The sequence below is a fragment of the Chiloscyllium punctatum genome, chromosome 17, assembly GCF_047496795.1.
Source record: "Chiloscyllium punctatum isolate Juve2018m chromosome 17, sChiPun1.3, whole genome shotgun sequence".
Taxonomy (NCBI): Eukaryota; Metazoa; Chordata; class Chondrichthyes; order Orectolobiformes; family Hemiscylliidae; genus Chiloscyllium; species Chiloscyllium punctatum.
Window position 1 is genome coordinate 101,155,914 of NC_092755.1, and position 133,482 is coordinate 101,289,395.

At 39.2% G+C, this 133,482-nt stretch overlaps 1 protein-coding gene across 2 annotated transcripts; it reads left to right on the top strand.

Moving 5' to 3' along the window:
- Window positions 1-27,756: 27,756 nt before the first annotated feature.
- Window positions 27,757-101,539, top strand: LOC140488182 (AP-1 complex subunit beta-1). 2 transcript variants are annotated; one of them, XM_072588064.1, is made up of 23 exons: window positions 27,757-27,894; window positions 34,617-34,673; window positions 41,271-41,376; window positions 44,915-45,050; window positions 47,356-47,601; window positions 59,321-59,511; window positions 59,867-60,088; window positions 62,790-62,910; window positions 65,144-65,239; window positions 65,762-65,877; window positions 66,862-67,027; window positions 67,395-67,493; window positions 72,585-72,844; window positions 75,527-75,734; window positions 76,347-76,367; window positions 76,608-76,637; window positions 77,505-77,639; window positions 79,437-79,582; window positions 85,431-85,560; window positions 87,801-87,885; window positions 92,470-92,556; window positions 98,023-98,177; window positions 100,529-101,539. In XM_072588064.1, exons 2-23 carry the CDS (start codon window positions 34,637-34,639, stop codon window positions 100,601-100,603), a joined length of 2,868 nt encoding a protein of 955 aa, XP_072444165.1. In that variant the 5' UTR covers window positions 27,757-27,894; window positions 34,617-34,636; the 3' UTR covers window positions 100,604-101,539. The 2 variants fall into 2 exon arrangements, with proteins under 2 accessions (XP_072444165.1, XP_072444166.1); XM_072588065.1 differs by lacking the exon at window positions 76,347-76,367.
- Window positions 101,540-133,482: the final 31,943 nt, after the last annotated feature.

The window sequence follows — 133,482 nt, forward strand, 5'->3', positions numbered from 1 at the left end:
CCAATATCCTTGCTAAATGTAGATTTTAAAATCCTTGAGACTAGAAAGGGTATTGTCACATATCATAAAGGAGGATCAGACAGGGTTTATTAAGGGCCGTAGATCATCCAATAATGTCAGAAGGGTTTTGAATATGATTCAAGCCTGCCATCAGGGAAAGATACCAGGAGTAGTAGTCTCATTAGACGCGGAAAAGGCATTCGATAGGGTTGAATGGTCATATTTGTTTTACACATTGGAAAGGTTTGGCATTGGACAGGTGTTTACCAAATGGGTCTCAACATTGTATAGTGATCCCAAAGCAGTTGTGGTTACCAATGGATTAGGTTTGGATAGCTTCAGTGTGGATAGAGGTTGCCGTCAGGGATGTCCTCTCTCGCCATTGTTATTTACGCTAATAATTGAACCACTAGCAGAAGCTATACGGGCTGATCCTAATATAACGGCCCCGAGGATTGGTATAGGTAAACATAAAATTACCCTTTATACAGATGATGTTCTTCTATTCCTCAGTAATCCCCAGATGTCTGTGCCTCGCTTAATCCAAGTTATTAATACATTTAGTGCATTCTCAGGCTATAAAATTAATTTCTCAAAATCAGAGGCTATGTCAATGGGTGGTCTTGATAGTATACCCCACTTAGTGGATGGATCTCACTTTCCCTTTCGGTGGTCCCTGGAGGGTTTCCTATATTTAGGTATTTTTATTACCCCAGTATTTGGTCAGTTATACAAAGCTAACTTTGTGCATTTACTGGAAAGGATAAGGCAGGACCTCCAGCGATGGGGAGACCTTCCAATTTCCTGGCTGGGTAGAATAGCACTAATGAAAATGAATGTCCTGCCCCGTCTCCTGTACCCCATGAGAATGCTTCCGGTGATGCTGCCGAGGCTGACTCTATGTAAATTATATGACTGGTTGGGTTCCTTTATCTGGAATCATAGACGGCCCCTCATTAAGCTGAAGAAGCTACAGCTTCCACAGGCAAGGGGAGGATTGGACTTCCCAGATTTTAGGAAATACCAGTTAAGTTCCCTATTAAGTTACATAGCTGATTGGGTCTTGTCTGACCTGCAATCAATCTGGCTGGACATCAAGGCTTCTCAAGTAAAATACCCACTTATTAACCTTTTATTTTCAGACAAGAGAAAAATCATTACAACCACTGTAAAAACCCTATAATACTAAACACAATTAAGGCTTGGAATATAATGCGGCAAAATGAGGGTAATTCACATAAAACATCCCCTTATGCTCCGATAGTGAGAGCATGGGGATTCCAACCGGGGTTTACAGATGCCACTTTTAAACTCTGGAGATCCAGGGGTATCTCATGTTTAGGGGATTTGTTTAAAGATGTCTTGATGTCTTTTGAACAGCTGTGTCAGAAATTCGGATTACCTATTTCGATACTTCCAAATTCGAGATTATATACAGAAGAAGACTACGTTATTAGATAGTCTTTATAAATCAGATAGAGAACGTAGAGTGCTCCGGCCAGTGGGGGTATCTTCCGTCAGTACTATTTATCATCTACCACGTGATGAAGTATCGGGAGATATGGACAATCTGCTTAAAACATGGGATCAGGATTTGGGACTATAAATCTCTATAGAAACGTGGAATGACATTTGGGAAAACGCCAGAAGAATCACCATCTGCAACAGAACTCAGGCTATCCAACTGAAGATACTTCATAGGGCCCATATAGCACTGGATCGATTGGCAAAATTTAAGGCAGGAGCATCTCCAATGTGTCCCAAATGTAAAAGAGAGGTAGACACTCTTATACATTGCCTATGGATCTGTCATAAGATCCGCAGATATTGGACTAAAGTAGCAAGTGCTCTGACAGAAATCTTAGGAACAGAAATTAAAGTGGACCCTGTATCTCTCCTTTTGGGCTTTTCGAACTTTCCCTCCCTGGATATGCACAGGAAGAGATTATTTTCTATTCTCTCTTTCTGTGCAAGGAAAACGTTTGGTAAACTGGGTGGCTGAGGGCCCTCCTGAACTTTCAAGTTGGCACAGATTAATTATGGAATGTATTCCCCTTGACTTCCTTTCAAATTTGGTGCACGGAAAGACTGAATTATTTCATAAAATATGGCAGCCCTTCTTGAATTATATAAATACCGATATTTCGGCTATCCTAACAAGGGCTTTTATTTAATTGAGATTGCGAACCTGGCTGGTCCAGGGCCCCTTGGGAGACAAATCCCGCACGAATACGGGTTTTGTTACATTTGATGTTAACACATTCCGAGCATGTATCTCACGACCCAATTTCTGTGTTATCCGTTGGTTTTTTTTTTCTTTCTCTTATTTGAATAATATAAGAGACTTAATTATACACTCTGGTTAGTTGTAGGTTAGATTAATAGTTAGTTGAGTTTTTTTCTCGCTAGTTTTCTTTTGTTAAATTTTGCTTATTATTTATCTAAGATTTAATTGTATATCAATGTTTGTACTTGAGAGTTTTTTTCTTTTTGTAAACTTGTAAAAATGTTAAATTTCCAATAAAAACATCTATTAAAAAAAAGAAAACCCCCCCAGGCCTGTCGGGTTGGCGGAAGATTGTTATGGAGCATATTCCCCTGGATTTTCTCACAAATATGGTACACCACAAAACTGAGAATTTTTACAAGACATGGCAACCTTTCTTGAAATACCTGGACACAGATTTATCTTCCACACTAACAAGGGCTTTTATATAGCCGTAACGATTGTGTTTCATGAGGCCGATATCCAGGGAGGAGGAACTGTGAATGTATGAGTGTTTTGTTTGGCTGGGCTGAGTTATTACTATTTATTTGTTTGTTGTTAGGTATTTATTTATTTAGTTAAATAGCTAGTTTAGGTTTTTTAAAAATTTTATACTTCTCTATATATGTTTATACATTTGTATAGGAGGGTGGGTTGGGGAATTTTTTTATTACTTGGGTTTAGTTTTGTACTTTTTTATACTGTTTTGAATTGCATTGTTTTATATTTGCCGTAATATTTAAAAATCTTTTTTTCTTAATAAAAATAATTTATTAAAAAATGGCAGACAAGTCTGCTTCCAGGTAATTCAAAATGGCTGCCATGTCTTATAAAAAAGTTCCATTTTATGGTGCACCATGTTTGTGAGGGAATCCAAAGGGATTTACGCCACTCCAAAAGGCCCGGAGGGTTTTCAGATACCCAACACATCAGAATGTTCTTCCTCGCACAGAAAGTGAGAATGTTAAATAGCTTTTTCCCATGTCCGTCTAAGGAAGATAAATTCAGAGAGCCCAAGAGAAGAGAGACTGGGTCTACATTACAGTTAGGTGGTTTAAAGAGTACCTGGAACAAGGTATTTGTGGACCCAAAGTCAGAGAAGTCAGGTACACAGACCTGTAGTTTGACAAGGGTCTAGAGATTGGATCAGGGAACGAGGAGTAGACATAATACACAGGTGCAGGATACTATACAGCCATGCCATGAGAAGGGGTTAAAGATTAAAGATCTATCTATGGGTGGTGTCGGAAGTGTCACTGTGTGCTAGTTCTACACATCTCAAACTTTGGGTGCAACAAGAATTTAGCTTACCCCAACTACAGCCACTTGCCATAACATAATCACATGGAAGAGAAATCCAGTAATTGACGGAGCAGTAATATGCTCGCTAGAAAACTGGACAAGTATCCCCTCATCCAACATGGGAGGGCACTTTCAGACAATACCTTTTCAAGAAGTGTCCCAAATGGACTGAAGTCTGTAGCAGCGCAGGTTCCCATGGCCCAAGACGTATGGCAAGAAACACATAACAAATTAGGAATAAAGGTCAGTAAGATAATCACAGCAATAGCTATAACATGCAGCCTAGAAGATTCCCACGGCCAACTAATCTGAGATTAGGTTGCTGCAGGAACAAGTAAAAATCACTACTGATGACTTAGTTAAAGACCAGAACACCAGAATCTGGGAAAACTTGATCCATATGGGTCAGTTCCAATCACAATCTGAAAGAGCCCATTATTCTGGACCAGACCAAACCCCCTCAAAATATATTAAGAAGATAGTCTGGACTCTAACTAGACTCTAAAGCCTCACAAGCTGTTTACTTTATTGGTTTTGGTTCAAACTGCTTGGCGCCCCTGTCTTAACCTTTCTTCATTAAAAAAACAGGAAAAAATTGATGTCTTAAAGCCATAGTATTGTCACACCTCCCCCCTTAAAAACAGAACCATCAATATAAAAAGGTTGACTTCATTTCTAAAAACCTTCAGTCTTATGCTGTTAGTGCAATACGTATACATTACATTGACTCTAAGTGTGCAAACTACAGTCCGTTTCAGTCAATTTTTTCTGTACCACTGAACACCTCCAACTTCCTTCATCAAAGTTGCGACAACATGTTGGCAGTTAAGTTCTCCTAACCTGCCAAATAATTTCCAAATTGACTGGCTGCAATAATAAGCTCCATCTAAATTGTCTGGTACTTTTGTCCCTAAATTTTTCCAAAATCTTTAAGCGATTATGATCAGTATACTCTATTGTCGCAGAAACATTACTGGCAATATAAATGTTGAAATGTTGCAATGCCAACACAAAATTCAAGGTCTCCTTCTCAATCATGGAATATTTCTGTTGATGATTGTTCAATTTTCTAGATAAGTACCCAACCGGTTTTTCTATGTTCTCATCATCTTCTTGCAAGAATACATCACCGACACCCACATCACTCACATCAATAGCCACCTTGAATGGCTTTGTGTAATTAGGTGTGGCTAACACCGGAGCAATGGTTAACCCAGCTTTCAGGCTGTCAAATTCCTTCTAAAATTCCTCTGTCCACTGAAATTTTCTGCACTTCTTCAACAAGTCAGGCAATGGAGCAATTCCGCTGCTAAAATTCAGTACAAACTTTTGATAAAAACCACTCAATCCCAAGAATTGTAGTACTGCTCTCTTGGTCAATGGTATGGGAAACTCCCCAATAAGCTTTGTTTTCGCATCCCGTGAGGACACTTATGTCTGATAACATAGACCAGGAACGTAACTTAGGCTTTGAAGAATTCACTCTTAGCTAGGTTTATCACCAAGCTTGCACCTCCGAAGCTGATCGAATATTTCTGATAGATGCTCCAAATGTTCCTTCCATGTGTGACTAAACGTTGTCAATGTACACCACACAGTTGGGTAATCTAGAAAAAAAACTTTATTAGTTAGTCTTTGAAATGTGGCTGGTGCATTTTTCATCCCAAATGACAGCTTTAAATAGGTACAGTCCATTCAGTGTCATGAAAGCTGAACTTCCCTTTGTTCTTTTGGATAAAGATATCTGTTAGTATCCTCTGAGTAAGTCCAATTTTGAAATGTAAGTTGCTTGTCCCACCTTCTCAATACATGTGAATGAGATTTTCTAACTGCATTGACTTTGCCATAATCTACACATTATCATTTGGTACTATTTGGTTTTGGTATTATTATTATGAGTGAGCTCCATTTGCTGCAACTCACTTTGATTATATTGTCTTTGAGCAGGCACTCATTCTCTTTTTGAACTTGTGCCAACTTTAGAAGGTTATGTTGAAAAGGATTTTGCTTAATTGGACAGCATTTCCTGTATCTACATCATGCGTAACCAGATTGGTACTTCCCAGTTTATTAGATTAGATTAGATTACTTACAATGTGGAAACAGGCCCTTCGGCCCAACAAGTCCACACCGACCCGCCGAAGCGCAACCCACTCATACCCCTAACCTAACACTACGGGCAATTTAGCATGGCCAATTCACCTGACCTGCACATCTTTGGACTGTGGGAGGAAACCGGAGCACCCGGAGGAAACCCACACAGACACGGGGAGAATGTGCAAATTCCACACAGTCAGTCGCCTGAGTCGGAAATTGAACCCAGGTCTCTGGCGCTGTGAGGCAGCAGTGCTAACCACTGTGCCACCGTGCCACCCACTTTTTTTTATTTTTAAAAATAATAATATTTGTAGTTAAACTCTAAAATTTATTAGAAGTGATGCATCTATGAACACGTTGCTTCTCTGCCAATTGTGTCAGCTCATTACAGGTATGTGGGGGTGAGATGTCAGAGACTACATTGCACCTTCTCAGCACCCAGAAAAGGAGCTAACAGTAATCTGAAGACAATTCCTCTGAAAATGGCCAAATTCCACAGTGTTACACCAAGAAAAATGCTTAACAGATTTCAAACGTGATTACTGGGATAAAAGGATTTAGTGGCACAAAATAGGATTTGGAGTAGGGTTAGACAAAACAACATTTATAGGCATGCAAAAAACCAAGCTCAGTGCAGTCAGTCCAAGTCATAAGCTTCCTATATTTGATATTAACATCTATTTCATTGAGACTTTACCCTCAAGACTTGGTCACCTTACCTTGGAATACAATGGTGTTTAACCAAGTTCTATACATTACCTGTAAATAGGCTATCATTCTTTTCACAAAGAGAACAGTACTGCTGCTGATGCAGCATGTGATTGCCATTTGCATCAGTAGTAGAATTGGTCAGCTTCTGTACATTAGTCACACCCCCATCAAGGTGGTCTATTGGATATCTTGCAACAGGTTCCTCAACACCACAGGACTTGGGTTCATCAGACTCCAAATCCATTTCTGCCAGGTCACCCTCTTTGAGGGGCAAGAAAGTCACTTTGGGAAAAAACAGCATCTCCCACATCCTGAGGAAGACTGTTCTGAAGAGAAAGGTTTACTTCAGTGCCACAAGCTTGATGTGGCATCACAACAGAAATTCCCACATAACTCCCCATGTGATTGTAATAACTCTTCGAGGTCATTTCAATTTTCCTCTGGAAGTTAACTCAATAATTTATCCCAACATTTGAGAACTTCCTCATTATCCAATTTAATTTGAGGAATGACCAATGCAGAATTATCTGAACTTGGTTCTTCACTCTGTGTTGTAACATGCTCATTTTGCTTTCTTTCCCTATCAAAATACCTTTTGAGCATATTCACATGACAATCTGTGAGTTTTTTTTTCTATGTGGCATTCTTATTAAATAATTTACCTCACTCAAATTCCTTTTGATTTGAATACACCCACTAATCCTTACGTTTAAAGATTCACATACCACTTGGAGTAACACTAACCCTTTATCTCCACTAGCAAAATTGCGAATTTTTGATTTTGTCAGCTTCCTGTTTCATCATATGCTTTTCTATTTTTAAATACTGTCTAGCCAGCTCACCTGCTCTATTTAAATCTTTTCCTAAAATTTGACACATAGTCCAAATATGTGGTCTCTGAACTCTGACTTAACAATTTCTTCTCAAGTAATTTTAGTGTGTCTCTCACCTCATGCCCAAAAACTAATTCATATGGACTGAAGTTAGTAGGTTTATTAGGTGCATCCCTAATTGCAAAAAGTACAAATGGAATCCCTTTATCTTAATCCTCTCAATAATCTTGACTAGATGCCCACAACATGGACTTTAAAGTTTGGTGCCACCATTGTAATGTTCCCTACAATTCTGGACAGTATGCAGTAGATTTGAATTGCTTTATTCCTAAGCTATCCATAACTTCCTTGAATAACTTTGATGTAAAATTTGACACTTGATCTGATTTTACTTCAGTGGGTAGTCTGTATCTAGTAAAATATTTGAGTAGTTCTTCTACAATCCTTTTAGCCGTGGGTTCTACATAATGGAATGGCCTCCAGAAATCTAGGAGATGCATCCATTATGGTCAACAAATACCCATTCCCACTGTTTGTTTTAGCTCGGGGTCATATGTAATCAATTAAGATTCCTGTAAAAGGTTCCTCAGATGCAGGAATGGGTATTAAGGGTGTTTGCTCTATCAATGGCTTTGTGTAAATTTTGAATTACCTGATGTGTATGACATCCTTATGCAGTCAAGGCCAATAAAAATGTTTTTTTATATTTTGGCTTGAGTTTCCCTTACTCTCAAATTATTTCCTACTGGTAATTCATGTGCTACCTGGATTTAAATGACTTCGGGATTGAACAAGGAGAGAAAAATATTGAGTTGAGGTAGGAAGAGGTGATTTCTGTGGGGCAGGAGCAGGCAGAAACAATGTGTCTGCCCAGGAAGTCCTGTTTGTGGATTTTGGGAAGGAGGTAGAAGTGAGCTATGTAGGGTTGGGATACCATGAGCCTGGAGGCAGTGGAGGGAGATCATCAGATGAAATAAGGTTAGTGACCATAGTGGACGCAATGGCCTGATGTTCCTCTAATGTTACATTGGTTTCAAAATATCTAGACTGTGGGCTCCAGCCACATCCTCTTCACCGTTGATGTGCAATCCCTTGACACATCCATCTCCATCAGGATGGTCTCAGGGCTTTCCAGTACTTCTTGGAGAAAAGGCCAGAACTGGCCCCAGTCACCACCCTCCTCCAATTGGCCAAGCTTATCTTTAACCTGAACAACTCCTCTTTTAACTCCTCTCACCTTGTTCAGGTCAGACGGATGGCCTTGTCAGCCTTGTGCAAGGATCGTTCCCTCTGGGACACACTGGCTCATTGCCCCTTCACTCCAAAAACCCCTCCCCACAGCCCCATGGCACCTTCCTCTGCAAACACAGAAGGTGTAAGACCTGTCTGTTTACTCCTCCCTCCGCAGTATCCAAGGCCCAGACGCACCTTCCCAGTGAAGCAGCGCTTTACCTGCTCTCCACACAATCTAGTCTACAGCATTTGCTACTCACAGTGTGGTCTCCTCTACATTGGGGAAACAAAGTATGGACTAGGTGACCACTTCACAGGATACCTACGTTCTGCCCGCAAAAATTACCAATTATCCTGAGATTCAAGTTGCCTGTCACTTTAACACGCCACCCTGTTCCCTGGCCAATGTGTCTGCCTCAGGCTTGCTGCAGTGTTCCAGCAAAACTGGAAGAACAATACCTTCCACTTGCTCATATTTTCCACTATAAACAATATTTTCCACTTGGGAACTCTACAGCTTTCCAAACTCAATATCAAGTTCCACAGTTTTGGAGCTGGAGATTAGATTAGATTGCTTACAGTGTGGAAACAGGCCCTTCGGCCCAACAAGTCCACACCGACCCACCAAAGCGCAACCCACCCATTCCCCTACATTTACCCCTTTACCTAACACTACGGGCAATTTAGCATGACCAATTCACCTGACCTGCACATCTTTGGACAGTGGGAGGAAACCGGAGCACCCGGAGGAAACCCACGCAGACACGGAGAGAACGTGCAAACTCCACACAGTCAGTCGCCTGAATCGGGAATTGAACCCAGGTCTCTGGCGCTGTGAGGCAGCAGTGCTAACCACTGTGCCACCGTGCCGCTCCCACGTCATTGCCCCAAACCCCACACACCTGGTCTTGTTATCACATGGTCTGCTATTACACACAATCCATTGTTAGCCACTAATAGTCCCCATTGGTTCTCCCAGGCTGGTTGTTATCCACTCCTTTGTCTGTCCAACTGTCCTGTCTCTTTGGGACTGTCTCCATCTATCATTTACTCCTTACACCCTCCCTTACCTTATCTTCTGCATAAAAAGCAACTTTTTCCTGGCTACTATCATTTCTGAGGAAGGGTCACTGGACCTGAAATGTTATTTCTCTCTACAGATGCCACAAATCCTGTTGAGATTTTTCAGCAATCTCTGTTCTCATTTCTGATTTCCAGATCCACAGTTCTTTAAGTTTTTATATAGCATTAGAGATATTATGTTTGGTATTAAAGGTTATTGTAACTTGTTTAGTAATAAAACTACTGTTTTGCATTGGTATCGGTTTGTGTTTGTAATGGTTTCACTGCTTCGATATTGTGGGACACCTAGGCAAAGTCATTCATGACATTCTGGTTGGAGTTCTCTAATTTGTTTTAAGGAGGAACTGGACAACACCAATGGCTAGCAGCAACGTGAAAAAGAAACCACATGTATAAATCTCTCCTTGTTGTTCCACAGCCTCTCCATCAGCAAGTCCTCAGTAATGCCTCACATCATGGCACCAGAAACAGGGTCCATAGCAACTCCCAGCTTCAAGCTTCAGAGGAACTTGGCAGAAGGTAAGTTCCCGATGTTCCCAGTGTGCAGGCCCATTGGCATCCAAAATAACCCTGGCAGTCAGGACTCACACTCCCAGCCAAGGATGGATAGCTCCAGTGCATTGCAGATTCCTCACGGGAGTTGAAGGCTAAGGGAGTAAACCTGACAAAAACAAAACTGAAGTGGAGCACAAAAATAGACTGATTTCTAATTGTTACCTTCTTGGAAACTCCTGTAACTAAGTGTGCCAAACATAGTGCTCTGTTTTCCATTGGACATTGGACAGTTTAAGTACCTATACATTTTGCCAAGCTTGTGCTCAGAGAGGACAAACCAGTTTAGCTACACTGTGTTAACACATCGCCGAAGTTAGCTGCTACAAGTGAAAACCCCAATTTAATTGGCATAGAGAACAAATGCTACAGGCTGTCTCTGATAGTGAGAGGGACCATTACGCTTCATTGGTCAATTCCCAACCACTTAAAGTCAGTTACCTTTGACCAATAAGGTGCTAACCTGCAAAAGTTTATCTACTTTAATTGGTTCTTGGAGCTCAGACACTGCTCACCATGTGGACAGAATCCATTGCAGCAGGTAAATTGAAAAAGATGATAGCAACCTTTAGACTGGCAAACTGGAATGTCAGAATCATGAGCATAGGATCAACAGACAGCTGGTCAATAGAGTGTGCAAGACATCCCAAACTAACACCATTGTGATAGTGCTATTGAAGTCAAGCAGTCCACTTTCATTAATTACAAGATTGATATCTATGAGAAGACTCTGAATGCGCTAACAGCCACTCAAAGTAAAGTCCAACAGACTACTAGGCATTTTGCCAATGACTACTGGTTGCTTTGCCAAAATATCCAGATGTCCTTTAATGCAAGAATGCTACGGTCATGTACGAAGGGATCAAAAATGCAATAGACCAATCAGCAATGCAAAAGGCTCCATCGAAAACAAGGAAGCGAAAGCCAATGACTACAATCAGCAGTCTGAGAAATGGGAGGATCACTACTTGAGTTGTATTCTGATATGGAGGAAAGTCTACATATCATAGAGAGTCATTCTAATTAAACACACAGTGGAGGAGCTTAGCAAAGCTATTTGGTCACTAGGCACGGGCAGAGTTCCACATGCTGATTCGATCTGTCTGAATTCACCAAGCATGGGAAACAGGCATCTAGACTAACTTCACTGTCTCTGCTAGTGCCCAAGATATGTATGATGCAAAGATTGTGACTCTATAAAAGGACTGTGAAAACTGTTGAGGCAGCTCTCTGCTGAGCATCAAATTAACAATATTTGCCCTTGTTACCCTGGTAAAAATAAGGATCCTTCGTGAACACATCTATCAGGGTTCTCAGTTTGGGTTCATAGCTGGAAGACCTACAATTGACATCATTGTCTCAGTCGAGCATGAATAAGAGATCATTAAAAATTATCTTAAGCATTGTCACCAAGGCATGGGAGTGGGATCTGGTGGAGAAAGTTAGCTATTTTTTGAAGCTGCCTAATGTGATCATCTCCTTAACAACATGATGGGTCAAGTCTACTATGACAGGGCAACATCAGAACCCTTTGAGATCTACAGGGTTGTACTTTGCCTCTTTAACATATTCTTCTTTTTGCTGTTGTTATTTGCCTTTGTTATTGATAAATCGTGTCTTATTACATAAAGGACTATCAGAAAGCTGTTCACCTTTGCTTGTCTGAGATATAAGCTATGCCAAGTCTTCATCAAAGAGTTGCTGTACACCAAGAATGCCATGCTAGCATTCCATACTGAGGAATCCCTTCAGTAGCAAACAAATAGACTCACTCATGCTGTCAAGATTATGGTTTGATCATTAGCATCAGGAAGACAAAAGCCAGAGTGCAGGATATTGCCATACCACCATCTATTGCCATTGACAATGTGGAGTTTCATGCTTTTAGGACTGGACAATCATTGACGTTGCAATACCTACAGACATTGCATCTTAATGAATGAGTGTGCAGAACAACAGGAACCTGACTGAAAACACCAAACACAGAGCAAATAAAGCTTCAATTGCCTTGCAGTCCTTTATAGTGTGAAGACCTCGACAGGAGGAAAAGTCATTTTCACTGACTCAGGTGTATCCTCAGAATCCCTTGGTTGACAGCATGATAAAGGTACTGGACCAGGTAAATCCATCAGCATACACTCATCCGGCCCCAATAAAAGACTGGGCTGGCATAGCCATATTCAGCATCTATCCACAGGCCTTAATTTGGTGAACTGACCACAGGTTCACAAACCATGGGCATCTGTCGCTCTGCTACTAGGGTAACTGAATCCTGCATCTTCTCAGTCAACTGTCTTTCTCTGCAGCAAATGTGGCAAAGACTGCGATGTTATAGTTGGATTTTTGAGATACACCAAGTGATGTTAAACATGACCGTGTGTCCAATATGACTTTTGAGTTTTGAAGATGTCATATTGCACTTGAAATATTCACTCTGTTCCACTTCCAAAGGTGCTGCCAGACTTGTCAAGTTTCTCAAACATTCTCTCTGTTTCAGATTTCCAGCATCTGCAGTATTTTGATTTTATTATGTTATTCTGGTGTTTACATTCTGGCTGGGATACCTCAATGGATTCCTCAGTAAAACATTACCCTGGAGTCAGGGCAGCTTTGGAATGTTATTAAGTCTTTGATGAGTCAACACTTCTTCAAGCCAAACAGCAGCAAATGCGAAGCCATCTTCTGTTCTCACCAGCATTTAGATTCTTCTGACTTTTATACTCATCTTCGGCTGTCTTTCACAGACAAGGATGACTCTTTTCCCCTGTCAGGGGGAGTCTGTAGGTGGCTGTACAGACTGATGTGGCTTCCCCCAAGCTTACACTTGGGGCAGAAGATGGTCATGAGAAAGAATGGGTAGAGTGTTGATGTGGCAGTGCACTCATTATGCTGTTTTCACCTAGCTTCTGTTTTTCCAAACTGCAAGTCTTGGGGTGCTCGACACCTTCCCAGCTGCTCCTCCTTCTCCTCCTTGCATAGTCTTGAGCCAGTGATTCCCAGGCATCTGTGGAAATGCCATACCTTGCCAGTGAGGCATTGAGGGGATCCCTGAAGCGCTTCTTCTGTCCACCTGGGGCTTGCCTGCTGTTTTGGAGTGGGGAGTAGAGCACCTGCTTGGAGAAGACTCAGATCGGTTATACGGACAACCTGCCCAGCCCAGTGTAGCTGGTCAGTGGTCTGTGCCTTGAGGCTGGGGATGTTGGCCTGGTTGAAAACGCTGATGTTGATATGTCTTTCTTTTCAGTGGATTTGTAGGATTTTGCACAGGCAGTGTTGGTGGTACTGCTCCAGCTTTTATGCTATTAAATTCCTAGTCACCATTTCAAATTAAAAGGTTTGGACCCTTAGATGGCCACTGACCTTAAATCCAACCTCCTCCATTACCAAAGTGTTTTCTTGTACCTCTGCAATTATTTATCTCTGCAACTTAAACGTCATTGTTTTACATTTTGCGACATATTAACTTTCCTAAAACTCTCCTCATCTCATTGGCTCATTCAAAATGCACACTTCCTCCATTGCATAAATTTCTACCACAAACCCTCTTTCCAAATATCCTTTCCTTTCATTCACAGTAAGTTAGCTTCAATTTTCTCTTTCTTGCTCTCAGACATTTCTGTATTTTATTTTTATTCACTCACAGGATGTGGGTGTTTCTGGCTGGGCCAGCATTTACTGCCCATCCCGAGTTGCCCTCAATGTTATCTTTTCATAGGGAACACCATCTGTTTCTCTAATATTGAGATACACTTTGTTTGTTCGTCCATACCTCTGTGCCTATCTCCACCCCTGCCCCCCCCCCCCCCGCCCCAAGAACTGACTGTTTGGTTCCAGCTGTCTTGCAGCCAAAGAGGTCTAAATGCCAGAGACTTTTTTCCTCAGAGGAAATGTCTGTTGTGAGGGGGCATAATCTTAAGGTAATTGGAGGAAGGCTGAGGGCAGATGTTAGCGGTAGTTTCTTTACACAGAGAGTGGTGGGTGTCATTGAATCATTGAGTGATAGGGATATACAGCATGGAAACTGACCCTTCAGTCCAACTCGTTCATGCTGACCAGATATCCCAACCTAATCTGGTCCCATTTGCCAGCACTTGGCCCATATCCCTCTCAACCCTCCCTATTCATATACCCATCCAGATGCCTTTTAAATGCTGTAATTGTACCAGCTGACACCACTTCCTCTGGCAGCTCATAGTGTACACACACCACCCTCTGCCTGAAAAAGTTGCCCCTGAGGTCTCTTTTATATCTTTCCCATCTCAACCTAAACCTATGCCCTCTAGTTCTGGACACCCCCAACCCAGAGAAAAGACCTTGTCTATTTATCCTATTTATGCTCCTTATGATTTTATAAATCTCTTTAAAGTCAACCCTCAGCCTCTGACGCTCCAAGGAAAACAGCCCAAGCTTATTCATACTCTCCCCATAGCTCAAATCCTCCAACCCTGGCACCATCCTTGTAAATCTTTTCTGAACCCTTTCAAGTTTCAGAACATCCTTACAAGAGGAAGGAGACCAGAATTCTATGCAATATTCCAAAAGTGGAGTAACCAATATCCTGTACAGCTGCAACATGTCCTCCCAACCCCTAATCTCAATACTCTGACCAATAAAGAAAAGCATACAAACGCCTTCTTCACTATCCTATCTAAGTGTGACTCTACTTTCAAGGAAATATGAACCCGCACACCAACGTCTCTTTTTCAGCAACACTCCACAGGACCTTACCATTAAGTGTATCATTTGCAGCACCTAACATTTATCTAAATTAAACTCCATCTGTCACTCCTCAGCCCATTGACCCATCTGATCAAGATCCCATTGTAATTTGAGGTAACTTTCTTCACTATACCTGCAATTTTGGTGTAATCTGCAAACTTACTAACTATACCTCCGATGTTCACATGCAAATCATTTATATAAATGACAAAAAGGAGCGTACCCAGCACTGTTCCTTGTGGCACTCCACTGGTCACAATCATCCACTCTGAAAAGCAACTCTCCAGCACTATCCTCTATCTTCTACCTTTGAGCCAGTTCTGTATCCAGATGGCTAGTTTTCCCTGTATTCCATAAGATCTAACCTTGCTAACCAGTCTCCCGTGGGGAACCTTGTTGAATGCCTTACTGAAGTCCATATAGATCACGTCTAGTGCTCTGCCTTCATCAATCATCTTTGCTACTTCTTCAAAAAAACTCAACCAAGTTTGTGAGACATGATTTCCCATGCACAAAGCCATGCTGACTAACCCTAATCAATCATTGCCTTTCCAAATACATGTAAATCTGACTCCCAGGATTTTGTCCAACAACTTACCCAGCACCGATGTCAGGTTCACTGGTCTATAGTTCCCTGGCTTGTCCTTACCACCTTTCTGCAATAGCCAACATTAGCCAACCTCCAGTCTTCTGGCACTTCACCTGTGACTACCGATGATAAAAATATCTCAGCAAGGGGCCCAGCACTCACTTCCCTAGCTTCCCACAGAGTTCTAGGGTACACCTGATTAGTTCCTGGGGATTTATGCGTTTCAAGACATTCAGCACTCCTCCTCTGTAATATGGACATTTTTCAAGATGCCACCATCTATTTCCCTACATTCTATATCTTCCATGTCCTTCTCTACAGTAAATACTGATACAAAATACTCATTTATTGTCTTCCCCATCTCCTATGGCTCCACAAATAGGCTGCTGATCTTTGAGGGTCCCTATTCTCTAGGAGAAAGTGAGGACTGCAGATGCTGGAGATCAGCTGAAAATGTGTTGCTGGAAAAGCGCAGCAGGTCAGGCAGCATCCAAGGAACAGGAGAATCGACGTTTCGGGCATTAGCCTGAAGAAGGGCTCATGCCCGAAACGTCGATTCTCCTGCTCCTTGGATCCTGCCTGACCTGCTGCACGGTCCCTATTCTCTCTCTCGTTACCCTTTTGTCCTTAATGTATTTGTAAAACCACACTGGATTCTCCTTAATTCTATTTGCCAAAGCTATTTCATGTCCCCTTTTTGCCTTCCTGATTTCCCTCTTGAGTATACCCCTACTGCCTTTATACATTCTAAGAGATCACTTGATCTCTGCTGCCTATACCTGACATATGTTTCCTTCTTTTTCTTAACCAAAACTTCAATTTCTCTAGTCATCCACCATTCCCTACACCTACCAGCCTTTCCTTTCACTCTCACAGGAATATACGGTCTCCAGATTTGCGTTATTTCATTTTTAAAGGCTCCCCATTTTCCAGCAGTCCCTTCAACTGCAAACATCTGTCCCCAATCAGCTTTTGAAAGTTCTTGCCTAATACCGTCAAAATTAACCTTCCTTCCATTTAGAACTTCAACTTTTAGATCCAGTCTATCTTTTTCCATCACTAATTTAAAACTAATAGAATTATGGTCACTAGCCCCAAAGTGCTCCCCAAATGATACCTCAGTCACCTGCCCTGCCTTATTTCCCAAGAGTAGGTCACGTTTTGCATCTTCTCAAGTAGCTACATCCACATACTGAATCAAAAACTTTTCCTGTGCACACTTAACAAATTTGTCTCCATCTAAACCCTTAACACTATGGCAGTCTATGTTTGGAAAGTTAAAATCCCCTTCCATAACCACCCTATTATTCTTACAGATAACTGAAATCTCCTTACAAATTTGTTTCTCAATTTCCCACTGATTATTAGGTAAGTTATGTGTATTATAGACAATCCCAACAAAATGATCATCTTATTTCTCAGTTCCACCCAAATAACAGAAAAATTCTCCCTGTTATCTGAAAAATGTGTTGCTGGAAAAGCGCAGCAGGTCAGGCAGCATCCAAGGAGCTGGAGAATCAACATTTCGGGCATAAGCTCTTCTTCACTCCTGAAGAAGGGCTTATGCCCGAAATGTCGATTCTCCTGCTCCTTGGACGCTGCCTGACCTGCTGCACTTTTCCAGCAACACATTTTTCAGCTCTGATCTCCAGCATCTGCAGTCCTCACTTTCTCCTAGTAGTAATGTTATCCCTTATCAAAAACGTCACTCCCCCTCCTCTCTTCCCACCCCGCCCCTCCCTTTCTATCCTTCCTATAGCATTTGTATCCTAGAACATTAAGCTGCCAGTCCCGTCCATCCCTGGTCCACGTTTCTGTATGATATTCCAGTCCCCTGTTCCTAACTATGCCCTGAGTTCACCTGCCTCCCCTGTTAGGCCTCTTGCATTGAAGTAAATGTAGTTTAATTTATCAGTTCTATCTTGTTCTCTGCTTTGTTCCTGCCTGCCCTGACTGTTTCACTCACTCCTTTTCCCAACTGTACCAGTCTCAGATTGATCTTTTTCCTCACTTTTTCCCTGAGTTACCACCCCGCACCGGCCCCCCAAATTTACTAATTTAAATCCTCCTGAGCAGCTCAAGCAAACCTCCCTGCCAGTATATAGCTCCCTTCCAATTCTGGTGCAATTTGTCCTTCTTGTACAGGTCACATCTACCCCAGAAGAGATTCCAATAATCCAAAAATGTGAACCCCTCTCCCCTGCATCAGTTCCTCAGCCACACATTCATCTGCTCTATCCTCCTATTCCTATCCTCACTAGCTCGTAGCACTGGGAGTTATCCAAATATTCCTACCCTCAAGGACCTCCTTTTTATATTCCTGACTATATTATCCCTTCAAAATCTCATCCTTTTCCCTTCCTATGTCGCTAGTTCCAATGTGTACAATGACCTCCTGCTGGTCCCTCTCCCCTTTGAGATTTTGCACTCTCTGAGAGATTCTCGATCCTGGCATCAGGGAGGAAGCACACTATTCTGATTTTTCCCTGCTGGGGCAGACACATCTCTCTGTGCCTCTGACTATAGAGTCCCCTATCACAATCGATCACTTGGAATCCAACATACCCCTCATTTATGTTAGAGCCAGTCTCGTTCCCAGAAACTTGACTGTTTGTGCTACATTCACCTGAGAGTCCATCATCCACTACATTTTCTAAAGCAGTATACTTGTTTGAAATGGGCCTAACCACAGAAGACTCCTGCACTACCCCTCCTACCTTTCCTGGAGTTAACCCATCTACCTGATTGTATCTGCGGCTTTTCTCCCTTCCTATAACTGCCATCTATCACACCCTTTAGCTCTTGTAACTTCCTGTAACTGCCGTTCCAACCAATCCATGTGCTCTGATAGGATTCACAACCAAAGACACTTCCTGCAGACATAACCATCAATAACATGGAAACTCTCCCTAACCTCACACATCTGACAGGAAGAGCATATCACTCTACTAAAGGCCATCTTTGCTCCTTCACAATCTATAGACCCAGAACATAGCACCGTCTTTTTGCTCTAAAAACCACTGCTCCAAGTTAACTTAGCATTTATGGTATATATTTTTAAAATTTAATCAAGAAACAGATCTCAATGAGATATATAATCCAGGAAAGAACCTACTCTACTCACTACTGTAGACTTACAGCAAAATTACACATTAGAAACTATGCACTTACCTGTTCCAGTGCTAAGTTCTCCCACACAGGTTCTTCCAAGGTCAGCTGTAAATTTTGCTGTTTGTTAATTTTTTCTTGACACACTCCGATGTCCAGAGATACATGAACTCAAACAGCAAAGGCAGTAACTATACAGATTCACTGCTGTGTTAGTTAGCAATGTAGGTTTCTTTCTCTCTCTCCCTCACTGACCATGTGGTCACTGTCTTTAATCTGTCTTCCTCCTTTTAAAAGTATCATTGTTTTGATCTTTTTTCCCCAAAGTTCCAAAACAATGCAACAGCATATAAAACAATAATTGCTGCTCCTGGAATTCGAGGAAATCACCTCCAATACCAAAAATACCTCAAAAAGGAGCAGCTCTTACAGACACAATTTTTTCCTGTCCTCCATCTTGGAATACTCAGAATTGTTGTACAATCAGATACAGTAGGGACATTTAAATGACTCTTAGATAAGCACATAGAAGATAGTACAATCTTAAAGTAGGATAAAAGGCCGGCACAACATCGAGGGCTGAAGGGACTACTGTACTGTACTGTTCTATGTTTCTCTTTAATTTTGCCTTTGAACTCCCATTTTCATTCACTTTATTTTACATATTTCCCCTTCATTTTAAATTGGTTTCTAATTTTCACATGATATTATGTAATTGCAAAATTAACATAAAATTCAGGTCAAAACCATATCCAAATACAGGTGAATAGCCTTGAAATATTTTGTAGCTGGCTACAGTAATTCTTCTTCTCTATAAAATACACATTTCTTTAAGAAATATACCATTTTATCAGCTATGTTTTGAGAGACTTTTCTGTATTGATAATTTTAAACCAATACCTTCATTGGATACATGGTCATGGAAACCAGAAGGCTGAATTTTGATTTCTGAGGTAACCATGTTACAAGTGACTGTACATCAAAAGTACATCATTAGTTGTGAATCATTTTGAGGTGCTGCAGCTCACAAAAAGAGGTGTATAAGCACAATTTTCATTTGTTCGCTGATATTTAGCTGCAGTGGTGGGAGAGGGGCTGCTGCGAGTGACCATATAGGGTGAAATTCAAAGCTCCATGCTAGTATATTTGAAGCTGTGGAGGTCCATATCAAATAGAATAGGCAGCCAGTCGTCCACCACCTTTGAACTTTTGCCCTTATTGCAGAGAATGGGAAAGACTTCACAGGCACACACACACATCCCTCCACTCCCTTAGGATTATTGAGGGCCTTCAGTGCACAATCAGCTGCAACTTAAAGGTTTACTTCTACCTCCAATGCAATATTTCAGTCTGCAGAGCAAGAGGGAAGTGAAGCCAATAGCCCAACAACCTCAACAGCATGAATTCCTGTTGGGCAGGAAGGAACCTTTCCTTTTGAGTGATCCCCTGTCCCTATTAGGATGCACTTTCCCTAAAGATGGATATTCATTCTTGACTGTCCACGAGGCCTCTCCAAATCAATCCTTTCCCTCACTTCCCAATAGTCCACTCACCCACCCAACACTCTGCTAAGGTCTCTCAAACATACCTAACCAAAATTCCCAACCGCAAGCCTGGAGGGATATTCACTTCTTCATGATTGCTTGTCCAAGAAGAGGCTACTATTGACTTCTGAGGGTACTAAGGTGACAGAGTTAATGGGTGACTGGACAATCTGATTAGCCGGCAACTCACAGAGCAGGGGAGAGTCTTCCTGAACATGGGATCACTACCCTCCTGGATGGATGTTATGAGGTGTAGTTTTTAAGTTAAGATGCTATTGGTCATCAGCTACGATACTAGATTTCCCAACACTGCCCAAACACCATGCAATAACTCACAGTTGAGAAAGTGGAGAACCACTGGTTGTAATGAAATTATGCTCTAGCACAGGTCATGGTCTTTGGAAGGAGGAAGGAAACAAAAATTAATATTTCATGCAGTCAACTGAAACATTATATGAATTTTTAAAAGATGCTGTTGAAATCCGACTTTTCAGTTATTAGTAGAATATGCTTCTAATTAAAGAAAATATTCTAAGGGCATTGATTTTGCCAAATGCTAAGTAGGGGAATGAACAGACAAATTGATCAAGGAATAAAACTTTGCTTTTAGCCTCAGCAACTCAAGTCATCAAAATCTGATATATTTCATTGTTTATACAAACAAAGTAATGAATCAAGCTTATTTGTGGAAAGGTTGTAGGCAATTATTCAGAAATGAGGATATGCGAGGTTTGGAGGTAACAGCTCTCTATTTCTGCAAACATTGCAACTGATGCACATTTATGAGAGATGCAATTTATGAGCAGAGTTAAACTTCACTCTCTCTTGGGCTCACAACAGAACTTGACATCTCAGGAATTTTCACAGGCATTATAAAACTGGAATATTTCTTATATCAATGCTTCTGCATATCTACCTGGATTTTTAAAGCAGCTTCATTTCATCAAAAGCAAACTTTTGGGTAATGGGATCAATTTATCAACTGTCAAAGATAATCATATAGCTCTAACATACTGTGAGGCAAACCTTTCTCCAGGAACTCTTCCCTCTGTTTCTTCTTCTCCAGCTTTCCCTTTTGGCCCCAACTGTTACAGCTGAGTGCTGTTAATCTCTTCACATTCTGTATTTGAATCATGTTCCTGTGGCTGAAAACCTCTCTAGCTCCATGCTTTCACATGGCTTGGGCTACTAATGGACCCAAAATGGCCGGAAGTCTTGAGGATTCGCCCTCAATCTCCAATGGCAACTAAAAGCAATCCAGGAGATTTTAAAGCAACAGGATTCCTTTAATTGACTCCTATAATAACAGAGTTGACTTAACCAAAAGTTGACGTATGCTTGCGCTTGTGAGCAATATCCCACTTGGACAGACCATGAGGACATGCAGTGTTTAGTGGTCACCATACACATGTTCTTTTCCTTTTAGCCTAGTCTTCCAGAACACTGAATATCCTTGAATTGTGAGTTCTCAGTTTTGGTCACCCTCCAACTATGACTCTGTAATAGCCTATTGTCATATTCATTTATTTCTATATGCCTAGTCCTTTTTGCAAATGCTTCATGCATTCAGATAAAGAAGCTTAAACTTTGACTTTTTAACCATTATTACTTACTGAGGATCTAATTTTTGCTGCACTGTTCTGCAAATATTTTCTGCCCCTTCCTGTCACATTTTGAGTATTGTTCACCTCTTCACTTTCATGTACCTTTGCTGTCTTGATTCTTTTTGATTTTTTTTAAACTTCCCTTCAATTGAACACTCCCCACTTCCCTTTAATTAAAGCCCTATATACAACCCTAGTTAAACCATTGGCCCCAGCATTGTTCAAATGAAATACTGGATTAGTGGTGCTGGAAGAGCACAGCAGTTCAGGCAGCATCCAACGAGCAGCGAAATTGGATGCTGCCTGAACTGCTGTGCTCTTCCAGCACCACTAATCCAGTATTTGATTTTCAGCATCTGCAGTCATTGTTTTTACCCCATTGTTCAAATGAAGCCTGTTCTGATGGAATAGCTCTTTCTTTCCCTGTCTTGGTGATACTACCCCATGAATCAGAACTCATTATTCCTACACCAATCCCTGAGACACACATTTACCCCTCTAATCCTATTTACCCAAAACCAGTTTACACAGGGTTCAGGTAGTAATCCGAAGATTAGTACCTCTGCGGTTAATTTTACCCCGAGCTGTTCCTAATTCCTCAGCAGAACACTTTCTTAGTCCTATTCATGTTGCTGGTACACACTAGACCACAACAACTGGATCCTTCCCCTCCCACTCCATGTTTCTCTCCAGCCCAGAAGAGCTGTCCCAAGCTTCGACACCAAGTAGACAACACAGCCTTCAAGAATCCCTGACTTTGCTGCAGAGAACAGTACTTATTTGTCTAACTATGTTGTCTTATAGTATTACACCATTTCTCTTTTCTCCTCCAATTTAAGTAGACCATGGTGCAGTGATCTGTTCACTCATCCTCCTTGTACCCTTATCCAAACAGGAGCAAGAACCTCATACCTATTGGAAAACTTGGTGCCTCAGACTCCAGTGAATCAACTCATAGTTGAAGATCCTCAAGAGTCCAGTATGGCGAGGGTGTAGACTACAACTTTGTTCATAAACAATAATTCCTTGAGTATGACTATATCAGGCTATTGCTAGTCTGTGAGACAGCTCTCTAATTTTGGCTCTAGTCTATTAGTAAAGAGGACTTCTCAGAGTTGACAGGGCTGAACTTGTTATTGTTATTTTCAGTACCTTTGTTGTTCCATCCATTTTAATTCTTTCATTTCCTTTTTGTGGATATCTAGTGGTAGATATAACTAAACGTCATTTCAGAGGGCAATTACGAGTTAAGTTGCTGTAGGTTTGAAGTCACATGTAGGCCACGCCAGGTAAAGATAACAGATTTCCTTACTATAAGCGTCATTAACAAACTGCATAGGTTTTCTTCAATGACAATCGACAGTGGTTTAAAGATTATTCTTAAACTTTTAAATCCAGATATTTTTTGACTTCTAAATTCACTATTTGCCACGTTGGTATTTGAATCCCGGGTTCCCAATTTTGAAGGAATTCTAAAGAAGAGACTGGACTCAAAACATCAACTTGTTCCTCTCTCCACGGATGGTGCCAGACTGCCTGAGCTTTTCTAGTATTCTCTGTGTTTTCCCATGAACATTTGTTATGGACCAGGCCAGATCCCCTCAAATCATTTCAAGAAAGTTGCCCTGGACCTAACTTTGCTCGTTGTTTTAAGCAGATGTAATGCGGATACTCCAGGAGGACGCAGTTGGTCAAAGCAAGTAGTTTTAAACAAAACACAATTTATTTGTAAGATTACTGAATGAAATACAAACAAAAAGAACAGAATACTGAATAACTTAGCCTATCCAAAAACCCAACGGATCATCCCAACTTAATGATGCTGTTCCAAGTACTTGCAACAATCGCCACAAACACCCCTTGGCACAAAAGCTAAAATCAAACACAGGGTCTTAAAGGCGAGAAGTCAGAGAGCGAGTACCAGCCTGAACCTGCTTCTTTGGGTCCAGCAGCTTCGGAAGAGGATTGCCAAAAACCAGATAGGCAAAAGTGAGTACTGCAGATGCTGGAAACCAGAGTCTAGATTAGAGTGGTGCTGGAAAAGCATAGCATGTCAGGCAACATCCAAGGAGCAGGAAAATCGACGTTTCGGGCAAAAGCCCTTCATCAGGAATTGAGGCGGGGAGACTCCAGGGTGGAGAGATAAATGGGAGGGGTTGAGGTTAGGGAGAAGGTAGCAAAGCGTACAATAGGTGGATGGGGGTGGGGATGAAGGTGATAGGTCAGAGAGGAGGGTGGAGCAGATAGGTGGGAAGGAAGGTTGGCAGGTAGGACAGGTCATGGAGATAGTGTTGAGCTGGAAGTTTGGAACTGGGGTAAAGTGGAGGGAAGGGAATTAAGGAAACTTGTGAAAGCTGAGCTGGGAGAACTGGTCATGCCCCTTCATTGTCCAATTTTAAAAAAAACTTAAAAGCGTTTTGCCTGAGGGTACTATCAAACTATTATCAAACTGGCCCTAAAACCCTTCGACTTAGACTTTTTAGGGTATGTGTCTTTTACGACCTCGCTGAAAAAAAGCCAAGGACATCATAATCTTGTTAAAGGAGCAACATCATCACCCATTACCCTCATCTGTGCATTACCAGTTCAGTGATGATTCCACTATCCCATTGCCTCTTCTCAAACTATTTTCAAGAGGAGGATTCAGTTTTCTCTTCAGTGAGTGCAATGAAAGCTAAAGTATTAATGAACACAATAAGTGGAGAATATATCCCAGTTCTGTTGTACAAAATGCTTTTCACTAGAAAGTGACTTGTTATTCACAACGATTATAGTAGGAGTTGTTAAGAAAATGCCCATGGTCAGATTTGACTTTCTCCTGGGTAATGATGTATTTGGAGTGAAAGTTATAGCTTCGCCAATAATCAGATTGTCTCAGTGGGGTTAGGTAGATCGAACAGCTACAGGAACAAGTTACAGGTATTCTTCCATCACATATGGTGGCCAGATCAATACTAGAGAAAGTTCATCATCAGAGGACAAAGTAAATACAATCAAGTTAGAGTAGCTGAAGCTGTCTTTAAGGACAGGGATGATTAAAATGAAGTGTTTACGATCATAAGATGTAAGAGCAGAAGTAGGCCATTCAAGTCTGTTCTGTCATTCAATGAGATTGTGTCTGTTTGGATAATCTTCAACTTCACTTTCCTGCCTTTTCCCCATTACCCTTGATTTTCTTACTGAGTAAATCTCTGTGTATTTCAGCCTTGAATATACTTCAGGACTGAGCCTTAACAGCCCTCTGCGATAACGAATTACAGAGATTCACAACCCTCTGAGCGAAGAAATTCTTCCTTACCTCTGATTAAATTTGCATCCCTTTTTCTAAGACCCAGGTCAAGAATTAGCTATCAAAGTGAAAAGTGATCATTCCTTTACAGAAAACTGTATCTTCATTAGGCTGGAGCTGGAGGAAGAGCGCCTCATCTTCTGCCTAGGAACCCTCCAGCCACAAGGGATGAACTCAGATTTCTCCAGTTTCCTCATTTCCCCTCCCCCCACCTTGTCTCAGTCCCAACCCTTGAACTCAGCACCGCCTTCCTAACTTGCAATCTTCTTCCTGACCTCTCCGCCCCCACCCCCACTCTGGCCTATCACCCTCACCTTGACCTCCTTCCACATATCGCATTTCCGATGCCCCTCCCCCAAGTCCCTCCTCCCTGCCTTTTATCTTAGCCTGCTGGACACACTTTCCTCATTCCTGAAGAAGGGCTCATACCCGAAATGTCGATTCTCCTGCTCCTTGGATGCTGCCTGACCTGCTGCGCTTTTCCAGCAACACATTTTCAGCTCTGATCTCAGCATCTGCAGTCCTCACTTTCTCCCCATTTGGAGACTGCTGCCAACATGTATACCTATCACCTCAAATCCTGGTTGTTTTTGGTGGATGAGTACTGGAATCCACACAAGTGTATAACTAATAAACACTTGTTAACTATTTACACTATTTATTTCACTAAAAAGATTTATTACACTAAAGAGATGGTCTGGCAGGACCTCAGTAGAATCTTTTTCCTTCAGATCCCATTTCTATGTGATCTAGCATGGACTGACATCTTTGATGCTATACTCTAGTTATTAGTATGACAACTATTCACTTTTTGTAAACAGCACAAGAGACGAATAAGAAATGACGACCAGCCTTCATCTTTATAAGTTAAGTTTTATAAAGTATGGAAAGTACCTTATAAGGTATTCACTTTATCCAAGTTCTCCACATTGAGTTTGATAACCAGAGAGGGGTGCAGAGACAATATGGTGTAGTGTGGCTGTTAATATGTTTTATAAATGTTGAAGGTGTTGATAATAGTGACTGGATTGTGGGTGCACAAATACATGCATCATCTGCATAATATAGTTCAAAGGATAAAATGGCTTTGGACCTGGCTTGCAGGTCGCAAAGGAAATGCTTCAAGGACACCCTCAAAGCCTCCTTGAAAATGTGCAATATCCCCGTTAACACTTAGGAAACCCTGGCCTAAGACTGTCTGAATTGAGAAGAAAGCATCTGAGAAGGACGGATCTGTATAGTTTCATTGCAGGTGATAAGCTGAGGTCAAGTGTCAACAGAGAAAGAAGCATGTGGCCATCTGAGTATCTGACCCTTAACCATTGTCTGCCTCATCACTGACAGAAACTAAGATAACTTCATGAAGGCCAATATTCTGCCAACAAGTCACCCTTTATTTACATGTGCGTAGTAGATGACATTGACCCAGCTAGCGCAGAACAGAACCCCCAACACTCATGTATTTTTTTTGTTTTCTTTTCTTTTTTTTCTTTTTCCCCAGCACCCATGCTGTGTGTGAGACACAGTGAGACACACAAGATGTATGAATCTTTATTCAATTTCCACCACCAGGAAGAAAGGAAACACCCGAGTGGCCAGTGACAAGCAGTGCCCTTCACATCAGAGGGCAATGCTGTGTGATCAAACAAACAGTGAAGGGGAGGGCAGGGATTAAATCAAAATAGAGTTGGAGGGGAAAATAATACACTCCACTCCCTGTGGCACCCACCTCTCCCTGAACAACTCCAGGATGTTGGTGGACACCGCGTGCTCCTTTTCCAGAGACACCCAGGCTCTAACATAACCGCGGAAGAGGGGTAGGCAGTCGGCCCTAACGACCCCCTCCACGGCCCGCTGACTGGACCTATTTATGACCAGTTTGGCCAGGCCCAGGAGCAGATCCACGAGAAGGTCTTCAGATCTGCCCTCCCTCCTCCATACTGGGTAACACTCCTGCTTATCTCTGTCAGCCTGGACTCCCTCATTGGGTGAATATAACAACTCCAATCAGGGAACTCATTTTCTATGAGATGCACCCAGCTGGCACCATTCCGATCACTACAGAAATATGGTCATACACTGGACTCTTCAGTTATCTGAAAATACACTTTTACTATGGCAGCAAATCCTCTCAACCATGAGGGACTGTCTTAAAGAAAGAGGTTCCTAGTCAGCATCGCAAAATAGATTATCTGGGTTTATCTTACTGCTGTTTCTTGGATTCTGTTGTGCACGAACAAGGTTTATAGCATTACAACATGGGACCACAAGTTCAAAAAGGACTGTTTTCTTCACTCCCTTTGAGTGAATGGTGCTTTACAAGTTGCTTAATGTTCAAAATTAGGACACTAATGGGGTTTATGAATCAAGTTTCAACTTGCTTTCTAGGGGATAAAATAATAACAGAAGTAAAATATTGTGGATGCTGGAAATGTGAAAGAAAATCAGAAAGTGCTGGAGAAATTCAGGAGGATTAGCAGCATCTGTGGTCAGAGAAACAGAGTGCGAAATGATTTCTGGAATCATATTCTTCTAGAATGGACTCTTTCTCTCTCCACAGATGCTGTCAGATCTGCTGAGTTTCCCCAGCACACCCTATTCATTTTTTTAACAAAAAACGTGATGGTTTTTGCAGCAAGATTGAGGAAATGATCTGGGTCCTCATTTTGGGGCAAACCCATGTCAGGGGCCCAACCAACACTGATCTTTGGCGCAAGGAGCCTGCAATGCACCTGTTGTTGGGGCGGGGGGGGAGGGAAAGCAAGGGACCTGGGCCCGGATCCAGGGGCGTGGCCGGAAGTTGACCCCCTGGCGCGGATTGTTTCCGGGTCAGCTGGGTGACAGCACAGCTTGGCGACGGGGCGGACATCTTGAAGCTCCAGTTGGCGTTTGGAGGGAGTCGATCCGGCGGCCCCTTCTCGACCGGCGGCTGGACCCTCACTTTAACCGAGTGACCGCGGGGAGGTGGGTGCTTGCCCTTCTCCTTCCCCCACCCGGTCACTAGTTTATTTATCTCTCGGGGCCGGAAGTTGGGATCGTGTGTGAGTTTTGTGGGGGGAGGGAGAGGGAGGCTGAACCCTACCCGGGGAGCGCGCGCGCGCTCGCACAGAGGGGGAGGGGGAGGGGGAGTCAGTGCCCGTGCCCGTGCCCGTGCCCGTGCCCTCCATCTCACCCCCAGCCCACCGCGGGCACCTGGACCCCCTGACCCACCCTGGGCCTGTCGGACCCCCGCGCAGGTGCACAGACTGTCAGCCCCCCCCCCTCCCCCGCCCCCCTTTACTCCCCCCCCCCCCGCCCCCCTTTACTCCCCCCCCCCCCCCCCCCCCGGAGAGTTTGACAACCCGGGCGCCTTTCGGTGTGAATATGTATCTTCCCTTAAAAACACAGTCGTGCCCTTTTCAATAACATCCTTTCCACCACCGCTCCCCCCTACTCCCGCCAGACCCTTCCTTCCTAACGCCTCCCCTGATGGTGATCGGTGTAAACTTTGTATTTTTAAAATAGCGCCTCGTCCAGTCTCCAGGCTCTTGGCCTGATAACTGGATTTAACGTGTAATCGCTGTTATGTCGGCAAATGTCAAATGGAGAATTACAATCACAGTACAGGTGGAGGCTGTTCGGCCCATTGAGTCTACACCGACCCTCTGAAATGCTACATGGCTAAGTGACCAGGGACTAGGAGTTGGGTAACCGTGCTGATGGACACGCTGCGTTTCCTCTTCAGCATTGACGTTTAACTGAGCTCAGTTTGCCCTGCAAGATACCGACAGGAAAACTCTGGTCTATTGACACCACGTCCATCATTGTTTGAGTGTTAGGTTCAGTTTGTGTTTGTAGCAAATGACAGTCCTAGCTCTTCTCAGTTTGGAATTGTTTTATATTTTCTCTCTTTAAAAATCCAAATCTTTATTACAAAAGTTTAAAACACCTACCTGTTTAAATGGATATTGCTGTATTAAGCACGCTCAATGTCAACTTAAACTTCTGCTATTTTAATATATTTGCCTGTGATCATTTCAACATTTGTCTAATGCAAAATATGCAGGAACCAAATTAGGTAGTTCTTTTCACTGATGTGATAGGTTGAATGATTCTGAATCTGATGTTATGAGGTATTGCAGTTCTTAATTACACTGTACTTTATAGTACAGATACAGGCTCTTCAGTCCAGCATGTTAAACAAGTGTTTATATTCCATGCAAGCAACTTCCCACCCAAAGCATGGTTTGTCATTTGGCTTGGTTGACCTGTTTCTGCTTTTATTAATTTATTTGTCCTCAGTTTTTCTCTCTACCCCAATAAGATCCTTTTCCAAAGGAAATGTGATTTTTTTTAATGTCTACTGTCCTCACACTTGTCTATTTTCAAATTACTTAGTCATTTACACATCCATTCTCCAGATTTATTAAGCTTGTTTTGTATTTTGTTGCCGTCTTCCTTGCTATTAGCTATATCTCCCAATATGGTGTCTGCAGGTTTTGAAGGTTGATAAGTCTCCGGGTCCTGATGGTCTACATCCCAGGGTACTGAGGTGGCTCAGGGAATCGTGAATGCGTTGGTGATTATTTTCCAGAGTTCGATAGATTCGGGGCCGGTTCCTGAGGATTGGAGGGTGGCTAATGTTATACCACTTTTTAAAGAAAGGTGGGAGAGAGAAAGCAGGAAATTACAGACCAGTTAGTCTGACCTCAGTGGTGGGAAAGATGCTGGAGTCTATTATAAAGGATGAAATTACGGCACATCTGGATAGTAGTAACAGGATAGGACAGAGTCAACATGGATTTATGAAGGGGAAATCATGCTTGACTAATCTTCTTGAATTTTTTGAGGATGTAACTCTGAAAATGGACGAGGGATCCAGTAGATGTTGTGTACTGGACTTTCAGAAAGCTTTTGATAAACTCCCACATAGGAGGTTAGTGAGTAAAATTAGGGCTCAAAGTTTGGTAGAAGATTTGTAGCTCGGGTGCTCGTTGTTGTGGTTCTGTTCGCCGAGCTGGGAATTTGTCTTGCAAATGTTTCGTCCCCTGTCTAGGTGACATCGTCAGTGCTTGGGAGCCTCCTGTGAAGCGCTTCTGTGCTGTTTCCTCCGGCATTTATAGTGGCCGGAGGAAACAGCACAGAAGCACTTCACAGGAGGCTCCCAAGCACTGACGATGTCACCTAGACAGGGGATGAAACGTTTGCAAGACAAATTCCCAGCTCGGCGAACAGAACCACAATAAAATTAGGGCGCATGGTATTGGGGGAAAAGTACTAACTTGGATTGAAAGTTGGTTGGCTGATAGGAAACAAAGGGTAGTGATAAACTGCTCCATTTCGGAATGGCAGGCAGCGACCAGTGGGGTACCGCAGGGATCCGTGCTGGGACCGCAGCTTTTTACAATATAAGTTAATGATATAGAAGATGGTATCAGCAATAACATTAGCAAATTTGCTGATGATACAAAGCTGGGTGGCAGGGTGAAATGTGATGAGGGTGTTAGCAGACTACAGGGTGATCTGGACAAGTTAGGTGAGTGGTCAGATGCATGGCAGATGCAGTTTAATGTGGATAAATGTATGGTTATCCACTTTGGTGGCAAGAACAGGAAGGCAGATTACTACCTCAATGGAATCAATTTAGGTAAAGGGGCAGTACAGAGAGATCTGGGTGTTCTTGTACACCAGTCAATGAAGGCAAGCATGCAGGTACAGCAGGTAGTGCAGAAAGCTAATAGCATGTTGGCCTTCATAACAAGAGGGATTGAGTATAGAAGCAAAGAGGTTCTTCTGTAGCTGTACAGGGCCCTGGTGAGACCACACCTGGAGTACTGTGTGCAGTTCTGGCCTCCAAATTTGAGGAAAGACGCAACCCTTACTCTGAGATTGTACCTTCTGGTCCTAGACACCCTCACCTTGATAGTCTATGTAACTACTTTGAATGCTTACTTTTTCGTTTATATTCAGTTTTCGATTTGTTCTGCTACTTGTCCCCAGAATTCACAGGTTAGCCTGTAGGCATAAGTCTCTGTTACTTTAATGAAAAGTACTTTGAAAGTCCATCTAATATAGCACCTACTAAATTAACTTTGTCCTCTCTATCTATGACTTGAAAGAACTCAGTAAACTGACTATTGAATGTTCAGTTTCTCGATGTTGGCTTAATACGTTTGAGTAAAGATTCCAATATTTTTTAGCATTAATTTTAAGTTAACTGCTTAATAACCCATTATTTTTGCTCTATTCTCCTTTTTGAATATGGGAGTAATATTAATTGTCCATTGGTCTGACACAATTTGCTCTTCAATTGAATTTATTAAGGATCTGCTGTCTCTTTCTTAGTCTTGTTCTAACTGTGTGGATGCAATTAATTTTGAACCAAAAATTAATCATTTCTAAATTTGATTAGTCCAACAATTATCTCTCAATCTTAATTGTCTAATATATTTCAGTTTTCATTTTAATGCCATATCTGTCAGAGTTATACGGCATGCTAAGAGACCCTTTGGTCTAACACCTCCATGTTGGCCAAGTCTCACAAACTAACGTAGTCCTATTTCCCTGTGTTTGATGCATAATATCCTTCTAAATCTTTCCTATTTACATACCTGTCCAAATGTGTTTTAAATGTTGTAACTATATCTGCATCTGCCACTACCCCTGCCAGCTTCTTCCATACATGCACCACCCTCTGTGAGAATGTTGCCTCTCGGGCCCCTTTTAAATCTTTATCCTATCGCCTTAAAGTTATGTGCTCCAGTTTTCATCTTCCTAATCAGAGGGAAAAGACCATACCATGATTTTATACACCTCTATAACGTCATCCCTCGACATCCTCAGTTATTCATCCTGGAAAAAAAACAGAGGAAAATAAGCTATTCATGACTTTTATTTCCTTATCCCATGATCCAATCACCCATTGGTTCTTTGCTAGCTGACCTACTTTGGCTCCCAGTCTAGCAATGGGATGTTTAATTTTAAAATTTTCGCTGTTCGTAAATCCCTGTATGATATTACCTTTCTCAACAACTGGCCTCCCCTCCTACAACTTTGACTGCATCCAGTTGTGCTCTTCTTTCATTGCCCCAATTTTAATTTCTCTGCCTTTCGTAACTAAGCTTTTAGTTTCGTAAGCCCCAAACTTTAGAATTCCTTCTTACAGAATCCCTAAAGTACAGAAGGATGCAGTTCAAGCAATTGAGTCTGCACATACCTTTGGAAGAGCATCCATCCCAGACACATCCTCACCTTGTCCTTGTAACCCCACATTTAGCATGGCTAATTCAACTAGCCTGCACATTCTTGGACTGAAGGAGGAAACTGGAGCAGCTGGCGGAAACCTGGGGGAAATGTCCAAACTCTACACAGTCACCCAAGGCTGGAATTGAACCTGGGGTTTCTTGACACTTTGAGACAGCAGTGCTAGCCACTTGCTGCCCAATTCTGTACTTCTCTACCTCTATCCTCGTTTAAAATGTATCTAAAATTTTGTCCTAATATATTTGGGCAACTTGACCCTGTGAAGCCATGGCGCATTTATGATAAAAATTGTACACCAGTGTGGGGCTTTAAATGATTCCAACTTACTTTATTTTATCTTGTTTTCAGTATATTATTCTGTGGGGTACTTTGTTATGGATGTAAGTTTGCTTTCTGAGCTAGAAGGTTTGTTTTCAGATGTTTCATCACCGTACTAGGTGATATCTTCAGTGAGCCTCCGGTGAAGTACTGGTGGTATGGCCTGCTTTTTATTTGTGTTTCGGTTTCCTTGGGTTGGTGACGTCATTTTCTGTGGGATGTCATTTCCTGTCCTTTTTCTCAAAGGGTGGTAAATGGGATCCAAGTCAATGTGTTTGTTGATAGAAGCGCTGCATTCCAACCAGCAGCAAACACATTGACTTGGATACCATTTACTATCCCCAGAGAAAAAGAACAGGAAATGACATCAGCAACCCAAGGAAATTTAGACATATAAATTAAAAGCATGCCATACCACCAGTGTTTCATTGGAGGCACACTGATGTTACCTAGTATGGTGATAAAACGTCTGAAAACAAACCTTCCAGCTCAGTAAGCAAACTTGCATCTAGAACCTCAACCTGAGCTACAAATCTTCTCAAAACTCGCAAATAATTTAATTTTCCATTCTGTAATCATTTTTCTTTTTTTTTGAATTATTTCCAAATCACCTCAATCCCTTTGACATTTTTATTTCTGGTCTTTATTAAAAACATCTATTAACTACTTTCATTTTGGGCGTTTTCTGGATACTTTAAACTTTTTTTAGAAGTACTTCTCTTTGTCATTTTTTTAGTTCTATCCTTGGCCCAGTATAATTAGTTTAGGTGCCAATTCATTAGTTTGATCTTTGTTATGTCTCTTTTAAACATTATCTGAAATAATTTTCCTGGATGTTCCTCCAAGATTCTTTCTCTTGTATCTTCTGGTTCAGTTCCCACTGATAGATTAAAATGATGCTTCCCATACTAGACTTCTTGGGTGCTGGGCAAGAAAGGAGTCATCTGTTAACTGTTTAGTAGCTTTGTTTCCCTTTACACTGCTCTCTGGTTGGCGGGAGTAGTTGAATTTTGTCATGGTTATTATTTTGTCTTTTCTAATTTTAAAAATTTCCTTGCATATTTGTATTCTCCCCTTCCATAAACAGGTGGTCGACAGCTTAATCTTATGAGCATGATCAAATCCCTTCTCCTTCTCCTCATCTCAATTGATATGGATTCTGTTTTTGTTTTTATTGCTGCTCTTTTGTTTTCTATAATTAGTACTGCTACCGTACCTTTTTTCCTTTGTCTCTATTCTTTGTAAGAGTATTATTTCCTGCAGTTTTTAACTGGGAATCTTGTTCTTTGTGGCCATATTTCAGTTGACTCTACATCTAATTTTCCTCCGAGAATTATTGCTTCGGATTCCCCTAAACGCTCTGTAAATTACAATATAGCTAATTTAGTTTATTCTTATTGATTGTGCCCTCCTCTTTTTTTTATATAGTAATGTCTGTAAATGTTTGTTCTATGACTGTTTATGCTTCTATTATTCTTTCCCTTTACCCTCACAACTTTTAAAGGTATTTCTGCCACATCTTCCTCCACCCTACCTTGCTAGCTTCAAGTCTCATCCCTAGCCTTAGTTATTCTTTTGACATTATTATTTTGTCCCAGCTATCCAGATCCTTTCTGTCTTGGTGTCACATAAAATTAATCCCACTTTCCCACACCGCTGAGCTTTGCAGTCACCTTTTTATTTGTCATTCCTTATCACTTAGCATGTGGCTGGAGTGGTGCTTCAACATATGTTTTTCAATTTAATTTGAAGCTCCTTATACACCCTCAGAAGGATCTTATTTCTTTTCTACATCATTAATACTGATATGGACCAGGTCATCAGGGTCTGCCTTCCACTCCTAGTTTAAGAGGAATGCTACTTTATGAATATTGACAAAAATAAGCAAAGCGTATATTATACAAAATGTTTTGTATTTTTTAACCTGAAAATTAAGCTACTGATTATACTTGCACACTTTTGAAGGATTTACCAAAAGAGCTAAAAGGCAGGGAAGTTGCAAAACAAGTTTCAGTACAGAGGCTTTGTACCTTAAAACTGATTAATCAGTAACTTTGTTTTTCCTGTTGGGAAAATCCACATTGCTGGTTCAGCAGGAAAATCAATTACTTTTTTTTTCTTTTCAGAAGCCTGTCCCAGGATCACCATGACAGATTCTAAGTATTTCACAACAACTAAGAAAGGTAGTAACTTTTCATCTCTCCCTCTCTCTCTCTCTCTCTCTCTCTCTCTCTCTCTCTCTCTCTCTCTAACTTAGTAAGTATAAGTTTGTTAAATAATTGTCAACCATGAGTAAACTAACTCAGCTTTGCAGCTTTTTTATTTTAATTGATGCAAAACTAAACCTGTTTTGTTTAAAGAACTGGTTTAACACTTATCGTGAATTTATTGATGAATCATTTACAGTCAATGTTCAGAATATTCAGATCCTAAATGCTTTGTTTCCTCTTGTATTTTTTTTCTTCACTGTGGAAGTTTGAAGAGTGGATCTTTTAGGAAGTATAATATCCTGGTTATGATTGTATATCAATGGGTAAAATGGTTAGGTTGTTGCACTGAAAGAAAAAAATTCTGTCTAATCCACATGTTGGGCACTGACAACTGAAATCAATTATTCCTATGATGTCAGGTTGGAGTCACACCCAAGCAGGACTTTGGAATTGTGCTTCTTTTTTACAGGTACCAGTTTATGTAGCTCTGGCTTGCAGTTACTCAGAGTCTGACTTTCAATGATGTTTCAGTGCTACGTCAGTGAAGATTCTGGGAAGACTTTCCTCGTTTGATATTTAAATATGTATATTTTCTTCTTGAGAGGGTTCCGTTTTGTTACCGAACCATTGAAATTCATGCCATTTGAAGAGACTAGTTGACCTGTCATATTTGTAATCTGTATCCTTGTGAGATGCAGCCCTTCTTGTGTATATGTATATACTTTTCGAATGCAACAAAGGTTCTGCCTCTGCCATTCTTTTCAGCACAAAGATTTATCCTTGACTGTTTTCTAGCTCAAATAAACTTAAATTGTTGAGCCACAAAAGAAACAGCTCAGTCCTGTCCATTCTACTTCGATCCTTCATATTTTTATACATCCCAATTAAATTTCTTTGCTTCAAAGAAAATAATCCCATTCATTCCAATTTTTCTTTATAGCTAAACAGCTGCAGTCAAAGCAAAATCGATGTAAATGTCTCCTCCAGGCGCTCTTGTGCATCATATACTTCCAGTAATGTGAACAGACCTTATTCCGTTCCATTTTCAGTGATATACTGAAGTGGCAGCTTATATTTACTGTTCAGGTTTTAGGGCTTTCAAATTTTTTGAATGCATATGAATACCCTAGTAAATACAAAGACTGAAATCCTGTATTTTTAACGGGTTGGTGTAGCCTTTCTTCAGACCCTTTATCAAGCAGTAATACTAGAACGTATCTAAAGTTTCAAATGTCTGCTGTGACTGTGTTGTTCAGGATATGGTGAATAAAGATAAGATAACAGTAAGCCTGTTTCTCCTAGTTTGTACCACATTTTGTATTGTAAGTATTCTAATCCACTATACTTGATCAAATAATTGAACAGTTGAGTGCCTGCCCAATCTTTTGGTTTCTCCTTATAAACTGAAATGAGCAGAATTTAACCAATTTGACATGAGCTCTATTGTGTCCTTACATATTAAATGCAACAATAAACAACCTCACAGTAGTAAATTATGTAAGATATTAACGTGCACGTATGTGACTTTATGACAGAAAAACTGAATTTACCATTGTATTTAGATTATTGGATTTAACGAGTGTTGCTTAATTGTACTATACTGATGTTTGCAAAATCTAGTTCTGTTGGTGCTTGCTTTTAAAGTTTACAATTGTCTACTGTTGACTAGTTGCAAGGTTATAGCAACATCGACACCTTCCGAAAGCATGCTGCAGGGGAATGTAGTGTTTGCATAGTAATAGATGTCAATCTATCTGCTACAAGACCCAAGGACAAAGTAAGTCATGACACTTGTGTTACTGATATTTGAGCCTGTGGTTTTTGGGGGGGGGGGGGTGGGGAGAGGAGAGGAGGAGTTAACATATTGCAAATATCAAAAACACAGCACAATCTTTGCCATAGCATTAAGGTTTTGTAAATGTGCGAAGGTCATTGATACAGAATTGCTTCTGGTTTCAGTCCGGGACTGGCCTCATTGATAAAGAGGTGCTGGCTGCCCTGGGCACCAGACTGTTGGAGAGCACTCAATTTCACTTTTTATTTAAACTGCATTAGTGTAATTCTTTTTTGGCTTAGTATGTGAAAATTGTAAAGTGCATACTTTAGTAAGAAAAGTCATTCCAAAAGAATGGTGCTGCAGTTTCATGCAGTTGTGTTTACAGCAAAGTAATTAAACATTCTTTTTTATTCTCCTCCTTGACCATTGTTTCAAGTTGGACCAGACTAGTTATGGTTTTAATATTTGATTCTGAGACAGTTCAGGCCTGCTGTACACCAAGTCCTGTTTTCCATTATGTATGTGGAATTGTTTGGGGTGGTAGAAAGGTGTTGATTACATACATTTTTTGGTTGCATGTGAAGTACTCTTCTAGGAACTGAATACAGTACATTTGATTATTCTTTGAATAAAAAGTAATCTAAATGTCAAAAGGGCAGTGCAGTTTACTCACTAGGTTTTAGAGAGAAAGTGAGGACTGCAGATACTGGAGATCAGTTGAAAAGTGTGGTGCTGGAAAAGCATAGGTCAGACAGCATCTGAGGAGTAAGAGAGTCAATGTTTTGGGCATAAGCCCTTCATCAGGAATAGGGGGTGAAACATTCTGCGAGTTGGTATCCTGTCTCCTTAGTGTAGAGGAGTCCACATTGAGAGCAAAGGAAACTGTAGATGAGGTGTTTGGATGCATAGAAAATCTCTGGCGGATGTAAAGGATTTTTTGGGGCCTTTGGAGGTGAGGGAGGAGGTGTGGGTGCTGGTTTTACACCTCTTGTGGTGGCAAAGGAAGGTGCTGGGTAAGTTGGTGGTGGGCATGGAACTAACAAGGGAGTGGCGGAGGGAATGATCTCTGCAGAATGCAGATTGGGATGGGGAGGGAAATACAGCTCTGGTGGGGTCTGATTGTAGGTGGCAGAAATGTGCTGTATACGGAGATTAGTGGAGTGGAAGATGGGGGGGGTGGGGAGGTTGGGGGTGGGGGGGGGGGGAGGTCTATCCTTATTGTGGTTGGAGGGATAAGGTTCAAGGGTGGAGATGTGGGAAGTGGAGGAGATGCACTGGAGGATATTGTTGATCACATGGGTGGCGAAATTGTTGTCCTTGAAATAGGAGGACATCTATGATGTTCTAGAGTGAAATTGCTCCTTCTGGGAGCAGATGAAGTGGAGGAATTGGGAGTAAGGGATTTACAGGGGTGGGGGTTGGTAATGGTGGTGATGGGAGGAAGTGTAGTCTGAGGTAGCTGTGGGGGTCAGTGAGTTTGAAGTATATGTCCGTGTTGAGTTGGTTGCTCGAGATGGAGACGCAGAGGTCCAGGAAGGGGAGAGAGGTGTCAGAGATGGTCCAGGTGTACTTGAGGTCAGGATGGAAAGTGTTCGTGAAGTTGATGAACTGTTCACCCTCCTCATGGGAGCACTAGGTGGTGCTAATTGTCATTAGTGTAGCAGAGGAAAAAGTGGCGGATGGTGCCAGTGTAACTGCGGAAGATGAACTATTCCACGTATCTGATGAAGAGGCAGGCATACTGGGGCCAATGTGGGTGCCCATGGATACCGCTTTGGTGGGAAGGAAGTTAATGGATTTGAAGGAGAGGTTGTTTAAGGTGAGAACCAGTTCCACCAATCGAATGAATGTGTCAGTGGAAGGGTACTGGTTGGGTTAACGGAAGAGGAAGAAATGGAGGACTTGGAGACCTTCACCATGGCGGATAGCTCTGTGCAGAGACTGGATGTCCGTGGGGAAGATGAGGTATTGGGGGCTGAGAAAATGAAAGCCATGGAAGAGGTGGAGGGCATGGGTGATGTCCCAAATGTATGTGGAGAGTTCCTGGACCAAACTGGTCAAGATGGTGTCAAGACTTGAGGGGATGAGTTCGTTGGGCAGGAGCAAGGAGACGATGGGTTGACTGGGGCAGTGGGGTTTGTGAATTTTGGGTAAGAGGTAGAACTGGGCGGAGCAGGGTTCCTGGACTATGAGGTTGGAGTCTGTGAATGGGAGATCCCCTGAGGTGATGAGGTTGTGGATTGTTTGGGAGGTGAGGTTGTGGTGGAGGGGGCAGTAGAAGGAGGTGTCTGAGTTGGTGCTTGGCTTCAATGGGGTAGAGGTTGGTGCACCAAACGACCACTGTGCCCCCCCTTGTTGGGGTTGGAGCAGAGGAAGTGGAGGGCTGCGCTTTGAGGGTGAGCGGTTGGAGTGGGTGAGAGGGTTGTACAGGTTGAGGTGGTCAGTGTCACAGCAGCTCCCGTCCCTCTGCCTCATTGCAGTCCAATCCTCCAACTCGGCTATGCCCCCTTGAACTGTCCTACCTGTCCATTGTCCTTCCCACCTATCCGTTCCACCCTCCCCTCTGATCTATCACTATCTCTCCACACCTGCTTCTACCTATTGCCTTCCCAACTACCTTTTCCTCCCCCACCCCAGTGTCCTATTTATCTTTCAGCCCCCTTCTCTCTCCTCCCTCCCTCCCTCCCTCTCTCCCCACACACACACACACACATGCACGCATATATTCCTGATAAAGGGCTTTGACCCGAAACATCGACTGTCCCGTCCTTGGCTGCTGCCTGATCTGTGCTTTTCCAGTGCCACACGATTTGAAACTCATAAGTTTTAGAAACTCTGATAGTATTTGTAATGGCACCCACATGAAGGAGCATGATAGGCTGTTAGGAGTGGCTAGGTGAACTCTCACAAGGTTGGTGAATGTACATGCAGCAGTGCTTGGCATGTCAATTTCAAATAGATGCTTTTCAACAAGCTTTATTAAAATAGGAATTTCTTTGAAATTTTTCTTGGTTGTGTAAGAATTCCAGGTGCTTGGTACTAGATAACAGGGTATTTACTGTACTCTGAATCGCAAAGTTTGCCTACTTTCTCCTGTGTGGTATTTAATGCCTTGACTCATCTTCCACTGAAACTCTTATCCTTAGCGAGTTTTGAGAAGATTTGTGGCTCAGGTTGAGGTTCTGGATGTAGGTTTGCTTGCTGAGCTGCAAGGTTCATTTCCAGATAGGTAACATCTTCAGTGGGCCATCAAGCAAAACACTGTTCATGATTCCTGCTTTCTATTTATATGTTTGGGTTTCATTGGGTTGGTGATGTCATTTCCTGTTTTTTTTTCTCTCTGGGTGGTAGCCCACAAACCCACCAACACACTAAAACAGCAGCTAATGAAGTTGAAAGACCCTATACAGACAACAAGCAAAACTAATATCATTTACAAAGTACCATGCAAGAACTGTAACAAACACTACATTGGACAAGCAGGCAGAAAACTAGCCATCAGGATACATGAACATGAACGAGCCACAAAACGACATGATCCTCTCTCACTCTTATCCTTACATACAGATAAGGAAGGACACCACTTCGACTGGGACAACACATCCATCCTAGGACAAGCCAAACAGAGACACGCACGTGAATTTCTAGAAGCATGGCATTCCAACCAGGGCGCTATCAATTAACACATCGAGTTAGACCCCATCTACCACCCCCTGAGAAAAATAACAGGAAATGACATCACCACTGGAAATGAAATCACCAACCCAAAGAAACCCAAACATTTAAATGGGAAGCAGGAATCATGAACAGTGCTTCGCCTGATGGCCCACTGAAAATATTACCTATTAGGGTGACAAAACATGTGGAAATGAACCTTCCAGTTCAGTGAGCAAACTCACATCCAGACTCTTATCCTTGCCTATTTCACCCTTGGCTTCAAATTCCAAAGCTGTTCTAGTTGATTTCCCATTCTTAAATCTTTATAAATTTGGTTCATCCAAAATTCTGCTACTCAAATTTTGGACAAAGTCCAAATTGTTCATTCCCTTGTTCGTGTTTGCTTTGACTCCTAGTCCCCCAACATATCAAAGTCCTTTGTTTTAAATTCTATCTTGGCTTTGATTCTCCCTGTCTCTGACCTTACAAAGTTGCCCCAATTACCGTGCGCTCTACCTTTTCTCTTTTTATTTTGTCTTCGTCTTTGTGTATTGTAAAAGTTAAAACAAAATTCCTATTTATGATGTATTGATCTTTTCACAGAACTTAAAATCTAAATTGTTTTGACCCAAGACAAGATAAAATTTTTGTCATTAAAAATAAGTATAGTCATTCGTGATGACCACAGGCGATATTATGTTCAACTTTGAGGATGGTGATAATGCAGCAACCCAACAGGTCTAGTTTTGTGATAACTAATGTATGTATCAGCAAAGAAAAACAATTAAAAGGACCGGCAAAACAAGTGTGCACAATGAAATTTTAAGAAGGTGCTTAGCTGAAGATGGCTTTTTAATGAATTCTTGCAAACTTTAATTCTTTTCTGATATTGAGAAGACAAGAATAATTTCAATTAGTTTATGTAAATACTAGGAATTGCAGTCAAACTCTAAGTTGTAGGAAATCATTAAAACATTCAACTTGCTGTGATGTAGTAAGTGAATTTCTGTGAATTGTTGGTGCAAAATGTAAAGAATGAATTTCTGGAAAACTGATGGTTACAGAGCTTCATTTAATTACAGCTCTCAAAATCTTCTATTCTTCAAGAAAATTAATCCATTTTCTTTGAACTCTAGGTGAAATCTTTGAACTCAAAGCCGAGCTCAACAGTGACAAGAAAGAAAAGAAGAAAGAAGCAGTGAAGAAGGTGATTGCTTCAATGACTGTTGGGAAAGATGTCAGGTATGTACAGTATCAATAATTCTTCATTGTAAAATTGAATGGGAGAAAATTGCAGTAATTCTGTAATTGAAATCTTTACATAATATCTAAAAGGCTCACTGATTTTCTTGCCAACATATGGAGCATTCATGCTACATTTTGTACTTTGTAGCAACAGTATTGTGTTCATTCAAATTTTGCAAGTGTCCATATTATGGTGTGATTAAAAACAAACTAGACATCTTTAAAACTGGATATGCTAACTATTTTTAGCATTTTTAAAATTAAGTTGTATTCTTATAGTGATCCAAAGCAAATGATAGCTATAGTTGCTGTAATGTGTGGCTGTTAGACATGTTCTGTATATCTGATGGCAGTCCGTACAATAAATTTAATTTAATTCTGTTTCAGGATATTGGTGAGATGTTTTAGTTGCATCAGTCAATATTATATTTGTATTCTCAACTGTTGAAGAGCTTGTTAGAAACATTTAAGCATAAAGGGCCTTAATGTCTTGTCAAAACAGTTGAATAGGGAAGTAACAAGGATTTGAACTAAGATAGAGGGAGTTAGAGTCCAAGAAAATAAAAATAATGCAGGCACAACTCTAATAACCACAGCAATCTTGCTTCGTGCTAGGTGGAGAGATTTCCTGCAATCCCCTTTGATTCTAGATTTTGCTAAATCTCCCTGATGCCATACCTGGTTGAATGCTGCCTTGATGTCAAAGGCAATATTTCTTGTCTAACCTCTGGAATTAAGTTCTTTTGACCATATTTTTACCAAGACTAATAAGGTCAGCAGTTAAGTGGCTCTGGATCTCAAGCTGATTGTCAATGAGCAGGTTATTCATTTGAGCGCTACTTGATAATGCAGTTGATGTCTTCCATCACTTTTCTCTTGGGCAAGAGTTGATGGAGGGTAGTAATTGGCTAAGTTGGTTTTGTCCTGACTATGGTGCGCAGAACATACCTGCAGTTTTCCACATTGGGTAGATGTAAGGGTTGTAATTGTGCTATAATGGTTTGGTGTTGGACCCAGCTTGATTTGAAGCACAATTCTTATGTACTATTGCCAAAATATTGTCATGGTCTGTAGGTTTTGCCGCATCCAGTGTCTTCAACTGTTTATTAATATCACGTGGAGTGAATTGAATATGTTGAAGATTGGGGAAGAGAGAGTCAGTTTGACTGGGGAATTAAATAACTGACGTCACAGATTAGTGAAAGATTAAAGCCAGGGATTTGCACAATCCAAAGCCAAGTAACCAGGACTGGAGATTGGAGCAGGTGAACTGGGGAACAAAGATGGGGGCAAGTATCCATGGCACATGGGCTAGGCTGTACTCACAAAATCAAACCACTGACCAATCATAAAATTGAGATAGACACCAACTATTATTGTTATAGATTAGGGAGAGAACATTTTAGAGGGTATTTGACTGAGCTGTACAATGATCTGTGAAAGCCACATCGTGAGCTGCATGAATAATTTCACACTCAAGTACAATGGACAGTTTTACATTGAGTTTTGTTGAAAGATTTGAAAGAAAAACTACTGTTTGACCTTGAAAGATGTCTGAGAGGAACCTTGGGTGTTTATAAGATATCAAATGACGTAGAAAAATTCCTAAGTGTCAATATTTTTGGTAAATGCAAAATAGGCAGAATGGAAACAATTTAAAACAATCAGATAATTAAGGTAAATAGCTCACAAGGCTGACAAATTAGATTTCGCTGCTCGTTGGATGCTGCCTGAACTGCTGTGCTCTTCCAGCACCACTAATCCAGTATTTGGTTTTCAGCATCTGCAGTCATTGTTTTTACCAAATTATCAGCCATGATGGGTTTCATTCAAAGGTTATAAAAGAAGTGGTTTGAGAAATGGTGCATGCATTAATTTTAATTTTCTTGAACTCTCCTTATACTGGAAAAGTCCCATCAGATTGCAAAATAATGAATGTACTCTTGTATTCATGAAAAGAAGACAAATGTAACACAAGCCAACATCCCTCTCAGGGTAAATGCTGAAATCTATCATTAAGGCGTTTATAGCACAGCCCTTAAAATTGAATGCAATTAAGTTGAGTCCGTATAATCTTATTTGGGTCCTTTTGAAGACATAACAAGTGAAAGTGGGCTAAGTGGAACCCTTTGGGTCAAGAGGTTATTCAACTTAGTCTTAAATCTGCTCCTCTTTATTTTGAGGCTATGCCCTCTCGACCTAGTTTTACCTGCTAATGGAAACAATCTCCCTGCTTCTATCTCATCTGTTCCCTTCATAAATTTACATAAATTTCTATAAAATCCCCCTTCGTTCTTCTAAATTCCAATGTGTAAAGTCCTAGTCTACTCAATCTCTCCTCATAAGCCAACCCTCTCAATTCTGGAATCAACCTGGTAAACCTCCTCTGCACCCTGACCCCTGCCAGTATATCCTTTCACAAATGAGACCAAAAGTCTGCACAGGTGTGGTGTATTTAAATTTTCAAAAAGAGCTTGATAAAGTGCCACATTGTAATATTCAGAATAAGAGTATGTGGTATAAGGGGTAACATTGCCATGGGCAGAGGAGCAGGAAGAAGTGATAAATGGGTCACTTTCAGGTTGGCAAGTCGTGTCACCAGTTGTGTGCTTATTTATATGCCTTATCTATATAAATTACTTGGGAAAAGGGACCAAATGTTTGCTTGGTAAATTTACTGATTAAGTGAAGATAGGTAGAAAAGTAAATTGTAAGGAGGACAAAAAGTTTACAAAAAAATTTAGATTGGCTGGCTAAGTAGATTGGCAGATGGAGTACAATGAGGCAAAATGTGAACTTGTCCATCTTTGGCAGGCAGGATAGAAAAACAGTAATTATAAATTAAGCTTTTCAGATTCATATTGACCATGTAGAGTATTTTATTGGGCAAAATCTGTTATAGGTTGTGCACCTCTCAAAAGGTGCATTTGTTCTTTAATTCTCTTCAGTGTTAGAAAACTTATACACAGTTCATTATTGTGCAAGTTATTTCTGAGCTTCTAACAACAATTTTACTTGAAATTTAATATGAATTTAAAAATTAAAAATACAGGTTAGAATTGTCATAAGAGCTGTAATTATGTGCAAAAACATAAAACCCACAATAGACACTGTCAGACAGGTTTCCAAGACATGGAATCATGCGGTGAAGCTTGAGACTTTTTCTCAATGGCAAGTGAAAATTCTATTAGTGTATCCTGAGCATCTTGTTTGATGCTTTTAAAATGTTTGGTTTTGTTGAGAACCTTTTGTTGAACAATTAAGTGTACATTTTCAATATTGAAGGTAACAAGAATAATTGACATCTTTTATCGGTTTGGAAACTCTTAAATTTTGAAAAGTGAAATAATTTTTATAACAAAATAATTTTTAAATTGGCTCTCTGTTTAGTTATTGCCCTGCTAATTCTGTGGTGAATATTTGAGAAATGTATTCATGTGACTCAAGTTATAATGCAGATGCATAAATTCAATTAAGTATGAATTGCTGTAATTTGTCAGGATGTTCCAGTTATTTGTACTTTCTTGCATTATAGCGCCCTCTTTCCTGATGTTGTTAACTGCATGCAGACAGACAATTTGGAGCTTAAGAAGCTGGTGTATCTTTATCTAATGAACTATGCCAAGAGTCAGCCTGATATGGCAATTATGGCAGTCAACACTTTCGTTAAGGTATATATTTTGATAAATTGTTTCAGAATTTTTAACAGATCTGTATACAAAGCTTCATTAAATTTGTGCAGTACAGAGGTGTAATCCTGATAATGTTTAAATGTGGATCCCAAACGTAAGTGGACAGTCCACTAATTAATTGCAACACCTAATCTGCAGCTCTCTAACATAGTAGTTTTATCAGCAATCTAATTTAGCACTTTTATCTATTAAAGCCTGGACTGTATATTTAAACAAAAAGTCTTACTGATGACAAGCCAATGTCTTAACTAAATTCAAAGCTAGTTTCTCAGATTGAGAGGCGTCCAGGTGGAAGTGGCGATAGGTGAGGGACTGGGTTGCTTATGGATTAATGATATTTCTATTCGTCTCTGGGTTGTGTTCCAAAACAATCTCAATCATAAAGTGAATATTTTTTCATTATTGTCTGTAAATGTCCCAACCCAGTTTCCAGTGAACATGTATCCATGCACATTGTGTATGTGATTCAGTTAGATGGATTCTTGTCTCGGAAACAGAAGGTTTTAGGTTATTGTCCAATTACAGTACCTCACTGCTTTAAATCATTCTGTATGTCAAAACTGTGTGCTTATACTGGTTAATGATCCAATGGCACTATTTGAAGAACTAGAAGTTTTGAGTAATAGGTCAGCATTTTGCCTTCAGCCAGTGCTATTTGAATAAAATTATGCTGCTTAGTAATTGGCAACATCATCCAATCCCCAAGCCTCTAAAGCAGTAAATCTGACCAGTAATTTATCTATTTTTCATCCTGTTCTTTAAAATATGCATTTTAGAATGATGACTCCTAATGGTGAACTAATATTCTCAGCAAAGTCGGCTGTTTTTCTTTGCTGTTGTTGAGATCCTACTGCATGCAAAAAAACGTGCAATGTTTTTCTCTTCAACAACAGCAACTGAACTTCAAAATTAAAACACCTGATGAAAGGTAGTCATACATTTTAAAAAATACGATAGTACTACTCAAGTTTGTTCTTTTGCAAGGTTTCCTATAATTCAGCGCCAGTTCATTGTCATATTCTACCCAGGATGGCTAACATGGAAATAGGAAATTGTGCACTGCTGTGTTGTTAATGCTTGAGTCATAATCTAAATTACTGGGCTAAACAGAAGGGGGCTTCATTCTGTTTACGTTCCGTTTGACATTTCTAAGAATTTTGTTGTTGCCTAGATACTCTTAAAAAGCTGTAGCAGATCATATTGAAATTAGAATATATGGTTCAGTTGTCCATTTATCTGTTTAAAATCCATAAGCTTCGTACAGTGTTCAATGTACGTTACGTGTATGTTAACTTGCCTTTTCTTGATTTTTACTGTTAAGAATTATTGTAAACCACTAACCCTATATAATTTACTAGATTGCAGAAATCAAAATAATCTTAATGCTTTATCAAGTAAAACTAGAAAATATAAATTTGTTTATTTTGTAATACTTGATATTTTGTTTTTTATTCAAGCATTGAAATTAAATATTAAGATAATGCCAATAGATCTATAATATTTCTATATCTCTAACAGTAATATTGAGTGTTGAAAGTCATCAGACTGTCATGTTGAATCTCTCAATCTTATATTTTTTTTCCAAGTGGTCTATCAATCCCTAGTACTTATCTTCCACAGGAAGATGTTCTAAACAATGATTGTACAGATTCATTTACCTCTTAGATATTGATCCTTGGTGTTTCTTTTGAGTAGTTATAACATTTCTTTGTTAAATTGTCTGTGACAATAAGCCGCCAAATGAAAAAATGTAGTAAGGATGTTCATATTCTTGAGGTTCACTTATTAGTACAGTTGTGTTGATAACTAGCAGGTTGCTTTCTGATTTTTCTCCTTTTGCTGCTGCCATTCCAAAAGCATTATATAATGGTGCATACTGTTTCCAAGCACTAAACAACTTCCACTAATTTGCCAAATGTCATTTATGGGTAAAGCATGTATTAAATATGCATCTTTTCGATTTGAGTTGTTACACCATAACTGGAAGTAGGGATTTGCTTTACTTTAGTGCCTGATTATTCAACTCAGATTAACTAATTCTGCTCATATCTGGGACTTTGTGGTTATATGGGTAAAAAAAGATTAACTGTGCTAGCTATAAGTCATCAACTCAGTTCAATAAGTATGTTAATTTTTAAAAATCATTGTGTAAACGGAAGTATTTTCATTCCCCTCTTAGTGTATGATATCCCAAAATGTGACTTTTTACATAACTGAAATTAGGAATGGATACTCTTCCCTGTCTAAGGCTGTGATTGAGTGTGATTTGATGTTCAAATTTCAGGACTGCGAAGATCCCAATCCACTTATCAGAGCGCTGGCGGTGAGAACCATGGGCTGTATCCGTGTAGATAAGATCACTGAGTACTTGTGTGAACCCCTGCGAAAATGTCTGAAGGATGAAGATCCCTATGTACGAAAGACTGCTGCTGTTTGTGTAGCTAAACTACATGATATCAATGCACAGCTCGTTGAAGATCAGGGATTTCTGGACACTCTCAAGGACTTGATATCGGATTCCAATCCAATGGTAAACAGAGTATTAAACCTGCTCCCATTGTATCTGTCAACATTAATATAAAATATTCTATTGAAGTGGTAAAGGTTAAAAAAAAAATTGTTGAATAATCTGACCTGTAGCTGAATTCTGTGAACTTCTCTTGATAGAAGTATGGAGACCTTTTATTAAAACAAAAGGTTACTTTCCTAAAGTCAGAAAACACAGGTAGCGCTCACCAGGTCAGATAGGATTTATAAGAAAGGGAGGATTGGTAAGAAAGGTATGTTAACGTTTTGAGTACTGTTCATTCAGCTCTACTGAAAGATTTTACTTGTAATCTTAATGTTTTACTCCTTTCTTTATATTTACTGTGACTATTACTGCATTTATTTTTCCAGTTTTCTAGCAGCTGTTGTATATTATTTTGTAGGTTAATGTATTTATGTTCATTCTGCAGGCCTGGTCATGTAATTTGGCAGTCTTTTTGTTATGAATATCTCAAACATTTGGATAATTACCAACACTTTCAAATATTGCAATGTACCTGCAGCAGCAAATTTTCCCAAATTGTTCCATGTGGGTGTCAGTGTGGAGCCCTGTAATATTTATAATTTATTGATTCTGCAGTCCCCCCCCCACCGCCTCACTACTTTTCAATGCCATTGGCTAATAAAAGCCAGTTGCTTATTTTGTAAGCTCAGTAGCTGATATAACACCAAAGGCACAATGTAATGCAGATCTGATCTCGTGTTTGCAAGTTAGAGGTGATTCTTTTGGTTAGTGCATTAGAGTTCTCTTCACTGGAAACTTTACTCCTTGGCATGATATTGAGGGGAAAAGTTTGATTTTTTTAAAAAAATTATTAATGTTTGTAAGTGATCAGTTGTGCACTTGCTGATAATGTATAGGTATGTATTTGTAAGTTCAAGATGCGCTTAATGACTTGGAACTTGACCATAAAATCTAAGTAACCAACTTTGGTGTACTACTGAGGACCTCCTTTCCCAGTCAAAAATGATTGATGCATACACTAAGGATCTGTCAGCTTGTACAGATTAGTTTATTACACTATTCAAAAAAAAAGCTGTTGTCCTTGTGTTTAACCTAGCATGCTTCTGTCAAGGTATTATCAAATGTAGCTTAACTGATCCTTTTTCTTGCTGCTTGTAGGGCTTTTACAAATTCAGCTTTGCTGTCATATTTGCCTACTTATCTGGACTGGATTCAAAATAAATTCATTATCTACAAAGCAATTGGAGTGTCTGAAGGGGATGTGGATGCTTTATATAAATGAATGTTCATTCCCTTGTGGAGAAAGATGGTTTTCAAGGGCAATATTTCTATTTGATGAATTACAGTATTTTTAACAATATACCTTTGTCAAAGTTTATTATCTAGCCTTCAGGTCAATTTGCAAGCAACATTTAAACTGTATGAGAGGAACATTCTGATTGGTGGCAAGTCGACTTGGATTGATAGAGGCGTTGCTGTGGAAAATGAACCCATAGATGATTGACTGTTAACCACCAAACCATGAGCAGGATGATACTGTCAAGCCAAAGACATTCTGCCTATTAAACAAAGTCGTAAATGAGCTGAGTTTTAGTGTCCATGTGTCTGCACATCCTGAATACTGTGGATAGTGTCTAACGGCAAATTCTTTTGGCTGTTCAAACAGGCAAAGTACTGACTATATCTAACCAGCTCATGCTTGGAAAACTCAGCACAGAGTTCAACATTAGTTGCGATTCTGAGAGTGGCAGCATTTGCTAAATAATCATAAGTATGCAAAGAATTACACTGACAAATAACTTGAGATTGTCGATTAGGTTCGCAATGTGGTGCACTTGCGCATTCTGGAAGCTATATATACAGCCACGTAGGGCCCTGTACTTTTGCAAATAGAAAGATTGTACACACAGCACCTGTTTCAATTCAGCAAAAGAAGTGACAGCCATTCTCTCGTTCAGTTTTCAGGGCAATGCCTTGATCAGTCAGAGTTTAAAATTTGTCATATACTGGCACATTTTCCATGCCAGTGCCTCTACCAATCAAAAATCACTTGCCAACGAATCAGCATCCTTCCCTCTCTCAACATAAATGTTGTTTTCCCTTTACATTTCTTGTGAATTGACCTGTTGGGTGCAAGATGAAAACCTTGGACAATGTGTTCATTTCTAGAAATACTCTATACAGTACTAACAATTAGTAATCTCAAAATACCTTTCGTATTACTTGATGTTTAACTTTGTTCAAGCTGTCTGATTTTAAATAAGTATTGACTCTGACTTTGACTCCAAAAGCAGTTGTAACTATGCAGCTCTTGGTTTATCCCAGGTAGTTAGTTCAAATATGCTAAGTTAATGACTCAGTTCCATCTTCTAAAACCATCAGATGGATCAGAAATAAGCTGTTCAACCCATTGAGTTTGTTCCACCATTTAATGAGATTATGGCTAATGTGATAATCCTCAACCTGACATTTCTCTCTGACCTTTATATAACTCATGATTCTATTACTGATAAGGTTGAAAAAGATATATTTCTTTCTAGAGTATACTTCCTGACCCATCTCGAGAGCTGTCTGCAATAAAGAATCTCACAGGTTGACTACTTTGAGAAGAAATTCCTCCTCATCTCTGTTCAAAACATATGACCTTAAAGCTCTGGTATTTTACAGAATTACTAGTTTCAGCAGGGTGAGTGGGTGCAGAGCAAACATTGGTACTTTCCTTCTTGAGGTAATTTTTAAAAGTAATGCAGAGAGGAATAATGATGGCAGGCACATCTGACATCTCATTCCAGAGCTACCTCGTCACTCAGTGAAAATGAAAATAGCAAGGATTGCTGGATGGGGGAAGATATTTTATTCTTTAAATGTGATTGTTCTTCACCAATTTTATTCATCTTTTTCCTTTCCTGCCAGTAACAATGGGTACTGAAGTTGGAAGCTGGCAATTTATCACCATTCAAACTACTATATATTTAGTTGCTGACCATTTTTCCCGAGAGTCAGTAACTCCATGACCACCCAAGCTGAAGTATTTAAATCCATTAAATTGAAAGACTTCAAAAACTACTTGAAATGGTAGATCTTTAATGAATTTCAGTACAAAGAATAATTTCTTGAGCTGATTTCTCATTTCATAATAACATTCAACTTGTTCATTTAGCTTAACTAAGATTATCTTGCCCATTTTGATCTACTGACTCAAAACCTGTTTTGTTTACTTGAAGAATTAATTCAAAAGAGAACAACTGCATATGACAAATCTTTGTTTTATGGATTGTATCTACTGATGTATGTAGATTGCTAAGACAGCATGAGCAGGAATCTGTTCTCTTACCATTTGCTCTCTAAGGAAATGTTGCTTTCCCTACATTCCACACTGCAGTGGAGCAGCCTATTTTATCTTGTAATACCATCTAACTTGGCATAAAGGAGCTTATAAGAGAATTCCAGTACTAAATAGTTTGTTTTTGCTATCTGCCACAAGGTGCTGCTACAGAATTAAGTGATGAAGCAGTCTAAGATGGTATGCAACTTGTCCGATGAGAACATGAACATTTATTTTCCAAAATGCAATTGCTAGGCTGTGAACATCAAAATTGCAAAGATAATTTTAGTACAATTATCCAGAAAAGTTAAACAAATGACAATTGGGGAATTCAAATTCAATTAATTAAATACATTTGGAATGCAGAGCTGATATGTAATAGGGACCATTAAAGCTATGAGACAGCTTTACTGTTGCTCACTGTGGAAGGAAGTCTGTCCTTACCTGTTTAACCTACATGTGACTCAGACCTACAGCAGTGTGGCTGACTTGATTGCCCTCTGAAGTGGCCAATATGAAAAATACATAATAAAACCTAACTGACCACTTTTTATTGATAGGTGCACCCAGATGAACAGATTTTGTAAAATTGACTCCGTTAACACTCTGTCTTTGCCAAAATTGGGAGAGTTGTTCCATAAACTAGTAATGCAACAGCTGACAATAGGTGTGATTCTATGACTATTACATTCAGTGCTGGAAAAGCACAGCAGGATAGGCAGCATCCGAGGAACAGGAGAATCTATGTTTTGGGCAACTTGTCCTTCAGGAATCAGCTCCTCGGATGCTACCTGACCTAAACTTTTCCAGCACTGCACTCACGACTCTGAGCTCCAGCATCTACAGTCGTCACTTTCTGCTATTATATTCAGTCACTATCCAGGTGGTCTTATATATAGTTAGGAGGGAGTGGATCTGGACTTCAGACCTCATGACATTTCATAGCATCAGATCAGGTATAGGCAAGGAAAACCTATTGTGAGCTACCCTCTCGACTGATAACCAGAATTAATCTGTTATCTGAAAACAGATTGGAAGCAGTACTCCGGGTAACAAAGGCAAAATAATGTGCCTTGAATAGGCCTTCAGTGTCCATTCCCAGGAGTGGCTTGATAGTGTAGCACTTAGGACAAAGCTATTAAAGAACCAACGTAGGGAAATCTTGTTTTGTCTCATTCTCTACAAACTGCCTGTCATGACTTCATTGATCTATGACAGGATATGTAGGAACAAAGCCCACATGGTCTTTAGTAAGGCCAAATCCTGTTTTCACACTTAGGACATTCTGTTTTATGTTGTGCAACAGTTCATTATCATGTGTTATTGCTACAAAGGTATTCCTTGATAACGACATGCTGAACCACGGCAAAGTTTGTTTTAATGTAATGAGTAGGATGTGGGAGCAGACTTGGGTTCACCTCCGAGTTTTACTGGCATTAGCTTTATCCAAATGTTAGACATCTAGCAAACTGAGCTAAGTGATCCTTTTGTACTGCTAAAGCAGAATCGATCTTATACCTGAAAACACAAATCCATGAATGTGAGACAATCAACAATTGAATTTTGTTCCACTCATGATCTGGCATATCACTCACTCTTCCATTGCCATCAAGTCAGGGAACCAACTCTGCTTCAGCAAAGAGTGAAGGAACGCAAGTCAGGAGCAGCACCAAGCATACTAAAACTGAAGCGCCAATTTAATGAAACTACCATAGGTCTACTTGCATGTTAAGAACTTTGAGAAACAATGATTGACTGAGCTAAGCAACCTGAAAACAGTCAGAGCAAATCAAAGCTTTGCAGTTATGCCATACCTGGACAATTGTTGAACAATTAAATTATGTAACTGGAAGAGGAGGTTTCATAAACATCTCCAGCCTCATTGAAAAAGATAAGTATGAAGTATTTGTAACTACCCTCAACCAGACCGGAAGTGCTAAATGAACCATCTTGGTTGTCTTCACATCACTTCATGGTCTTCAACCAATCTAACTCATAACATTAGGATAGGATCTGGCATAGGCCTTTTTTTCCCTCCCTTTGCCAATCAATTCAGCTCAAGGGTTTCTCCTTATACTGTTTAAAGCCATCTTGACAGCTGTTTCATCAATGATCTTAATTCAGCATAAGGTCATACAGGTTGTTCATAGAATCCTTACCATGTGGAAGCAGGCGAATCGGCCCATCGCATGTTCAATGACCCTCCGAAGAACATCCCTCACTGGCCCTATCCCTGTAACCCTGCACTTCTCATGGCTAATCAATGTAGTTTGTTCATCCCTGGACACTATATGGGCAATTTAGCATAGCCAGTCCACCAAATCTGTACATCCTTGACTGGGAGGAAACTAGAGCAGCTAGAGGAAACCCACACAGATATGGGGAGAATGTGCAAACTCCACACAGACAGTTGCCTGAGGCTTGAAGGGAACCCAAATCCCTGGTGCTGTGAGCCACGGTGCCACCTCGAATGTTCTTTATGATTGCTCATGATTCAAATGTTTAATTCTTTTTGTGATGCCTTAGATACTGAAGTCGTCTGTGCCTGCATGCAACTAGATCTGAACAACAATTTGGGCCTGGGCTGATAAATAGCAAGTAACATTTAGACCATACTAATACTATTTCTAAACTGCAAATTCTAATTGATTATGCTAAGTAGTAAGTGTAACTTATCTTTTGTTTGCTTACAAATTTAGTGATTCACATGTTATGCTCCGATGTTATGGAACACCATCCTGATAACTGCCATTTTAGTTATTTGTGTTAAACCTATCAATGAAGTATTTTAGTACAAACTTGGACTTGCTATTCTACCTCAACTCCTTTCTATGCTTCAAGAATCCTTAAGTAATATAACATTGTGAACTGGTGATACATTGCAAATAAAATGCTTTCTGCTCATTTGAAATACTTGAATTGTATATGGAGGCAATGCTTCCTTTTGTTGTTCCACTGGGGGCAGTTGAGTTCAAGGGCATCTTGCAATTTGCTGATGTAGCTTATCTTGATGTGTGTCTGATGACAGTATGTTAATGCACCATCTAAACTATGAAACATTGTTGGCAACTGCTTCAGTAGTTCAGAAACATTAGCTGCACAACAGTTTGATACAGTGAGAGCTTTCAGTTCCATTTTTGATTAAAGTGTAAAATCCGAATCTTTTAAATTTGGATATATAATGAGCGCGTCACTGGCTGGGCCAGCATTTATTGCCCATACCTAAGGCTTTTAAAAAACACATTCAAGAATGTGGGCATCCCTGGTTGTCCTTGAGAAAGTAGTGATTTTTGCTGCCTTGAACCACTGCGGTCTATTTGCTGTCAGTAGACCCACTGTACTTTTAGGGAAGGATTCTAGGACTTTGATTCACCAACACTGATCAACCAAGTCAGGATGGTGAGCCATTGCCGGTAGTGGTGTTCCTGTGTATCTGATGTCCTTTTCCATCTAGATAATAGTGGTTGTAGGTTTGGAAGCTGCTGTCAATGAAACCTTGATGAATTTCTGAAGTCCCATATTGTGGATGATATAAACTGCTCCTATGGAGTATAGGTGGTGGAGGGAGTGAATGTTTGTGGATTTGTACCAATCAAGCAGCATACTTTGCTCTGGGTGGTGTCTAATGTCTTGAGTTTTGGACCCGCACTCATTCAGGCAAGTGGGGAGTGTTCCATCACATTCTTGACTTGTATCTTGTGGATGGTGGGTTCAGGCTTTCAGGAAATGGGAGATGTGATACTTCAGAAGTTCCAGCCTCTGATCTGTTCTTGTAGGTACAGCACTTGTATGGCGAGTCCAGTTCTGTTGCTGATTAATCCCCCCAGGATGTTAATAGTGAGGCTTTTAGCGATGGTAATGCCATTGAATGTCAAGTGATGATGGTTATATTCTCTCTTGATGGAGAGTCATTGCCTGGGACCTGTGTTGCATGAATATCACGTCACTCCAAACTTGAATATTGTCATAAGAACAAAAAGTGCTAGAAATCTGTGGGTCAGGCAGTATCCATGGAGAGAAAGCTAACTAATGTTTCGAGTCTAGATGACTCTCTGACGATTCTAGCTCAGCTGAAGTGTGGAGAGGACAACATTTATGCAGGAGTGAGAAAGGAAGTGGGGCTTGGATTGCTGGTAGAGAAAGGATGTTGATAGTTTAGATTAAGGTGACCAATATCGCTCAATCTGAACTATCAACATTCCTTCTCCCTGAGTAGTGCAACCCCCACACCCTCTACTCTTCACTTAAGCTCTGAAGTGTCACTTAGACTCAACGTTAGCTTGCTTTCTCTTCATAGATGATGGCTGACCCACTGTGATCTCCAGCACTTTTTGTTCTCAGGATAGATTCCACATCTGCAGTAATTTACTTTTGCATTGGATATTGTCCTAGTCTTGCTGCATTCAGATTTGGATTGCATCAGTATCTGAGGAATTGAGAATGTTGCTGAATGTTGTGCAATAATTTGGGAACGTTACCACTTCTGACCTTATGGAGAGAAGCAGCTGAAGATGGTCCTAGGATCAAACCCCTCACCTCTGTGCATCCCTGACGAACTGCAGAGATGTCTGGGAGCTGAGATAACTGGTCTCCATCTTCCTTTGTGCTAGGCATGACTCCAAGCAGAGAGAAATTTCTCTTTGATTCCCATTGACTCTAGATTTGCCTTGGCTCCTTGATGTCACACTGTGTCAAATGTGGACTTGATGTCACGGATAGTCACCATTGTGTCACTTTTGGATTTCAGCTATTTTGTCTATGTGAGATCAGGAGCTGAATACCCTCTTGGAACCCAAATTGAGCAGTTTATTGCTGAACAAGGACTGCTTGATAGCACTTTTGATGACTTCCCATCACTTTACTGAAGATCGGACATGTACTAATGGGGTGGTAATTGGCTGGATTGTATTTGACCTATTTTTTGTGTACTGCACCTGTGTGGGCAGCTTTTCATATCAAATATTTGCCAGTATATTGGAATAGCTTGGTTAGGGGCATGGCAAGTTTTGAAGTATATATTTTCAGTAATATGTACAGAATGCTGTCAGCTCCCATAGCCTTTGCCCCTTCTGTGTCTTCATCTTTTCTTGACATCATATAGAGTGAATTGCAATGTCTGCAGATTAACAGTAGTAATGTTGGAGATTTCTGGAAGAGATGGCGATGGATTGTTCTTTCAGCACGTCTAACTGAAGATTGTTGCAAATGCTTCAGATTTATCTTTTGTACTGAGCCCTCTTGGCCTTGGCTGCCACCTATTTTTGAGGCTAGTTTATTTATGTAGCTGCCTCCTCGTGAGTTGTTTAATTGTCCACCAACATTGACATGGACAAGGATGCATTGCCAAATTGAAGAGCATAAAAGGATATTTAAATGTAGATTACTATCAAGGTGAAGGTGATCAAGCATTTAAAGTAATTGAGAGTTGAGCTATTCTAGTTTGCGTAAAGAATGCTATTTGAAATGCTTCTATGCTGATGTACTGATGTGCATGATTCCATCTGCACCTTATTATCACAACACACCACCCCCTCCTCACTTTTGAGCTTCTCATCCTGCCAGAGATGTTTGTGCAGATGATCTCTCAACCATTCTATGAAGCTTATTGTTAAGCTGCCAACTGAAACTGACAAGGGAGGCCTGAAGTTGCATTACATTAAAAAAATTCTGTTGAATAGCACCATGAGTTTAATCTGAAAACTGTTATAATAACATCCAACACTAATTCCTGCAGTGATTCAGTTTTTTAATTATCCAGGCTTTCTTTATTGATCAGTGGATGATTATTTTAATCAAATAAATCACCACTGATTCATGACCTGAAGATTTTCCTTGGTAAAGTTGCAAACCTGAAAGCCTTTGACTGATGGATCAAATTTGAATGCATTAGGATGAGGAAAAACAATATGCTCTTGTCTGTGTCAAATGTGGATAGATTACTACTACTTTCACGTGTGAATGCTTTAGGGTAGGGGAATGACTTTTTATGAAGCTGTCTTATCCTGTATTAAATGTGTTTTTTAAACAGAAAATTTTCTACATGCAGGTTATCAAAATGTAGCCTATCAAAACTACATTTTAATCCTGGTTAGGTGTTTAAATTTTTACCAGCATGTCAAAATGCAGCTATTTTCAAAGCTGGTGAGCAAGTTCAAGAGTATGTACTGGAGGAGATTGAGAGGATAGCATAAAAACCAAATGAGACAAGTAATTGAAGAAGAGAAAATTAATCTTACAAATTGTTACTGAAGGAATGAACTAAAAAGGGAAGAAACCTTGCCAGAAAAAGAACAAATTTTGCTGAAGCAAGCAGCACTTGCACAGACAAAACAGATTACCAGTAAGGTGAGCAATCAATAAATTGTCTCAATGTGGTGTAGCAATATATTGCAACATAGACTATAAGATTTGAGCAAGTCTCATCTTAGTGACTTTTGATCTTGGGTGATTAGCCTGGGTTACATTGATCATGTTGTAATGAATTGTACACACATTTTAAAGTAAATGTCAAAGCTGGGAAGAGAAACCTGATAATGCTCAATAGGATTGGAATTTACAGTGCACTCATTAGGAAGATTCACAACTACCTAAAATATGTACTTCCTACTTATGCCTACAATATCCCTACTAGCTGGTGCCTTTCCAATAAGAAATGTCATGCTCATATTTATTCATAGAAATTTTAAAATATGTCATTTGGGTGCATACATTTCAGTAAAACTTGAGTTTACATGATTAAGGGCAAAGTCATGAATTGCAAAGGATATTTAAGTTCGAGCAGCAAATAGTTATTACAAGGAGAGGGGTTATGTGGAGCATTTCACCTGTCAACAGCAAAAGAGTATTTCTCTGTTCTGGTGACTAAATTACTCCTGTAACTTCTGTTCCTTGTATGCCATTGTGAGCAGATTGAAAGCTGCTATAGTTTCTCTTCCAACTGTGGCTGAAATTAATGTTGATGTTTGAGTTTTTTTTTCAATCACTGCTTCTATGTTGACTTGACAAATCTGGTAGGACGATGAACAAATGCGACATCTCAAACCTTATTTTCATTTATTCTCATGAACCTTTTGTATAAAATTGCCTCCCTGGAGCCTAGTATTTCAGCTCGACAGACATAAGAGTTTTGCTATTCCAAGCAAGTTGTTCTTGGATCCTTGTTTGTTATATTTGAGTGAAACATTTAATCTTTTTTTGACGTTTTCATTTTTTTAATTCAATCTTTGGATTTGGGTGCTACTGACCAGGAGGTATTTATTAATATTCCAAGTTTCAGTGATTTAACACAACTGAATGGCTTGCTAGGCTGCTTCAGAGGGCAATTAAGGGTCAAGCACATCGAAATAGGACTGTAGTCACCTATAGGTCAAATCAGTTAAGGACAGCATGTTTCCTTCCCAAACGGACATAATGAATCAGTTGCACTTTTATCAACAATATTTACACTTTCAAGGTTATAAAATAGGATTCAGTGACCAAATGATGAGCTGAATTGTTAACATAATTGTGGTACTTAATGTCTCATTCAGTCTGCTTTTCAGTAGTGCCAAGTAATAGAAGCATATGTTAGGATTTTAAATAAACCCCATTTTTGTCCAATAGTCTGTATCTATAATGTAGTCAATGGGGCAGCATGGTGGCTCAGTGATTAGCACTACTGCCTCACAGTGCCAGGGACCTAGACTCAATTGCATCTTCAGGTGACTGTGCAGACTCGACACAGACATTCTCTCCATATCTGTATGCGTTTCCTCTGGGTGCTCCGGTTTCCTCCTGCATACCAAAGATATGCAAATTAGGTGGATTGGCTGTGCTAAATTGCCCATAGTGTCCAGGAATGTGCAGACTGGGGTGGGTTGGCCATGGGGAATACAGTATAAGGTAGAGGTTTAGGGCTGCGCAGGATTCCCTTTTGGTGGGGTCAGATGTTGACTCAATGGGCTGAGTGGCCTGTTTCCACACTGTAGGGATTCTATGATCAAATCTTCCCATGCCTTTGATTGTGCTCATTTAACAGTGTGATAGTGTTTGTGTGATATCTACAGGCAATGTGCACTACTGTTTGCAGAAGATATTTCTTATTTGTAGGTATGACAGAATCCGACCTTTTTAAAACTGAAAAATTCTAGGGATTTTTATTTTGTGATGACATCCTCAGTCCTTGTAAGAAATTGTTAAAATCAAGCCTATGCTGTTTCTTCTGATCAATTTATATATTTCTATTTATCCCTCACCACATACGATAATGAACTAGTCAAAATAATTTTGAACCATATACTGATGATGGACAATGATAAACCGGGTCCAAATAGCCAGTTGGAGTCCCACAACATTTTTGGAGTAATTTCTTTTTGAGTCACTTTGACATGAAAGTTCTCTTAACGAAATTCCCTGAACTCTCTTAATTTGCAGGTGGTGGCAAATGCTGTGGCAGCTCTGTCAGAGATTGCAGAGTCTCATCCAAATAGCAATTTATTGGACCTCAACCCTCAGACTATCAATAAACTTTTAACAGCCTTAAATGAATGTACTGAATGGGGACAGATATTTATCTTGGATTGTTTAGCCAACTACAGTCCAAAAGATGACAGGGAGGCTCAAAGGTAAAACTGACACATTAAAGTATTTTCTTACTTTGAGACAATTATATATTATTCTTTTTTCTAGAATATTTATATTTTCCAATTTTAACAATGCATTGGTTAAAAAGTTGTATTTATAAATGTTGATCCTTTTAATTGCATGAAGAAAATGTGCAACTTATTTGTTTTTTTAATAAGTAGAAGTTGAAGCACCAGTCTGCATCTTTCAACTAGTAATTGGGCCTTTTATTCCATTGAGTTAAATTAGTGCCCAAGTCAAATATCATTCTTTCATTCTTGTGTATTAGAATATGTACAAAATGTGTTAATTGTGATAATTTAAACATGACTTTAACAAGAATCTCTTGTTTGATAGCATCTGCGAACGTGTGACGCCACGTTTATCTCATGCTAACTCGGCTGTTGTCCTGTCGGCTGTAAAAGTCCTAATGAAATTCATGGAAATGTTGTCAAAGGACTTGGATTACTATGGCACTTTGCTGAAGAAACTGGCACCCCCACTTGTAACATTGCTGTCTGCAGAACCAGAGCTTCAATATGTTGCCCTCCGGAACATTAATCTCATTGTACAGAAAAGGTATATTTTGCTGTTTAGTTTTTGGAAGTAACGGAGCATTTGTGTTATAAGGCATGAAGGTTTCTAGGAACACATGTTTTAAACAATTAAAGCATCAACATTTATTTAAAAGTTACCATTTGACCAGATGTAATTATCACTTTGTTCTTTGGTGTTAAGTGTTAATATTTTCAAATGAATCAAAAAGCTCTGCTTTTTAAGTTTCATTCTAAAACATGAATTATAATAGTGTATATTTTGTGCAATAGCTATAGTGCAAAAAGGGATGCTTTACTATGCCACTTATTGTGTAGGAGCTTATCTGATGTCCAGATAGATGTACAAGATCATTTGTTTTTAATGATCAGGAAACAATCCTGGCTTTTTAGCTGGTATTCAATCCTTAAGTATTACCAACAGCCAGATTTGCTAGTCATTCATTTGATTGCTATGTTATGGACCTTGCTGACTACTGTTTGCTGCAATTGAGATTTTTCTATAATACTGTGCAATAAACTAATTTCATAATTCACTGAAGTGCTTTGGGTTGTCTTAAACACATGGACGATTTCATATGAATGCAACTCATTTGTCTTTTCTTTTATAAAACTAAATGAATTTTGCATGGGCTTATGCACAGTTGGTTAACTTGCAGTAATTTATTAAGTCCTCAAGCTGTGGAATTAATTCACTTTTAATAACTCATTGTTTATTTTTGCCAGCTAGTTCAAGTAAACTTGTTTGCTACTGTATTATGCATGTCTAAATCAAATTTCTGCCATGAGAATTGAAAATTTTAAACTGGTGCAGCTGAGCGTATAAATTTGTTTAAGAGAAACTTTATGCTCCATCTAATCATACTGTTTGTGACTGGGGATGCTAATTGCTGATATTACCGATATCAAAGTTAAGTTTCCTAATACCAACATCCTTTGCCTTGCACACTACTCTTCAAAATTCTAGTTGGGAACCAAACTTCTCTTAATCTGCTGCCTATTGATGTCCATGTCTCTATCGAAAACCTCTAGTCCCTCTTGGGCTAATGATTACCCCATTTGAGCTTCCTAAATCTAGTGCGTTCAGACCTGAAACGGGAGGCAATGGCGTAGTGGTGTTATCGATGATCTTAGTTCCAGGTAACACTCTGGGGACCCATTTCAAATCTTGCCACAGTAGATGTTAGAATTTGAGTCAATAACATCTGGAATTAAAAGTTATTGATGAAATGATTCATTGTCGATTGTCAGATAAACCAATCTGGTTCAGTCATGTCCTTCAGGGAAGGAAACTGCCTTTCTGCCTGATCTGACCTACATTTAACTCCAGACCCGTAACAATGTGGTTGACTCTTAACTGCCCTCTACGAAAATAGGGATGTGCAATAAATGCTGGCCCATGACTAATGTGGTCAAAACTCTGCCAAATTATTTGTTGTTTTAGGATCACTTTGGCGATAGATGTAATTCTTTTTTCAGTCTCATCTGCCTCATGGGAGCCTACTTTCTCTTGCATGATTCCATTTGTACAAATTCTTTCCCTGCCCTCAGTCAGCTAATGTTGTGAATAAAGTCATAGTCATACAGCATGGAAACAGACCCTTCAGTCCAAATTGTCTATGTCGACTAAGTTTCCCAAACTAAACTAGTCCCATGTGCCTGCATTTGGCCTGTGTCCTTCTAAACCTTTCTGATTCATGTTCTCATCAAAGTATATTTTAAATATTGTAACTGTACCTGGTTAATGTTCCTTTTCAAAACTGCCTTCATTATTCCCACCATTTCAAAACAAAAAGATCTTGAATCCTCCTTTTGTAAAGTACCATCCAATTTCAGATCTTGAATATATCATTTCCTATTTTACTCTTCAACCTTAATTTTGTATAAAATAAGCATGCTTTAGTATTCTTTGAAGGCACTTTACCCCAATTAGATTGCAAACCTGTCTCAATTGCATATTATACAAATTAGACTAATATTAACAAAAGATTAAAGTTGATTTATTTCCTTACTGTTAAAGTGTTTAATCCTTATTTTCCAGTTGAAATTTGAGTATGTGACTAATTTCTGACCATTCTTGGTTTACCTTGTGCATGCTGTGCAAGTGGTTATATCGAAGAATGCATAGACAGTGTGAATTTTCCTTGCAAAATTGTAAATTCTGTAAATCTGAAATATTGAAAATCTATATCAGTTTTCCATTTCAACAGGGAAAGACAGGTTAATCTTTCAAAGAGTTTGTGAACATCACAATAAATATTTTGATCAGCTTTTCGAGTTAATGTGCAATCTGATGAAGTGATATTCATCTGAAATATTTGCATGAATAATTGCAGTACAGTGGCCAAATGGTTTACTTCTGTACTATAATTTCTTGAAAATTATATTCAAGATGGTGGAATGATACAGTGGAATAAAGTAGTATGCCAGATGTTACAGCAGATAACAGCATATTGAAACTGCTACCAAATTTTGAATGGCAATGAATCTTTAGGAAAAATCCACACTCTTCACTGGTCCTGTTGTAAACTGATTCACACTTAGATACACATGCAAATATAATTGTCCATAGTGAGGCATATCTTTGTCATCTATTCATTCTGTATGAATTACCATGCATAATCATACTTCACACATTTGTATTGAAAACTGGAATTGAAACGTTACAGGAATTAGGAGCAAAGTGAAATGTAACTTTTATACTAAATCTTGTTTTCTTCAAATAGGCCTGAAATTCTTAAGCATGAAATGAAAGTTTTCTTTGTAAAATACAATGATCCAATTTATGTGAAACTGGAAAAACTGGACATTATGATTCGCTTGGCTTCTCAAGCCAATATTGCACAGGTCAGTACTTGAAATGTCCAAATTACGTTGATCATAAAATATTGAAAGGACTTGCGTCTGACAGCATTTTTGGAGAGAGAAAAGTTTATGAATCTAGATGGCCATGAGGTCAGATGAAACATTGTTAACTGACCAAGTTGGCTTTGTTTGTCTCACCACGCGTGCTGCCAGACCTGAGAATTTCTAGTATTCATGTGTATATTCACATTTCAGACAACTGCTTTTGCATTATGTCTGTGTTCTTTTATGGAAGAGCAGCCTTGAAAAACTGCTCAATTTTTAATCCATGGTCATACTTTAGCAGTGCTTCATTTTCAATTTGTGTGAATTATGAAGCATTCTTAACTGATTTTTAATGCTTGAAGGTGCAGTTTTGCTTGCACTCTAAATTGTTGTTCAGATTGGTATGTTTTATTTACAATTGTTGGAAACCTTGCTGATGTGCAGTGATTTTATCGTGTTAAGAAAGGGAAGTGTTTGGAATACTGATTTCTTTGGGCTAAAAAACTATGTTTGAACTGTTTTCTAACATGAGCTCCACCTTACCCACAAAGTTTTATTTTCAAACATTTGATCGACATCAACTGTGGATTGTATTTTCATTTTTTGTGTACCTTTTTGTTAGTTATGAACACTGGAATAATTTTCCCAGTAAATAGTTGACAGCAAATAACAGATACAGCTAAATGACCTTTAACTGATATAGATTTCAATTGCAAGGCTGTTGAGTCATCCAGTGAAATGGGCAAAAATTCATTACGTTCAAATTAATTATTCATTTTTATGTTGCTCTGATGAGATTTGTCCATATCTAGTGATTTCACAGAAAAATTAGATTAAGGACATGATATCTAGGCTACCTGTTATTTTGTGAAGTCAATTTTATTGTGACTGATTTATTCACACTTCTTTTGCACTAACTATATATAATTAGGCTACTGTTTGCTTTTTCAATCCAGATAGAATGCAGCTGTTTGTCATAACTGTGATGTTGGATTGAGTGGGACTTTAGAGACAGCAATCTTAAATCCTTTTAAAGGAAACCTGATCCGTTCTCCCTTGGACATTTCAATAATCTTTAATAAATGAATTCATTTTGCTAACAGCAATGGCAAGCTGACCGTTCCATTTGTCTCAAAGCATAATTTTTCAATTGCTTCCCATAGTAATTAGGTCCTAGTTATTGTATGTATTATTTACTAGTTTCTTTCTCATGAAAAAATCTTTGTGCAACCAAACACTAGGATCTCTAAATTATATGAACTTGGCGGTTAAGATAAGATTCTTGTCAAGAAGGTTAACGATAATTTGCTTATCACAATATTGTTGAGGAGTAAATAGAGTCATAGAAATGTACAGCACAGAAACAGACCCTTCGGTCCAACTCGTCCATGTCGACCAGATTTCCCAACCCAATCTAGTCCCACCTGCCAGCACCCAGCCCATATCCCTCCAAACCCTTCCTATTCATATACCCATCCAGGTGCCTTTTAAACATTGCAATTGTACTAGTCTTCACCATTTCCTCTGGCAACTCATTCCATACACACACCACCCTCTGAGTGAAAATATTACCTCTTAAGTCTCTTTTATATCTTTCTCCACTCACCCGAAACCAATGTTCTCTAGTTCTGGACTCCCCCACCTTGTCTATTTATCCTATCCATGCCCCTCATGATTTTATAAACCTCTATAAAGTCATCCCTCAGCGTCCGATGCTCCAGGGAAAACAGCACTAGCCTATTCTGCCTCTCCCTATAGCTCAAATCCTCCAACCCTAGTAACATCCTTGTAAATCTTTTCTGAACCCTTTCAAGTTTCACAACATCTTTCCGACAGGAAGGAGACCAGAATTGCGCACAAGTATTTCTTTTTAAGTTGTAGTTGTCCGAAGGGCAGCTTTGAGACAAAATGAAGCGGTCTCAAAACAGGCAAAGTATTTAGCTTTTTAAAACCAGCTTTTTTGGGCTAATTGGCACTTTATTGAAATTAATCGGAAACTTAATCTGGAGGCCAAACTAGAATTGGTGTGTTTATATGCTGTGCCTATATTTCTACAAATGTTGCCAAATTACATTGAGACTATCATTACATTTGCAAATTTGTTGATTATGGAAAATCCCAAAAAGAGGACAGATCCAGTTTTGAAACTGTTTTACTTACCTTCTAACATAAATTGATTTATGATGCATGCAGTTTTTGATTAGCTCATATTAATTATTCCAACTTGCAGGTGTTGGCAGAATTGAAGGAATACGCAACAGAAGTAGATGTTGACTTTGTACGGAAGGCTGTGCGTGCAATTGGACGGTGTGCTATTAAAGTTGAGGTAAAGAATAAATTCTAAATATTAATGCTAGTATATCACAGATCAGACTTGTGAATTCCTGATTGAGAAAATATTGAATTACATGATGCGAAATGGTTACTGTCTTCAAAGCGCTCTCTAACCAGGAATAATGATCTACTTTAGCCTATTTTTATGTTAAGGACTCAGTGCAGTTATACTAATTGATGGCATGCCAAGACTTCAGTTTGTTAACTTGTGCTCTGATAATTTATTATTTCATTAAAAGCTTTAAATAAATTTAATTTAGTTTAATGAAGTGATACAAAGTACTTATTTTTAATTCAGCATTTCCAGTACCTCAGTAAGAGTGAGTTAAAATTCCTGTGAACCCTTGATTCCATTTTAAGCCCAATTCAAGAATTTTAACTAATTTCCGTAGATGTTGGAATGAGAACGTTGACGTGCATTAAGATATAAAACAATAGCAGTAATGTCTGATTGTCTTTTCTCATTTGAAGGAAAACTGCAGCAAGCATTAACTTAATAAATGCTTTGTTTCAGCAATCAGCAGAGCGCTGTGTGAGCACACTCCTTGACCTCATTCAAACAAAGGTAAATTACGTTGTGCAGGAAGCCATAGTAGTAATCAAAGACATCTTCCGCAAATACCCAAACAAGTAGGTTCTATTTGTGATTTTTTTTACAATAATGTATCTGTTTTATGGATTTCTTTTCATTTCAGTAAACTCAAGAAATATGTGCACACTTATTAAACGTCCACATATTTCTGCCTATTGCCCAAATGCACTACATCAGATTTGATGTAAAATAAATAAATGAACAGGAAAGCAAAAACACAAATAAAACTGACTCCATATTGTGAAATTTCCAAGTAACTTGAAACTTTTCAGCAAGTGATGTCTCGAAAGAAGACTACATTTTTTAAAAAAGCCTCTTTATTTTGATTTCTGAAGTTTTGCAGTTGTAATTGCTTACTAAGCTATTTGTTTAAATTGCTTCATAAAACTAATCTAAAAGCTAAGTGACTACTGTTTCAACAGTGATCTAAGTTTACTATGATCATTGTAGTCATAAATTTAAAATTATATTGCTGGCTAAGTATTCGATGTGACTATCTAAAATTTATTCATCCTAATCTTCGCACAACAGTCTTTTAATACCTTAAGTTTGGCGTGTCTATATGGTAAAAATGAGAATTGAAAGACACTGCCCACACCATGAATATGAAAATGACATGGTTGCATTATTTTTTGTACACTTTTTTTCACTCAATTGTACTTTTGTTTACTACCATTGGTTGACTCAGTGCCTTCAGCCTTGTTTGAATATGAAATGTGTCTTATTGCATTCTAATTCACAGAATTATAATAACAATGTGAATCATGGGTGCATAAATATTGCATGTGCATTACCATTCCAAAAATGCAAAACTGCAATGTAAATTTAGCAATGACCTCACTTAATTGTAAGAGTGGATCATACTTTCTGTAGAGGACATTGCTCCACTTCATTTCAGAATCAAGTTGAGCCTTGATTCCACTTCCTCATATCACTTTTAATACAATGTAAATAGTGAAATAGCTGAAGTGTTTTATGGATAAGGGTACTTTTATAAAACGTCTTCTGCCTTATAAATTAAGGTACGAAAGTGTTATTGCTACACTTTGTGAAAATCTTGACTCGCTTGATGAACCAGAAGCACGAGCTGCTATGATCTGGATAGTAGGTGAATATGCAGAAAGAATTGACAATGCTGATGAACTATTAGAGAGCTTCTTGGAAGGATTTCACGATGAAAGCACACAGGTAAGAAGTTGATCTTCGGCTTTCCAATATACCCAGATAAAGGGGTAATGTTTAGGCCTGAATGGTAAACAGACAGATTGCCCTGATATTCAGAATTGTTTTAACATGTCTCATTATTTTAGAGTCTCCTACACACAGACACCACTGCCTTTGGGCCATACCTGAAGAGCAGAATATAACTTCATTAATACTATGAATATTAGAATCTGTTTGTTAGATACCGATATATATATATTTTGATTGTTAGGGTACTTTTGCATATGGAGTAACATTTTTATCTTTTTAGAAAATTATATCAATAAATCTTTGTTTGCCAAGTGAAATGCAGTTCATGATTCCTCATGACATTTTTGTCCTTTTGTGATAGGTTCAGCTTCAGCTTTTGACAGCTATTGTGAAACTGTTCTTAAAAAAACCAACTGAGACGCAGGAACTGGTGCAGCAAGTTCTCAGCTTAGCCACGCAGGTTTGTTTGTTTTTCCATCTGTTTAATAAACCTGACTATAAAATTGGAACCCAGATGTAGATTGTAACCCAGTACAATTTTTTTTTGGTCAATCCCTTTTTTTCAAAAGGACTATTACAAGCCCTGTAGAGACCAATAGATGACTGACCAGTGACTGACCAAAGGACATTTTGTTTTCTTTCTTCATTCATGGAATGAGGGCATTGCTGGATAGGCAGTATTTCTTGCCCATTCCTAATTGCCTAGAGGGCAGTTAAGGGTCAACCACATTGTGGGTTTGGAGTCACATATAGGCCAGACCAGGTAAGGATGGCATTTTCCTTCCCTAAATGACAAAAGTGAACTAGATAGGCTTTTCTGACAATCGGCAGTGAATTAATGGTCATCATTAGATTCTTAAAAATTTCAGAGATTTATTGAATTCAAATTCACCATCTGCCATGGCAGCCTTTGAACTGGATCTCTGATTAATTATCCAGCGATAATACCATTAGGCCATCGTCTCCCTCGTGCTTGCATATTTTACAACTTTTACAGCAACGAAGAAACTAAATCTCGATGAAACATTACTTAACAATAATGTTTACATAACTACATCAAATAAAGCAAGGTAGTTTCTTATTAATTAATAACTCAACCAAAATACTTAGATTTTTAGCTTATGGTATGCTCCCAGCAGGTCCTTGCAGATCAAATTCCAAAGTCACTCCAGCTTTATATCAGCTTCTTCTCCCTGCCATGCCAGGGCAAGTCTTCAGTTGTCCTTTGAAAGCTGTTCCACTTATTCTTGTAATTATTCTCAATACATATTTCCACAAGTCTAGTCTCTTCACAGCTACTTCTCACCAGCCTCCTGTTTGTTGGCTAACAGGAGTCTCTTTTGTGTCAAGATGTGAAAACAATGCCAGAAATTGTGCTTTCATACATACTGTATTGACCCCCTGTTTTCAGCATGAAATACTATGCTGTCTTCAGTAACTAGCCTGGATTTCCCCCTCAGTCCCCAAGACTTGAATGTTTTATTCCCTTAATCTTATGCACCAACTTACAATGCCTGTTGTAGATGGTGCACAGGAATATAAGACATGACCACACAGCAAGCGGTGTCTGGCATGTTGAATGCTGAACAGAAAAGGGCCATGTAGAAAAATGAATGAAATGTGAAGCTGCCTCTAAGTTGGAAGTCCTAATATTTGGTATCTTGTTAAATAGCTGTTTTGCAGTGAGGCAGTATGGTGTTGGTGAAAATCTGGTGCAAGAATGGAAAAAGGAATTTGCCCTGAAGGTGCTCAAGACCAAAAACGCCACCTAATAAACGGACCAGTGACTGACTTGATTTGAGAAATAATTAGCAGGATGAATCTTTTAAAATTGTGGAAATTGTTAGTGTAACTAGAAATGCAGTGTATATAAACTAAGTTCTCCAAATCAATAACTGGATCCAGCAGAGATTTCAGATCAGCAACTATTTGGTGTAGCTATGTTATGGACTGATGCTGCCAAAGACCAGGATTGCTCATAATACCCATTAAGTAACTTCAGCATCGTGAATGAAACGCCCATGAATTTCAATATGCCCAGCACCCTAGATTGTGGCATGGAAAGGTTCAGAAACCGTTCTGGTGAAAGCAGCAGAACTTAAGAGCAGATTCACGGTGGTATAAGTCTTTAGTAATACTGACAAAACAAGATTAAAACCCAATAGTAATTTTCAAATGTAAAAGCATGCTGAACAAAGTTTCATGCAGGAATTTGTTTGCATATCCATGACCTGATTGAATGGATGAGGATGATTTGAAGATATGGATAACTTATGGAATAGGTGTCAAATACACCGCAGGAACGGACCCTTCAGCTCGCCAAGCCTGTGCTAATTCCTGTGTCTTATTTAGACCTGCTACCTTTCGCTCATGTGCGGTTTCTGTTCCTCTGTTCACCTCCTATTCACATGTCTATCAAGATACGCCTTAAATGTTGCCAGTGTGCCTGCTTCCACCATCTCCACTAGCAGTGCATTTCAGACACCAACCATTCTGTGAGAAGAATTTTCTCCACACTTCTCCCATAAACTTACCCCTCTCATTTTGAGCCTGTGCCTTCTATAGTTGACCTTTCTGTGCTGGGAAAAGCCTTTGACTAACCAACCTGTCTAATGCCCCTCATAATTTCGAAGGCCTCTATCAGCTAATCCCTCAACCTCCATCTTTCCCATGAAAACAATCTGAGTTTATCCAATCCCTCTTGGATCTAAAACCCTCCAGACCAGGCTACATCCTGCTAAACTTTCTCTACACCCTCTCCAAAGCATTCATGTCCTTCTGGTAGTGTGGCAACCAGAATTGCACACAATATTCCAAATGTGGCCTAAGTAAAGTTTTTGCAGCTCTAACATAATTTACCAGCGTTTATATTCGTGCCCTGGCTGGTGAAGGCAATTGTGCTGTTGTCTTCTTGACCACCTTATCCACCTGTGATGCCACTTTGTGATCTGTTGACCTGTATGCCCAATTCCCTCTGTATATCAGTGCTCCTAAGGGTTCTAGCATTTATTGTATAATTTGCACCTGACTTTGATCTTCCAAACTGTATCATCTTGCATTTGTCAGGATTAAACTCCATCTGCTATTTCTCTGCCTAAATCTACAATATATCTACATCTGACCGTATCCTTTGACAATCTTCCTGACTACCTGCAACTCCACCAATTGTGGTGTCACGCACAAACTTACTAATCAGACGACCTACATGTTCTTCCAGATCATTTATATTACAAACATCAAAGGTCCCAGCACTCATCCCTGTGAAACACAATTCAATATTCTCCATTCCACAAAGCACCATTCCACTTTGTCTACCATGACCAAGCGCGTTCTATATCCACCTAGCCAGCATGCCACGGATGCCATGAGACACTCTATTTTGTACCAGCCTGCCATGAGGTGCCTTATCAAATGCCTTACTAAAGTCTAGATAGACAACATCACTGTCTTTTCCTCATTAGTCATTCTTGTCATCTCCTCAGAAAATATTCCCTGCGCAAACCCATGCTACCTACCACTAACAAGTCCATTCCCTCCCAAACATGAATAAATCCTGTGTCTGTGTCTTCTCCAACAGCTTCCCCACCACTAACATCAGGCTTACCCAGTGACCTACTTGAAATATACAGCTTACAGGCAGTCCCTGGGTTGGAAACCGGTTCCTGAGTCCATTCACGAGTCTGAACACAACACAATATAAAGCAGCACAGGAAATGTTCATATGTTTGATGTCTAAAATTACATCCTGTATGGGATCACATTAATACTTATGAATGTTCATAAGTTGGGGCACACCTGTGTTGTTGTAAGGCATGTTCAGATGCCATTTAAGCAAGATCTATTGAGCTCTCCATTCCCATTAGCCCTAAAGGACTAACTTTTCTATCATCTGCTATCTCCTGCCTTCTATTCTCTCTCAGCTGTTCCTTCTGTCATTATGGCAAAATACTGCAGCTGCTGGAAATTTGAAACAGCACAGGAAATGCTAGAGAAATTCAACAGGTCTGACAGCATCTGTGGAGAAAGAAACGGTTAACATTTCAAGTCTGGTATGACTTCTTCAGAACTGAAAGCTGTTGGAAAATAGAGGTAGAGGACGAGCAAGAGAGCAGACAGTACAGAGAGAGGCCTGATGCAAAAGCATGGGGGTTGTTAAGTGGAGAGAGAAAGAAAGAAGTGTAAGTTAAGTTTTTTGGTCCTTGCTACTACGTGCAAAGATAACAAGATGCAAACATGGCATGGTTGTGGAGGCAGGAAGGGTGGGGGTTGGTAAAGAATGCAAAAAAAAAATGCAGACAAGGAGTCGTCTGTTTTTGAAGTTAGTAAATTCAAAGTTTAGACCCTGAGGCTGTAGAGTGCCGAAGCAGAATATGTTGATCTTCGAGCTTTCTTCAGTCTCTGTCCTTGTCTCACCCACCTTCGCATAAAACCTGTTACATGGCTAGCCTTCTGACCTGAGACCTCTTTCTTCTCTACAAAGATGCTGTATAACCTGCTCAGGTTTTTCCAGCAATTTTTAAAAAATTATGTAACATTTAAACCCAAGTTGTCCTGCAGTCACTTTGAAAGGAAAGTTAAAGTATATTATCATAGCTAATTTCTTGTACAAGAGCCAAACTCTGGTTATTTAGGAGGAAATATTTACCAAATGAAAATAATTTGGTTAGAAACAACTGGGCATGCGTTCATAGTTTACATATTATAAATAGTTGCACCAGTTGTATTTTATTCTTTTTCATTTATCTTTGAACTTAAATGTTTCATTTAGAAAGTGTTTTTTAAATCTGGAACATTTTGGCAATGGTAAAGTCAGTTAAGAATCAGTCACGTGGCTATTAGTCTGAAGTCACATGTGGGCCAGACCTGGTAGGATTGGTGGATTTTCTTCCTTAAAGGACATTGGTCAATGAGGTCGGTCTTTCTCATCAACAATTAACAATGGTTTCATAGTCATACTGACACTAGCTTTTAATTGTACATCTATTGATTAAATTCAAATTCCACAAGCTACATGGTGAGGTTTGTACTCGTGTTTCCAGACCATTAGCCTGGGCCTCTGGATTTCTAGGTACCATCACTACAGCACAGTCTTCCTCTGTTACTAGTGATGATCCCCCTGACATCTATGGGAAGAAATACTAAATATTTAGTTCACTCCAGCTTATTAGATGTATCTAAAAGTCTGTGGGTATAATTGAACATCAACTTATACTTCTGCATCATCTGTTAAATGGTGTACTGAAGAATGGCTAAAGATGATGTAATGTACACCAGTAGAAGATGGAAGTGCTATAATGTACTTCATTACAGTTTATTTGTCCTTTTTGTTGGGATCATCTTGTTGTTTTTACATTGTTTCAAATAATGAATATTTGCTGTCTGATGCTTGCTTCATGAACTAAGCAGTTAAAAATGTTTTCTAGATTGTGTTCTTTATTCAGCATTTCAATGAATGGATATAGTGATTAAAAACCAAGTATTATGCTCTGCTATGACTGGTTTGTACCTGAGGTATAAATACTATTCCAGTGAAATCTTTTTTATGTTGCAGGATTCTGATAATCCTGATCTGCGAGACCGTGGCTACATATACTGGCGTCTACTTTCTACAGACCCAGTAGCTGCAAAGGAAGTTGTTTTGGCAGAGAAACCCTTGATTTCAGAAGAAACAGATCTTATTGAGCCAACCCTCCTTGATGAATTAATTTGTCACATAGGAACACTGGCTTCTGTATACCATAAGCCACCCAGTGCATTTGTGGAAGGTAGCAGAGGTGTTCAGCACAAGAGATTGCCACCACGATCTGGATCGTAAGTAAAAATTCTCTAAGGATATTTGTTTCTGCTTTCTTAAACCAGATGGATCATTAAAGTTTGCAGCCATCTGGCTAACTGCATGACTGCTTTTTCGATGAGTAGGACCTACTAATTGGAAAGAAAAGCTGTCTATGCCCATTGTCTTATGAAATAGACCATTTGATATGTAACGTTGTTTAACTTATGAGTGATTATGAATGACTTTTAACTGTAAAACTATGGAGTAATTGTGCATAACTGAAATGTTTGTTCATTGGCGATGTTTTCACTCCAATTTTCTTTTCATCATTGAGTTTACCTCATGCAAATGAGATCTCTTGCTTATTTGAAACAGCCTGAGATTTTTGGAGACTGCTTCAAATAAGCAAGAATTTTAGGCAAAGGTATCTCATTCACATCAGGCAAACCCAAGGCTTTTGGGAAGAGCTATAAGTTACTAGTTTTTCAGTAACGTCAGTACTGTGTGTAAGCAATGATTCGGAGATGCCGGTGTTGGACTGGGGTGTACAAAGTTAACAATCACACAACACCAGCTTATAGTCCAACAGATTTAATTGGAAGCACACTAGCTTTCGGAGCGACGCTCCTTCATCAGGTGATTGTGGAGGGCTCGATCGTAACACAGAATTTATAGCAAAAATTTGCAGTGTGATGTAACTGAAATTATACATTGAAAAATTGATTGTCTGTTAAACCTTTATTCTGCTGGAATACAGTGATAGTTTCACTTCTTTCATGTGTAAATCACAAAACCCTTTTTTTTACAAGTTGCATTCTCGGGTTAGCTATTAACAATGGTGATAGCTAGACAATATGTTGAAGGTGTTAGCCCCCTGTGTTCTCTGTCTATGACCTGATGTTTAGATTGATTCTAATCTAAAAAGTGAGATAATAGTTTTACATAAATTCATGCAGTTTTTGAGCTCCGAGTTCTACTTGAATGTATGTAGTTTTTGAGCAAAGTGCAATGTAACTCTGCAAGTACAAAAAAATTCACCGCACAAAATATGTGTGTGCATGTTGGTCTTTGTGTGTGTGTCTGTCTGGGGTGGGGATTGTGAATGTGAGAAAGTGTGTGTGTGTTGAGTGCAGAGTGTCTTAAGTCTGTGAGGGGATGCATGTGTGGGAGTGTGTGTGTGTCTATAAGGGTGTGTGTGCGTGTGTGTGTGTAGTGCAATGGTGATCACCTGTAATGTGACATGAACCCAAGGTCCCGGTTGAGGCCCTCCATATGGGTACCAAACTTAGCTATCAGCCTCTGCTCGGCCACTTTCCTCTGCTGCCTGTCCCGAAGTCCACCTTGGAGGATGGTCACCTGAAGGTCCGAGGCTGAATGTCCTGGACCACTGAAGTGTTCCCCAACTGGGAGGGAACCCTCCTGTCTGTTGATTGTTGTGTGGTGCCCATTCATCTGTTGTCGTAGCCTTTGCTCGGTTACTCCGCGCACACGCGTGCGCACTCAACACACACACTAGCGCACACTCGAGGCGCGCACACGCGAGGGCAGACAAAGACCCACATGCACACATATATTTTGTGCAGTGAATTTTTTTGTACTTGCAGAGTTACATTGCACTTTGCTCAAAAACTACATACATTCATGTAGAACTCTGAACTCAAAAACTGCATGAATTTGTGTAAAACTCTGTTATCTCACTTTTTAGATTGGAATCACTCTAAACATCAGAGAACACAGGGGGCTAACACCTTCAGCATATTGTCTAGCTATCACCATTGTTAACAGCTAACCCGAGAATGCAACTTGTAAAAAAAAGGGTTTTGTGATTTACACATGAAAGAAGTGAAACTATCACTGTATTCTAACAGATGAAAGGCTTAACAGACAATCAATTTTTCAATGTATAATTTCAGTTACATCACACTGCAAATTATTGCTATAAATTCTGTGTTACGATCGAGCCCTCCACAATCACCTGATGAAGGAGCATCGCTCCGAAAGCTAGTGTGCTTCCAATTAAACCTGTTGGACTATAACCTGGTGTTGTGATTTTTAACTGTGTTTAAGCAAAGCTCTTAAGAACAAAGATGAGTACAGCACAGGAACAGGTCCTTTGGCCCTCCAAGCCTGCATTGACACATTTCGCCTTCCATGCTAAAACTTCTTCACCTGCAGTATCTGTATCCCTCTATTCCCATCCTGTTCATGTATTCATTCAGGTGTTTCTTGAGTGCTGCTGTTGTGTCTGCTTTCACCACCACCTCTGGTAACACATTCCAGGCAATCATCGTCCTTTGTGTGAAAAGCTTGCCCCTCTCATCATCTTTAAAGTCCACCCCTCCAACCCCTTGCACCTTGAACCTGTCTCTCCTAGTAATTGATCCCTCCACTCTGGGGGAAAAAGCCTCATAGTTTCCACTCTATTCATTGCCATTCGCAATCTTTTAAACTTCTAGCAGGTAATCCCTTAAATGCCTGCGTTCCAGTGAAAACAAACCCAGTCTATCCAACCTTTCTTCATAGCTAAAATTCCCCCATACCAAGCATTTTTTTTCTGTACCCCCTCCAAAGCTTCCACATTCTTGTGGTAGTGTGGTGACAGAACTGTACACTGTGTTCCAAGCGTGGCTAAACTAAAGTTCTATAAAACTGCAGCATAACTTGTCTATCCTTATTATCAATGCTTAAATTATGTCTAATTTCCTGCCGTGTCTCAGGAATGAAAGTACAGAGAGTCCAGATGTAACCCCATCAGCTGCTGCACAGCCCACTGAGCAACAACCAGCCGTTATTCCATCCCAGGGAGATCTTTTGGGTGATCTACTGAATCTGGACCTCGGACCTCCAGTTAATGTTCCCCCTATTCCCTCTTCAACAGTTCAGATGGGAGCCATGGACCTCCTTGGTGGTGGATTGGACAGTTTGGTATGCAAATAACAATAGGAGTCGAACACTGTGGTTTTCAAATTGTTTTTTTAGAAATTGTCAATGTACCTGTCAAAGTTAAGTTAAAATGTTATGATGGCATATTTAATTTGGTTGTAGTGTTCAATCATGTTTTAGCCCCTCTTCTAATTGCAGGAGTGTAATATTGTTCAGGATCTAAAGAGCAGATTAATTTTCTTAATTTTACCTTGCAGCAATTTTATTAGTTTTCAGTATAAAAATAACTAATTAATATTAATCAACTTTCATTTAATGCTTTAGAGTGATGTTTTACCTCTTCAGGTTTTGCATTAACTATTGGCTATATGTTGACATCTGAATTTTAACAATTCTATAATGTCAAATTGCTTTAATGTAGCTTTAGAAATTCAACAGATGCACTGAAATATTATACATTTGACATTGTAGAGGCAATACTGATTTGATGTTTTATTTTTAGTTGGTATTCTTTTAATAGCTGAAGCTGATGTACGTATACTAATTATGCTGTGTTTCTTCTTTAAATTTATGCTGTTCCTTTTTTTCACTCTACTTCTGCTTGCATGTGAATGTCCTTGCGTTGCCTCTGTCTTTGCATATTCGTGTCTGGAGATGGGCGATGAGACCGAAGGGGTATGATCCTCTGTCCTTTTGGCTGGTGACTTTTGTTTCCAAGTTAAAGTTGCAGGATAATTATAGTTTTACAGAATATATATTATCCAATCTCACTAGTTCCAATAATTTGGGTTTATTAGTGGAGAGAATCAACATTTTAGATGTTGTAGAATAAAATCTGCACTTTTTTTTATCATTTTTATTCAGAATGTACTTTTCATCTGCATTGTGCAACCAAACTATTTTGTTTTCTTTTAGCTTGGTGGAGATCTAAGCGGGAGCCCTGCAGTAAGTTACATATCTGCTTCATAAATATGTCCAAATATTACACCACACATCCACTTCTTTAATGAGAAAAGATCCAGTTATTTAATGCTGTTTCCTTCTAACCTACAGCTGACGTGCTTTTCATCTTTACAATTTGTATAAATCAGTTGAATTCTTATTTCTATCAGTCTTAATTTCCTAATTCTTAACAATTAAATCTTTGTGGATTTAAATGTTTTCTAAAATAAAGGTAAAAGTCAAAGTGAGAACTGAAAGTGTTGAATCAAGAATGCCAAGCAATCGCATATTCTTAAGAAAACAAAAGTCTACATTTTAGCGGAGATTGTAGCAACATTATGCAAAATGAATTGTACTAATGTTCCTGTCCTTATGATACAAAATATTTAATTCTTACTGAGGCTGTGCCATGATGAGATCTACTATAATTTATTTTTGATTTGTGATTTTTAAAAAAAAATTCCATTTTAAAAACAGTTCCAGGTAAAATGAAATTGCCTTTGACCATCCAATTTGATTGTTTATGAAAGGCATAAATCCAACCTGCAACAGAATTGGTTTTAGTTTTAATGAAGGAAAATTCACCTTCACTATGATTGAATTGATTCAAAAGCTGTTGTTAACCCACTACATTCAAAAGTAGTTTTCTTCATTTCTGTTTTTAATAACTTGACTTTTGATTTCTTTTTTTTAATATGTTGTCATATATTACAAATCTAAATTATTTGTATAAATCACCATCGATTAACTAATCATAGTTTAGCACTTTGATTTTTCCTGCAGTGCACACAATTAAAAGCAAGTATGCAGCTAGTTTTATAATGTACACAATATAACGTTTGACGAATGCATCTTTTGCTATTTGTACAGATTGGTGCAGGCTATGGAACTCCAGCAGTCATGCCAACATCCTTGACTGCACCTCTGGGAGGTGGTTTAAGTGACCTGTTTGATCTTGCTGGTGGAATGAACATGCCATCTGGTTCTTACGTGGAACCAAAAACTGTAAGAATTATTTATTTGCTTTTGATGTTTTTTTACTTGAAGGTTAGATTATCCCATCTCCTGACTACTTGGCCTAAGCGCCTTGTTGCTCAAAGGAGCTGAAGCCCTGCTCCCACATTCATTCTTGTGCTGCCCAGAGCTGATTATAAGATAAAACTCTGTCCAGGCGCAGCTGTTTTTTTCTTCTACTTGAAAGGTGATGAGACAGCCTTACTTAGTTAACTCTGAACCTGTGTTTTCTTTTTGTCATTCTGTGGCTCTATTAGTGCTTTAACGCTAAGTAGAGGCACATTACTTGTAAGCAAAAAGCTCTAGCTCCTTCTCCCCAAATGACTTTGATTTGAACTACTGGTGGTTAAGTGGTTACTCCTTTATATATATATAATATATATATATATATATATATATATGCTCAGGGATAGTTTATTATGATTTTACTCTATTGATTTGGTTCTTTTTTTTAAATACTCAACACAGAATTAACAGAATTTTAATGGCCTTGAAAGTACACTAAAATGCTACACAATGCTAATTAAAAGTTTAAAACCTGAAGTGAAGCAATTGAGTTTGGAGAACGTAGCAGCTGTAATTTCACACACATTTTAACTGTAGTTTATTAATCTTGCCTTAATGGTGCATAGCAATGAAGGTCTAAACTAACAAATCAACTATTTTACAAGTGCACACCTGCATTCCGAGCAAGCTAATGCAAAATGCTTGAGTGCTGTTGATAGGTTTTAGTATCAATATGCTTTGTACAGATTCACTTGCAGTTCTTGAGTTAATTCTAATTTCCATGCAATGAGGTAATGAATGATATTTTGTATAGTATGTGGCTCATTTCCCTCCTCTAGCTACTTTCCTTAGTGGCTTTGTTTAATAGGCTGTAAGCCACTTTGTATCACAAGAGATCCTATTTTGTTCTTCATTCATTTGTACCTCCTTTTCGGCAGGGGATACTAGCGAACATTTAAGTGCCTTTTCTATGTTCTGTTAAATATGTCTGTTTTGCGTTATGTTATGTATTATGTTGATAGTACATTTAAATAAATAAACTTTCAAGATTCATTCTGCAGTCTTCCAGGATGAATTATTATGAGCTATGTGATTAACAATGTTCTATGTATCTTTCTTGATCAACATGACTAACAGTAATTTTGTGAGGTACACTACTGCGTTCTATTATCTTTCCCTCCCTTCCCCCCCGCCCCCGAAAGTTTATTATTTCCAATTTATTTCATGGGCTGCAAGATTAATGAGACAGGTTATCTTTGTAATTGTGGCCCATTCCAGTTGGTATGTTGACAATAGAATGTAAGAAGCATTTTGTGCATGTATAGATTTCCATCACCGTTTGGTGTTTTATGTAATTGCTATTGAATATTGAGATAGTTATTTTACAGTTTTATTTTAACTATTATAATTTAAATAATTACACTAATTTGAACATTTGATTGACTTACTAGTTGAATTCTATTTAGTATGAAATCATGTAAATATAATAGCTGAAATTAGCCCTACATTAGTTGTCATAGATTTTGCTGTTTCTAAAATCCCAGATGCATATAGTGTTTAGTTTGTTGTGATAGGTTCTAATTTGTCTTTAGCAGACCAAAATGTATAACTGGCATTTTTGCATTTTGATAAACTTTGTGCATTCCAGGATAACTTGATAATTTGCTTGGAAAACGCAAGTATATTGTGTTAAGGTTATTTGAAATTATAACTCCTGTTTTTCTTATTGTTAAAAATTTCTACACAAAACTGTTCTAATTTGTTACATTTTTATTTCACCAGGTTTGGTTGCCAGCTGCAAAAGCCAAAGGTCTTGAGATTTCCGGTACATTTTCACGCCGTATGGGTCATATCTACATGGATCTCTCTTTGATGAACAAAGCCATGCAAGTAATGACTGACTTCGCAATCCAGTTTAACAGAAATAGGTGAGAATTGAATTCATTTGGTGCATTTTTCACTTAAACACAGATTATTTTGCACTATTGTCATGCTTGTATGAAATGTTACTCCTGTACCAGCCACAAAAGAATGTAAGAGCAGAATCAGGTCTTTCAGCCTGTCGAACCAAACCTTCCATTTAGTTAAATCATAGCTGATCATCTCAGTCAATGTCACAAACCCACAATGTCCTCAATGTCACTGGTCTCTAGTGATTTGTTGACTTCTGTTTTGAACACATATTGAACTTTTGAACCCTTCCAGGATACTGAATTCCAAAGGTTTGCCACTCTGAATGAAGAAATTTTTTATTCCTTCAGTTTTAAATGGCCTAACCCTTATTCTGATGATGTCTCCTGGTTTTATATTCACTAGCCAAGGAAAACACCTTAATCTCCTTGTTGTGCTCTGTAAGAATTTTATAAGTTTCAATGAGGTCACCCTTCATTCTTTGAAACTCTTAAGGATTGCAGGCCTGGTCTCTTCAATTTCTCATCATAAGTCAATTCTGCTATCCCTAAAATTAATCTGATGAACTTCTATTGCATTCCTCTCACAAATACATCCCTCATTTGAGTAAGGAGGCTAAAGCTGCACGCAGTACTTCGGGTGAAGTCAGACCAAGACTTTGTGCAACTGCAGCAAGACATTTTTACTCTTTTACTCTCATCCCTTTCCAGTGAAGGCTAGCATAGTCTATCTTCCTAATTTATTGTCGCACCTATATGCTAGCTTTTAGTGATTCATAGACATGTGCACTTCTCCAACCTTTCATCATTTAAGAAATATTCTGCCTTCCTTGTCTCCACCTATGTTGTGATGAAAATCTTTCATAATGTACAAAATTAATATAGGTTTTAATAAAAACTGTTAATGCAGCATTACCTAGAAATTTACAGTAGAAAAGATTACAATGGGGATTATCAAAAACCTAATGTATACCTTTGAAGATAGATATTTTTAAAAATGGGGCTTATTATAAAGGTGCACCTGCAATAGATGCCTGCAATTAGCCCATATCCCTGTAAATATTTCCTATTCATGTACCTGTCCAGAGGCCTTTTAACTGTCGTAACTGTACCTGCAACTCATTCCTGAAAAAGTTGCCCTACAGGCCCCTTTTAAATCTTTCCCCTCTCACCTTAAACCTTTGTCCTCTAATTTTGGACTCCATAATTTGGAGGAAAAGACCTTGGCTATTCACCATATCTATGCCTCTCATGATTTTTTAAACCTCTATTCGATGTGATGCTCCAGGTGTAAAAAGATTCCAATCTGTTCAGCCTCTTATAACTCGAACTGTCCAGTCCCAGCAGCATCCTTGTAAACCTGTTCCTGTATTCTTTCTAGTATAACAACATTCTTCCAATAGCAGGGTGACCAGCATTGCACGCAGAATTCTAAAAGTGGCCTCACCAATGTCTTGTACAGCCACAACATGATGTCCCAATTTGTATATTCGATTCAATGAAGGCAGACTTACAAATGCCGCTGCCTCAATCCTGTCTAACTGCAATACCATTTTCAAGAAACCATGAAGCTGCACCTCAGGTCAACATTATTCCTCAGGACTACCATTAATTGTGTAAATCCTATCCTGGTTTGTCTTAGCAAAATGCCACACCTCACATTTATCTAAATTAAACTCCATCTCCCACTTCTCAGCCCATTGATCCATCAGATCAAGATCTTATTGTACTCTTAGATAACCACCTTCACAGAGCAATTATACCATTAATTTAGGTGTTTCCACAAGCTTCATATATTCTCATCCAAATTGTTGACATAAATGCCTAACGGCAATGGACTCAGCACTGATCCGTACGGCACGCTACTGGACACAGGCCTGCTGTCTGATTAACCACCCTCTATCGCCACCCTTTGTTTTCTACCTTCAACAAATTTTGTATCCAGTTGGCTATCTCTCCCTGGATCCCTTGTGATCTAACCTTATTAACCGGTCTATCATGCGGGGTCTTATCGAAGTTCTTGCTAAAGTCCATGTTCGGCCTTATCTATCTTCTTGATAACCTCTTTTAAAAAAAAACTCAAAACTTGTGCAATATGATTTTCCGCTCACAAAACCATGCTGACTATCCTTAATCAGTCCTTGCCTTTCCAAATGCATTGTAATTTCTATCTCTTAGAATCCCTTCTCACAACTCACTTGCCACTGACATCAGACTTACCAGTATATTGGTATCTGGCTTTTCTTTGTAGCATTTATTAAATAATGACACAGCATTAGCCACCCTCCAGTCTTTCAGCACCTCACCTGTGCCTGTTGTTGATGCAAATATCTCTGCCCTGTAATTTCTTCCCTCGATTCCCAAAAATGTTCTGAGATACACCTGATCAGGTCCCAGCAAAATATCTATCTTTGTCTTTTCAAGACTTCCAGCAGCACCTCTTCAGTAAATGGACACTTTTCAAGACATCACTATTTATTTCCCCAATTTCTCTTCAATGTCTTTGCAAAATATTTGTTCAGTATCTTGCTCATCTCCTGTAGTTCCACATGTAGATGGCCACGTTGATCTATAAGAGACTCTATTCATTCCCTAATTACTCTTTTGCCCTTAGTATACTTTAGAATCTGATCATTCTCCTTAACCTTAGTTGCAAAATCTGTGTCATGTCCCCTTTTTGCCCTCCTGATTTTACTTTTAAGTGTACTGCAAATTCCCCTATACTCCAGGAATTCGCTTGATCCCAACTGTTTGAATCTGACATATACCTCCTTTTTCTTAACCAGACTCTCAATACCTCTCGACATCCAGTTTTCCCTACACCTACCAGTTTTCCCTACACCTACCAGTCTTGCTCCTCACGCTAACAGAAGCATACTGTCACTTGACTCTCATTTATCTCCTTTTTGAAAGCATCCCTCATGACATTTGTCCTTGATCTGCGAACAGCCTCCTCTAATCAACTTTTGAAAGTTCCAGTCTAATACCATCAAAATTGACCTTGTTCCAATTTAGAACTTCACCTTACAGACCAGGCCTTTTCTTTTCCATAACTATTTTAAAATTAATAAACTTATGATCATTGGTCCCAAAATGCTCCCCCACTTACACCTTCGTCACTTGCCCTACCTTATTTCCCAAGAGAAAGTTGAATTTTGTTTCTTCTCCCAGGTACGTCTAAACGTTTGAATAAGATGATTTTCTTGAACACACTTAACAAATTCCTCCTCGTCAAAGCCCTTTACATTATGGCAGTTCTGGTCTATATTTGTAAGGTTAAAATCCCCCACTATTAAAACCGTATGATTCTTGCAGATATTTGTGATCTCTGTATATATTTGTTCCTCAGTTTCCTGATGACTATTGAGGGCCATTTGGTTCAATCCCATCAAGGCGATTGTCCTCTTCTTAATTCTCAGTTCAATCCAGTAATTTCATTGAATGATTCCTCATCTCTAAGTACAGCCATATGTCCTCCATCAAAAACGCCACTCTTCCTCCTCTTTTTTTTTTCCATCCCTTTCTATCGTCCCTATAATTTCTATACACCAGAACATTAAGCTGCCAGTCCAGTCTTTCCCTCAGCTACGTTTCTGTAATAGCGAAATATCCCAGTTGCAAGTTCCCATCCATGCCCTGAGTTCATCTGCCTAACCTGTCAGGCCTCTTGTATTGAAATAAATGCAATTTAAATCACTAGTCTTGATATTCTACATTGCTATTGCCAATTTTGTCTATTTAACCTGCTCCTTTGAACTACTGCATCTGTTTTTTTAGTTATATTATTGACACTTGCAGCAAGCACTAACAGGCAAAGTCAGAATTTGCAACCTCCAAGTTGAATTTTTCCATTCTGCCGTTCCAGCATTTTAAATATTTCCCTCACAAAGACTGCACCTCTCTTGCCATACAGAAGTCTTAATGTAGTGCTATATTAGCTGGCCTACTATCTTTTACCAACTTCCACAAACTTGAGCTGATACAAAATTCTAATGTCCGTATTCATTACCAAAGAAATAGTACTGCTAAATTGTTAGAGCTGCAGGCTTGCAAACCCCTTGATCCTGATGGACTTAAAAGGGTATAAAAGAAGTCGTTAGTGAGATAGTTGATGTGTTGCTTTGAATTTTTGAAAATTCTCTATATTCAGTTAAGGTTCCATTAAGTTAGAAGGTAGTGACTGTAACATACCAAAAGGGACAGACAGTGCAGGCAGGTCAGTCAGCTTAACATTTGTCATAGGCAAAATGTTACAAATAGGTACCTTGTATGTGAAATTGTCCATTTTGGCAGAAAGAATAAAAGAGAAATATACTATCCCAATGGTAAGAGATTGTAGAGGGACCTTGAATCGCAAAAGGCTTATATACAAGTATTGCAAGTAATTGTGAAAGCCAAGGTGGTGGTATTTATTGGGAGGAGAATTGAATGCAAAATAAGGAGATTATGCTTCATTTATACAGGACATTTATCCAGCACTTTGTGTATGGTAATGGTCTCCTTATTCAAGGAAGTAAATGTTTCAAGGGAATGAGTGGGTTCTATCAAGGTAAGTTTGGACAGGCTAGACTTGTATTCACTGCAGATCTGTAAGCTTAGCAAAAGCAAATTATGGAAATGCTGGAAAATATGAATAGGAATGGAAAATACTGAGCAAGGCTAGCAAGATCAATGCAGCGAATAAAGTTAATGTTTCAGGTCAATCGTGACTCCTCTTCAGAACTGTTTTGAACGTCCAATAACAACCCATCTTGTGAAATAGCCAAGTTTTCATAGACTGGGAATTAAACTTTTGGGTTTGTGGTGGAATGTCAAGCAACAGGACGAATTTAAGACAGTGATGGATTTCTTGCTGTCCACAGGTGTTTTCTGGTTTCAGCAAGTGCATGTAATCAATGTCAAATTCATAAGACTCTCTATTCCATGTTTAATCGCTATCTGAAGACCAATCTCTTAAACTAACTTCGGCATTTTTACCTTTTCCAAGTAAAAATTGAAGTAGAACTCAATGAGGAAGAAAGTGAAACAATCACTATCGTCATCCAGAAGTATTTAGATAAAATTTAAAACCTTGATTAACTTTTACTACCATTATTGTTCATCACATTAAGATGGTTGATTGATTAGTTTTGATTTAGAGGTGTTTACAGTTTTCAGCACTTCCAGCAGTCTTTGATGATGATTCCTTCTATACTGACAAATATGATATTTCAAATCTCTGAGAAGTTGTCTGAAGAGACTGCTCGTGTAATTTGGTACATGTTAGATTTTCTGATGAAATCAATATAAACTAATAAGGTTGTTTTGTGAGTACATTATATTTGGAATCATGCTTCTTTGCTGGTTTTATTTTTTTCTCACTTTTTTTTTGCCTGTTTTTGGTTTGCTTTTTCTTTCCCTGATTTTATACTCGAGATTTTTTTGTATCTTTTACTTTGCCATTATGTTCCCCCACAAAATGTGTATTTTTCCACCTGCTCTTTTAGAATTAGTAGTAGCATGAAGATAATTTTTATGCAGCAAATAGTTGTGATCTGGAATTCATTACCTGCAGTGTTGTGGGGGTGGATTCAATCATCATTTTTCAAAAGGAAATTGGATAAATACTTGAAGAGAAAATAATTGCTCGCCTGTGGAAGGAGCAGAGGAGGTGACTTGTAACTGTAGCTAGTAGCTTGCACAAGCAAAATGAGTGGAAAGGCAACCTTCTGTACTGTATGGTTCAGAATTTTTTAATTGTGTGGAAGATGCACAGATGCAGGGCTGTGTTGTATAATGCCAATATTTTCATGCCTACATCAGACCCACAAGGAATGTTTGGGGAAAAAACGCTTACCTTTTGCTTTCCATGCACTTTATTTTGTAGCTTTGGTATGGCACCAGCTGCTCCCCTACAGGTCAATGCTCCACTTGCTCCTAACCAGACAATTGAAGTCTCTCTCCCTCTGAACACTGTTGGTCCAGTTATGAAGATGGATCCACTCACCAATCTACAGGTCGGAATTAAGCTACAGCTAAATCTTTGAAATTATTGCTAACTGAAGATATTACTATTCCTTTCTCTCCTTTTCATGAAACCTGCATTATTTCAGTAAGATGAGAAGGACGTAGCCTTGGTGTGTAATGTGGTCAAATTAATTGTGTAAACGGTGGAATAATGAATTATTGCAAGCAACTCAATAATGAAGTCTTGCCCGCAAAAGTTAAGGATTCATGTTGAAGACCAATTTGGCTATTTGTAGAATTTGTCTTCAATAACTCTGAAGTTGAATAACTGAAATCCGATTAGTTTTACTTCACCCTTTTCTCATTAAATGTGCACTAAGTTAATTTGGAGTGGAAAGGGGGATACTTAAATTCTAGCATTGAAATAAATAATTTATTATTATGAAAACTACACTTCAGGGTTTATTGCTAGATAAAAGGATACTTTTACAAGTTGGCAGTATTTAATTTTCCAAAGCATTTTGAAAGCAGCACTTCAAGGAATCAAGGGATTTCTAAACAGATTGAATTGACATCTTGTTGTGTAGGTGCTAACCATGTAGTATGTAGTTACCAGCCATAGTTTGTGCTTATAGCTATAAATTCTAGTCTATTACATTGTTGATTCTGTTATAATAGAAAAAAAGTACATATTTTTGCCATCTTAGTATATTTGCCTGGACTGTGTGGTGATGTACTTAGCTCAATTTTATGCTGCATAATTGTCAACTTGCTTCAATGTTGAATGTCATTGTGATTAAATTTCACTTGTCTGTGTGAGGAGCACAGGTAGAAGAAGCTCACAATGATAACTTAAGTGCCTCTGATCTTAAGGACCTGCTTCTAAGCATGCTAATCCTGAATCCTCGAAATATGAACTGAAATTTTTAAAATTTCATTGTGGTGAGCCATGCATAGTGTTGTTTCCCAATAGCTGTACAATTACTTTTATATTGCAACATAGTAGTTCATAAATGAAATAAAGTGCTATGATATTTGCTGAAGGGTTCAGGCAGCTGTCTGGTGAATCTGTACCCTTGTCCTTCCATGCCAAATTAGATCTGAATGGAAGAAGAAAAGACATACCAGTTTAAACCCAAATATTGGTTTTGGTTCAGATTTTGTTGTTGCAAAGTACCTGCGATAAACCTTTTGTCTTGCATATGTGCGCACAACAGCGAAATGAGGGAAACGAGACATTCAGTGTCTGAACAAACAGAGAAAGCCACTATGTGTCTGTACAAATCAGATTGGAATTTTTATGAAAAAAACAGCATAATACGTCTGCAAAGTTAATGGGAGACTTGAGTAGTATCCTTTTGGATGTTTTGCCCCTTTCCTGAATTTGCTGTGCCATTTGTACACAAGTAATGACAAGCATCATAAGCATTATTGTTCTTTTGATGGCCAAGTCTAACCCAAAGTAACCTTATGCACCATTCTCCCTACTCTTGGTAATGCTGTCTTTGGGCAGAAGCATGATGAAATGGTCTCAACTATTGCTATTTATACAAATGCATTTGTACATAATATCACAGTTTCCTGTGATGGAACATCATCCAAACTAAGGAATCTACTCCCAAAACAAAATATTTTCATTGGAGGATGAGATTATCTTTTTAGGCATCCTTATTTCCAGTTCCATTCAAACTGTGCTAGAATTAATACAAGGTTAAAAATCACACAGCACCAGGTTATAGTCCAACCGGTTTAATTGGAAGCACACTAGCTTTCGGAGCGATGCTCCTTCATCAGGTGGTTGTGGCACCTGATTTTTAACTTTGTACACCCCAGTCCAACACCGGCATCTCCAAATCATGATTAGAATTAATACTTCATACTTGATGTAAAGCCATTTTCCAATGTTTAAGCAGTTTCCATGGCATGCTTTTCAATGTAAAACTATATTGACAATTCTTTCTATAACATTATTGCCACTTAGCCAAGTTACTAAAATGTGCAACCTACAACTTTTGGTTTATAAATTTTAAGGGAAAACATGGTGCCTGAGCTTACGGTACGCACTAAAATATTTGAGCAGCTAGGATAGATGTATACTCAACACTTACAATGCTATTTGGGTATTAATCATTCTAAAAGGCGCCATAAATGCTTTTTCTTTTAAAGTAATTGCCTAACTTTGTTTTGCTTCTTTTTGGTGTAACATAATGAGGATAGAACAAATTATGATAAAGTCACTGCTATTTAAAAGACTTAAACACCGTAATTCTAATTTTACTTCTGTGAACAGGTTGCGGTAAAGAACAATATTGATGTCTTCTACTTCAGCTGCCTGTACCCAATTAATATGTTGTTTGTAGAAGATGGAAAAATGGGTGAGTGTTTTCAGTATTCTTAATATTCAGAATAGATTAAAGAGGGCCCTGTATACCAGTGGCAAGCATTAAAAAGAGATTAAGGTAATTTTTCATAAATCATTTACTTTAATTATATGCACAGTAAATCCCTGTTTTATGTGGTTTTGCCTGAACATTGGTTAGTTAATGGGACCTGTATTCTTCAAATCGGCAAGATTCATTTAAAAATTTTCTCCTGCCAGTCTGAGCCAGCATTACATGACTTGGTCAGCAGCATTTTGAAATGGCCTCTCCTGCTTCCTAATCCACCCTGCAGCTGCTGACTCTCACAACTTGTGGCCCTTCCCACATCCTAACCTCTTCGCTTGCTGATAACCTGAGACCCTTCCAGCTCCATAATCCTGCTTCCTCTGCACTTCTCATTGCTTAGTTTCAAAGTCCTCGCTCACAGCAAGAGTTCAGGGAAAGCAGGAAAGGATATTTATATGAAACTTTAAATATAAAACCCCAAGCACTGCACTTCCGCAGAATCAGGACCTGTACTTTCACAACTTCAAAACGCAATCTGAATTTTGAATGGGGATGCAGGTTCAGAAAGAAGCAAAGTGGGAGGGTTGTGGAGTGGAAAGATAGCAAAGAAAGTATGTCAAACATCAGTACACCCAATTTGGAGGATTAGTAAAAAGAGAGTTGGTAAGGAAGTGGCCGAGGCTGTGAACCAAAAGGTCAACCAAAGAAAAGGTTCACAGCAACCAGGAGAGTCAAAGATCAAGATGTGTGATGCATCAGCAGTAAGCAAGATCAGCAGTGAATAGGAAGTACTATAACTAGAATGATACCATTTTTCTTATACCCTTGAATGAAATAGCTTTAAAAAAATAAGAATTTAGCAATGCAAAGTACTCCAGCTTGTGGAGTACAGGTGGTTTTGCTATAACGCATGTTTCATTAACAAAATTCACTATAACACGAATGAAAGATTGGGAAACTGTTTCTAAAGCACAAAGTTTTAAAGCGTGTATTGGTTATAAAGCGATTCTGCCCTCATTAATTTAAATAGTGCTGTTATTACACGATTTTTAAATAATACAGGATTGCACAAAAATGGAACTACCATGTTATAGCAGACCTGACTGTATGATGTTTATTTTTCCTTCTTTGATGAGAAATGTCCTAAAGAGTCTGACTATAGCATTTAGATTGGATTTGATAGGAAAATAGATTTGCTTAAAGTTTCAATTTTCCAGAATGAGTCCAGATCTAAATGCTTTATGACTTATATTACAGTTAAATGCAATATGCAGAATTTGATATGTGAGCAGTGATTGGAACTGTGACTGGTTCTGAATTATTGTTTGTGTCTCTACTTTTTTTCACTATACTGTAACTTTTCTGTCACAAATTGATGTCTTGTATTGAAAATTATATCCCCATTCTATTGTTGACCCCTGTAGAGACCAGCAAACTGAGAGGATCAAATTTACAAAACGGCCCTGATTTTAAAAGAAAAAGCAAATGGACAGTATTTCACTTATCATTTTTCCTTTAACAATCAAAGCAAAACTCATAAGAAAATTGTCAGATGAATCATGGTCAATATGTAAATTACACAGGTCTCACATTTGGATAGCAGTCTCCTCAGCATATATGACAATGTGATGAACTGCAAAGTCCTTCAAAAATCTTACCTTCCTCAGGTAAATGTTCTTTACTCCATACAGAGGTTAGTCATCAAAGTTCTTCTGATAGTCACTTGCAGCCAACTAGAATCCCATGCCCTTGCTTTTCAGCAAAATGTCCATTTTTAGTTATTCAGACCCTTTCATGTAACTGTAGGAGTGACAGTAACTTTTTTTTAATCCTCACTGTTGATTCCACCTACAGATTGCCTTCCATAAAGTGCCTGTCTCTATTACTATGCAATTTGAGTTTTTTTAAGCACCCACACCTTTATCTGATTTAAACAAGTTTCCATTTCAAAGGAAATCTGAGATCAGAGGCTTATTTCCCACAGACATCAAATCACAGTTTCATTTTTAGTTTGGGCCTGACAAAAATAAAATAAAAGAAGCAAAACAGTTTTCAAACCAGGGTTGGTATAGCTAGTTGAACAGTCAGTTCTTCAGATAACAGCTTGCACGTGCTCCCCACAAGTCCTGCAAACTAGACTCTACCACTGTAGAAACACTCAGAAACACTCCTTGTAGAATCATAGTCATGGAATCATACAACATGGAAACAGACCCTTTGGTTCAACCAGTCCATGGTGACCATGTTTTCAAACTAAACTAGACCCACCTGACAGCTCTTGGCCCATATCCCTCCAAACCTTTCCTATTCATGAACTTATCCACATGTCTCTTAAACATTGTAACTGTATCTGCATCCATCACTTTCATTCCACACGCAAACCACTCAGTCTTTTACAAAAAAAATAAAGTAGCCCTCATGTCCTTTTTAAATCTTTCTTCTTTCATCTTCAAAATATGTCCCCTTGTTTTGAATTCCCCCACCTTAGGGAAACAACTCTTGCTATTGACCTTATCTAAGTCCTTTTATGACGATAAAGCTCATTTGGTCACTCCTCAACCTCCTACACTCCAATGAAAAAAGACCCAGCCTTTCCAGTTTATTTTTTATCTGAAACCCTCCATTTCTGGAAACATCCTGGTAAATCTTTTCTGAATCTTCCCCAGTTTAATATCCTTCCTGTAACAGGGCAACCAGAACTACATGCAGTACTTCAGAAGAGGCCTTACCAACTTCCTATACAACCTCAACATGATATCCCAACTGCTGTACTCAAAAGGTCTGAGCAATGAAGGCAAGCATGCTAAATGCAGCCTTAATCACCCTATCTCCCTGTGACACAAATTTCAAAGATTTATATACCTGAACCCCTAGGTGTCTCTGTTCTACAACACTACCCAGGGCCCTACCATAAATTGTAAAGTCCTGTCAGATTGCATTCCACATTTATTTTCTTTTGAACAAAGCCAAGTGAAAGTACATGGACATCTTACTAGTCAGGAGTTTTTCTATTTTTGGCAAGTGGATTTTATTTTTAGTTTTGATCAGTGAATTATATACCATAGTTGAAAATCATTCAATCCATTGATCTTTTCTGACCGTCTGAAACAGCTTTCAATCTGGTTCCATTTTCTGGTTCTTTACCTTTTAAGATTTTTCTCTTTTTTTTTCTTTTTTTTTAATGAAGCTATTAGCAGTTCTCCTTCCCTTATTGTTTCTGAATTCCTTATCTAAATAGTCCCCTAATTTACAAAGAAAACCAACCTACAATTTTTGTTACATTTATGCTTCCTAGTTGCTAACTCACTAGCCAGTCTGAATAGGTTTTTCTCAACTAGATTTTGGAGTAGTGCCAGAATTTAAGTTTGTGCCAGTCTCTTTTTGGGTTGACATTGGACTAAGTTATTCTTTGCTTACAAGTCTTGATTCATCAGGAGGGATTCTGATCCACAGCAACTTAAAACTTTATTCTTCAAAATTGAACACATCTAAATGGTGACCAGACTGTCATTCTTGAGTTTAGTGACCTTGGCTATGTGCAGAAAAGTCATAATTAAAATTTGCAATAGCAAAGATAGCTGACAGTGTGATATGTCAGCACTAAAAAAGGATTCTTGCAGATAGTTTTCCTGGGAAGGCATTCCCTCAAGCTGTCATGCACACCATATTGTCTTCCAAGTAGTTGAAATTAATGTGGAATCTTGAAACAACAATGTAAACATTCTATACTCATTATTCCATAATAATCCAATTATAAGATCATCATGATAGAGAGCTTAGTTATTAGAAATGATGCTTAGCTGTTAGAAATTATTTGACCTGTAGTCTTTCCAAAGTGCCTGTCCTCAGCCAGTTATGATAACTTTGTTTTTCCTTGCAGCAAACAAATCCATGTATTATTGGAGTAAACTGACTAAATTGACAGATGTAGAAACTTGGGGAGACAGGCTGTGGTTTTGTCTCAATGCTCATTAACACATAGCTGGGTTACAACCAGATAAGTGTGGATGTATCTCCAATTGCTGCTTATGTCATTGCATTTTGTGTTTGGTGATGCAATACAATTGTAGCTAGATAGTGCCATTTAGTGTGGTAGAAGATCAACATGATTTTGTCGAATGGCAGAGAAGACTAGAGAGGCCACATGACTATTCTTTCACTTCCATGAAATGTTAAGTATTTTGTTTGTGCTTATGTACTTTCTTTTATCTCCTTGATGTGCCACCTCTGGTTAGGACAAGTATGGTTGGTGCAAACATTCTTGCGCAGCACCAAAGTGCCTATTCTTCACGTGAGCCTAGACCACATCAAGAAGCTTACTCACGAAAGGCATCAATGCCAAACTTGCAATCAAGCTCTCAACTGACCTCTGTGAGCTTTCACAATCCTACGATTAGTTTCAATGTTTTTGAAGAGGAGCATGTTCCTACAGGGTACTTAGATGTCTGGGTGTATGGTGAAAACAGATTGGGACTGCATGCCACTATCAAATTGTCTGCTCATTTCTGTGGTCACAAATTATTTTTGATGTTTGGATCCATAAGTTGTAGCACCTATTTGTTTTTTGTGCAGATCGACAGATCTTTCTGGCAACTTGGAAGGACATTCCAAATGAGAATGAAGTACAATTCCAAATCAAAGACTGCCACCTTAATGCAGGTAAAATATGAATTTTCTAAATTATTTATGGAATAAGTTGAACATAGCACCATTAAATTGCACTTTTAAAGATCTACGAGCCTCGTTGCAGTATTGTCCTTGCAATGGGCTAAACTTATCCCATGCATTTGTATGTTGTTGTCTGTTTGAAAAATAGCAATAAATTTGCAGAGGTTGCACTTGTTAGTGGATCTACTATGGTGGAAACCTGAACCATACCTTCTGTCTGAGAAACCATGCAGTTTAAAGCCAATTTCCTGTCTACACCCAATATGATTAGCTTTTTAGTAATATGGATGTTTGAACCCTAGTATTCTACAGACTGCAACTTAAACCTAACATTACGTCTACTGATCCATAACTAGGATTTAAGCTTAATTGTATTTTAGTACATTTATATGCTTCATGAAAGCAAGAGCATTGTAACATCTTGTTTCCAGAAGACTGTTGCAGCATCTCTAACAATTTCTAATCATCAGCTTGAAACTTTAACTCTATCTCTCTCCAGAGATGCTACCACATCAGCTGAATGTTTTGGCATTTGTTTATTTCAATTTCTAGAAGCTAGTATGAGTATAAGAACAGGAAGAGGCTATTTAGCTTGTTGATCACGCTCTATTATTTAGTATGCTCATCACTGAACACTTCAATGTCTTTTACTCTCATTATTGTCACATCCACTGCTAATCAGAAATCCATTTAAATCTTCTCGAAGACTGAGCCCTTGTGGATATAGAATTCCAAAGACTTACAACCCTCTGAGTAGTGTTTTCTTGCTATCTGGGTCCTTTGCCCCACGGCCCCCCTTTTCTCCCGCCCGCCCCCCCCCTTGCCATTTTAAAAAAGTGCACTCTTGTTCTCAACAAGGGGAAACACCTTACCTGCATCTACCTTGTCTATCCTTTTGAAGTATTGTGATAGTTTGCGAAACTCCAGAACACACCAGTCCCAATATAGTCCCACCATTCTGGGAACATGTCTGGTAGACCTTCGTTGCATTCCCTCTAGGACAATCTCTCTCATGAGGTAAGGAGACCAAAACTGCGCATAGTACTTTGATGCAGTTTTTAAAAGCTCCTATGCAATTGAAGCTAAACTTCACTGTACTCAACATCTCTGTAATAAAGGCTAGCATTCTCTTAGCCTTCCTAATAGCTTCCTGACTTACTGACAGGGACAGCCAGGTCCCTTTGCATAACCTACACTTTCCAATATTTTATCATCTAAGAAATACTTGATACATCTGTTCCTTCTATGAACGTAACCGCACATTTTTCTGTATTGTATCCCATCTGCCTTTTTTTTTGCCCACAACATACATTCCTGCTTAAGGTTGTGTCAGCTGCAAATCTGGGAATACTACATTTGCTCCTCACATCCTCATATATAATTTGAACAGCTGGGCCCAAAGTACTGATCTTTGTGGTAACCATGAGTCTGCCAACACAAGAGTAAGATCATAAGAGAATGATCTGTTTATTCTTACTCTATATTCTGCCTGTAAGCTAAGCCTTAATCTGTACTAATACATTACCTCCTGTCACGCGCGTTTTAGTTTTACTAACCAATTCCCTGTGGAGGACCTTATCAAAAACCTTCTGAAAATCAAAGTATTCTGCATCCGTCAACTCCAGTTTATATATTTTGTTAGTAATATACTCAAAAAATTCTAAAAGTATATCAAAATGACATAACAAAAGTATATAATTTTCCATTTGCAAAGTCATGCTGGCTATTTCCAGTCAGATCATTTTGATTCAAGTGTCCAAGTATCACCTCTTATATGACAGATTCTGGCATTTTCCCAACTCCTTAATTCTTTATTTCTCTCTTGCTCCTTTCTCAAATAGTAGAATGACATTTGCTAGTTTCCAGTTTGCAGGAATCTTTCCAGAATCTGGAATTTTGAAAGCCGATCACCAATACTCTGACTCTGTCCATAATCGTCATTTTCAGTACCCTTAAAATGTAGTCTTTTAGGTTCTGGGGACTTAGCAACTTGCAGACCTATTCATTTTTCCTGTACAGTGTTCATATTAATACTTCAACTCATTATACATCCATTTTTGTGTTTTGTTAGATTATGTATGTATTCTAGTTTCCTTTCCATATCAGTTTCTTAATCCTCCTTCATATTCTTAAAAACTTCCTCAGAATTATTACTATTTTTGGCCACTTTACAAGCCTTTTACTGAATGTTATACAGTTCTTAACTTGATTTGTTAGCCACAGTTGACTGTCCTTTTTGAGTTTTAGCACATTGAAGAAATGTGTGGTTGATTTATGCTATGTTATAGTTCTTTAAATAGGCAATGGATAGTATTTCAAGTCATATCATTTAAGTATTTTCCCAGTCCAACTGAGCCAGTTTGTGCCTTGTGCTTGCTTCAGATTGTTCCTCACTCTAATACATAAGGACTTATGCATTTAATGGTAAGGTCCTAGGGAGTGTCGCTGAACAAAGAGACCTTGGAGTACAGATTCATAGCTCCTTGCAAGTGGAGTTGCAGGTTGATGGGATAGTGAAGATGATGTTTGGTATTGGTCCTTTATTGGTCGGACTATTGAGTACAGGAGTTGGGGGAGGTCATGTTGCAGCTGTACAGGACATTGGTTAGGCCACTTTTGGAATATTGCATGCAGTTTTGGTCTCCTTCCTATCGGAAGGATGTTGTGAAACTTAAAAGGGTTCAGAAAAGATTTACAAAGATGTTGCCAGGGTTGAATAGGCTGTTTTCCCTGGAACGTCGGAGGCTGAGGGGTGATGTTATAGAGGTTTATAACATCATGAGGGGCATGGATAGAATAAATAGACAAAAATCTCTTCCCTGGGTGGGGGAGTCCAGAACTAGAGGGCATAAGCTTAGGGTGAGAGGGGAAAGATATAAAAGAGACCTAAGGGACAATTTTTTTCACGCAGAGGGTGGTACGTGTATGGAATGAGCTGCCAGAGGAAGTGGTAGAGGCTAGTACGATTGCAACATTTAAAAGGAATCTGGATGGGTATATGAATAGAAGGGTTTGGAGAGATATGGGCTGCGATTGGGTTGGGACATCTGGTTGGCATGGACAGGTTGGACCCAATGGGTCTGTATCCGTACTGTACATCTCTATGATTCTATATAATGTAAAATTTTATTATAGTGTAGTTACTCGTCGCTAAGGGTTCTTTTACAACAAGATTCTTAATTAACCCTGTTTCATTACATAATGCTAGATCTAAAACAATCTGTCCTTTTGTGGGCTCATCAATATTCAGCTCTAGAAAAGCAAAACTAGTTTGAACCAAAGCTAGCAGCACCAGCAAATCTCCATGTGAGGCTGTCAGTGGCAGTCCTGTTAAGATGTAGCCCATTTAGTAGGTCCTACTTGCTCCAGAACTGGTCCGAATGCCTAAATGTGTTCTCCACACCTTTAGTACTCAATTCTTTTACACAATCTATATGCAAATTGAAGTGGAAGTGTGGTGCTGGAAAAGCACAGTCGTCAGGCAGCATCCGAGAAGCAGGGGAGTTGACATTTCAAGCATTGGCTGTTCATCAGGAATTGATGCAAATTGAAGTCACCCATAATTGCTATGTTGTCTGTGCTACAAGCTTTTATAATATGATTTATACCATGTTCCACACTACCTTTTGGTACCCTATAAATAACTCTAGCCAGTGTCTGCTATCCCTTTGTTTGAGTTTCACCCATACAGATTCCACATATTGTTCTTTGATCTGATCCCATCTCTTACTATCAGGATAACTCCTTTTATGTGCCCTCTGGCACATTGTATACCTTTGATCCTTGGCTCCCATTCCTGGTCACCTTGTAGCTATGTTTTTGTAATGGCAATTCTGTCATAAACATTTACCTCTGTGTGCCCTTAGATTGTTTTGAATGCTGCATGCATTCACTTAGTGTTTAAACTTTCTGATAACATTCTATTTTGAAGGCCTACTCGAAGTGAAGCTATCACTGTATTCTAACAGATGAAAGGCTTAACAGACAATCATTTCTTCAATATATAATTTCAGTTACATCACACTGCAAATTTTTGCTATAAATTCTGTTACGATCGAGCCCTCCACAATCACCTGATGAAGGAGCGTCGCTCCGAAAGCCAGTGTGCTTCCAATTATAACCTGGTTTGACTATAACCTGGTGTTGTGTGATTTTTAACTTTGTACACCCCAGTCCAACACCGGCATCTCCGAATCATGACTACTCAATACTTGGCTTTGTTTCTTCTGTCCTCACTCTCAGCTTCTGGTTACCGACTTTATTCCCTTCCAATTTGGGATACCCCTCAGGTTCCCATTGCCTGGCAAGCTAGTTCAAACCCACCCCCAACAGCATTAGCAAATCTCCTTGCAGAGATATCAGTCCCAATCATGTACAAGCTAGATGGGTTACATCTTAACAGTCCCAATCCCATTCAGGTGGAACCCATCCAGCTTGTACAAGTCACTCCTGTCCCAGAACCAGTCCCAATTGCTCAGAATTTGATACCCACCTTCCTACACGAGCTCTCCACCCATGTGTTCAATTAATCAATCCTTCTGTTGTTATGCTCAGTATTACATACTCTTACTGCTGCTGTTCAGGTTTTGCTTTTAAGTTTCCTTCCTAATTCTCTGGAATCTGCTCTGAGGACCTCCTCTTCCTACTTATGTCATTAGTGTATTTTGATTTAGGATTATAATAATGTTTTTGGAAGAAACAAGCATTATGTCAGAATTTATTTGGCACAATATTGCATATTGAAACATTAGAGTCACAAACGATTTGAAAGAATGTCGTACTTCTAACTTTAAATTTGAGTTGCTTTGGGCTGTATTTTAATATATTTGAAATGTACTTTGACTTGAGCCATCCTGATTATGGGAGCATGTGGGTGCCAAACTTGATATATGAAATTGGATAGTAGAAAGTGAAGACTGCAGATGCTGGAGATCAGAGTGGAGAGTGTGGCGCTGGAAAAGCACAGCAGGTCAGGCAGCGTCCGCAGAGCAGGAGAATCGATGTTTCAGGCATAAGTCCTTCAGGAATCTTTTCCTGGTGAAGGGCTTATGCCCAAAACGTCAATTCTTCTGCTCCTCAAACTGCCTGCTGTGCTTTTCCAGCACCCCACACTCGACATATGAAATTGGGTACAAAGAACAGTTTTAAAGGAATGCTGGTTGTCTTGCTCTCCGTTTTTTTTGTTCTAGGTGCACCTTTATCCACTGGACCGTTAAGACTTTCAGTAATATGAAAACTAAATTTGCAATGTGTGTCTATTTGGTTCCTTCACGAGATTGGCTCCCTGTACATTTCTGAATTATAAATGCAGATCTCAAAAATAATTCTACATGCTATTGGCCCAGAGCTCTGTAAGGACAAATAGGAATGGTGGATAGTGCAGATATAAATACTCAAGTTTAAGTAGGATTTGTCCGAATTTTATACTTTTCTGAAATTTCTTTTATAAACTTGCAGATGCAGTCACTAATAAGCTTCAAAGCAATAATATTTTCACTGTTGCAAAGAGGAATGTTGAAGGACAAGATATGTTATATCAATCCCTTAAATTGACAAATGGAATCTGGGTTTTAGCAGAGCTTAGAATCCAACCAGGCAATCCCAATTATACGGTAAGTGTTGAACATCATCTCCATTTGTGCTTTTGAAGCTTTATTCTTTAACATTTGAAACTCTTATGTTATTTAGTGTGTTGATACAACATATTGTGAACGTGGAGTGATGGTGGTGAACATATACCCTTCCAGTTTGTAATATGTTATGTAGAAGTGCTTTTACTGTATGGAAACTGTTTATTTATTGCCAGCATTCACTTTAACAAAAGCCAATACAAAATCTGGAATTCTGTTGACAAGCTAATTGTTCCTGCTGTATTTATTGGCAGGTTTACGGGCATGCCTCTTAACTTTGTACTTGAAGTTGAATAAGATGAGAGAGTGGAAATGTCTCCGATCCTTTATAACTTGTTCAGAGTTTTTATTCAATTTGTGTATTACATATAATTCAGTTTTACCACCAACCATACTTCTAAATTGTGCAGTGTTTGGAAGTAAATGTTTTTAAGTATTAAATGTAGCAATGTAATATTGTTCTTTTGTATTAGTCCAAATTCTTCAGATGTCTTGTTCTGTAATATGCATCGTTATGTAGCCTTCCCTATATGTTTGTTCTTAATGTTTTGCATTGTTATGTCCCTACATGCCATTTGTGTATTAATCAAGAATATTTTCTTTCTGATTTCTGTTGGGAAAAGATGTTGTATTTTATAGTTACCTTTATTTTTCCCTTTGTTGCATGCGTGCCATGGTGGTTTTGTCCTACGGGTCAGGATTTGGAGGTTAGCAATTCATTTAATTTTAGTCAGTTGCAAAAACTTGCAATTCCATTCTTTGCCCTATGCTTATGCAGTGTCTTTTTTGCTATGCTTTGCTAGCTGGCTTTTTTTCTGATGCCTATTTTCAGTGTTGCTGATTCACTATCCTATGATTGGTAAATAGGTCATTTACCATAAGCTCCCTCATTAAGTAGTTGATTAGAACTTTAATTATGAACGCTGGATTTGATTGGTTCACATGATGCTGAAACTATTTTCAGCAACCGACCTCTTGAGTTTCAGAAAATGTTCAGCATTTATCTTTGCTTGAATATCCAAAACTGCTCGAAAGAGCAGTGCTATGAATTAACAGTCACAACTTTTTTTAAAAAAAACCTGTGGTCAAAATTCTATGGTGTTCTAATTAAAATTCATTATTTTTCTTAAATTGAAATTAGTTGCAGATTAAGAGGGTGACAGAGGCTACAGATTATTTTTAACAATACAGTTTGCATTTTGTCTGGTATCTTGGATACTTTCGTTTTGACCAAATGATCATTCCCTGCATTTTTTAATGCATCATGTTTTGCTTTCAGCATTGCACATTTAACTGACATGAATATTGGGAAGGGAAGGGAAGGAAATTGGCATTTCTCTTGTTGAGCAACTGGAATCAATGCTGTGTAACATATTATATAACTTAAATAGTTAGACTAACTAATTTTCTGTGATAAATGTCATAAACCAGAGGCCAACATCTAAAAGAATATTGAGAAATATTTGTGCCAATACTATAATAGTGCTATTGTAAATCTGCGTCCTCTCGTAATATTTATTCAAAAGCAACATCATGTAAGGTGTTCATAGATATGTGGATGAACATAATTATTTGCATCAATTTCTTCATTCTTTTTAGTTTTCATGGTTTTCTGCTTGCTGATTGGAAAACCACTCGTGTTTATTGTGTGAAGTCCAGAATACAATGACTAGCAATTATTGCTTAGTCTCTAATGGGAGTCAATGGTATATCAGTTTTTTTTAAAAAATCATGAAAGTAAATTACATATTTACTATAATCCTTTTTCAATAAAAGGAATTCTTACTTAAATTCAGCCTCTCACATACCTTCTATCTGCTTCCTACATGTACTGATTCAAAATCTATAGCTGTAACATTTACGGAGTACAAACGGGATTGTTCATACAATTTAATGATGTAGAGTGGTTTTCGCCTTCATTGCCATTCAATGAGGCCTTTTGTTTGAAGAGGCTGTGTTTCATTACTTGGTGTTTTATATTTGTCTACTGATATGAAAGAGCAATTTATAGTCACTTGGCTTCATACTCCGTGCCCTGCTGTTTTGATTAATGTTAAGTTCATAAAGTACCAAACCTGTGCAGTGTTAAAGATTAAGCATGTTTAAAAATCAGATTAAATTAAGATTGTAAATTGTGGAGATTATATTCCATTGGCCATAATTAATCCACGTTGTATTTAATGTACTAAAAGAAATGGACACGCTTAATCTTCCTTATGTAATTTGAAATTTTCGTACAAGCTGTAGTGACAAGATGCTCTTTCATCCCAGCTAATCCAATATGTGATTCCGACCTTACACTGATGTTCTATTGACTCTTTCCTTTGTTACAGTTATCGCTGAAATGCAGAGTCTCAGAAGTATCCCAGCATGTTTTCCAGGCATATGAAGTAATTTTGAAGAATTGAGCAATTTAAGGTCATCTCTGGCAGAAAGTCGCTGCAGTTGTTTATTTGGGAGCCTATAAGCACTGATAATGGACAGAAATTATATATGTGACACCTTGGTGCCACTGAAGAAGTTGCATTATTGTGAAGGGTATTTATTGTATACTCAAGATCTCAGAGTATATTGACCCATTAACACTAAAGTCTATTGTATAATGCTAGTATATCTAAATTCATTATTCCATTGATGATGCGCTCTAAATACAATATTCAGATACTTACTATGTTGATTTCTCTCACAATCTGGTCATTTGAATGTAATGTAATATCATGACATGGTGAATTGCCTAGTGTGTGAAGAGGCTGTGCTCAACACACTGCCATTCCAGCTGTAGGGTAATTGTCCTTGTTCAAATTTGTATTCTCTTCATAATGTGTGATGTGACTTTAAAATTTTGTGCGATGACATTTTGTGTATTTGTACACTAGTAATATGGTTCATGCTGATAGTGTGCTCTTTGGGTTCCACCATTGCAGCTAATGTCAAGGTGTTGATCAGTAGTCATATCAGAAATAAACTGGACTTGTGGGGTAAAGGTACCCAGGAGGCTGATTTGAATGTATAAGAAAATGTCATTTTTATTTCATGGGTGTTGTTTTTCTTCATGTTGTGGATAATGCTTTAGTTTTGGAAAGGTTTATTGTTTCAATTTGTGACCCTTTATGCTAGATTAAATTGTCCTCTTAGTTTTTAACTGACTTGTTCACCCTTCACATTCTAGTTATAATGTTGAGAAAATGTCCAGAATTTAAAACCGTTTGAAAGAAATGGCTTCACTTGACATATTTACCTCCAGCTTGTGTAAACTTCAACATGTTGAGAATTGTATTGGAATCCTGTTGCTGCAATATTGCAATATTCTCAGATAAATGCATACCTTCTCTGCTGCTCCTCCATTCAGACCAGCATCATGCCCATTTTTGTTGCATCGTCCTTGTGAACATGCTGACAGCTTACATTGATAACACTTTAATGCAAGTCTTAGTAAGAATTTTCCTTTTTTAAACTGCAAAGGAAATCACTTCAAAAGTAGCTAAATTAATAATTGACTTCTGGCTGTGCTGATCCTAAATTTTTGGACATAAATCTGGCATTTTTATAATTTGCAATTTATCCTTTATATGCAGAGCTACAAATAAGTTACAAGACCCTCTCAGCAGGTACATCTCAGGTGCAATTACATGAAGGAAACTCGTGCATAATAATGTTTTGGCATATAACAGGGTAAATCATGTCCTTGACAGGTTGAAATGGAAATATTATAAACCGATAGTTGTGCTGAAATATTATCAAACTGGTACAGGATTGGCAGTGCTTGGGTTTGCACTACAGGTGTGCAGTGTTCACCAAAGGGTGCACTCATTTATCATGGGTCATCTTCCAGTTGAATCCTATAGCAGGAGATTGAAAGAAGAAGAATTAGGCACCTTAATCAGCTTTAATTTTTTTTCATTAGCACCCAAAGATCAACTAAGTGTACAAATTGTTTATAATATTTGGATGCTACAATGGAAGAGGTGTACTACGTTAGATCAATCCAATAAGCCAAATAGCTTCCATCATCTAACATTATCTTGTGAACTTAAGTATATAATTTGGTGTCAAGGATGGGGAACACACGAAGCTTGGCAACTGCTGAGTCAAATGTAAATATTTTTGATAACTGCCTTTGGGACTGGAGTGCGAAAAGATTTTCACAAGTTGATGTTTAAATTTTTGATCTCTAAATTTTTCAATTTAATTTTGGGAATTCGATTTAGTCAATTTTTCCAATTATGTAGGTTTTCAAAAAAGTTAGTTTTTGATACTTTAAATAACACAGAATTTGCCTAAGAACGAATGATTATAAACCTTGAAAATTAAAAGCTTGTCAAGCCTTGAAACAGTAACTTGTTCCTATTCTATGGACATTTGTTGCATCAGAGAAGTTTGATGCTTAAAGAAAATGCCTGGGAAGAAAATTAATTTTGTCAATTTATGATGGAATGGGATAAATTGAGTTTCAACTAAATACATTACAGGGAAAAGGATCACATTTTCACATATGTCGCCAAAACTAATTGGCCGAATGGCTAGTTTGTGATGCAGAGTGACTTCAACAACATGGATTCAATTCCTGCATTGACTGAGATTACCATGAAGGACTTTCCTCAGTCTCTCCCCTCACCATGGTGACCCTTGGATGAAACCATCATCATCTGTCTCTAATGAGACAGCAGCCTTATGGTCTGGTAAGAATGAGGCAATTTTTCCATTATCTTTGGTACAATTCATTGATCAGAGCAAGAGTTTCAATTGCCTAAAGTGATCAGAGAGAAATTTTGCAGTTTTATTCTTCCCTAATCTGCCTATTTAGTTCTTCACTTTTGTGTGATCGCTTTTGGGGTGAATCGATTGTACATATTATGATGCAGTAGACATCATGTTTGTGAGAGACAGATTAGAACATTACAAGTTTCCAGCCCTTGTATGTTCTTGTTGCTGTTGTTGCATCCACTATCCTGCTTGAGTAGCTTTTGACACAGCAGGACAGTTTGTTGGTTTCCCCACCATGGTGTTTTGTTGCTCACTTGTGGTGGTCAGCTTCGTGGGGCTGTCCATGTTTAACTCATGTCTTAATGTATAATTATAGCCAGGCCATTTACAATAATGTCTGTCTTCCAAACCAAAGTTCCCACCAGAGTCTAACTTACCACCAACTATCCTTTCATCTTTTCTGCATGCTGCTTCTGTAGCAACAACTTAGGTTTTGGTCATTTTCCATATAATCAGCCAACTTCTTCACTGCCTCTTTCATGTTACTATATGAAATATATGACATCAGTTGCTCCTATTGTAATTACTTTAATCTATTTGTTCAGAGATGTTATAACACTTGTCTGGGGCATGTATGTCCTGAACCTAGACCTTCTGGCCCAGAGTAGGAACGCTACCACAATGCCACATGAACCTTCAGACAGTTGCTTTGTTGCATCTTGCTTTGAGTTGGTTAGGCTTATGAGCTAAAAGTCAGGGTGAAACTACATGACCAACTGCCATGTCCAGTCTTGCAGAAGCAAATGTGATAAAGGTGAGTAATATGTTATGGACCAGGCCAGACCGCTTCAAAGCATTTTAAGAGGGCAGCCCAAACCCTAAGTTTTCTAATTGTTTTAGACAGATGTAAGGTGAATATCCCAAGAGTGATGCAGCTTATCAGACCACTTGGCTTCAAGTAAAACAGGATAAATCCCACAAAGAGCCCCTAATCTGTTATGGACCATTTTAAGGTGGTAACCCACACCCTAACTTAGTTGTTTTAGGTAGAGGTAAGGTGGATATTCCAGGAGTCACGCAGCTGGTCAAACCATGCAATTTTAAACAAAACTATTTATAGAGTACCAAATGAAGTACAAAAAGAGAATAGAATAGAGAATAACAACCTATCTGAAAATCCAATCAACTCTAATGCACTTTAATGATGCTGTTCCAATTTCTTGCAACATCTCCATAAACACACCCATTGGCATGAAAAATAAATTCAGACTCAGGTTCTTATAGGAGAGATGTTACACAGAGGGCAGATCAGCCGAAGATCAATTGCTGAAACATGGAACCTCATTTCACTCTGGCCCCAGCTAAAACTAAACCAAAGTAGAAAAATCCCTGAACTGGGAGAAGTCCCCTTTCATTGTGCAAGTGTTTTCTTTTCTAAAAAAAACCTAAAAGCCCTTCTCTGTTGCCTTAGGTAGTATCTGTTATGGACCAGGGCAGTTCAGAAAAGTAGCCCGGACCCTAACTTTGCTCTTTGTTTTAAGCAGGTGTAACACAGATTAGATTAGATTACTTAGTGTGGAAACAGGCACTTCGCCCCAACAAGTCCACACCAACCCGCCGAAGCGCAATCGACCCACACCCATTCCCCTACATTTACCCCTTCACCTAACACTGTGGGCAATTTAGCATGGGCAATTTAGCATAGCCAGTTCACCTAACCTGCACATTCTTGGATTGTGGGAGGAGAGATGCCGCTGGTCAAACCACACGATTATAAACAAAAAGAATATATTTACAAGATTACCGAATGAGAAACAAACAAAAGAATACAGAATAACGTAACCTATCTGAAAACCCAACAGATAATCCCAACATAATGATGCTTTTCCAAATACTTGCAACAATCCCCATAAACACCCCTTGGCACAAAAGGTAAAATCAAACAGCGTCTTAACAGGAGAGAAGTCAGAGTGAGTACCCGCCTGGACCTGCTTCTTTGGGTCCAGCAGCTTTTACAACTGCCTGACTGCTTTCCGTGATCAGCCAGATCATACGAACCAGAGAAAAGCTGGGAGAACTGGCCACACCTCTTTCATTGTACAAGTGATTTTTTTTACTTTTTGCCTGAGGCAGTATCTGTTAGCTGTCATCAAATTGGCTGTAAAACCCTTCCAAGCTTTTCAGGACCTGTGTTTTTATGACCACCTGAAAAGAAGATCAAGGGCATCATAATCTTGTTAAAGGAGCAGCAGTATTATCACATTCCTGTGAGCCATAATCAGAGTGGCCTACATCCAGACAAATTGGAACCTCAGCCTTTTAGAACCCCTTTTTTAAAAAAAAGCAAAGCAACATAACCTTGTTATAGGAGCAGCATTGTCGCATTTATAATGCTATCATTAAGGAATTTGTTTTTAAAATAGACAGATGGGTTTTGGTTTCAGTTGTCAAGGTTACTTTTTTTATTGAAAAGTAATCTGGAGACATGTCCTAACTACATAATTTCCAAAAAAGCACATGATTTAGTAGCGTGTAGCCAGATGCTTGTGCTGTTCATTGGATTTTGCACAGCTGAATTTATTGACGTAAGGCAAACTCATCAGGAGCCATTGGTGGTTTAGCTTTTGTTCAGTTCAGAAGAATCTGGCTCCAGTTTTATCCTCCTGAAGAAAGGTTACACCTGAAACGTCAACTTCTGCACCTCCTGATGCTGCATGGCTTGTTGTGTTCTTCCAGCCTCCTACTTGTCTACTTTGGATTCCAGCATCTGCAGTTTTTTTTTGGTCTCTAATTCCGTTTCATCCCAGCAGGAGAAAAGCCGTTGTGTTTAGATAAGGTTTATTGTAGCAAAAAGAACAGGTTAGTTTGTGAAGTCTGTTTAGAAGATCTCCAGCAGTCAGAACTGGAAACAAGTCGTAAAACTATTTCAGCAAGGAGAGCTGGGAAGATTTAAGTAAGGAGTTAAGATGTATAACACTTCACTGGGATTCAGCATCTGAAAAGGATATCGTTGAGAAAAAAGTCAATATTTGGTTTTGCAATTTCTGCTTAGGTCTTTCAAACTTAACTGCATATATATATATAGCTTTGTGTTTTTTTATTTCTGTGTAATTCTTGTCTTATACTTCACCTTATTGTGAGTAGTGTTTAACCACCACAGATAAACAAATGCAAAAATAAACGTTAAACATTACCAAACCAGGTCTCATTTTGGTATCTGTCTAGATCAGTATTAACATGAGCTGGGATCATACCAAAAAGGTCTTGGCAGGATAGAAATTTGTTGGAATTTAAATGAGATGTGTGAACCTTTACAGAAAGGAGTATGTGTAGGTAATGGGCATAAAACAGGAGTATTTAGTGGTATAAGAATGTGAGAACCAGGATAGGCAATTCAGCCCCTCAAACATCCTTTGTCATTTAGTATGGTTCTGGCTGTTCTTATTTTGGCTTCAGCAGTAATTTCTTGCCCACTCTCCATAACTCTTTAATCCATTACTAATTAAAGATCTCTTATTTTCTCAAATTTATTTAGTGTCCTGGTGTCCACCAGACTTGAGGGTAGTAAATTTGACAGCCCTTGAAAAGAAGTAATTCCTCATCATTTTTAAACTAAAGGGCAGCAGATATTAAAACAATGACCTCTTATTCTGGATTGGTGAAGGGAAAGGTGAAGTATATTGCACAGATTGGACTGTCAGTGACTTTGTGCTGCTCAGACTTTTCTGGAAGTAGAATACATAAATTATATCAAATCTTTTGACCAAAGCAAAATTGAATTTGTCAATGAATTGCAGGTAGAAATAGAAGTAGCATCTTGTAAGTACATGATGCTTAATGTAATAACCCAGCATTTTAGAATTAAAAGGAGGGAAACGTAAAATTGATATGTCACTGCTAGAATGAGGTAAGATTCAGAAATGAGGACAAAACTTGAGGTGGAAAAAATAGAGATGTGAAGGGCAATGGAAAGGGAGGAGAAAGAAAAGGAAATGAAATGTAAAAAGCTTGTTCAGAGAGATAAGGAAATAGGACATTTGGTCAGAGAAAAGCTTAGACTAAAGGAAGAAAGATGCCATAGTTCAGAGGACGATCCTGATTCCAATCAGGATTTTGGTTTAACTTGAAATCTACATTTGGTGCTTAAATTACAGAGGGTAGAGTTGGAAGATATTTTCTGATTTTAAAGTGTGTGCACTGTTTTCTCAAGAATAATCTGTAGACTATGTGGAACTGTTAAAATAATCATGGTTATGAACTTGTCCCTGAAGATTATTTATTAAAATTTAGGACTTCTAAAAGAGACCTAATCAGTCCTTTGTAGAATCTGCAAGCGAAAGCAATGCTTTGGAATCAGTGGTTTTGGTCATTGAAGTTAAAGAGAACAAGGAACTTGGTGATTGTGATTATGCAAGAAAGTGGAAATGGACTTTTACTAAACCTCAGCTTCTTTAAATGAGCATCAGAGAAGAAGCAGTTCTGTCTTATAAAGTTACATGTGGGGAAATACTCACATTGGAATCATTGAAGGAAATTGGAAGAATAGAAAACTTAGGAATGGAATAGCTATTAGTGTTCGGGGACAAACAGTATGGCCAAAATAATACAGGAGAAAAGGCTACAATCTAAAAACGATGTAAAGAAAATTGACAGACTTCCATTCTAATCAGGCTAAATGTAAAAAAACTAGTTGTTGGAAGTTCATTGGGAGACTGATTGATTGTAATAGTAGGAATGCCTAAGAAATCATCAGAAAAGGAAATCTATTGAAACTGTAGCAGTCATGCAATTGAAGCCAGTTTGGTTAGAACCTACTAGGAAAGGGGCAATGAAGTCAAGAAAATTCTTGCTTGATTATTGATAAAAATGAATAAGACTGGAAGTTCTGAATATTTTCTGAGAGAAACATTTCTTTATGTTCCCAAGCAAAGTGCTAGCTGGTGACACAATTTGACTTCCACAGAGATTAATGGCAAAGATATTAATTGGAGATATACCTGGCAGGTACGATTCCAACTCATTATGAAGAGTTGGATTGCAGAATTTGTAGTTGTAATGCAACAAATACTTATAGAAGGAATTGATTTTTTTTTACATACTGTGCACCTAATGAGACCATCTGATTCTCTCCTTTCGATCTGATATAAGGGGGACTCCTTAAGTTAATTAGAAAATTTAGAAATCAAAGCTAAAGACCACACTTATATACATATCAGAGAAAAGTTAATGAAAGCTTGAGTTGGCCAAAAAACATTTGAAAATGCTTAATAGGCTATGATTAATAGGAGCTGTCGGTTAAATATTCAAATTAGATAGTCAAGTACTATTTCCATTCAACTTAATCTCTGCTATTTACCAATAACAAAAAGCAATTTGACCACTCCAGCTTGATATTACAAAAACCCAAAGCTATTATCTCCTTGCTGCTGACCCCACATAATGTTCCCAACTCTATTTATCTCAGACTGAACTAAATTGTTTGCAACTTCAGCATCTTAGTTGACCCCAAACTCAGCTCTGAATCTTAGCATCTCTCCATCATAAGAGCTGCTCATGACCAATTGCCCACCCACATTTTATTCAGTCTAGCTACCAATGAATGCTTACCTGATTGTTCACCTCCAGGTACAGCTAATCCATTGTCCTCTGGATTTGCACCCTATCTCTACTCATTCAAAATTCTGTTTGTGTCATATCCCCTTACACCAATGATTGATCATTGCTAATAATTTCTCCCTCCCTCCTGTAGCCTTCCATGCCCTCCCATTCTGTACTGCTTAGTCCCCTCATACCTTGAATTCTCCTCTCAACACTCTTAGCCTCACCGCCCCCCCCCCCCCCCCCCCCCCCAAAAAAGTGGCTCGGTAGAAGTGGTGGGTGGAGGTTTGTCTTTCTGACTGGAGGCCTGTGACCAGTGGTGTGCCACAAAGATTGGTGCTGTGTTCTCTGCTTTTTGTTATTTATATAAATGATTTGAATGTGAACATAGAAGGTATTGTAATTTATTGCAGATGACACCAAAATTGGAGGTGTAGTGGACAGTGAAAAAGGTTACCTCTGAGTACAATATGATCTTGATCAGATGGGCCAAATGGGCTGAGGAGTGACAGATGGAGTTTAGATAGATGTGAGGTGTTGTGTTTTGGAAAGGCATATTGGGGCAGGACCTATACACTTAGTGATAAGGTCCTGGGGAGTGTTGCTGAACAAAGAGACCTTGGAGTGTAGATTAATAGTTCCTTGGAAGTGGAGTCACGGGTAGATAGGACAGTGAAGAAGGCATTTGGTATGCTTTCCTTTATTGGTACAGGAGTTGGGAGGTCATGTTGTGTCTGTACAGGGCATTGGTTAGACCACTTTTGGAATATTATGTGAAATTCTAGTCTCCCTCCTATAGGAAAGATGTGTGAAACTTTAATGGGTTCAGAAAAGATTTACAAGGATGTTGTCAGGGTTGGAGGGTTTGAGCTATAGGGAAAGGTTAAATAGGCTGGGACTGTTTTCCCTGGAGCATCGGAGGCTGAGGGGTGACTTATTAGAGGTTTATAAAACCATGAGGGGCATGGATGGGATAAATAGACAAAGCCCTTTTCTTGAGTTGGAGGAGTTCAGAATAGAGGGCATAGATTTAGGGTGAGGGGGGAAAAATTTAAAATGGACATAAAGGAGCAGCTTTTTCATGCAGAGGGTGGTGAATGTATGGAATGAGCTGCCAGAGGAAGTAGTGGAGACTTTTTTTTTAGATTACATTACAGTGCGGAAACAGGCCCTTTGGCCCAACAAGTCCACACCGCCCCGCCGAAGCGCAACCCACCCATACCCCTACATTTACCCATTACCTAACACTACAGGCAATTTAGCATGGCCAATTCACCTGATCTGCACATCTTTGGATTGTGGGAGGAAACCGGAGCACCCAGAGGAACCCACGCGGACACAGGGAGAATGTGCAAACTCCACACAGTCAGTCGCCTGAGGTAGGAATTGAACCTGGGTCTTAGACGCTGTGAGGCAGCAGTGCTAACCACTGTGCCACCGTGCTGCCCACTTTCACTCTCCACGGGAGTCGTACCGGAGGATTGGAAGGAGGCGAATGTTGTTCCTCTTTTCAAGAAGTGTAATAGGGAAATCCCTGGCAATTACAGACCAGTCAGTCTTACGTCTGTGGTCAGCAAAGTTTTGGAAAGAATTATGAGGGATAGGATTTATGTCTATTTGGCAAAGCATAGTTTGATTAAAGGCAGTCAGCATGGCTTTGTGAGGGGCAGGTCATGCCTCACAAATCTTATTGAGTGCTTTGAAGTGGTGATGAGACAGGTTGATGAAGATCGAGCAGTGGATGTGGTGTTTATGGACTTCAGCAAGGCACTTGATAAGGTTCCCCATGGTAGGCTCATTCATAAAGTCAGGTGGTATGGGATACAGGGAGATTTGGCTATCTGGATTCAGAATTGGCTGGCTGACAGGCAGAGAGTGGTTGTAGATGGAAAGTATTCTGCCTGGAGGTCAGTGTTGAGTGATCTCCCACAGGGCTCTGTTCTTGGGCCTCTGCTCTTTGTAGTTTTTATAAATGACTTGGATGAGGAGGTTGAGGGGTGGGTTAGTAAATTTGCAGATGACACTAAGATTGGAGGTGTCGTCGATGGTATAGAGGGCTACTGCAGGCTGCAGTGCGTCATAGACAGGATGCAGAGCTGGGCTGAGAAATAGAGGAGGAAGAGAGGAGACCCGATCGAGGTATACAAGGTAATGAGTGGAATAGATACAGTCAAAAGCCAGAGACTTTTCGCCAGGACAGGATTGACTGGTACGAGGAGTCATAGTTTGAAGATATTAGGAGAAAGGTATAAAGGAGACATCAGAGATAGGTTCTTTACGCAGGGAGTTGTGAATGCATGGAATGTGTTGTCAGCTGTGGTGGTGGAAGCAGAGTCATTGGGGACATTTAAGCGACTGCTGGACATGCACATGGATAGCAGTGAGTTGAGGGGTGTGTAAGTTAAGTTATTTTATTTTACATTAGGATTAAACCTCCCAAAAGGGCCTGTTTGTACAATTACAACATTTAATAGGCATCTGGATGGGTATATGAATATGAAAGGTTTTAGAGGGACATTGGCCAAGTGTTGGCAAATTGGACTAGATTAATTTAGGATATCTAATGGTCATGAACAAGTTGGACTGAAGGGTCTGTTTCTGTGCTATACATCTCTATGACTGTGTAACTCACTATAAAAGCAACAGACTTAAACTTTTCACACTCTATTTCAAGTGTTCCCTTGTCTCTGAAAGTGGAAATTCAAGTGTATTTAACTAGGGTATTAGGACCTCAGCCAAGTGTATGAAACCAGATCAGGCATGTTCTCAATAAGGAAAAGAAAGAAGGCATAGTAGTGAAACCCAATCCTGTCTGTGCTTGTCTATGCATCCAGAAACTTTCTGATGGAAGTAATTGTCCCAACCCAAAGCTGTTGATGCTAATTCTAACACAATGACAGCATCTTACTGTGGCTGTGGTTAAGATCTGCCAACTTGCCACAAATTTGAAAATTCTGTTAATCGGTATGACCTGATTTCATAGTCTAATCTAGTCATTTAGAAAAGAATTAAATAACTGTATTAATCACTTTTTTTAAAAAGTCAAATACCTTTCAAGGAGCATTTGTGCTCATTACAGCCTACTGACTTTGTTTTAAAGCTCAAAATTTTTAAGGTTAAGAAGGTTCATACTGAAGTATTAAAAGGTAAATAAGTTAGATAACTAAAGTATCAAACATTGTAAAGTTTATAACAGCATCTTCCCATTGCAGTTGCATGATGATAGATGCTATAATTGCTTGAAAACCATCTGGTCCAGTAGATAAAAATCTGAGGAGCTGTCAATATTCAGACGCACTCACAAATATTAGCATTTTTCTACATTGACAATTTCCTGTAGGATTAGAAATAGTCATATTTGTTTCTGTGTGTTGCAATTGAAATTGCTAAAATGTATTTCATGCAAGTCGCATGCATCAGTCACTTTAGTTGCAAATGTTCCTGGAATTTAAAAACAACCTATTTAATACTTTTTTTTAATGGAAGTGGAAAGTAAAGAATGCATACACAAGCAACCATCGCACTTCTTGAAAAACTGGCTCAATTTGCAATTCTAATGTACAAGGTGACTGTGAATTATGGTGGTACCAAAATCAACCTTTTGTTCATTCATTTACTGGATCAGCAAGTATTTTTTACTTAAGCATGGGATGTGGGCATTCTTAGCTGGGCCAGCATTTATTACCAATCCCTAATTGCCCTTGAGAAGCTGGTGATGAAGTGTCTTCATGAACCCATTGTAGTCTGTTTGCTGTAGGTAGACCCACAATGCTGTTAAGAGAGTTCCATGATTCCAAGAGTGGCACATAGGTTCAGTGGTTAGCACTGCTGTCTCATTACGCCTGGGTTTGATTCCAGCCTCAGGCAATTGTGCAAACTCAGACACACAAACAATCTCACTGTCTCTGTGGATTCCTGCCAGGTACTCTGGTTTCCTCCCATGATCCAAAGATGTGCAGGCTTTATGGATTAACCATGGTAAATATGGGATTACAAGGATTGGGTAGGTGGGATGCTCTACAGAGGGTGAGTGCAGATTTAATGGGCCGAATGGTCTCTACTACACTTCAGGGATTCTATGACTTGACCTAGGAACAGCAATATATTTTGAATTCAGGACATTGGGTGGCTTGGAGGAGAACCTACAGGTGGCGTTACTCCCATGTATCTGCTGCCATTTTCCTTCTAGACAAAAAAGTGATATGCATTTGGAAGGTGTTGTCTATGAAGGCTTGATAAATTTCTACAGAATATCTTGTAGGTAGTACATACTGCTGCCACTGAGCATCAGTGGTGCAGGAAGTGAGTATGTGTGGATGTGGTGCCACTAAAGCAGGCTGCTTTGTTCTGGATGGTGTCAAGCTTCTTAAGTGTTGTTGGAGCTGAGCTCATCCACCTGATTTGTGCCTTATAGGTGGTTTAGTCATTGGGATGTGAGGTACTTGCTGCATAATTTCTAGCTTCCCATCTGTTCTTACAGGTATGTTAGCAATATGAGTAGTCCTGTTCAGTTCTTTGGTCAATGAGAAACCCCTGAGATGTCGATAGTGGGATATTCAGCAATGGTAATGCAATTGAATATCAAGGGACGAAGTTTAGATTCTCTCCATTTGGAGGGGGTCACAGCCACAGAGTGCCTGTCTGTTGCTCTCACTAATAAATCATCTAGAAACTGTTGTTCTTCCATGTTTCTTCACCCTGCCCTGAGCAGTTGGACTATCCACAGCGATCATGGCCTTGGCTCTGGCTGGTTTCAACAGAGGAGCTACCACACCATTTTCCAAGGCTAAAATGTGCTTTGCATATGAATGCACTTGGGGAATTCCCTCACTACCTGCTTATTCTCCTCCTTCTGTCTGATGGTCACCCATTCCCTCTCTTACGGCACCACTTTAAGCTGTGCGGTGAGCAGGCCCTGAATCCTACTATTTCTCAACCACATGAAAGTGCTGTAGTATCCCCAGCTACTGTTTAAGCTCCAAAAACCCAGAGCTGAAGGCTCCTACTCCACACGTGGTCAGCCAGACTGCCAGGAACAGCCAAGGATTCCCCACGCTGTGCAGGATATGCAATTCACGGGCCTGAGCTCCCTAGACATAGTCCCTTTACCTTTATTTTATCCTTATTCCTACTTAAGTATGTACTGGACAAACCTTATTCTTGTTTATGTTCCACTCAGATCCATTGCCACTGATTCTCTGTGGGGCTCCTCAGCTTACTCAGTGATGCTGATTGTCTGTTGTGGAATACTCACATCCACCTCTCCTTTTATGACAATGGTTTCATTTGTCATCATTACACTCCCTGCTCCAGACACGTGTAACAGCATCTCTGAACAGGTTGATTAGAAAATATTTATACTTTTAATTCCAGATCATATTCCACTTTCTGAACACTGAGGCTCTGGATCACTAGACCAATACGCCATCGCCTCCCCCCGTGGATTATTTTGTAAAGTGCAGGAATATATATGATATGACAAAAATATTTTTCTTATGATTAGGTGCCTATTGAAGCTTCTCCTTTTTCAAATCTATGTCAGCTATTAACTTGGAACAGCTTGAAGAACACAAACTGCTTGATTATGCCATATGAAACTGAACAACTAGACATCTCTGCATCGTCTTATCAAATTTAGAAATGCTTTCATCTAATGTGATGTAATCACACTTTCTGTTCTGTGTGATCCCTTAATTGTTTTAATCAATCCACAATTCTGAGGTCTAATAGTAACTGGACTATGACGTAATAGCTTCATCAATTTAACTCGAGTTACTTTGTGGAACTATTTTTGTGCAAATGCAGTCTGTGTGTGCTTGACAGTATAATAGATGAAATGTCCTCTTCCACCTAATCTGATAGATCACAATTCATGAGATTGACTTTGATGTTGAAGCAAGGTAACATTGTATAAAACAATGCATATTGTGTGGAATTGGTAACAATATTTCTATCAATGTATGATGCTAATCTATCAGACTCCAACTCCTGAGTCCTTTACTTCATTAAAAAAAATGAAAATATGGCAAGATTGGAAAATTTGGACCCTAATTTCCTCAAAAATAAGAATAAGAAAGCAATATTTTAAAAGCAAGATTTACAATTTGGTGATTTGTCTTTGTAACATCCATGCATGAGATAATGGAATGGAAGTGTTTTATAATTATCTCAGCTGAACTTGTATATCAAGCTAAGTTTACATAATTCTATTTTTTGTTAATCTAATAATTATATTTTGTCTATGAGAAGTTACAATATAATATATTTTAATAACAAGGAAAGACATCTATTATACTGTCAAGCACACAGACGGCATTTGCACAAAAATAGATCAAATTTCAAATTAATCCATATACTTCAGCATTTCTTTTTGGCATCACAAATGCAACTTAAGTGTTTAATGAAATGTATTCTACTGATGCTTTAGGTGAATGAAAATGCTACTTCTAACTCCTTGCTTTACAATTTATTAAAGTACAGCAAAAAATATTGAGAGGAATGAATTCTACACTGATTAAGATGAGTCATGTTAATATGAGAAATGGGTGATGCTCCACTTTTGTGCTTAATATACATTCTCTAAAGGTAGGAGAAAGTGAGGACTGCAGAGGGTGGGGAACCCTAGGAACCCTCCAGCCACAGGGGATGAATGCGGATTTCTCCAGCTTCCCTCCCATCCCCCCACCTTTACTCAGTCCCAGCCCTTAGACTCAGCACTGCCTTCTTGACCTGCAATCTTCTTCCCGACCTCTCCGCCCCCAAACCCTCTCCGGCCGATCACCCTCACCTTAACCTCCTTCCACCTATCGCGTTCCCTCCTCCCTACCTTTTTATCTTAGCCTGCTTGGCACACCCTCCTCATTCCTGAAGAAGGGCTTATGCCCGAAACGTCGATTCTCCTGCTGCTTGGATGCTGCCTGATTTAAGCTCATTCTCTAAAGGTAGCCATCCTGAGTAAGATTGCTAACTTCAAGGCAATTCAATTTAGTGGACAACTTTGTGCTGCTTAATGGCACACACAACTAATGGAGGGAGCATGAGGTAGTTTCAACAACTGTATTTGTTTTAATGTTATGTGTGATTGAGAGAATCTAACCGTTTCCACTTGACATTCGATGACTTTACCATTGCTGAGTTCCAACCTTTCAATATGTATGATCATCGACGAGAGATTAAGTTGGGCCAGCTGTACAAATGCTATGGCTACAGGAAAAGGCTAGAAGCTGGGAAGTTTGCAGCAAGTAACTCGCACCCTGACACCACAGACACTTTCTATCATCGACAAGAGACAAGTCAGGAGAGTGATGTAACATCTACTCCTCACGTGCCTGGATGAGTGAAGCTTCAATTACACTCAAAACGTTTGCCACAATCAGGACAATATAGTCCACTTGATTGAAACGCAAACAATCACCATAAGCATTTACTCCCTGGAGCAATAATGGATAGTCACAGCAGTATGTACCATCCACAGAATGCAATACAATCGCTCACCAAGGTTCGTTAGACAATGTCTTCCAAACACATGACCTTTACCACTTTGAAGAATAAAGGCAGGAAATCATGAAATCCCACTGCCTTACTTTGCAAGGGTGCCCTGAGCAAAGGCTATCCCCCTTGCCTGAGGCCTCCTGTCAAACATAGAGTTTCTTAACTATATGTTTGTGCTAAATGATGAGTCAAGACTGAAGTACTATGAGCATTGTAGCTATGAAGGAAACAGCAAAGTGCATAAAGACAAGGCAATGTGAGGCAGTGATGCTGTGAGCATCCATGTAGACTCAAGTGAGTCAGTGTTATGACAGTAAGCGAAATTACAGCCTGGTCCAGTCCGTGAGCACACAGTGTCCTCTCTGTCGCATGACAATGATAGTTGTTGGTGCAGCACTGAAGTAAGCAAACATCCTGCAAGTGGATCAGAGATGTGCCATGAGGGGTTTTCGAGGTTTGTACATACCAGATACCAATGTCTGTGTACATGAGGTGTGTATAGCCCGTACCCATGGAGTCTACCCTAAGATATTGGTGCCCAGCATCAAACATGGAGATCCTTAGAAGCAAGTGATGAGCTAGAGTTGCCCAGTACCTGCTCTAGCTTCCACATTGAGAATGATCAAAGTCTAGCGTGCTTTGGTAAGATAGGATGCTGAATATTAGTAAGTTAACAAGTGCAATTAATAAGGTAATTAACAAGTAAGAAACCCTCTAAGTTGTCAACTTACCACTGTCTACAGAGGAAACTCGATTATCCAAAGGAAACAGGTGGGCAGTATTTTGTTCGGTTAATTGAATTCTGGATAATCAAATGCAGGATAATCTAGTTTAGCGGAGCATTGGGACCTTGCAATCTTACCAGATAATCTAATATTCGGATTATCAACTGTCGGATAATTGAGGTTCATCAGAAGCTCAACAAAAGCATTAAAGGTGGAATGAGACTCTCCTGACATCAAGATAGGCCCGGCCAAACTTCTCATTCAACTCTGCCACAAATCTCACCCACATTGCTGAGACCCTTTTCAAAGTCTGCACAATGCTATCAATGACCTTTTGCTGAATAAATTTAACTAGGGAATTTCCGAGGAAGATCAATGAAAATAAGTTACTCTGTCCGTTAAGAAATAACCATGAAAGATTTTGCATTTTGAATAAACTATTAAAGATTATCAGTTTAGGTTAAAAATGTTTTACTTTGACTACATTTTTATTTGAACACTAAAGCCACATTTCAGTATATAAACTAGCTCTAACAAAAAAGAGAAAAGAAAAGCACCAAAGCAAAGTATATGTGTTAAATCACAGAATAAATATGTTTGATCTAGCAAAATGTTTTACAATGATTTGTGGATGTACTATTGCTAGGATTTGCATTAAAAACAGCGGTTAGTGGTTAAACAGAGTAGCATGGGATAATGAAAAAGAAAACAATTGTGAATTGTATTCTAATTTGCTATCAATAATTGCTGAAAATTAATTCCTGTACCCCTTTGCTAATTATGCACCAGAAACAAATACAGAAGTCCTAGACAGTCTGTTCCGATAAACTAAACAGCACTTAAACATCTGGAAAAAAACTCGTAATGCTAAAGTGTTCATTGGGAATTAGTTTATGGCAAGAGCCACGGCTGACTAATATTTTCTCCTTTGTCAAATACTGTTTGCAGTCCTGTTAAACCCCCACAGTGTACAATGCTGAGAACATAAACATTGGTATATTTTTAAAAATTACAAGTACAAAGTATATTTGAGTTGAATAGAAAATATTTTGGAACAGGATAAAGATTGCAAACATAAATTTATACTTCTGGATAATTCTTGAAACTTATCTGGGAAATAAAGGATATCACGGTGGCACAGTGGTTAGCACTGCTGCCTCACAGTGCCAGGGGCCCGGCTTCAATTCCCGACTCAGGCGACGACTGTGTGGAGTTTGCACGTTCTCCCCGTGTCTGCGTGGGTTTCCTCCAGGTGCTCCGGTTTCCTCCTACAGTCCAAAGATGTGCAGGTTAGGTGAATTGGTCATGCTAAATTGCCCGTAGTGTTAGGTAAAGGGGTAAATGTAGGGAAATGGGTGGGTTGCACTTCGGCGGGTCGGTGTGGACTTGTTGGGCCGAAGGGCCTGTTTCCATACTGTAAGTAATCTAATCCTGTCTGGAATGGAATCGCACTGAGTTCCTCATAATGAAGATCAAATGTGAACAGCGGAATGATGCACTCTGCAGTCGGATCCAAAATGTATCTTTGGAGGGCAGTCTACGTTACATCTATTTAATATTTTTCATTTGTTCAACAATTAGGTTCTTTAAGGGAAGTTATTAATTAGTGCAGAGACAAAGATTCTGTTGGCTTGTGGACATTTGATGGGAAGTCAAATGTACCGTTAGCATTAATTTCAAGTGTGCTAGAATACAACAGCAAGAGATTTACTGCTGAGGCAGTATAAGGCTCTGGTTAGACTGCATTTGGAATATCATGAGCAGGTTTGGGTTCAATATCTAAGGAAGGATGTGCTGGCCTTTGAGGGATCCAGCAGAGGTTCACAAGAATGATCCCGTGGATGAAGAGCTTGTGATATGAGGTACAGATCAGGACTCTGGGTCTAAAACTAATTGAGTTTAGAAGGATGAGGAGACATTAAAATGGAACTTACACAATACTGAGAAGCCCAGATACAGTGGATGTGGAGAAGATGTTTCCGCTAGTAGGAGAAATTAGGGCCCAAGGGCACAGCCTCAGAGAGAAGGAGATGCAGAGGAATTTCTTCATCCAGAGGGTGATTAATCTTTGGAACTCATTTCACAGAGGACTGTGGAGGCCAAGACCTCGAGTGTCTTTAAGAGGGTGATAAGTTCCTGACTGGGGGCTTTGGGGACAAGGCAGCAGAATGGGGGTTGACAAACAAATCAGCAATGATCAATGGTGGGATTTCTGTTGCTGTCCTGATGGAGCATATCACATGCTCCCAACTATACATCCAGAGGCTTCTGGAACAAGGCTGTCCCTATGCTAAAATGTGAGAAGGAAGTTAGATCCTGTGGTTCATAGTGTAATGTGGTAGGAGTGCAGTATTTTGCATTCCATTGGAAGGAAAATTAAGCACTACCTCTGAAATTGGAATATCTAAAAACCTTGGATTTGTGTATGTTTTAAAATTATATTAAAGGAATAAACTAAAAAAGCACAAAGTAATCAAATGATTTATAAAAGGAACATTCAATCAGCTTGAGTCTCTTTTTCTAATTCAGTCACATGGAATATTCTTACTGAAAGGAATATTCTTAGCTGTTTAAATGCCATTTAGGTCATTGTTCTCCTTGTTTTCTCATAGACTTGATATACAGAAAATAGTATGAGGTGGAGAATAATATTAGGTGAAGAATATTCTTCTGTAAAATCTTATTCAGCTTTTCACGACAATAGGAAGAACAGTGTTGGATTCCATGGGTGCGGCTTTGCATTGAAATGCTGAACCTACTGTTCAGTTTTAAACCTAAATTTACAGCAGAAATCTTCCCATATTTACTGTAGAAAGAGTCATTTCTGCTCAAATGGTTTCAGGCTCTGAACTTCAAAGACTAAAATCTGTGCCAAACTACACCCTTGCCGTAATAAGGGCAGGTTGAACTTTGATAGATTTACTGCACTTTAAGCAGACGTGTGGGTAAAATGCTGATTCTTTGTACAGTAACGAAATGTTAGTGTGTTTATTGAATTGTGTAATGCTTCATCTCCACCCCCTCATGTTAAGATTTGCAGTAACACAGAGAGGCTATTGGTGACAGTCTGGTTTTGCAGCCTGTGCAGTTTAGAGCTTTCTGTTCATTCAACTTTTTGTCTCTATTTTCCCGCTACCTTACACAACCGTTCCCTTCCCTCTGCTGGTCTAATGCCAGGTCTGATCAGTTGCGATATGTGTAGCCATTGATGTTTCTGACAGAAATAATGTTACAATCCTTGACAGAAGTGCACAGGACACTCTCCCGGTCACCTTTTTCACATATTGCTGCATGTACTAGAATGATTTTTTAATTAATAGATGTAATTACAAGTATGTATGCAAGTCCTATTGTAAAGGAAACAAAATAAACCTATGTCTGAATCTGGCGTTTCGGGATATGCGTTGGGAGCCTTTGCTTCCATTTATAACCCTACACAAACATCAAGTCAATTTCATGCGACTTATTTTATTTCTAACCCTTGCCCTTACAGACAGTAGATTTCCAAGAAGATTGAAGCTGCTAATTGCTCTTTGCAGCATGTCAGAGATTAATGTCAAAAGATTTGGAATTGAGTGCTTTCACAGATACTCTCATATCTAGTTGGAATCCTGGAAAAGCTGCAATAGCTGTTGAAGATTTCAAAGAAAAAGTCAGTGAGGTCATGCTCAATGCCAGCAGATTGCTACTAACCGAGAAACAGAGATTAGTATCAATGAAATTAAGTCTTTACAAGCTTTTGCAGTACGCTTGAAATTAAAAGCTTTCATTTCAGAGCAAATACCAATGTGCAGTTAATGTGGTCTCGAGCAATTACAGTCCCATTATTGAAGGTTATCAGAGTTGAGGAACAATTAAGAAATTATGTGACAACAAAATTCTCTCTACTAAGTATTAATATATATTCATTCGATTGTATACCTCCATAGTGTAGAATACAGCATATAGAGGGGGTTAGTTGGTCCAATTTGGTAGCAATCCAAATTGATTTCTAATACTTATCTTACTGTTGTCCAAATCTGTTTTAATGGCTTACTCTCTTTTTCCAAAAATGACCCTATCCCCCCATCTTAAAATGGGAAACATTCTCTCTGTAATGTGTTATTGCAATCAAGTACAGAAAACTCTGTCTTGACTATTCCCTGAGACAAACTATTTCATGCTGCAAATCTTTCTACTTAGAAAATTCCTTTTAGTGTCTCTTCTATTGTTGGCAATTTTAAATGACCAGCCCCTTGTTACTAACTCCCTAATGATTACAAAGACTGGTGTTAGAGTTGGTCTTGAGGAGCTGTGTGAAACAGGTGATAGCAAAGGAGCAATTAAAGACCATGGAAAGAAAAATCAAACAGGCAAGGAAAAAATGAGCTGCTATTAGCCATTTTGCACCATTGTCCAAGATTAATTACATCTCCAATCTTTCCATCGCTATCCGATAGGCAACTTGCCTGATTTCAAATCCCCCTGTTACATTTCCTTTTAATTGTCTTTACTCCACTAAAATATAGTCTCAGTATCAACCCTTACAGCTAGTACTTTCCATGACTCTATGATCATAATTAATGTACACGGTATGCTACCTACAGTTTGAATCTCAGTCTCCTGTTTTCTAACCACTCCTATTGTTTTACGACCCAGTTACTTAAAGCGAAAAGCAGCTGACATTTCTATATTTAATTGGTATAAAACAATCATTACTATAGAATTTTTGATTACCATTGTAATGTATCATGAAGCCTTTTATCATTTAATCTTATTTCAGATCTTCCATTTTGTTCTTCATAAGAACATAGGATAGAATTAGGCCATTCAGCCCTTCGTGTCTGCTCCATCATTTGATTATGGTTGATATGTTTCTCAGCCACATTCTCCTGCCTTCTCCCTGTAACCCTTGATCCTTCTTACTAATCAGGAGCTTATCTATGTCTGCTTTATGTACACTCAATGACTTGGCTTCCACAGCCTTCTATGGCAATGACTTTCACAATTCAACACCCTCAGGCTGAAGAAATTCCTCCTTATCTCACTTCACTTCACCCTGAGCCTATGCCCTTAGGTGCTAGTTTCTCCTACTAGTGGAAACATCTTCTCCATGTCCATTCTATCCAGGCCTCTTAGAATGTTCAATCATATCCTCCAGCCTCATCCTTTGACTCAGAGTTCTCCTCAAATGACAAGCACTTCATCCCCAGGATCATTCTTGTAAACGTCCTTTGGATCCCTTCCAAGGTAAGCACATTCTTCCTTAGAAACAGGAATCAAAACAGCTCACAATATTCTAAATGTGGTCTGACCAGAGCGTCATACTGCCTCAGCAGTACATCTCTGCTCTTACATTCTCAAAAGGAATACTAATGTTGCATTGATTTGGAGATGCCAGTGTTGGACTGGGGTGTACAAAGTCAAAAATCACACAATATCAGGTTATAGTCCAACAGGTTTAATTGGAAGCGCGGCTCCTTCATCAGGTGGCTGTGGTGTATAAGATTGTAAGACACAGGATTTTTAGCAAAAGTTTACAGTGTGATGTAACTGTAATTATATATTGAAAAAGATCTGGCTTGTTGTTAAAGTCTCTCATCTTTTAGAATGAACATGTTGGTTTCAGTTCTTTCATATGTAAATTGCATTTTTTTTTTAAAAAGTGACATTCTCAAGTGAACTTTAACAATTGGTGTCATGTTGGCCCAGATAACGCGTTGAAGGTGTGACCTGTCCTGTGTGAGACTGTCTGTGTCACAATGGTTAGACTGATTCTAATCTTTAAAAAAGGATTTACAGAATCTTACATGGATTCATGCAGTTTTTCAGCAAAGTAAAATGTAATTAGAGTTATACAGCCATAGAGATGTACAGCAAGGAAACAGAACCCTTCCGTCCAACCCATCCATGCCGACCAGATATCCCAACCCAATCTAGTCCCACCTGCCAGCACCCAGCCCATAACCCTCCAAACCCTTCCTATTCATATACCCATCCAAATGCCTCTTAATGTTGCAATTGTACCAGCCTCCACCACATCCTCTGGCAGCTCATTCCATACATGTACCACCCTCTGCATGAAAAGGTTGCCCCTTAGGTCTCTTTTACATCTTTCCCTTCTCACCCTAAACCTATGCCCTCTCGTTTTGGACTCCACCACCCCAGGAAAAAGACTTTGTCTATTTATTCTATCCCTCATGATTTTACAAACCTCTATAAAGTCACCCCTCAGCCTCTGACGCTCCAGGGAAAACAGCCCTAGCCTATTCAACCTCTCCCTATAGCTCAAATCCTCCAACCCTGGCAACGTCCTTGTACATCTTTTCTGAACCCTTTCAAGTTTCACAACATTTTTCCGATAAGAAGGAGACCAGAATTGCATGCAGTATTCCAACAGTGGCCTAACCAATGTCCTGTACAGTTGCAACATGACCTCCCAACTCCTGTACTCAATACTCTGACCAATAAAGCAAAGCATACCAAATGCCTTCTTCACTATCCTATCTCCCTGTGACTCCACTTTCAAGGAGCTATGAACCTGCACTCCAAAGTATCTTTGTTCAGCAACATGCCCTTGGACTTTACCATTAAATGTATACGTCCTGCTAAGATTTGCTTTCCCAAAATGCAGCAACTCGCATTTATCTAAATTAAACTCCATCTGCCACTTCTCAGCCCATTAGCCCATCTGGTCAAGATCCCACTGTAATCTGAGGTAACTTTCTTTGCTGTCCACTATGCCTCCAATTTTAGTGTCATCTGCAAACTTACTATCTAGACCTCTTATGCTCACATCGAAATCATTTATATAAATGATGAAAAGTGGTGGACCCAGCACCATATCTTGTGGCACTCCACTGGTCACAGGCCTCCGGTTTGAAAAGTAACCCTCCACCACCGCCACCCTCTGTCTTCTACCTTTGAGCCAAATGGTGCGTTCTCCCTGTATTCCATGAGATCTAACCTTACTAACCAATCTCCCATGGGGAACCTTGTCAAAGGCCTGACTGAAGTCTATTCAGATCGTGTCTACCGCTCTGCCCTGATCAATCCTCTTTGTTACTTCTTCAAAAAACTCAACCAAGTTTGTGAGACATGATTTCCCATGCACAAAGCCATGTTGACTATCCCTAATCAGTTCTTGCCTTTGCAAATACACATACATCCTGTCCCTCAGGATTCCCTCCAACAACTTGTCCACCACCGACGACAGGCTCACTGGTCTATTGTTCCCTGGTTTGTCCTCAGTACCTTTCTTAAACAGTGGCACCACATTAGCCAACCTCCAGTCTTTCAGCACCTCACCTGTGACTATTGATGATACAAATATCTCAGTAAGAGGCCCAGCAATCACTTCTCTAGCTTCCCACAGAGTTCTAAGTTAATTGATTAGGTCCTGGGGATTTATCCACTTTTATGCGTTTCAAGACATCCAGCACTTCCTCCTCTGTAATATGGATATTTTTCAAGATGTCACTATCTATTTCCCTACAGTAAACACTGATGCAAAATACTCGTTTAGTATCTCCCCCATCTCCTGAGGCTCCACACAAAGGCCGCCTTGCTGATCTTTGATGGGTCCTATTCTCTCCATAGTTACCCTTTTGTCTTAATGTATTTGCAAAAACCCTTTGGATTCTCCTTAACTCTATTTGCCAAAGCTATCTCATGTCCCCTTTTTGCCCTCCTGATTTCCCTCTTAAGTATACTCGGACTGCTTTCATACTCTTCTAAGGATTCACTCGATCTATCCTGTCTGAACCTTACATATGCTTCCTTTTTTCTTAACCAAACCCTCAATTTCTTTCGTCATCCAGCATTCCCTATACCTACCAGCCTTCCCTTTCACCCTGACAGGAATATATGGACTCTGGTTATCTCATTTCTGAAGGCTTCCAATTTTCCAGCTGTCCCTTTGCCTGTGAACATCTGCCCCCAATCAGCTTTTGAAAGTTCTTGCCTCATACTGTCAAAATTGGCCTTTGTCCAATTTAGAACTACAACTTTTAGATCTGGTCTATCCTTTTCCATCACTGTTTTAAAACGAATAGAATTGTGGTTGCTGGCCCCAAAGTGCTCCCCCACTGACACCTCAGTCACCTGCCCTGCGTCATTTCCCAAGAGTAGGTCAAGTTTTGCACCTTCTCTAGTAGGTACGTCCACATACTGAATCAGAAAATTGTCTTGTACACACTTAACAAATTCCTCTCCATCTAAACCCTTAACACTATGGCAGTCCCAGTCCATGTTTGGAAAGTTAAAATCCCCGACCATAACCATCCTATTATCCTTACAGATAACTGAGATCTCCTTAAAAATTTGTTTCTCAATTTCCCACTGACTATTAGGGGGTCAAAAATACAATCCCAATAAGGTGATCACCACTTTTCTTGTGTCTCAGTTCCACTCAAATAACCTCCCTGAGTGTATTTCCAGGAATATCCTCCCTCAGCACAGCTGTAATGCTATCCTTAAAAATGCCACTCCCCCTCCTCTTTTGCCTCCCTTTCTGTCCTTTCTGTAGCATTTGTGTCCTGGAACATTAAGCTGCCAGCCCTGCCCGTCCCTGAGCCATGTTTCTGTAATTGCTATGATATCCCAGTCCCATGTTCCTAACCATGCCCTGAGTTCATCTGCCTTCCCTGTTAGTCCCCTTGCATTGAAATAAATGCAATTTAATTTATTAGTACTACCTTGTCCCTGTCTGCCCTGACTGTTTGACTCCCCTCTGTTCTCAACTGTACCAGTCTCAGATTAATCTCTTTCCTCAGTATCTCCCTGCCCCCCCCCTCCCCTACTATATAAATCCTTTAGCAAATTTCCCTGCCAGTTGTACAGGTCACTTCTACCCCAAAAGAGATTCCAATGATCCAAAAATGTGAATCCTTCTCCCATACACCAGCTCCTCAGCCATGCGTTCATCTGCTCTATCCTCCTATTCTTGCCTTCACTAGCCTGTAGCACTGGGAGTAATCCAGATATTACTACGTTCAAGGACCTCCTTTTTAAAATTTCTGCCTAACTCTTTGTAATCTCCCTTCAGAATCTCAACCTTTTTCCTTCCTATGTCATTGGTTCCAATGTGTACAATGACCTCTTGCTGGCCTCTCTCCCCCTTGAGAACATTCTGCACCCTATCGGAGACATCACCAATGCTGGCACCAGGGAAGCAACACACGATTCTGATTTTTTGCTGCTGGCCCCGAGGTCTGTCTGTACCTCGGACTAGAGAGTTCTCTAATACAACCGATCTCTTCCAACTCATTGTATCCCTCATTGCATTTCAGCCAGTCTCAATACCAGAAACTTGGCTGTTTGTGCTACGTTCCCCTGAAAATCCATCACCCCGTACATTTTCCAAAACAGCATACCTGTTTGAAATGGGGATAGCCACACAAGACTCCTGCACTAGCTGCCTAACTCTCTTTCCTGGAGTTAACCCATCTAAGTGACTGTATCTGTGACTTTACCCCCTTTCTATAACTGCCATCCATAACATCTCCTTGCTCTTGTAAATTCCTCATTGCCTCTTATTGTCTCTCCAATCAATCCATTTGATCTGTTAGGATTGCATTTATTGCAGATATAATCTCAGTAACCCACAAACTCTCCCCAAACTCCCACATCCAACAAAAAGAGCATATCACTCTACTGGAGGCCATTTTGGCTTCTTTCAATCAACAGTCCCAGAAAATAGCACTGTCTTATTCCTCTACGCTCTAGGTTAAAAATGTAAGCCATAAGTATTTGTTTAAGTTTAATCAAGAGACATATCTCAATATAACATATAATCAAGAAATAACCCTCTCCACTCACTACTGCAGACTTACTGAAAGGCCATGGTTAAAATATTCACTTACCTGTTTCTGTGCTGTGACCTCTCCCAAACAGGTTCCTCCAAGATTAGTTGTGAATTTCACTGTTTGTTAATTTTCCCAGATGCACTCCAATGTCCAGAGATACATGAATTCAAACAGCAAAGGCACTCACTGTGCAGGTTCACTGCTGTGTCAGTTAGCAATGTGGATTTTTTTCTCTCTCTCTCTCTCTCTCTCTCTCTCTCTCTCTCTCTCTCTCCCCTGCACTGACCTCACCATGTGCTTCCTTTGTCTGTGCCTCTCCCTTTTAAAAGTGCTGTTGCTTTGACTTCTTTTTCTCCAAAGTTCCAAAACAATGTGACAGTATATAAAACAGTAATTGCCGCTTCTGGAATTTGAGGAAATCCCCTCCAACATCTAAAATGCCTCAAAAAAGGAGCAGTTGTTACCGCCAGAAAAATTTCCCATCCTCCATCGTAGATTACTCAGAATCCTCATTCTGCAAGTACAAATTCACCCCACAAACCTATATGCGTATATGTGCATGTGTGGGGGGTGGAGTGGGAGATAATGAGTGTCTGTTAGAGACTGTGTTCATGTGTGTGAGTGTAAAGGGGTATATGTCTGTGAGAGGGTGCGTGGGATTGTATGTGTTAGTGTATGAGAGAGTGGCTGCGTGAGTGTGTGCATCTGTGTGTGCGTGCATCTGTCACTGCGTGTGTATAGTGCAATGGGGTCACCTGTAGCATGACATGAACCCAAGATTCCATTTGGTGCCATCCCAATGGGTACCAAATGTGGCTATCAGCCTCTGCTTGGCCACTTTTCATTGTTGCCTGTCCTGAAGTCTGCCTTGGAGGACAGTCACCCAAAGGTCCGAGGTCAAATGTCCTGGACCGCTGAAGTGCTCTCCGACTGGGAGGGAACACTCCTGGCTGTTGATTGTTGTCTGGTGCCCATTCATCAGTTGCCATAGCCTCTGCTCAATTTCACCAATGTACCATGCCTCAGGGCAACCTTGCCTGCAACGTATGGTATAGACAATGTTGGCTGAGTCACATGAGTACCTGCCACATACATTTTACCATCACTTCTAAGTACTCTGCAGTCTCTTCCTTAATAATGGACTCTGAAATCTTACCAATGACCAAGGTCAGGCTAATCAACCTATGTCTTCTACCTCCTTCCCTTCTTAAACAGGGGTGTTACATCAGCCATTTTCCAGTCCTCAGAGATCTTTCCTGGAACCAGTCAATCCTGACAAATTATCATTGTTGCCTCCACAATCTCCTCAGCTATTTCCTTCAGAATTCTGTACTCCATCTGCTTCCTCAGTCCTTTCTCCTTAGAGATGATCATGACACTCACCTCTGCTTCCTGAGCTCCTTGATGTTCTGTCATCCTACTGCTGTCTTCCATCTTAAAGACTGATACAAAGTATCTATTCAAATCTTCTGCCATTTCTTTGTTCCCCATTACTACTGCTCCAGACTTTATTTACAGCAATACAACATCCATTCTTGCCTCTCTCTCTTACCTTGTATATATCTAAAAGAACATTTAAAATCTTCTTTTATATTACTAGCTAGCTTACCCTCATATTTTATCTTCTCCCTGCAGTTGCATTTTAGTTATACTCTGCTGGTTTTTAAAGGCTTCCCAATCCTCTGGCATCCCACTAATCTTCACCACATTATAAGATTTTTCTTTTGCTTTTGTTGTTTTCCCTGACTTCCCTTGTAAGCCATGTTTTGCCTCATCTTCCCCTTAGTTTCTTCTTCCTTGGGATGAATTTCTGTTGTGCCTCCTGAATTACTCACAAAAGCTCCTGCCAGTCCTGCTTCACCATCTTCCCTGCTACACTCTCCTTCCAATCAACTCTGGCCAGCTCCTACCTCAGATCTTGGAGGTTATCTTTCTTTAGTTGTAATACTGTTACATCTCATTCCAGCTTCTCTCCTTCAAACTGCAGGGTGAATTCTATCATATCACCATCACAGTTAACTGATTCCAACTTTTCCAGTTTTTATTTCCTGTTCACAAATCCACATTGATTCCTTTTCCATGTTGACAGTCACTTCGACACAGACATTTACAGCATGGGTGAACATTCAGTTCCTCATGTCGGTGACAGTCAACAAAGATCAGCCAACATTAATCTGATATTTCAGCTTTTGGCCTATAGCCCTGGAGGCTGATGGCAATATAATAAGAATTAAAATATTGCTTAGATGTTTCAAAAGTTTCTGACCTTAACACCCTTTGAAGCAGCAAGTTCTAGACTCCCAACCTTTTGAGAGAAAAAAATCTTTCTCCTCGACTCTCTGGTGATGATATTGTAGCTTTAAGAGGTGTATTTTCTCCCTTTTTTTTTAAGATAGCTTTTAAGACAGAGGCAATGAAAATCAATAAGGTAAATAGCTTGAGAGGCGTTGGGTGTTTTTTTAAAAATAGGTACAATTGAAACAGCTTGAATGGGTGAGGCAAGCTTCCACAGAACCAGGATTTCTAGTTTTTGTTTTCAGTAGCAGCAGTTATTGGGGTCTTGAAGCTAAGTTTGGAAGCTGCAGTACATCTCTCCCCACTTTTTTTTTCTCACTCTCACACACACACACACACTCACACTCACACTCACACTCACACACGAGTTTTCTCTGGATGTTGTCTTTCCTGGATTAGAGTTCTATGTGAGACAATCTATGTTACTGAATTTGCCATTTTCCAAGGGTGTGTTTATGGGATGTTACTATATTGGAACAGTTAATGTTCAGCAATTAAACAATCTATTATTTTGTTAAGTTTTTCAATAGAGTTAAGTTATTCTTTTTTTTTGTTTTTGTTGTTGTATTTTAGTGTAAGAATAAATTGTGGTTTGTTTCAAATCTGGTAGTTTCACCAATTGAATTGCACCCAAAACACAAAGCCTGGCACTTACCTTTAAAAAGGTTAGTCGTCTCTTTGCTAATGAAAAGAAATGCCTTCCAAACCACCCTATCTATGCCCTTCATAATCTTATTAGTGCTATCAGGTCCCCTCTCAACCTCCGCTGCTCTGAGCAAAACATCCCATACAGTCACTGGAGTTAAAACATTAAATCTGTCTCTGTCTCTCTCAATCTCTCTCTGTACAGATGCTACCAGACCTGCTGAGTTTCTCTGGCAATTTCTATTTTCAAATCTTCAGCATCCACAGTTCTTTGTTTTATCCTAGCTTAAACAAGATTTTTTCACAGCCCAAACTCTCCAACCCAGCAGCATCTGGTAAATCTCTTCTGCACTCTTTCTAGTGCAAATACATCCTTGCTATAATATATGACCACAGCTTGTAGTATGCCAGTTGTGGCCAAACCAGCATTTTACACAGTTCCACCATAACTTCCTGTTCCCTTATTTCAGTAACTTCCCCACAACTGATATTTCAATACAATGACTTGGTCCTTCCTCTTACACTTCTTAAACGGTACAGCTACTGTTGCAAAATGGCAGCTGTAACCACCCTCAGCAAATCACACCATAGCTTTGTGCTTTTCACTTCAGAATCCCAAAATATCTTCTATCCTTTCAGATTAGTAAATCTTCCCTTGCTCCTGTGCAAACACAAATCATTGGAAATGTAGCAAATACCCTGGAGTAGATCGGTCAGCACTTGCCAATTGTAGAAGGAAGTGCTTCAAAAATATAGGCACTGGGGTTCAGATTCTATCACCTCACAGCCATATCTGAGAGGGAAAAGCTTTTGTGGCACCTGTCAAATTTAATCATTGAATGACACACTGCTATTACATTGATGCAGCCTTCACAGACTTAATTTTTGGCTAGATTTTCAGTGGAACATTTCAATAACATAGATCAGCAGAGGTCAGGAATAGGCCACCAAGTCAAGTCACAGTGTGGAACAGCTATACAGTGTCCGCATGACAACAGCCTTAGAACACATGGGCTTTAAGCTGTTGGTAGGACATGCTGAGGGCAACAACTAGAAAGAGATAGAGAAAGAGAGATTACAGAGGACAGTCTTCTATGAAATTACCCTGATTCTGTCTTGGGCACAAATCAGGTCATAATTAATGGAGTTTAAACATTTTATGTTGCACCACTAAAAACTATGAAGTGAATATTAACCATTCATGTGCTATAACAGCTATGTTAAGATGACACCTTTTTCCTTTGTTATTTTGGAGGAATGGTCAGCTTCTCTTTGCCAAGTTACTGGAGATACAAAAGTATACGTGTTCATGCATAACATCTGCTGCTTTGTTTTGATTATGTGAAAATGATTTGGTAGCAGATTGCAGAAGTCAGGTAAGAATCGTGCTTCCTTCTACTCCTTCCTGTGCTGCTTTCTACCTTTTATGTTGCAGGTCCTTTAATTTGGGAACACGACACCTATTTCTTATGGTGATGGCGCTACAAAAGGACAGTGCAGCTTTGAATCTAGACTCACCGTAATAGCTGTGGGTGTTTTAGGTTAGGACCAGTTCAGCAATGAGCTTGGTTTGCATTTCCCCATCTTTGGAAATTTAAGAAATTATGTACCTAAAATTTTTCTTACAAAGCATTTGAAATCTTCAATACAAAGAAGTTTCCTTTGCTGAGGGAGTCCAGATCAAGGAGATACAATCTTAAAATTACAGGTAGACCATTCAGGATTGAAATCAAGAAGTACATTATCACAGAAAAATTAAAAACCTGGAAGTTTCTTCCCAAAAAGTCTGCTTTGTCAGGTCAGTTGATTTTACCAGACTGTGAGAGACTCATTTTTATTAGATAAAGGTACCAAGGGATAGGGGGCAAAAGTGGGCGAGTGAAATTGAAGTAGAGACTGGCCATTATCCAGTTGAATGGTATAAGGCTGGAAGAAATTGAAGTTTTACTCTGAAATGAGTTTATTTGCCTGCATATATTCAAAGATGGTACTTGCTACCAAATTCAAATCCTGCCATTAGTTATGATCAATTTTACACTCTGCTCTGGTCAGTGAGCCTGATCAGTTTAGAGGTCATTTTGTAAACCATATAATAATGCAGCTGGAGTTTTCTGTAGAGCTGGAAGAGCAAATCATTGTTGGCAATTCCATTGTAATGAGGCCAAGACAACATTATCTAGCCAAATGCTGATACTGCCATAGCTGAAATAAGTGCCCAGGATAAAGGGATGTTACTTTGACTCAATGTGCACTGGATCAAGGATATTCTTTCTGATTTCACACTTTGTATATTACTTGCCTGCTACTGGTAATAAAATCAAGGAACATATGAATACAATGAGGTTGAGTGAGCATCCATTTAGAAATGGTTGGAAGGTGGTACAAATGCTACCTGTCGGTGGTGTAAAGAGCAACGATCCACAACATTGGAAGCAACAGAACATTTTATAATAACCAAGTGAAAGTGTTTCAAATGAAATGGGCAACTCGCACATAAGATGGTTAAAAAGAATTCTAATGTCCTGGAGATTAATTCCTGAAAAGGGATTAACAAATTCAAAGTTTATCAGGAATGGGGTTGTTTCCCTTAGAACAGAGGAGACTAGGTGGGACGGGGGTGGAGTGTGTAATTGAAGAATATATAAAATCATGAGGGGGATAATAAAACAAAACATAAGTAAAGTTTTAAACAAATTTACACTCTATAAATTTATGGGGTAGACAGCAAGAAATTTTCCTCTTGGTAAAGAGATCAATGAGTGAGATGTGCAGATTTAAAGGGGGGAGGGGAGGGGAGGGGAGGGGAGGGGGGGGGCAGGAGATTTAGAGGGGAGGGGAACAGAAACTTTTCACCTAGGGGGTGGTGGGAATCTGGAACTCACTGCCCGTGAGGGTGGTAGAGGCAGAAATCCACATAACATTTGTGAATGAATTCCCTGAGGAAGTGGTGGATGTGGGCACAGTTACAATGTTTAAAAGACACTAAAATTAGTGCATGAATAGGGAAGATTTGGAGGCATATGGGCAGTGGAACAAGTTTAATTTGGGATTATGTTCAGCATGGACCAAAGGGTCTGTTTCCACGCTGTATGACTCTTAAGCATTTAGAGTAGATTCCCTACAATATGGAAACAGGCCACTTGGCCCAACAAGTCCACACTGACCCTCTGAAGAGTAACCCACCCAAACCCATTTCCCTTTGACTTATGCATGTAACACTAGGTGAATCAGCCATGCTAAATCGCCCATAACCTACTCCTCTTTGGACTGTGGAAGGAAACTAGAGCACCTGGAAGAAACTCACGCAGACACGGGGAGAATGTGCATACTCCACACAGACAGTTACCAGAGGCTGGAATCGAACCACCTTCCCTGGTGCTGTGAGGCAGCAGTGCAAACCACTGAGCCACCGTGTCACTTAAGATGCACAATTTAGACGAACACTTGCGATGACAAAGCATTCAAGGCTCTGGGCCAAGAGCTGGAAAATGGGATTAGAAGAGTTAGGTGCTTCTTTTTGACTGGCACATTCTTGATGGGCGGAAGGGTCTGCTTCTGTACAGTAGCCCTCTAACAGCAACCGAAAAGAGGGTCCTGACTGAGGCTCTGCAGTGAGTGGGATAAATAATTTAAATATTCAAGAGAACAAAATAGATAGAGTAGACCACCCAGCAATGTCATCCCCCACTGACACAGAGTGAATCAACGTGAGGAGTCAGGGAGAAGTGAAAGTGGCCAAGTTAATACGGGGGATTGATTGACACTTTAAAGACTCTTTTAATGTGAATTAAAGGTGAGTCAGTCCCCATATGCTCCTCGGATGCTGCCTGAACTGCTGTGCTTTTCCAGCACCACTCAAATCCAGAATCTGGTTTTCAGTATCTGCAGCCCTTGTTTTTACCTCATTGAACTCACTATGCATGGAACATGATGTCACAGGATCTATACAGGCACATTTAACCTCTCAAATGCAAGCAATTCAGTAATTTAACTATCAGCACTAATTTTTGATACAGACTTCATGTTCAGTGGCAAAGTAGTGCC

Excerpts from the sequence above, each read along its gene's own strand:
- LOC140488182 (XM_072588064.1), top strand. The coding sequence starts at position 34,637 with ATGACAGATTCTAAGTATTTCACAACAACTAAGAAAG. Across the intron at positions 62,911-65,143 it reads CTCAAGCCAATATTGCACAG|GTGTTGGCAGAATTGAAGGA; the intron begins GTCAGTACTTGA and ends TCCAACTTGCAG. Across the intron at positions 85,561-87,800 it reads ATCCACTCACCAATCTACAG|GTTGCGGTAAAGAACAATAT; the intron begins GTCGGAATTAAG and ends TTCTGTGAACAG.